The following is a 144,179-nucleotide window of genomic DNA, read 5'->3' as shown; positions in this document are numbered from 1 at the left end:
CTCTTATTGCTCCGAAAGACTAGATACCCTCTTTAATATTCCTCAGTCATCCCTGGCCCCAGAAGCGAGCGTGGCAGTGCATTACTGACGCAGCACCTGCCCTGTTTTCCTTTACCTAGTTTTTCCTGTGCTGCCTGTGGTAGATGCACTCTGCGATAGAAGTTGACAGCAATGCCCAAAGTAACATCACTACCCATTAGAGTAACTTCTAAAACATGCCATAATCAGGCGTAGAAAGTATATTCTGTGGCACTCAATAGATCCACTAAGGCTTAAGTGCTTCTGCTGCTAAGTGTAGTTTTTCTGCGGGGGGTGGGGGGGGGTGGGTGGGGAGCAGGAAAATCTATCCCTTTTGCAACTGAAAAGCCACTGTAAACACTCTGGTGGTTAGAGCTGATGTGTAGTTTTCTTTCCACACTTTCAGCTGTAATTAAATGCTTCTTTGAAACTCTTCAAGTCCATATAAATGATAATTATGGTATATTTTGGAGTCAGTGATTTAAATATAACAGAAAAGACACAGATTATAAAGAATTCTTAATTAAATAGTACCTCAATACATAAAGGAAAGTTAGAATGATAGCTGTTTTGGGTTTTGCCACTAATTTTTGTCAGAAGAGTGGTTGATGTTGTGGTGATAGGAACGGAACTAATTTTGGTCAATATGTTTGCTGGCCATTGCTGGTTTTATCAATGTCCCTGCTATTGAAATATGCAAGAAAATTTTAGGAGGATACTTTATTCTCTAGAATCAACTCTAGGTGAATAGTTTGTCTTGAGTCTGTGCTGATTAGGCTTCCAGGTTGTATTTTATTTTCCCCATCCTTTTTTCACTTATTTTTACCAGATTCCTTCTCCCTTCCTAACCAGAAGTCAGAAACTACTGCTAAAAGCTACCCAGCTACTGTTAAAAACAACATCTATGTTCTTATAATTTCCACTCTTCTGCCTTTTTGTTGCTGTTGCCTCTCTTCTGTTGGAACTAGTGGCATTCTTCAGGCTGGATGAATTAATCAAGAGCATTTTCAGGTGTGCTAAGTTCTGTTAACTTAATTGGTAGCATACTGCATTACTCTCAGAGAGGTATCTGGCCCAACATCTTCCTAACAGACTGATTCTAAAAAACATAAATGGGCACACAGAAAATGGAAGGAATGTGGAACCAAGAAGAAAACAATCTGGTAGGTCAGTCTTTGGCAAATATTTAATTGTTGATATCAAACAATAACCCTAAAATGAGCCTAGAGTGATTTATTTAAAAAAAATCTGAATGCATTTGATTTCTAGTCAGTAAGTCCTTTAGTTAGGGCCAGAATATTTCATAATTTACAACTGCTACCATTACATTTGCTCGTTTACAAGATAGCTCACTCTGGCTTACACAACTAAAGCTCTAGATAACTCACGGTCAACATTGTGAGATTTTTTTAAGTGCATTTGACTGCATCCTTTAACGTTCCTGAAAGCAGAGATACCTGTGACATTTTCACATGTATTTTACCCACTGGCAAACTACCTTTTAAATTTAAAGGAAAGGTATAGATTCAACATTGGCACCACAGACATAAATATTTTAAATATTTGAGATACAAATCTGTGATCAAAACTGTTATTAATTGACAAGTAAATAAAAGACATCGTTACAGAGCTTTCTTGATCAAATGAACACTATGGACAAAGCAACATAATGTTGATGTAAGATTTGACAACAAATTCTGTAAAGTTTTGCTGAGGCACTGAGAAATAGGGATTTGTTTCCATTTACTGACTTCTAAGAAGAAAAATAGCTGCTATCATTCTTTTCTCCGTGACAGCTTGTCATATCATTCAGATTTTACCTTCTTGGACAATTATTACATTAATGCTTACACCTTCAACAGTAGCTATCACACTGCTTAATTTCTGAGGTTACTTCATAATATATGAAACACCACTCTAAACCCCTGATTTTTCTTCTATAAAAACCAATTTTAGCATTTTTGTTAAAAAACAACTCTCTTTAGTCTCATTATAAAAATATTAGTATTTATCAATCTGTTTAAATATTTAGTAATAATTTAGAGAACAAGTCCTGTGGGAGGCTAGACTCCAGATAAGGAACACTTAACACTTCAGTTTCATTGATTTCAGCTGATGTTTGAAACCTTCCTATCTTCATGCATCTAAATGCCAGTATTTTCTTCTACCTATAATAAACCCCGGCTTCCATTTAAGATTCAGGAACTTACACCCTCCACAGAAAAAAATAAGGGCCTAAGAGAGTCACCATCAGTATTTCTCAGAAAATGTCAGCTAAGTTGGTCCTAGTTCATTTGACTGAAAGGTGTTTGTTAGGCTTCTTGCCGTTGATAACATCAATTGGCAGATCAAGACATGGTATTAAATTGCTTGGGTTTTTTTCTTTCTCTGAGGGCTCACTTGGATCATTGCACAAAAGCCATTTGCAGAGGGAATTTCAGAGGACAGAGGGTCAGCTGTGTAATAATTACTTCACTGTAGAAAGGAGTTAAGTAACACTGAGTAACATCTTATACTGCACCATTCAGTTCGCAATGTTCCTAAAATCTGAACATGTAAGTTTTTTGTTATTACTTGTTGTATATTTGGTTGTGGATTTCCCCCTGCTTTTTATCCAAGTACCATAATTAATGGGGGACTTGGAGCTTTTTTATTCTTCTAACATAGAGGAAATCAATCTTCCAAAAACACGGTGCTTCAGGTATGGTGGCAATTCCAGACAAAAGATGCAATCACATTATTGTAACTAATAAGGCAGAAGCCATTTGCAACCAAGGTTTGTGGGGAAGTCTATTTGCATATCCTTCAATATGAAAGCTGACTAGACCTTTTCTCAACAAAATTAATTGCCTGTTAACTTAGTGCTACAACAGAAACGGCTCGTAGGAACAAATGGGCTGTTATGAAGCAAGGTATTACTACTCCTAATCAAGTATTTGCTATTTGGCAATCTACTAGGAAGGACTTTAATGGAAGTTTTCTGAAGAGCTTACTCCCACTAGGAGATGTCAACCAGTTTAGCTGAGTATGTGGTGTTCTGGCTGGTTCTCACCTGTACTGAGACGTGGAGCTAGAAGAGCAATTTACAGGTAGAAGAACCAGACTCTGAAATCACCCACCTGCACAGGGAGGTTTCCTTTTTGATATGCTGCCTTAATGCAGTTCATCTGCATTAAGCAATGTTTTCTGCAGCATCAATAATTTTTTTTTTTTTTAATTGAAGCTTTTGTACCAAAAATGGGGCTCTGATTGAAAGACTGTAAATGGCCACAAAACCCATCTCTAAAAATTATCCAGGTTAGGAAATAAAAATTATTTTTGTCCATATAAAATGCAATTAGCCTGAAGTACAGAGACACTCGGAGAAAATGTACATTTGCATTTTTTATTTTGTTTCCAACTCATTGTTGTCTTCACTCTTACATAAAATCCATGGCAGAGGCTGTATTGTTAATACTGTGGGTATCACTTCATAGTATTAAAAAGACTTATTGAAGGATCAGTGCAGAAAGTTAATATTCGATTTTCACGTGTCTGGGACTTTAATTTTCCATTGTTTTTTATCACTAAAATATGTGCAATATAGTTAATTGCATCTGATAGGAGGGATTTAAAAGAGAAAAGAGCATGCTGAGTTAAGGCATGTGTTCCAGGTTTAAGAGGAAGAATGGCAGAAAGCTTAGATATAAGAATAAAAGAAAGAGGTGGTAATGACTTTAGCAAACAAACTTTCCACTAGCCAGACATGATTCCTGTTATATGTCAGATACACTCCACTCACAAACATGCTCAGTCCTGTGCTTACATTTCCCTTGGCCTGAAATATGATTGCATCAATGAGTCTAAATGGAAATTTGCAGCCCCTTTGTTCTTGGCCTGCTTTAGTCCTTCTAGACTCACCCTAGATTTTGTAGTGTGGCATAATATGTTCAACCAAAATCCATCAAAAGCTTTATTTTGTGAATCAACTAGCCTGTGATTAAGATATTGATGGTAATCACTGTTTTCCCACACATTTCTAGCAGCAAAGTGCATTCAAAGTGATACTGCATCTTTGGTCAAGGTTTTACCTTAGGCATCTTGTGCTTCTGAGGTACATGTCAGTGCATCTGGTAAGATTTGCATGCAGTGTTACGTATACCACAGGGTCTAAGCTACTTAGAAGTGTATTTACATCACTTCTTTTGATGTAAATAAGAGTTACGTGGGTGTCTCGAGATGATCTTTTTTCCATTCTTGAATCCCTAATTTGGGGAGAGGCAGCTGGGTGGCAAACAGCCACCACCGAATTACTATTTCAGAGCATTTAATCAGTAGCAAACTGTCTAGCAGGTACATACAATTTAGTTGAGTACCAATTTTTAGCAAACACGACATCCACAGTAAAACCATACCTGATTTCAGTACTCAAGATTTTAGATGTACCTAGATATCTTCTTCTTGTCAAAGCCATAGTAAGCCTGGAATTGATCCCTTGTTTTCCTGTGGAACAGCTGCTATGTGGTATTTCATCTTCCCCTAATTTGCAGCTGGAAAGGTTTCCTCTAATTCTGACTGCGTCTTCCTGCATCTCTCCGCTTTTTTGTGGTGTGTGTGCATGTGCGTAGTGCCTTTCAGCAAGGCAAGCCATGTTATTTCCTGCTTGAACGGGGGTGTTCTATTATTTTGTGATGTGGGAAGTCCAGCTTGGACCAGGAAATGTTTTTGCTGGTGCTGCTGTGTCCTGGTTGAGAGAATCGGGGACTGGTCGGGGCTGATTCTCTGCTCAGGTCAATTTGCTTATAACGGTTTGGATTCTTCAGTGTATCTAGGAGGATGGACAAGTGCCAGCCTTCTATGGGCTTCAGTCTGACTTAGGCAAAAATTACTGGCTCGTCAGTGATTAGTTTGAGAAGATAGATTTGGGGTCCCCAGATATCCCTGTATCTTCTAACTTCTACATACCAGGAGAACAGACTTTTTGGTTTCCTATTTAAAAATTGAATATTTCCTTCCTCCTCTACCCCCCAATCTGAGACTGACCTTAGATTTATGATGAAAGTTTATGTCTCTCCAGTTTCTCATTGTGTACATCCAGAAATGTACTTTTAACCTTTTCCAAGTGAAGTATTTCTTCTGTCATGCAATAAACCTCTGAAACTCTGTTTTATTAGTCTTGGTTAGCTAGAAGATATTGGAGGAAAATTAACCCTGCATTCTTCAGAATCAGCTGTTCTCAAAATCAAGACTAAGTCCATGCTCATTTTTTATTTTATGGGCACTACAGGGAAAATTCAGAAAACAAGAGAATATGCTAGATCATGTAAGGCTGCTGATTCTTCACTTTTGTCATTAAACAATCAAACAAGACAATAGTTGATCAAAGCAGTTCAGCCTGCTCTTGTATTAAAGCAGAAAAAAAAGAAAAAAAAAGTCTGCCTTAAATTCTAAGTTCTTTCATTTTTTATTTCCAATTTTTTTACTGTTGAAGTTTATTTTACCAACCTTAATTGCAAGATTGTTGTTTGGTTATGTCAGATCATGGTATTGTATAATAGTATATTCTGCAGTGTAAAGTTATTTGGTAGGGTACAAACTTGATAAATTTAGATTTTGTGTACCTTATACATATCAATGTGTAAGTGTATATATATATATAAAAAACATAGTTTGTATGCAGACCTAACCAGGCCAGATCTGCCAGGCCTTGGCAGACAGGACTGACCTAGAAGAACAGTTTTCTCTGCAGAAGGCTGTTCTGCCTGGCTTTGTCTGGGATAAATCTTCCCATCCTCTCTCTTAAATTTACACTGGAGCTACCTGTCTTAAATTCGAGGCAGCACAAACATGCCAGTGGATATTCGATATTCTTGTGATTCGGAATCTGCCTAGTTTCTAGATTTATCATCTGAAAAATTAGGTGATTAGAGTTAGTAGCTTGAAAAGGGAAGTTGCTGTTGTAAATTTTAATGTTCATAAGGCATGATGGGGTTGTTATGTATAGGGAGATGCTCCCTTAAAAAGAAGTGAGATTTTTTTTTTCATTGTGATTCCAATCAAAAAGGAGCCATTTTGGTGAATGACTCAATAATTCTTCTGTTTAAAAAATCATATTCCTTTTCCTGCTCAAGTGGTAGGGTTTCAGATGATAATAGGACCATTCCAGGCAACAGATGGAATCAGAATTTGAATTTTATATTTTGCATTTAAGATTCAAGACACTGTGCAGCGCATGATAAGAACGTTCTTAGCTGGCATACATTTGTAGCTCCCGAGTTAGAAAATAGCCTTGCTTTTTAGTTTTGCAGGAAAGTAAAACTTGACATGAAATTAAATCATCTAGATTAAAGAGAGACGCTGTGGTTACGGAACACTGCGGTGGAGTGGTCAGCACACTCTTGGCAAATTCCAGCATGAAGTCAGGCTTCAGCATCGATCTGCTCCACACTTTCCCAGTTACCTTCCGCTGGGGGCTCCCTCGTAGGGGAGGGCCACAAGGCATTGCTACGTATTTGTGTTTCAGTCTCTTTAATCAAGTTTCTGTGGCAGCAGGAAATTACTTGAAGAAAGCGGTCAGCCTGGAAGGGTTTACATAAGGCTCAGCAAGGAGCTTGAATGGTTTCCACTCTCTGTCGGAGCAGCCTGTTAATTCTCTTTCTCCATCCACTCATTTGTGTAATTTTGCAGCTGTTGCACTTTGATTTTCCTCTGCCATTTCACTAGCTCTGTGAATATTTTCCATGTGTCTAAACTTTCACTTCAGGCTCATCCTGCACAAAAAACTTTTTCTTCTCAAATCTGTTTGTATAAAGAAAGCAACAGGTAAAGCTAATGCCAATGTTCATCTCTCCTTCTTTTATTCCTTCTGCTGGAAAAAAATATAAAAAGCTATGCTCATTTAGAATTGTAACTTAAGAATTTAGGTAGATATTGGACCAAAATTTGATGGTTGCCTAGCTGCAGTTGAGAGTTTTATTTGGCAAATTATAATCAGATGTCTTCAATTCTACTGAAAACAGATTATTCCATTTACAAGGAGAGACACTTAATCCCCTGGGACTGATGACTCCTGACAATAATACAGAGGTTGCAGGGAAATAAGAGAGAGCCAAGTATTGGAAATTAAGTTGTTGCCAACAGAGGTATGAGATGGATTTTTTTTCATTTGTCATTAAGGTGTTTCAGAATATAAATTATTGGGTTTTTGAGCAGCCTATGATTGTTCTTCAGTCTTCTGTAGGAGCAGAAGTTCACTGGTATTTGCATTAACTTTTGTAATGGAGTTCAGATTTCATTTAATCCAATTGTCTTTTTTAAAGTCAAACAGCATTATTTTTAAGGGAAGAAGAAATAGTCCTTCTTGACCCACTTAAAAATAAAATCAATTATGAAAACAGATTCTCACATTGACAGAATATGCCCAAAAGCTACATTTGTGCTTGATTACTGTTCATAGTAATTATTTTTTTCTTCAGTGGTACTTTTTTTTTTTTTCCTCACCTTTTGGAGGAATTGTGAAAAGTATGGAAGTTTTAGTCCCATGTGATCTGGAGATGACTGACTCCTCCATAAGTCTTACTCTGCTCATTTGGATTAATAAAATGAACTTATAGTCACCTGTTTCACCCCATGTGCTCTCCCCTCTCTTCAAATATTGACCTTTTTGTCCCCCTCTCAGCAGCAGTCCACATTAAAGCATTTCTTTGTCCCTCATGTCACCCCACACGTTTAAGACATTCTTTGAAGCAAAGGATATACCTTATCTCTGTGTTCAAACCCCTATTTGGATAAAAACTTTCCCCACATTTAAACAACTACATTCACATTTTGTGGTTCAGATCAAACTGAAAGTTATCAATTAGAGCAGTCATATTTTTATTGTTGCAGAGGAAAAACCCTTTCAAATAAAGCCGAGGAATTTTTGTACCCTTAAAAAAAAAAAAAAAAAAAAAAAAAAAGCTTATGAACAACTGTGTTACACTTCTGTCACTTTCATATTTTGAGATGTTAAATTTCCCTAGGAAAGTAAGATAAAAATTTTAAAGAGTTAGAATTGGGAAAGGATTTTGTAAACTAGATATTTATGGAACAATGCATTTTCTTAGGTGGTTTTTTTTCAGTTGGCTCTGCCACCAAGGATAACATTTCTATCAGATCAGAGTGTGACCTTTTCGATAGGTGAAGGATTCTTTTTACTTCTAGTATTTAGGTAGTGTCACATTTTGCTTTCAACATGCCTCTTTTCCAAATGAAGACTTCTGAACTTTTCCCTCTTCCTGTTCGACCTCCTTTTTTATTGCCTAGTTACGTAGCAGTCATTTTTACCCAAATTTCAAATATATGTGATAAATCTGGTTATTACAATGAGATATTTTCTTATGATATCTGAAATACTAAAGGTGGTGTTGCTTTCACTTAGAAGACTAAAAAGCAGATGCGTATTCCATTAGAATCCATTTTATAATCAAAAACATAGAGGCACAGTCACTGGGGAAGTTGTCTTACCTTCACATGATCGAGATGAGTAACTCTTCGACAGTATATACCTGTCTCCTTTGATTGCTTGGTCTGTTTTTTGGTTTATGGAAAAGACTTTGACCACCCCTGAAAAAAATCACCTACTGATAAACACAGCAAACACATTTATCCACATTCCATGTTTTCAAAATGAAAAAAAATGAGAGTGGAGGAAGGCTTCCTATTTTTTTCTGCTTGACAACAGTTTAGTCTTTTTTTTTTTTTCTTTTTTTTTAGAGTAATAACAGCATGAAATCTGAGTTGTTTCCAATGTAGATTGAAATCACTTTCCTTACTTGCATTTTGAATCAACAGAAGATTCTAGTAATGGGTAGCTTGCTCTCTTTTTTTCCTCAAGCAACAAAATATTGATACTAGTTTTCTTCCAGAGTTTCTTGTCCTTCTCATAAGTAAGAAAAAAAAAAAAAAATGCTGTGGATAATTTGCCTATACTTTGAAATAGGAAGAGCTAAGGAAACACGTACTACACATATGTTTTATTTATTAATGTGAACAATGTTTAACTTCTAAATATGTGTTACCAATTGGAATCTTCTGTTCCAATTGCTAATGTATAGAATAGTACTTTTGGGAATTAAGTTTGATCAAGGTTTTCTTGGTAAGCACTAAAAATTAGTGCATTTACCTGAATAAAACTTTTGGGCATTAAAGACAGTGAGGACATCATTACTTGCCCAAACAATTTAGAGAGAAATGTTTTATGGAAGACATCTGTTCACATGCAAGAAGTCTGTAGGCTGTTGGTGGGATTATGATTAAATGTGTGTTTATATCTTTATACTTGGTTCCAAGTAGAAAGAAGCACAGTTTCAGCCTTTGGCTTTGCTACCATAGAAGTAAATATCAATGACAATAAAATACTAGCCAAAATTATTTTTGCGTGTAAGACTAAAGCTGAATTTCCACAACTAAAGGCCTCTGGACTCAATCCAGTCCAGTCTTAAGGAAAAAAATGCCCAAACAATAAATATTTTTCTCTGAAGGAAAGTAGTTCTCCCTTCAGGCAATACCAGATGGAGAAAAAGTATTAGAATTTTAATGATGTTCCTCATCAGACTGGAAGATTATGGCCAGGGCAGATTAACTGTGTAAAAGGAGATCCCAAAGACTCCTGCAGATGAAGGCAGGTTTGAAACAAAATTTTGCTCTGAGATGAGCCTGAAAAATATCTCTGTATACAAATCTCCATATTTGTACAGCTGTATTCTGTGGAACGACTAGAAGGAAGGTTGCCTTTGTCTGAGTCTGAATTTAGCAGCTGGTTCTAACATGGAGAAAGAGTCAATGACCAGATTTCTCCAACCTAAACTTCTGGAGAGTGGAAATGCCATCCAAGAGCGTGCTCCTTAGCACCTATGTAGATCAATCCCAGTCACTGAACTGACAGACGAAACAAGAGCTGTTAGTCCGACTGCTGGGTGCTTCTGAAGAAGTTTGCCTCCAGCCAGGGCACTTACAGACCATACACGGCGATTGCGAAACACAGCCGAAGCAATGTGGTATTATGGATGCTACAGCCATTCTTCATTTAGCATATTTATTTAGTACAACAGACATTATTTTATTAAGTCCCATTTATGGGTATTCATCTTGATTCCCTTTGGATTCTAAGATATGTTCTCATGAGGGTACAGCATGGGGGTTACAGCCCCTCTCTGAACACATGTACTGTTTTGTATCTTTGTGGTCTGCTTACCAAATCTCCCTTTTTATATGATGCGTGCTTAGTTTTGTCCCCCTGGCTCCTACCACGGCTCCCTCAAGGCACACAACTCCCCTGAGCTAATCGCCATGATCACTAACTAGGGGACCCCAGCCAACCAACCAAAAAAAGAAAAACAAAACAACAAAACAAACAAACAAAAAAAACAAACAAACAACAAAAAAAAAAAGCTGAAAACTATCATAAGTGTCATATAGGCTAAAAATCTGGGGAACTACTGAAAACAGTGAATGGGTCATGACAATGTGACTAAGATAGGACATTCTGGATGAGAAATAAGTAAGACACATTTACTTCAGACAAATATTTTTTCGGTGCACTTGAACAGCCAGTCAAATGTAATCAGGTTGAACAAAATAGCAGGGTGTATTCTGGTGGTGCTGTCTTGCCCTCTAACTAGGCTGCCAGAAGGTAAGGGAAGGCAAAGGATAGAATAAGAAACCCTGCCAATAACCCTAACAGGAGCTGCTGTGTTTCCCCGGTTCACCTAATCCCAAATCCTCGAGCACATGCCATCCATAATCCTCAACAAACAAGTTGCTGAAATCCTTCCCCACGTTTCTGTTTCGGCAGGGGAGCGTTTGATCAGCCATGCCCTCCGTTGGCTCTTAGTAACTCCATTCTCTCTGGGCCAGAGGCTGTTCTGCTTATGTCAAACTCATCGATCATAAGACGAGTCTTAATGCAAAAATAACAGTGTCGGTGAACAGAGAATGCTCTGAGGTCCATTAGTGCCTTGCTGATCAAAGGTGAGGGGGTGTCGGAAAATACACAAACATTCACTCTAAACGGAAATTGTTTCTTTAGGGTGATGTTATGGCTTAGAAGACATACAAAGGATGAACCCTTTCAACAAGCCCCTTCTGTCCAGTCTAGTCCTCTCCTTTCACCCTTGAGAAGAAAGAGAGCAAATGAGCAAAGAATTAATTGAGATTATAATTACAACGATTTATGAGAGACATTCCTCTGTATCTTATTTTGAGCTGATGATTTCTTTCAGGATGTGCTCCACTTATGATAGACCTTTTCCATTATCTCAGCAGAATTAAGGCAATCTGCAATCTCCTGCATCTCTGTAAAGAAACTGACGATTCAAAATTATTGAATTAGTCAAGTTAGGAAAAAACTTTTTCTCATTAGTTTAAGAGGGAACAACTGAAACACGGTGCTTGATAAAGAGCAAATAAATTAGATTGTCCTATTCATTTTCTCTGGGGAAGGCATCTGTTGCAATTAAGAAGTGGAAAACATAAAACAGATAACATGGATATTTTTATTTCATCACATTAAACGGCAACCTTGCTGAAATAGGCATACTTTCAGGGTTGAGCCTAGGAAGGGCTCAGAAATTGTACAGGATTCCTTACTTGCATGGATCTAAAGATCTGTTAATTTTTCTTGCTGTTTTGGATTAAATTTGAAGACATTCTAGAATGAACATAGTCTCTACGGTTGACTCATCAGGCTAGGTTCTAGGAGATCTTAGAGCAGTCGCAGATTTGAGATGACTGCCTAGTGTTTTTGGATGACCCTGTTTATATAATGCCCTGATCGTGCACAGCACCATAATTAAGTGCAGAGGTCAAGTATTTAAATGAGGTTAGTACTGATGCTTTGTTCATTGTCCTGCATTCTTCTCAGCACCTGTTACATCTTTCCTTTCTGAATACAAGTTTCTTGAAAGGCAGGTGAGCGCTGTTGGAGCTCGTGCACTCAGGTGAATATAGCAATTATACAGGTGAGGGAATCATGGCTTTTATTAAAGACAGCCTTTGGGCAGCCAGCTATGGTGTCTATTTCCCACTCACATGGATAGATCCACTTCTGGACCTACCAGTACAGCTCTACTAGCATAGAATAGTCTTTACTCCAAGATTGTTCTGAGTACAGAATTCCCACATGGATCTTTCTGCAGGTACTGCTGTCTTTGAGTGTTACCCCATTTTGGTCCTAAAATCTGTGGTTTAGTTTCCTGTCATCATGTTATGAAGAAACAAAATTTTCATAGATATGAAGTGGTCCATGAAGACTGAGGTTTTGAAAATATGTACTCTTGACAAAATAAAGGGAACAAAATGCAAAATCCTAAGTGACTTGACAATTGCAGATCATCAAATTCTTGTGAAATGTGCAGAAATTGTTGAGCTGGAGGATGTTTATTTAAATGTCATTAAGGCTTTTTATTAGGAAAGTGTGAAACATTTAAGAAAAAAATAAAAATCAGTATACTTACATTCCAGCTCTAAATGAATCAGAACCAAATTATTCTGAGCTTTAAAGATGTTTAGTTAGTTGTTTTAAAAAGTTGTCTATATTTCAACAGACAAATCTAATTCCTAATTATTTTTTTTTTCTGAATGAAATAATCACTTTATGGTCTGTTTATGGATGTCATACTCCTTAACATGTCTTATAAATCATGGTATGCTCTGCATCTTTGCTGGGTTTCTGTGTCTCTGGGGGTTTCTGTGGTGCAGTCATTAAAGATAAGATCAGGAAGATTCAACAGAAGGGGGGGTGTAACTTAATTTTATTATAAGGTAGGAATATGAGTATGCATTACACAGAGTTATTGCATCAAGTAACATATTATTTGAGATTAGAAGGGACCTCTGGAGATTGCCTAGTCCAGCCTGCCACTCAGAGGAGATTGCTTAGGACCGCATCCAGTAGAGTTCTGGTTATCTCTAAGAATGGCAACTATAACCTGTCTGGGCAATCTATTTGATTGCTTGATTATACCATTAAAAAAAAAAAAAATAATCTTATGTCTAAATGCAATTTCCTGTATTTCAGCTTGTACCCGTTGCCTCTTGTTCTTTGTCTGGGCACCACTGAGAAACCTGGGCTTGTCTTTGTTCACCCCTGGCCTTCATCTGATATTTATTCACATGGATAAGATCCATCATGAGCCTTCTGTTCTCTAGACTGAAAAAATCTCTCTCACACAACCTTTTTTTGTATGAGAGATGCTCCAATCCCTTAATTATCTTCAGGGCTCTCTGAGGGACTTCCTCCAATATGTCAGCCTCTATCTTGTCCTAGGGAGTCCAGAACTGGACAGATTATTTCAGATATTCACCACTCACCAATGCTGAGTAGAGAGAGATGATTTGTCTCAATCTGCTAGCAATGCTTTTAATACAGCCTGGGATGCTTTTAGCCTCCATTGTAAAGGCCCATTGCTGGCTCATGGTCAGCTATTTGACCACCAGGACCCCGATTCCTCCTCTATCAAGTTTTTTTTTTTCTGGCCAGTTGGCTGGGGTTGTTCTTCCCCAGATGGCATTTCCCATTCTTGAGTTCTCAACCTGAGGGAGAGCACAGCTGGGCAGCTGACCCAAGCTGACCCAAAGGATATTCCGTAACGTACGACGTCATGCTCAGTGAGAAAAGCTGGGGGAAAGGAGGAGGAAAGGGGGAATATTTGAGTTATGGCATTTCTCTTCCCAAGCAACCACTGATGAAATCCCGTTTCCTAGAGGTGGCTAAACACCTGCCTGCCAGTGGCAGGTAATGAAGTATTTATTTTGTTTTGCTTGTGCACATGGCTTTTGCTTTACTTACTAAGCTGTCTTTATCTCAACCCATAAGTTTTCTCACTTTTACTCTTTCAATTCGCTCCCCATCCCACTGGCGGGGAGTAAGCGAGTGGCTGTGTGGGCCTTAGTTGCCAGCACAGTAGAACCAAAACGGTGGCCTTGGAGCAGGGAGACTGGACTAGATGACCTCCAGAGGCCACTTTCAACCTCATTCAGTCTGTGATTCTGGGACAATATTATGTATTCATTAAGATTCATTTTCCTAGCTCCTTTTACACTTCCAGGTGCATTAGTGGGACTGAAATGGTATTGTTATGCAGTTAAACTACTTCTTGACTTGTTAGATCCATCAGGTACGAGCCACAGTTTTTGTGTTATCGTGATAACAGTAGGCAATGAGATGGTATGACAGACTCTAGGTTGGCAAGAGGGAGCAGCTGAAGCTTCGCATGTATCCTGTGAAGCATCCTCAAATTAGCTTCTTTTTTTTAAACAAAATCCTTCTTAAGCCCTTTTTAAACAAAAACTTTCTCACCCTTGGCTATTAAATTGGGAGCTCTGCCTTAATTAAGTGAAACAAACCAAAATGAAAATCCAAATCAAGGAAGTTGTCATGGATTTGCGATGGATTAGAAAAAGGAGGGTGCAGAGCTTGAATGAAAATGCCCTTACTGGTTAAAAGGTCTGTAGATTTGGAGGCTTTTTCTTCCCTTTTAAATCTACTGTCTTGAATTTGGCACATACGCATGCACACATGCATGCACGCCCGCACACAAATAGTTGACTGCTTAGGAAAAAAATCAATAACATCTCTCCTTTTCCACTTAATGCTTTCAGAGATGTCAATCAGGGAGCTTCTGTTGTTTTCAGTATGAGAAAATGCAAGAAGCTGTTTTAAATTATTTCCCATTGGCCACAAGGATGTTTCAGCATTGTTTAACTTCCAAAGTGCGTAGTTTGATGTTGAGTAGGTGAGGATGGAATACCTTCTTCTAAGTTCACAATGTCCTGGGCTTACATGCTGGGAATAATCTGCTTTCACACACCTTGTTCTTTCATGGAATTCTGTGTGCCCTGAATAGTGAGAGATTCGTAGAAGTGAGAATTTCTTCTGTCTTTTCTGTCTTTGTGAGAGTAAAGACAATACTGTGTTTTACAATTACAAAACAGATTGGAAGCAATCAGAAGTCAAAACATATTGCTGTGATGTTTTTAAAATGAAGTGCATTTAACTAATTCAACATGACATTCGCTCCAAAGTACCAGCTAATTAGAATAAAAAACTTTAAATAAGATGTTTTTGTTGACACAAATGGATTATTCCTCTGAACTTCAGTTCATTAAATTTTTCAGATTTTGGACCTCTTCACCAGAGCAGGTTTAGGACCATGATTTGTCACACACAGAAATTTCTTGTTTGGACTAAAACAGTTTTCATTATCTCAAATAGAGTGAGATTTAAAAAGAGTGATATTTACTTGTAAAATTATTTATTTATAAATGATTTTGTCCTGCTGTGGTAGGAGCTACTTACTTTAGTTCTGGGTAAGAACATCCAGACTGCTAAGAACAGCACAAATGAAGTAAAATTAAAATCGAAACTAAGTTTGCCACAAATGGCAAGTTGCTTTTAAACTGTACACTGTGCAACATGCAAGATAGTACTTATAAAAATATCTAACTGGTCTTTCCATGAACAAAGGAAACATTTATTAGAAAAATATAACTCACCACCTTCTGAAGTAGGTTTAAGATGTGTTTCTTGAAACACTTTGAGTATAGGGCCTTGACCCGTGTGTGTTCCACGCGCTTTCTTCACTGTCTCCGGTGTGGTTCCCCTGTTGTAACGTAACGGCACTATCCACCATATACCTTCCTTAGCCTTTCGCTAACCAAAAAGTATAATTAATGTAGATTGACAATGAGGAGAGCTATCAAGTCACTGTATCTGTAATAACTTTAAAATGCATTTTGGATTGTAAATGATGGCCTTACGAACATTATTTTAGTTATAAAGCACTGTCAATACACACAGCACTTCAGCAGCACTTGATATGAAGTGTACAAAATAAAAAAGTCTCTCTCCCACAAAGACATACAATCTAAATTTATACACTGGTAAATTGTTGCAAGCATTTTGTTCAAGGAAAAAAAAAATCCATTTTCTTTTACATTTTGTGACATTGAGTCCACTAATGCTTTCCCCCCCCGTTTTGCTTAAATGTTGTGACTAACTGAGGAATTAGCATTAGAAATTGCTGTGAATCCAACTATGCTATTTCACCACTAAGAGGAATATAATAACCCATAATCTTGAGAATTTCTGTTCAAGTGTATCACTTAATTCCTTTTTCTTTTGTGGAGCTTTCTATTTATTTTTAGCTTAGCATATTTATAAGTGTCACACGGAATCTGATTCCAAAAACCACTTTTACGTGTGAGAAACAGTTAATCACAATTTTCTTATAATTGTTCCTGTCTACAGCATAGGGATTTTTCTGCCCACCTCACCTTTCATATTTTTCTTGACCAGTTTTTAAAGGCCCTATTGACATCTGTTGTTCCTTGTCCCTCAGAATCTCCAGAATATTCTTTCTTCCCCAGAGCTACTTCTTTCATGTTATAGTCGCTTTTCTTCAAGAACCTAAAGGGATGCTGCAGTCAGATTATCTTCCTTGTTGGTTACTCTGATCACATCACTCTCATCCTTATATTTTTTCACTGAATCTCTATCCCCAGCACATCAAATTCAAGTTCCAAGGCACTCTGTGCTGCCAGCATTGCCCACCACCCTTTGCTCCTGCCTTTGTCCCGTTTCTGTACCAACCCCACAAAACCGATGTACAGCACTTGGTTTGTCATTCACTTATGGAAAGATGTCTGTGAACCACCCGCATTTTATATTCCTGAGATCTCTCATTAATTTCCTTCTTCTTTAAAAGGGTGAAGTCCTTCTAAAGGACCACATCTCCTCAGACTGTGGAGTGAAACCTAGGAGCAGATACTGCACTATAGCCAAACAGGGAACAGCACAGCCACGCTTTACTTGTCCTGTTCCTAAACTTTGCCTCCGTATCGTTGCCTCTGTGGGAAGCAAATGCAACTGCCTGGGTGTACTTGGAGAACAGGGACCTCTACTCATGAAGAAGTGACGTGGTCAGTTTTAGATGGTGAAGGACTGTGTCATTTGCTGGCAGGCTTTGCAAAATACAGTTTGGTTTCCAAGGAGGAGATAAATGGTACAGCAAAATGCCTCTAAGTCAGGTGAAACTACTGCAGGTGAAACTAGTGTGGGTTTATGGTGCTTTGCTTAGTTTTGGTGGGCACCACATCCATCTCTAGGAGTGCTCCTTACTGCAGTTAGCTGGCAGGGTTTGCTTGATACAGATTGTCAAGTCTTAACCAGACATGACTGGTCTTGGGATTTTCCTAATGGCTACCCTGGCACATTTTTAACAGAGTGGTTATACTGTTGCATCTGTATTTTTTGTCTGCTTAAAATTGGGGAAATTATACATGTATTAATCAATTGGATAAAAGAAATAATTTTCCCCATGAATTTATGAACAATATATTTGTCAGATTAACACAAAACATTAAAGATATTGTCCTGGTTTTGGCTGGGATAGAGTTAGTTTTCTTCTTGGTAGCTGCTGCAGCACTGTGTTTTGGATTTAGTATGAGAATAATGTTGATGACACACTGATGTTTTAGTTGTTGTTGAGCAGTGTTTATACTAAGTGAAGGAGTTTTCAGCTTCTCAGGCCCTGCCACCAAAGGTTGGAGAGGCACAAGAAGCCAGGAGGGCACACAGCCAGGGCAGCCAACCCCAGCTGGCCAAAGGGACATTCCATACCATAGAGTGTCATGCTCGGTATAGAAACTGGGGAAAGAAGAAGGAAGGGGGTACATTCAGAGTGATGGTGTTTCTCTTCCTCAGTCCCCTTCAGGCTGCTGGAGCTCTGCTGCCCTGGGATGGAAGGAATTCCTGGTTTTCCTTTGTTTACATGCATGGCTTTTGCTTTACCCATTAAACTGTCTTTATCTCAACCCATGAGTTTTCTCACTTTTACTCTTCAGATTCTCTCTCCTGTCCCATCGGCGGGGAGTGAGTGAGCGGCTGTGTGGGGCTGAGCTGCTGGCTGGGGTTAAACCACAACAGATATAAAAAACTATTTGCAAAGACCTATTCTTGGTTTCCGGGGAAAAATGTTCATTACCCAAGCAGTGTGGGAGTTTGGCTTTGATAGGGCAAAGAAAAGAAAAAGGGAGAAATTACTAGAGAAAGAAAAAAAATACAGGAAAGGAAACATTCATGTTCAGAAATAGAAGGCAGAAACAGCTGGTCTTTCTAATGAAACAGGTTATATAATTTATTCTTGTTTTTACTTCAAACTAATGACCCAAGTTTGTTATTTTTTTTTTTTATCTTATGCCAACTTATTGGTCTGCCAGTAAATTAAAATGTTCTAATACTACTGGAAACTCTTTTGTCACTGTGACCACCTGTCTTGACACCATGTATAATGTAAAGTCTATTCATGTGAAAATTCTAAAGTTCTGAAGATTTTGGATGTGTCCAGGCTTCTACATATTTTTGTGAAATAGCTTCTTAACCAGTTCTTGCTCACCACTAACACTTAATATTTCCTTATGTCATCAAGTTTCCTTGAAATACAGCTAAGAAAGATCATGCAGCTTTGTTTCTGTCTTTGTAGAAAAGTTGTGTAAGGTTTTGTTTCTGAACATCTTCTTAAGGGATTAATAATAATATTTGATAATGCAAAATATATTAAACAGAAGTTTCGTGTGTCCAGCTGTAAAGAATAAGCCAGAACAACTGAGTTTGGAATTCAAGACACCGAGCTTTTCAACATATGTTTCAACATCTCATAACTTATTACTTACAGAACAATTCACCTCACTCTGTTCCCATCATAAAGAGGGTTATAAAATGAAAATATATAAATCATTTATCTTTCGAGATTTTCAGATGTAAACCTTGAAACATCTGTGCATTTATGGTTTGACTTGCAGTTTCAAAGGAAATCTGTTCATGAAACTTTACACTGCATTGCCTTTATTTTATTCTTATATGCCCATGTATGTATATCTCTACACAGCATATTGTTGGAGTAAGCCATTCTTCTTTAAGCAAACCTACAAAGGTGCTTTCTACTGGTTCTTTAAAGCACAGACCAAGAGAAGAAAGAGATCCTCAAACAGGGCAAATAATCTTGCCTATTACTGAGCAAGCACATAGACTCAATTTTTTTTTAGTGCATATTTCTTTCGTCTTTTAATAATTGTCAATATTTCTGTCAATAAAATTACATGTCAAAAAGTAAAGGAAATATTCAGTAGTTGTAGCTATCTGAGAAAAAAAGCTGCTGGAAGCAATTTGTGAAGAAATGTGAAGTATCTCAAAAGAAAAAATGGAGTCTAAACTATTTGCATTCTATTAGGAAAAAAGTATACTGTATAATTATGAGCAGCACAACTTGAATTTTAAATACTCTTATGAGCTACTTGAGAAAACCTTTAAAATTGAAATTGTCTGTAGAAATTATTCTTGATAATAGCACTGTATAAAATCTTTTTTAGTCTTCATTTTGAAAAATGCTTTAATTTTCTTCTCTTCCAAATTGTAAGAATATACTAAATCTAAAATCAAATTCTCAGGTACAGTCATGAAAAAGTAAAGCTAAAGAACAGAGGAAAACCATCACTGATTATTTCAGGCTTGATTAAATATTTAATTTTGATTTCTATCTGACAAACCGTAGCTGAAAATTATACACCTTAAAAAAATTTGTTTCATATATCTGTATTTTATAAAAAGAAAACCAGAAAATTTCTGGACACTTCTGCTGAATTTTCAGATACCAGTCTAAATGAAAAGAACTGAGGAAGTGGGATTGTCACTCACTGTTGGAGACTTGTCTAGTTTTACAATATTAATTGTTAAGATGTTGTGCTTTGCTTGGTTTAGTTCCACTCCTCTTAACTTTTGCCCATGCCTGTAGTGTTCTAAACTCTAATCACTTTTGAAATGATTGACCCCTTCTACTTTGAGTCCACTGTGGTCAAAGATGCCAGAACATGTAAATGGAGATCTCTGCCCTTCAGGTGAGGCAGACTTGCAAACTCCCAGTGTCACTCAGCAGGTGACCTGCTCCTGGGTTGCTGATGCTTGTCGTTGCTTGATGTATGTCTCTCCCACTCTCCTATCTGAGGCTGTGCTGTTTGTCTTTGAGGAAGCCTCGACACACAGGTAACCTGGTGCTGTGTTCCTTGGGCTGCTTTTCTAACAACATTCCCTCTTTTTTAATCTGAAGTTCACTGTATAGGAGCCGTGTAGGTACTCATATTGGCCCATGACATATTTATCTGGCCGACGAGCTCCTCAGAAGTGCAGCCAGCAAAGCTGACTGCCATATCACTTCCGATAAGGGATTTCTGTTTCAAGTTGTCAAGTTGAAGGGTACCTCTGCTGCATATCATCCAGTCCTCATATCCATATAACAGTATTGTAAGCACATATATTTTATGCATTTAGAAAGGTATATAAATGTATACCTTTACCCTGGTGAGATTCCATATTAGCTTTGTTCTTGCCTCATAAACTGGAAAAAAAGTCATCCTTGCTTGCACCTGTAGCATTCTTTGCTGTAAAATCCCAGTGCCCGCATTACCCAGCTTATTATTTCTCTGATTTATGTGGCAACAGTTGAATACCAAGCAGATAACTGGTTGAAATACTCCATCTTCTCTGTGGCCTCAGGTTGTACACTAATCTCTTCATTCAGATGGTATATTATCGTTTTTGTGGTGGATTAAAACCGACATAGTTGTAAAGACAATATATTATCATTATAGCATAGTTTGGGATGAGGAAAGAAATCTATACCCTCTGCCAATTGAATAAGTGTCCTTGCTTTATAGAGGTGAGTGACTCTTCTCTTTATATTTGTAGCAAGGGTTCAGTTTTGTCTTTGATAGAACACCCTGGTTTATACTGTACAGCTTACACTGGTAGATCATTAACTTAATGCGCAACAAATTCTTGCTGGCAGCTATTGATTTTAAAGGCGTACTATAGCAGCATATTCCAGTAGAAGATCATTTCAGGCTGATAATAATCTGAGGGTGCTGGACTTCCACCGCATACTAAAGTTTCACATTAGTGATAGTTGGGAAGCTGAGGCAAAAAAATGAAGGTGAGATGTTTTAGCAAAAAAAGAATCACGGTTTCTTTTATTTATATTTCCATTGTTTGTATCTGTTTAATCTTAAGTGCAAAAAATTAGTTTCTTTGAATGTGCAATTAACATCTGTGCATTTTTTCCTAACAAAATTGTGCCAGAAAAGGAGAGATTCCCTTTAAAAGATCGCCACATACATCTGACTCCCTTGCATACTATGTAATTTGTCTGTCTAGGAGTTTTACATTCATACAGCATGTAAGTGTTTTAATTAGATATTCTTAATCTGAAACTTTGCTTTTGATGTTATTCACAAACTCACCTCCAGTCCTGACTGTCAGGCAGGGTTAAGTCATGGGTGGATCTAAAGTGTGTCTGCTTTACTGTCCATCTGGGACTTGCGTGTGGTTAATACTTGGGCATTCCTGCAATTGTATTCCTTCTAAACATCTCACTTCCTTGAAGTGTTGTATGTTAAAGCATGAGCTTGTTTTTTCTTCCAAGCAACGGTTTGGTTTTTTGCACAGAGGTTTTTTCTCAGTGTATACTAATTGAATTGTGGTAATTCATGGACCATACAGTCAGCTTCTGGAATGTAAAAACAATCCTGTACTTTAACATTGCAAACCAGGATGCACAGCAAACTACATGCACTGCTATTAATACACACAAGATTTAGTTTACAGAATGTAAAAACAAATTTGTATTGGTTTGCAATTCTTTTGGACATCTTTTTAGATGTTTCTGGGCAGTCTCAAATTTTCCCTTCCTTTCAGTCACTCTGAATGCCTGTTCCATTAAGTCAGAGCACTGATGAAATACCATCCATGTCCTAATGCGCTACTTGTTGTATGAATGTAAATCCAAGTGATGCCTGTGAATATGGAGCACATCATTAATTAAGGACTATGGCTCTGGATTATGTGTTTCCTTTCTCTTTCAAATGCAGTGTGATATGTGGGCAAGTGATGGGGATGCGCGTTCAACTTAAAAGCAAGATAGGAAATTAAGATGTGTAGGTGCTGTCTTGGCTAGTAGGTGGGATTTAGGCAGGTCTTCTTTCTACAAAGAAATAAAAATTAATAGAAATTTTGATCCTTTACATTTCTCAATAATATTTGAATCTCGTGGCTGGGGATTCTGTGGGTCTTCCTCTAGACTTAACGATGGTGGCAGCTCTATCTTTTCCATTTGCTTATTCCCATAAGAAACACAGAATAATCTTCAAAGATCATAGATCTTCATATAATAAATTTTTCAGTTTCACTGCTTTTCTAATGTGTTTGATGGGAAAGGAATTATGAAAGATAAAAGCTCAGAAATAAGATCCATAATCAATTAAAATTTATTTCTTTTTTTATTTGGAAGTGTTGCAGACGAGTTATTCCTAAAATATATATATATTTGAATACATTTAAGTCTGTGAAGATTCTCTAGTCTGAAGAGTTTGGTTTTGATTTTGTTTTTTTGTTGTTATTGTTTGTTGGTTTGGTTTTTTTTTTAATTTCTGGCAAAATTATATGATGTTTTTATATGATATAGCTATAAAATTGTTTGATCAAGACCTCCTTTTTCCATTCAACATATACTGGATTGTTCCAAAGAATATAGATTCTGGGTTGTTCCAAATCATATAGTTCCTAGAGATTTGTATAATCCAATTTTAAATTATGTAAGCAAGAGGAAGTTTCAGCAAATTTCAAGTAGTCAATAGTCCCTAATTAAGAAATACTTTCTGACATTCCTCTGCATCATGCCATTGATCTCAGTCCACGTTACAGTGTATCTCTCTCCAATGAGATCATAGTTATCTTGCTGTTTGGGCAATATATATTTATTTTTTCCTGTAGAAGTCACTCTGCATCAAGACCAGTATTAACTCATTATTAAAGTTTCTGACAACAGGTAGATATCCAACCTTTTGCCAACAAACATTAAAATTTAAAGAATTGGTTTGTCATAACAAACTTTCATAAACTGTCAGATTAAAAATTCCTAGAACCAAATTCAGCTATATTGTCAAAATGGATGAAGTCCACTCTGATATAGTGGTAGAGCATTCAGGCCTATATACACTTGAATTACAGTGTCTGCTGGAGGATAAATGTTTAATCCCAGTAATTGTGTCAGAGTGCAGTTCATACAGTGGCTCTGAGCTCAACCAAAGGTAGTTATGACTCAAAAAAAAAAAAATAATTCAATTTCAGAGTATGTATTATTTCCTCCAGTTGCATAGCTCAGTCTCAAGTGACCACATAAGAAGTTATGTTTTCTTATTTATATTTATAAATATTTATAAGTATTTACCATCCATCTGGGACTTGTGTGTGGTTAATGCTTGGGCATTCATGCAATTGTATTTCTTCTAAACATCTCACTACCTTGAAGTGTTGTGCGCTAAAGGGTGAGCTTGCTTTTTCTTCCAAGCAATGGTTTATTTTTTTGCACAGATTTTTCTCAGTGTATACTAATTGAACTGTAGTAATTCATGGACCATGCAGAAATAATCTAATATTTTAACATTGCAAACCAGGATGCACAGTAAATTACATGCACTGCTATTAATTTATAAAATATTTATAAAATTTATAAAGATCATTTATAGAATACTAAATTGTATCTTTCTCATTTGCATCGCATCAGCTGTTGAAATGAAGAGAAACAAGGAAGCCTGTTGGCTTCAGAATACTTTGCCTAGTAACTACTCATGTAGTCGTACATCGTTGACATCTTGAAACTTTTGAGACCAAAAAAATAAATTGGACCATGTAACAAGAAGCTGCAGAAGCTATCCATGGGTTGCCAATGGAAGTGTAACATTACTACCAGGGCCCATTCCGCCTCATCCATAGGCTCTCCTAACAGGTGCACTTTTGGAAAAGAAGGAAATGTTTTGACGTTTAGGGTAAGCAAATTGCAAAGGGAAATATGATAGTATGTTACCAATGAGGTCCTTAAATAAAACATGCCAATTCTAATGTGGTCCTAATGCTGTTCAGCCTTCCATTAGCAGAGCCCTCTGGATAGCCATAGGCAAGCAGCAAATATATTATAGTTTATAATGGTAATTCATACAGTGATAAAGCAAAAACACAACTGTGCAATGAAAAAAGAAGCAAACTGAAATTTGTCTCTAGGCATAGCCTTGGTTTCTATAAACAAATTAGTGTGCAGACTTTACTTCATTGTTTTATAGAGAAATTATTATCATTTTTTTTTCTACCTACTTTCCTTGCCTTTCCTATATAATTTAGAATCAGACACTGGTTTATCTGGTGTGTATAGTCAGGAATGTGAGTAATGGACCTTAATGTATGTTGAAGTATTAAAGACATTTGCAGTGCAAGAAGTGTTTCTCATTTTCAGAAGAAAAAACTGATGGGAATATACTGGATATACTGGGGTAAAGCAAATCTGATCTATTATTTACAGCAGTTGTGGATGCAAGAATTCTGCTAGTAACAGCCTATGTAAGCTATGTAATATATAAGTTATCTTACATTCAAGGAAGTTAGTTAAATGAGTGCTTTTGTTTCTGGGTTGGGTTTTTTTTTTTGTTGTTGTTATTGGAGTGGGTTTGGGGTTGATTTTTGTTTGGCTGGTTTGTTTTGTTTTGATTTTTTTAGAATTATTATTATTTTATGTCTGTCCAGACTAGTGAGAAGTGTTCGGTGATTTCAGTTATTCTTTAAATGACTTCTAGAGTAGTTATCTGTTCATTTCTAAATAAAGGCATTAAAATCTTATCCCGGATTTCCCAGTCCACTTTCTGCAATGCCAGTATTTAGCATAGGCTTTAAAAATACCAGGCTGTCATACAGTGCCTTGTAAATGACCCTCAGACATGAATAGGTAGTTCAAAAGAGAAGACAGCACAGTCTGCTGCCAATTACATTTCAGACCCATTCACTGAAATTGCAAACTGTCACGTCATTATGAGGTGGCAGTAACCTAAACTTGCTTGAATCAAGCAATCCTAGGCCAGCAAACCACCAAATAGCCACGTGGCAACAGCTACCACGTTGTGGAAGCCTGAGCTTGATAGTCGTGATGTGAAAGCTTCATTAATAAAATATCCTTTCAAGTTACTCAGTTATAAAGCATGAGGGTTTCAAGCCTTTAGAACCTGTGGGAAAAGTTCTGCATTCATAGTTAATCCATCCGTCTTCTTCCTTGCATTTTTAATGCATTATAAAACTTAATTCCTTTTATTCTAGAAATACGCTTGGTCTAATATATAATGGTTTGAGAAAAATAAATATTACTTTTTGTTGTTAAATCTCAAATATTTTTCATTCTTTGCCACTGCCTTCAATGTTTTGAATGAGCAGTTTGTTGTGACTTTTCTGAATTATTAATTTTCTTGGTCAGAATTTTAAAGTTTTGAGTGATGGGAGACACCTTCTCTGTGAGGGCTGAGCATGTTTTATCTGAAAGCATCCTCTATGCACAAACTATAGAAATACTTAGGTCAGCTTCTCTGACCATAAAACAGCAATGGAGAATTTAGCATAGGTGGTCTTCTAGGGGCCTTATGTTGTCACAATGAAACAAATTAGAGATGCCTGTAGAAGGCCAGTAACTGAAAGAGGTCAAACCCCAGAAATGCTCCAAAGTTAATAAAATACATCCTCAACAAGCAGAGAAGGGCACTTTCCCACTGGCTTCACTTACAGAAGTCTTGGATATGATGATCAAGTACACATACACATAATGTATTGGTAGGCTTGGTGTTAGTCAACTTTCTCTTAATTATCTGCAGGTTTATGGCTTCATTTTCTAGTAAACTGCTGAACTGAACCTGGGTATCTATTTTGTAAAATTAGATCTTCCATGGTTAAAGATCAAAGAAATGAACGTTGCAGCTGGTGGGAAGAAAGGGTGCGCTGACAAATGCATTAAAGCTCACTGCTTTGAGATGAATGAGAATGAATGATGAGTGCTCTTTGATATAGTTATGGCTGTGCTAGTCAGTGACTTTTAAATTCATATCCTGTTCTGTAACACTCCTTAAACCCAGATTTCTAGTGTGGACAATCTCATCTGTTTGATCACACACTTCTCTTGGGACATTAGTAGAGCTCATTATATCGAAACTTATAAGATTACTAGGTAGACAAGATGAATATAATTTCATGTTTAATTCCTTACCCACAGCTGCAGTGATCTAATTCTAATGGCTAGTAAAGATACAGGATGGATGTGCATAAGATGCTTCAGATTTAAGTGTTAAAAACTATTTCTGGAGGTAGGACTTGAGACTGAATAATTTTTGGACAAATTATACTAAGGCAGAATGTAGTACTGCCTTAGTGCTAGTAGATACTGAATCTTTGGTGCAGAAAATGTGCCACAGAAAAATATATTTTAAAGAATGTTGTGTTCATTAAATTGGAGTAACTGAAATAAGATGCACTTTCTGATTTGGAATTGCCCTACGGATCACAGCTGGGCTCTTCAGCTCAGCTTGATAGCAACAAGGGTTTGCATCTTATAATTAAAAACGTGCATTTCCAGAGAGCTGTTTTGTCAGTCACACTGTAAAAGTAATTGAAGAACATGAGGAGGAGAATGGTGCTAATTTTTGCTAGGATCTTTGTGCTAGTAACTTTGGAAAAAAAAAAATAAATCATGCTACAAACATGCTGTAAAAATGTGCTTTGTTAGGCCATTTGTATGAACAGTGAGTGATTATTCATCTTAAAGGAACGGAGATTGAATTACTTGAAATATTGAATTCTCCTCCTGCAAAGGCCTCTCTTCTTGCTTTCTGAGCAGTTTCTGGGCAGTGCTCACCCGAGGTCAGCATTTCAGTGTCCTTTGATGTGTTGTCCTCTCTTTCCCTCTGTACAATCTAATTCACAACACTCGCTGATTATTCTCTAGTTATGTTTTCATTAATATATGAATCTTTGTTTATATATAAACATTTACACAGATTTAAATGTATGAACTACAGTTAGTGAGTATGAAATGCTCATATAGTCTAGGCCTCTCTTTTCCTCAAGAATGCTGTTCATTTCTCCATCATAAATCATTATACTCTCAAGTAGAATTTTCTAGTATTTCTAGTATTGTGGACCAAAGAAATGAGAATTTTCTTAAATCCCCATATATCATGAAATTCTGGTAGTATCAAAGTCTCCCAAGAAAATTATGATCAAATTAATTACTGAGGATATGTTCATGAGTACACTTTTGGTTTTTTTCTTAAATAAGACATGAAGAAGGGGCATGGAGGTTCATATTTTTCTAATGAATTGGGATCTGAACTTGAATCTACATATGGAATTCATCAAAGGATCTTTAGTGGCACTTGCACACTTCCCCTCTTTGTCACTGTTTCATATTAAGCCTGGAGGGAGCTGGGGATGATTTTTCCTGTAATTTATGGTATTTGTGTCTATTTGCAACAGTTGTAAAAATACTGTATAAACAGAAACATCATAAAACACTCATAAAAATAGTCTTCTAAAGCCAGCAGGAGAACAGGCATTCTGTGGCAGTTTATGGTAAAAAGGTGAACTATCCCCCAGATGTTTTGGCATTAGCATTTGGTGTCTTTGTAATACTGTTTTATCATGTATTTATGATATCAAAATAAGAAGAAAGTAAAAAGTATATAAAAGGAAATTTTATGTCATGACATTTCCTGATTACAGGGAATAAAGACTTAAAATTAAGGGATGTAATCTGTCATGGGGGTTATGCAAACTCATTTAGAAGGAATGATTTTACCAGCCATGTTCCTTCTTGTAACTGAAGAAGGCTTTTGATATAAGTGGAGAGCGATCATCCCAAAACGTCCAATATTGTTTCAAGGAAATCTGAAAAACATTCTACTTCTCAACTGTTGTTTTTCCCAGGTCTAAGCTTTATGCCGTTTATTTTCTCTTAACGATTGTAAAATTATATGCAAGGCAGAACACTGAGTCTTAGGTTTTATTAATTTCTTGTCTTCCACTCTTATAGTCAAAGCTTCCCATTTATGACACTGCAACAGGCTATTAGGAAATAATGGTCTGAGTGTTTAGCTTAATTCATTTCTTCTCTTTTTTCAAGGATGACCTCTTTCTATTCTACCAGAAGGACAAGAACACACAGTTTAATTCAACAAGCACTAATAAAATGTTACCGAATTCTCTGACTAGAAGAAGAAAAAAAAAAAAAAAAAGAAAAAAAGGAAAAAAAAGAGAGAGAAAGGGGGGGAGCAAGCCCTAATTTATACAATAGATAATAGAAAAAGAACACAGTAGAACAGAGATGGAAGTGAGTGAGGAAAAAAGATAAATTTACTCCTTGATTAAAACACATGAAAAATAATAGCAATTGGAAATATTGCTATGGAACAGTGTATAATGAGTCACCTACTGAGTTTGTTAAAAACATATTATTGGATTTCTCCTGTTACTCTGAATGCTTGGTGTCTTATTTGCATCCAAGTGAATTTCAAGATTATTTTAATCTGTTTACATAACCATTCTTGGGACTTTTATGTTCTTGAAAAATCTCCTTCTCTTCCTGCTGCTGCACAGCAGCTGAGAAAATAAAATCTCTGGATGGACTTAGTGATGGATTCTCAGTAAAAGGGCCGAAACGTGGTTCTAAACCACTTCCAGTGTGACGATGACTGGAGCTGAAAACAGGAATAACTGCTTTCTTTAGCCAGTTTGCACATGGGTTTTATTCCCGGATTATGCAGATAGTTCAGCTTTGGCAGAAGTACTACAGCTATGTGACAGTTTCCAGGTTTGTATATGTGGACAGGCTTCTATTTTTCAAAGTAATTTTGGTCACTGCTGACCTATTCAACCCCTGTACTCATGTACCAGTTGGGCTTCCACCACATGAATATATGTTTTTTTCTGTGCATTTGAGTTGTTTTCATTGTAATGCTGGTTGTCTCCTGCTGTCACGGTTCTCTTGTTCTATTAGTATGAATGTCATCTTTTATTGAATGACCTTTGCTTAATCTATTCCTACATCTCCGGTGAAATTTAATGCAATCTGTGAATATTTTGTGTGTTTGAAAGATAGATTGGAAATGTATGCTAAGGAGAATAGTATTGCCTCAATTTTTATTTTTATTTTTTTTCTTAGAAAACATTACAGATAAAGCTGCTGCAGTCCCAAGCATAAATACAGGCTGGGCGAGGAACAGATTGAGGGCCACCCTGAGGAGAAAACATGGGGGTGTTTGTTGATGAGAAGCTCATCATGTCCTGGGAATGTGCACTTGCAGCCCAGAAAGTCATCTGTAGCTTGGGTTGCACCAAAAGCAGCGTGGCCAGCAGGGTGAGGGGGTGATTCTCCCTCTCTGCTCTGCTATTGTGAGACACCCCCCCATGGACTGCTGCGTCTGGCTTTGGGGTTCCCAGCATAGGAAGGACATAGACCTGTTGGAGTTCAGAGGAGGCCATGAAGATGCTCAGGGAGCTGGAGTACCTCTCCTGTGCAGACAGGCTGGGAAAGCTGGAGTGGTTCAGCCTCGGGAAGAGACGGCTCCAGGGAGACCTTACAGCAGCTCCCAGTACCTAAAGGGGCCGACAGGAAAGCTGGAGAGGGGCTTCTTACAAGGGCATGGAGTGATAGGACAAGGGGGCATGGCTTTAAACTGAAAGAAAGTAGATTTAGACTAGCTATTAGGAAGAAATTCTTCCCTGTGAGGGTGGCGAGGCACTGGCACAGTTGCCCAGAGCAGCTGTGGGTGCCCCATCCCTGGCAGTGTCCCAGGCCAGGCTGGACGGGGCTGGGAGCAACCTGGGCTGGTGGGAGGGGTCCCTGCCCATGGTGGGGGGTGGAATAAGATGATTGTGAAGGTTCTTTTCTAAACCAAACCCTTCTAGGACTCTGTGATTCTATATGTATATGAAATAGCACTATAGTTTGTTTTTTTCTAAATCACATATTTCAATGAAGACATCTATATTAAAAAAAAAAAAAAAAATAATTCCAGCAAGTTGAGAAAAAAATGTCGTGAAACTGATAATACTTATACCTGAGGTTATCTTTGGTTCTTGCAGATAGTTATAACCTGTTTCAGTTATCACTGAAATATTTTATGTTGCTTATAATCAATATTTTATGGTCTTGCTATGTGTAGAAGAATTCACAGTTCCAGTGTTAGGATAAGGGTTTGAAAGAACTGGAATTAATTTACATATTTCTGGAGGCAGATCAGTTCAACAGGTTAGAACATTCAGTCATTTGAGTGGGGCAAATTGTAGGTTTATATGAACATAGTCACAATGGAATAACTGTCCTTCATAAATGTTTCCCTATTCAAATCTGGAATTTACTGGTTTAGCATTAAATTCTGGGCCATAGAGACACACACGTTAGTTGGAGACTTTTCATATTGGTGTGTCTGAGAATTGCCCAGACAAAACCCATTCCTTTCCAGTAAGTTCTTGTGAGCAAGACTGAAAAAGGCTTGTGACCCTCATTCATACTCTTGCAAAACATGCCCTAACCAAAAGAATCTGTAGACTAACAAACTGAGAAGCAATTAAGTGTGTCATAATGAGAAGTTTTCCCCAGTTGCACGTTGGTTGCCATTGCACAGTGGTACCATATTTATATGCCTGCTAGACTGTTCTTGATGTACACTGTCCTTACATAAAAACCTGCCACCCTTTGAGATGTAGATTTAAAAGTCTGAGTCTGAAAAGCGATGTAACACCAGTGTTTCGCACCAGAAATACATCTAGCTTCGGATGGAGTCTCTAACAGTTCTCCACTTACTCATCTGAAAAAGACATTCTGGAAACCTCAGCATGAACAATTACAGAAATTTCCTCCTTAACATCTATTGAATAGTGTTTAATTATGAACAGAACGGTGAGAATACATATTTTTTCAGTTTTTTACTATATGCTATTTATGCTATTTTTCTGTGAATGTTCTCATTATCCCTTGCAATATCTAATCCTTATTAGAACCCTTAGTTTCAGTATGATCAGTAGCTTAATCATGCAGTATTTAAAGATTTTTTTTCTGATCTTTTGACTTCATTCAATGTTACGTGTGAACATATGTTAGCAGAGAAAAAAATATATATCTTAGATTTTTCTTTTCTAATTTTTCAAATTATGAAGCAAAACCTGGTTGAATTTAATCAAAATTAGTTTTCAAGGATTGTACTTGGAAAATTGTAAAAATAATTATAAATATTATTCATCTGCAGAAAAGGAGAGGAAATTTTCAGGGACACTGACAGACCTGCATTAGAAGACATGTTTTTATATACATACACACATATATACACAAATAATATATTTATGCAGTATATATATTATATATGTATGCAAAAATTAATTCTGGGCTTACTCATCAAAACAAAACAGAAACAAATAATTGGAAAGCACGCTGGATTTGATCCAAATACTCATTTCCAATCTTGGTTTCCTTGTTCAGACATCAGTTCTGCTGACTATTTACACTGCCGAATGTAAACTAATTTATGGCACTTACATCATTACCTAACATGCTGTTAATCATCTTCCATGCTGTGAAATGCTCTAACGTGCTATAAAATGCAGCCTTTCTGTTATTCAGAATACTATTGATTCATTGCTTACACTTTCCCTTTAAGGAACTGAAACGGATGTTTTCAAGATGCTGTCTACGGATCTAATGGGACTCTGAGATGAAGAATAAGACAAACATACTGTACGCAGATGCTTCACACTTTCTGTATTGACTTCCCTTAAGGGTCATTTTATTTCCCTTGGTAAGATAACTGCTATAACAAATGGAGGGGCAGAGTTTTCCTTCGTACTGGTGTCAAATGCACAAAGACAACATGGAATTCGCTGGTAGCATGGTGCACCATGAAAAGCATGGTACACCACATTTAGTCAGAGAATAACGCAGTAAAAATCCTCTCCCCTGTCTTTAATAATACAAATACTGGTTGGAAGCAAAGTTTTATGTCCTATGGTATTTTATTAGCTATGGAGGTTGTTTATGCTGACTTTCCCCCAAAGTCTATACCCCCTTCATTGTTCCTTCTGAAATTCAGTATTTGGAGAAAGTAGCTTATTTAAGCTGTTTTCCACATGGATTTCTCTCTTTTGAATGACGATGGACTAACAAGCCCAAGTGTTTTAACCACAGGACACACATGGAGCGGTCAGCAGCCAGCAGTGTAGCTTTTCCACCTCATGTTGGCAAGCTCCAGTGGAGAAGAGTGGGCTCTGGAGCTATCAAGTACGCCCAGATTCAGTGGCTTAATCTATGGTATCTATAGTCTTTTTTGCTATGACTATCATTGCATGCAAATTTTGGTCCTGATTTTTTTATAATTCTATATAGATTTCAGAATTCTGACTCTGAGGAACCAGACAGAGATCAGTGCAAACTCATTCCACAAAAATCTGTTAATAAAGATTTTAAATATTATTTATATTATTTATCGGAAATAGTATTATAGTGTTATTACTGTATACAAAGACATAAGCCTTTGTAGATGTTTATGTACTCATCTACTTCATGCTGCTGACACAGGTGCCAGCTTCCACTGTTTTTATTCATAACAATCCTAATTATCAAACACATCAGTTTTAAGTAATAAATTGTGATTGTATTAAAATTACAGGTAGTAATAAACCTATTTCTGGAAAGCTGAAATTTCAAAATGCCATCATGAAAACTCTAATATTTGGCCATAGGGAAGAGGTGAAGGAAAGGGCAAAGAAACAATGCAGAGAGGTGCAATAACCTCTGCGATCACAGGCAAACATGCAAGGAGAGCCAGCTGATGCTTTTTGATTTAAATGTAGCTCACAGTAATTATGGATCAATAAATATTGCAAGTCAATTTGTGAAAGAGTGTGGGATGCTTGTAAGACATTCCTCTCATTTACAGTTTGTGATAAGTTGCTCTGTTTATGTTAATTTTCCTATTTTTCATCTAGAAACTGTATTTCAGTAGTAATCTCCCATATGTTACCAGAATCTATCCTGAAATTGGATGCCTTTCATAAATAAATAAAATAATTATCATTTACAGACTTCCCCCAGCCCCCTAAAAATCTCATTTGGGATTTTCAGTCATCAAAGGATAATGAATTAGCTTCTGAAATTGCATAAGTTTTATATAGTTGCATTGATTGAAATTAAGTCCTCACTAGGAAAAAAAAAAAAAAAAAGAAGAAAGGCTTTCAAACTGAGTGACAAGCTTAGTTTTGTAATATCAATATAAAGTTCCAAGAGGCACAAAAGACAGAATTTTATCTGAATACAACTAATTCTTATAAGCAGTTGACAGGTGTTTTGTTGACTAGGATTGCTGCTGTGGTTCTGGTCTGTTAAGCTATACAAAATAATAATAATAAAAAAACCCACAACACCAACATTTCTGATATTTTCTTTGAAAAAGTAAAACTAATACCTGACACTATTCTTTTTTCCTTGAAAAAAGGAACTGAGAAGAGAATGGCAAATGTCAAAATAATTTCTTATCTAGGTATCATTATGGTAAGAAGAGATGAGGTCCTAGTCTTTGAAATTAAACAAGCGCCTGGTAAAAAAGGGTCTTTCTAGAAGTGGACTACACCTAAAAAATTTAATTCAACACCTATAGATACTCTGACTGATTAGCCAGTGTGCTTGCTACCTGTTCAGGGAAACACGGCAGCTAATCTATCGTAAGAGGTAAAAGGATTCTGGAAAAAACTGCAAAAGAAGTTATATAGTATGCAATATTTTAAATATCACTAATGATCTTGCTTCAGGTTTTCTATTTGCTTTTCTAAATACAAAACACAATTAGACCTAACCAGTTTTTCAGTAACTGGAGCCAACATTCTCAAAACGCAGAAGACTAAAATAAAATAAATTAAAAAAAAGAACATGTAATCCTTTCCACAAAATACAGCTCATGCCAAAGAACCTTAAATTTTGCTTCTTTCCAAAAAGAAAAATCCAGTTGTATCAAGTCTAAGAGCTTCCAGCTGATCTGGGATGCTTTACCCATAGGAGCACATCTTGTTTTTGGCATTGCTGCCAATGGCGCATGAGAAGCTCCAGCAGACGGGTTCAGTTCAGTTTATATTAACTTAGGTTAATATAAATGACTACTTTATATTAACTTATAATTTAGTTAAGTCCACTCTTTTGTCTGGAAGACAAAAACTTTGCATCTCTCTGCTAAATGACAATCGCAGGTAATATTTATAGGTGAGTTTTAAAATTTGTTTATAAAAGAAATGCTGTCAAACATTTAGATTATAACCATTGTTTTTAATGCTATTGAGAACTGAAGTGCTAGTGCACCTTGTGATGAATGAATTATAAATAAGTGTCCATCACCAAGCCCTTCACTAGCATGTTTTCTACCAGCTCACATGGTACACACCTGCAGCTGAACGGCAGAGTGGGATGGGGATTCTGCAGAAAGAAAACTTCTCTGGATTAGAGCCTTGCACAGAATTTTCTCCTCAAGGCCTCTTTCTACAAGTTTTGTGTTCTGCCCTTCTCTGGCTTTGTAAGCTTTTTGCTTCGTAAAATCTTACTCTTGATTTAGATATGCCTGTGTGAGGTTTTGCTGCAAAGCAACAAAAAACAAACAGCAATTCTGCAAGGGAAAAGGAAAATCAGCACTTTGCGGGAGTTGTATGAAGCCATAGGTACAACCATGCAAACAATAATTGGGGCCTAATAACTCTGAGAATAAATAAAGCCTCTAGTAATACTGTGTCCATTACATGGTGGGGAGTAGTAAAGGGAGAAAAGCAGCTGGGAAAAACACCACTGGAAAGATCCCTCATAATTTTGTTATTATACTCTTACTTCCTGGTAAACTCACTCTATTAACTCTTTTGCCATAAGACTTGAATTCAGTTTTTTTTAAAAGTACTGGATGACAAATATTTCCTTTACTACTTACACCTTGTTGTGACAAATAGCTAGAGACCCACACACTTTGTCTGAGCAAAGCAAAAACTCTGAAAGGAATTAGTTTAACAGTATTCATCTTGCAGCAGCATCTGGATTAGTATTACCATTACCACTGGGTCAAAGGCTTGTTTATAGCAAGCATGGAAGGCTTTTTTTTTTTTTTTTTTTTTTTCCCCCTGACACTGTATGGTTTGTGTTATTGTTTCAGAGCATTATATTATAGTACATAAATCATATATCATGCCTTTCATAAAATACATACATTGTGTTGGCATTTTGTTGGAATTACTACTGGATTTATTTAACAGATGCTTACATTCTATTAATCCATTTTCTAAGGTTTGTATAACACACATAGACTTCAGCTGTGTTAGAATTCTGTCACCTTTCTGTTTGAATTCCTAAAGAGTTTGCCTATCCTTCCTTTTCATTTCATTTTCTTTGCTCTTCCAGGCACCACTCAAGGCAAAAATCTCTAAAAGTTCCATTTGAGAGCCTCACTTATAATTTTTTTGTTTCTGAGGCTAAAGAGTAGTTCTGTCTGTAATGATCTAAAATAAACCCTAGGCAATTCTGAAGTTGTAGTCATATAAACTTATTAAAATTTTGGTAATCTTTGTGGCCCTACAGGAATCTTTAAAATATGCGTATCTCTTACTCTTTTGTATCATTATAAAATTCATGAATTAAAAAAAAAAAAAGAAAGAAAGAAAGAAATAGAAGGCTATGAAGAAATTCAAAAGATCATCTAGTCTACCTCCGATTCAAAAGTGGTTTAGGATGGCCTAAGGTAGGTACTTTTCAATATGCACTTGAAACCATAAAGGAAATTCTTCAACTTCCCTAGTTAGTCCTTTTAGGTAAAAGGTTCTCTGTATCCTTTTTTTATTATTTTTTTTTTCTTATTTTTGCAAAAAAACCCCATAATTATTTTCTTATCTTATTGGGCAGAGAGTACAGAAAATTATTCCTTTTATATAATAGTCTCTTAAAGATTTGAAAAAAGTTTTCGTGCTTTTCTTCAGCCTTTTATTATGGAGATTAAGCAATCATTTTAGCTATTCATATTTGTTTCCCAGGCTTGCTTAATGGCAAAATTTAAGATAAATAAACCAGGATGCTAATTCACCTATCCTTCCTGTACAGTGGAATTCAAAAGAGAGAATCTCTCTTAAATGAGAAATTAGAAAAACAGGTTAGTTTAGAAACCCTACATGATATTCTGTGTGCTCATGGTGGAATATTTCAGAATAGCCTCTGCCATACAGAGCTGCAATGCTCTAACTGAGGCCTCCACACTACTAAGTAGAGCAGGATGATTTTTTTTTTTTTTTTAAAATGTCCTTTATCCTCCTAATCCATTCCAGAAAGATGCTTGTCCCACCTACACTGGTGTTCTGTGCTTGACCCTTCTTCACTGTAATATCTGCATCTTTGTCTGGAACACACCCCCTAGTTATCCTCTGGTTTGTATTTATTAATCTGATTTTCCCAGGTGTATTTTTTTGCACTTCTCTTCACTGAAGTTCTTTTGGTTGATTTTGGATCATTTTTCCATTTATCAGAATCAGTTTGAATTCTAATTGCATTACTCAGAATGCTTGCAAAGGTTTTTACTGTCATGTGAAAATTATGTAGATTAATTTTCAGTTTCACATTCCAAATTAATGGAATATCTCTATCAATATTAATTAAATAATTCGAGTTAATCAAGCCTTAATGTTCCCTAGCTCAGTTAGTCCATTTTTATCTCTTAAAGAAAAGACAGTGTATGAATTTCTAAATAAACATGGATAGTTCAGAAAGCTACGTGTAAATGAAAAGGAGGCAAAATAAGTACCTTTCTTACAAAAAAAATAAAGTCTATTTTTCTATCAGTAAGAATGTGCTTCATTATTTTAAACTATATTATTGAACACATTTTTACATTTGCTGTCATTGAGCTTTTCCATTCTAAGTGCAGATAAAGTTTAACATTATTTCATAGAATTATGGCAACTGACTCGCAAGCACAGCACGTATTCATTCACATGCACACACCCACTTGCATACTACCTGCAACAGTAAAGTTTGAAAAATGTACATAGTTATTTACAGAAATTTTCAATCGTTGAAAATCCTGCTTTATTTTCAGGTTATTCTCAGAAAAATTGACATAATTCACTCAGTACAATGCTAGTATTTTTTTTCTTAAAGCCATCAGCAGTATTTCTTTATACATTATATTTATCAACTGTATTTATCAACCTAACCTCACCAACAGCTTTTTCTGCTTCATTGCATCGCAGGATGAGGTGCTCATAGAACAATCGGGCTCAAAGCAACCCCTAAGGTCTTATGTGAACAGGTTTCATTTGCGCATCACAACTGATTAGTACCTTGAAGCACCCCCTCACAGACTAGGGCCAGTGATTTCCTTCTAGTTGCATTGCACAGTATTTTCCAGACTAAAAGCCTGCCAGATGGGCTACAATGGGCAGCCTAAATAGTGACCTGCTGCTGTCTTACTCTGTCTGCAGTGGGACAGGGAAAAACAAGAGCAGCAGAGCCCAGGCAGACCTGAGGGCATAGTAACCTCTGGCAGGAGGCAATAACAAGCAGCTGGCAGTGGGTGAGATGGTAACGTCTTCAGCTGACACAGCTGCCTCTGAAAAATGATGTGTGAAGAAGCCATAAATCATTCTTGTTGCAGAGGAATATTTAGTAAATACCTTTCAAAGCCTTTATTGCTTCCCCTCTCTAAGAACTACATGAGTAAATTGCTGAAACAGAGCTTAAGTGTGAGAAAAATCCTGTTGAAATATTCAGAAATATGCAGTTTTTCACCCAAGCAATCCCTTTTTGCTGGAGGGACTGATTTGAAAAGAAATATCCACTACCCTTTTGCAACCTGTATCCCACATATATTTGTCATTTTCTGCAACATTTTTATTGCAGCCACGAAACCAGAAAATACTCCCAGCCTAATTTATCATCTAGAATGTTTTGATGACCAAAGATGTTGTGTGAATGCTTTGGACAAGCAACTGGCTTTGGCATGAAACCTATTGAACAGGAACGGAGGGAAACTTTTTCTGTTTAAAAGGTATATTAAACAAGAAATAATGAGGTTTAACTACTTGCTTTCTACCTCCAAAGCATTCCTAAGAAAATCCAACAAGCTCCAAGTGTGTCCTTCATAATTTGCCCAATGAAATGATAAACCTATTCTCATTGATAGCAATTATCCAGCATTAATCTTGTGTACTTAATGTACAGTGTACATTAACTCACTGCAACTAATAAAATTCCAGCATGCATTGCAGAGCCATTGGGCAGATTCAGAGTTTTCCTTATTATTACTATTTAGGTGTAAATGATACCAGCAAACATATATTCAGATAGAACTTCTAGAGACTGGTGTTAAGTCTCAGTAAATCTTGGATCCATGTCTCAAAAATTAAAACGTATATCAATTTGGAGTTTTGATCATAGCCCACCTTTAGTCACTACCTTCTTTAAGTTGGTGGGTTGGTTGTTTTTTTCTTTAAGTTGAATTAATGATATACCTTTCTTTTTCATTGACATTGTGCTTGCACTTACAAATGAGCTATTTTTTGAAGGGGAAAATACAACAAGTTTTGCTAATGGAAATTAGGCAGTTCTCTCAAGTATGAAAAGAAAATAATAAATATAATCTCCCCAGTAAAGAAAATAAAATCTCTACATCTGGCTTCATACCTAGAGTTACCAACACTGTAGCCTAGCTGGACTCCAAATGGCAAAAAGCCATCTACACAGCTGTGTACCTGATCAAGGTGATGATGTGCTATGCATACACAGTGCAACCTTTCTACAACAAAAATTAGTATCCTGTAGATATTTTCATTACTGCATTTAGAAATCAGCTACAGGACAGTTGAATGACCTGCAAGAAGCAGTGCCTGCAATGAAAAAATCATAGGAATGACACATTAAAGAAGTACAAAGAGAATTTGAAGAGAAAACGGGGGCTTATGAGGTGTATTTGCTGACTGGAACTCCTTCCTGCTGCTGTTTCTAAGATTTTTGCTTTCTTTTGCAATTAACTTGCTGAAATTGTGGAAAAAGATGATGAATAATGAAAGGAACCCAGAGAAAATTTCATGGATCAAGGAAGACAGGAAGAAAACCTCTTCAAAGAGGAATAACCTTATTGGAATTAAAATTCTTCAGCGATTCAGTATGCACAGACATGTAACGGGTAAAAAGAAGAGAAGACTTTAATATGTCTGGCTTTTCACAGTGCCAGGCTAGGCATTGCCACTAATCAATAAAAAAAAAATCCGTTATTACTTCTTTCTAGAAAAGAGACAAATAAAAAAGACAAAATCTCATGCTAGCCCTGAGGCCCATTGTTGAGCGGTCCCTGAGCAGGTGTGTTGGTGAGGCAAAGGGAAAACAGTCTTTTCTTTCAGTTCTGGACATGAGGGAACTGCAGAGATGCCACTGGAATTTTTTTTTTTTTTTTTTTTTTTTTGCAGCTCTTCTATAAGATGATAGAGCAAATGTTTGACTATAGAATCACAGAACTGGGTTGTAAGGGACCTTTAAAGATCATCTAGTCTAACCCCTGTGCCATGGGAAGGGACACCTTTCACTAGATCTGGTTGCTAAAAGTCCTGTCCAACCTTGCCTTGAACACGTCCAGTGATGGGGATTCCACACCTGCTCTGGGCAACCTGATCCAGCACCTGACTATTCTCACTGTGAAAAATTTCTTTCTAATGTCCAATGTAAATCTACCCTCTTCCAGTTTAAAATCATTGCCCCTTGTCCTGTCAGTACTTTGTTTTTCTTCCCTACACACTGCTACGTATTTGTTTGCAGGCAAAGGGTCTATAGATTCTTCCTCCCTGTTCTGACAATGCATACCCTAGATCTAATGGTAGGAGATGATCATCAACCACTGAAGTAGTTACAGAATTTATCTATGAAATTAAGTTGAACAATTTTGACTTAAGGATAAGAAAAATAAACCCCTTTCTTTAAAAAAAAATACAATAATACCTCTAGAAGTGTGGCTCACTGAAAGAATTTTTCTGCAGTGCTAGAGCAACTGGGGATAACACAGTGAATTGGTCATCTCAAGTTATATTAATGTGTATCAAATTAGATACCTCTTCATATATCCTTGGATATATCAAAGTATCCCAAGGCAGTTATTTTGAATATCAAACTGTAGTGTGCACTCAGTAAGAAAGACTAAAGGCCTTTACACCAAATACCAGAAAGTTCATCAGTATATCTATGCACCCATACACCCACAAGGCACTATCAGAGCACTTGGACTTTTGCATAATGATTAGTAGCATTTTGTGAAAAATAAGGGCAAAGCCTTGGACTCAGAGAGACCATTTCTTCTACAGGTACCACTGTTTTAGAACACAGATAAGAAAGAAGAAAACAGTTGCTTCTGTACATGCATCTGCACAGGGAAAAGATCATTATTTTCCCGATATATAATTAGCTTCAAATCTTAACGTTATTTTTGTGAAGAGGTGTAAACATGTTTTTGTTACTAGGTAGATTTCCCTGGGCATCAAACTGGATGGAATTTTGGTGTAGAAGAGAAAGAAAGGGGCATAAAGGAGAGAAGAGAAAAACCAAACACAGTCCAACAGGGATGCAAGAGACCCGGAAAACCAGCTAGAATTCTCCGATCACAAAAAAAAAGAATATCTGCTTTCACAGTACCTCCTGTATTTCTCAAACCACGTAGACCACAATAAGGATGAAAGACTTTTCATAGGGTGCCCTTAGTGGCCGGTCACTAAGAGTGGCTTTGGCTGATTTACCAGACTTGCTTTCAGAAAAAAAGATAACTTAGTACGAGTCTAGATATAAACTCAAAGTAAGGTCTTACATGAAAGGGGGAGTTAGACATCTGGGGAGTGGGAGCTGTTTCATGATGAGATGTAGATGTATTTTAGCAGCCTGAATTGTCAGGACCGTGTGTGTGTGCCGCACGCATTTTACAATTGTTAACTAAATGTAGACACCTACAGTTTGAAGACATGAGTGGGTAGTGACAGTAGAACAGACATATGTATAATGAATGCTACAAAGGCATTTAACTCTAAAAGAGCTCCAGGCACCTAGGTTATGACAGAAATACCCTGCCCTTTTCCCTTCTTCACTTCACTGCAATGACCTAGTCTGCTTGCACTTGCACTGCATTTCCATTCCCACACTTCCATTTTCTGTGGGGTGTTTCTGTAAAGTCCAAGGTAGATAGACAGCTCCTGCAGACAATTTGGAGTAATAAAGAAAAAATTGCTTTTCTCAGTTTTATAAAGAAAATGTAAGATGGGTGATATTTCTACCAATTGACGCAATTTCCTTAAGATGCAAATGTCTTACAAGAGACCTGGTTTTGTATTTCAGCTATGCTTTTATGGTGAATAATGACTACTTTTTAGCTACAAGCCCAACTCTCTTTTTGCTGCATACCTTTGCAGTACTGAAGAAATAAAAAGTCTTGGTGAAGATTTCTGAAAAAAATTAATAGCATGTAAAGTGCTTCAGACTCTTACAAGGAGTGAGTAGAGCTTAACATAGTAAATTGTTGGGGGAAGGGGAAGCGTTATTTATTAATATATGTATCTTACAGGTCTCTCCAAAATCATCAATTCCAGCATCTCCTGCACAGACAGTGGTTACATAAAAACTGAAAATGTAACGTGAAGTTTTGATTGTCCAACTAGGAGCTCAGATGAACTGACGCTCACAGTAAATGCTAACTCTGAACAATGCTTAAACGTTTTGCTGGGAGTATTGTTTCAGGTGGTTTTTTTTGGTTTGTTGTTTTTTTTTTCTCTTAGAAATGTATTATTTCTTTTCTTTTTTTCTGTTTCACCCCAAAATTCAATCTGTAAATCTATTTTCCCCTAAAACTTCTATTTGCTACACAAGCTGTTGTCACCAATTGCTCTAAACGCTTTCAGGGGAAGTTGTCTAGGGGAGTTTCTCGTGCTTTAGTGGAGGGATCATTTTTTTGACTGTGCTTTTGCAGTACCAAGGATGTCTGTCAAAAGTTTGGTGTAATCGCAATACCAGCAATTAACATGATCCTGCTCATCCTATTTAACTTTTTTTTTAATGTGATTATACAATTTTCTTTCAAGGCAATGGATGACATGTTAATTCAGATGTGTGAAAAAAGTGTCTTTTTGTTTGCATACAGAGGGTTCCTTATATAGGGATATGGTGGGAATCTTGCCAGAAAGACCATGAGATCACATTGAGGCAACTTGTGGCTGTTACAGATTCCAATGCCTACAGTAAAGGCCACAGCAAGATTGCTCTGGCTAGATCTACCCTACAGCTTAGCACCGGTAAAGCTGCTACAAGGATATTGATTTGACAGAATTGTATTAGGTAATTGGGTGAAGTATGGAAATGAGTGTCTGATTAACCATAAAACATAACTCGATTTGGGAATACAAAAAGCTGCAGATCCGGAATTAAATCTTATCAGGCTGTTTAAAAGGAAATTTTGGCCAAAACATAAAGCTCCAAGGTATAAAAAGGAGTTAGCTCCTGGTCAGATTTCCATATGGAGTTCTATTTAATCCAGGAAGACAGAAAACCTTGGAAATAAAAGTGATATATCAGCATACATAGGGAAAGAGATTAATTCAGGCAACAAAACCCTGTCATTTCCGTACAACTTCAAAAGACAATATCTGATTCAAAACCTCTCTTAATGAATATTTATAGGATGGCTTAAGGATATTTCCACATAATGTCTGCAAAAAATAAAAAGAAAACATGCAAACACATCACAACACTTCGAGATTATGACTGATGAAAACCATACCATTATTTAAAGTATTTTATCTCATTTCCTAATGCTTCTCCATTCATTCCTGTGCCTCCTGTGTTTCTGTTTATTCCCACTGTCTCTTTCTTGCATTGGGGTTCTGGTCTCCTGTCTTTCACTGTAAAAGAGATTTGTGTTCTACATATAAAAATCTCCTGTGCTTTTCTTTCACATCCTGCCTGAAATTCAACATTTTCAGGCTGCCTCTCTTACTTCCCTTACCACATTACCAACTCCCAAGTAACTACTTTCTCTAGTGCTGTTGTCTAGTCTCTCAAGTTTGGAGTAGAGATTTCAATTAATGCATTGTAAAGCACTGATTGTACTATTGTGGATGTACTGATTTCAGTTGAACTACAGAGATTTATGTCATCTTAGGGAGCAGGCATTGTGTATCTGCAATAGCCTGGGTTCCTGGAGTTGAATGGAAAGGAACAGATCTTGCAAAGGGAAGTATTACTTCAAACTTGGTCTGAAAGCTGTAAATCTTGGTGGGATCACTTGACGCTAATGATTCCACAAGTACATGAAAGTTCATGTCTGTGGATCACATTACAGCATTCATAAAATACTTGACTAAATTCTAAGTAGTGTATAAAGAAGCTTTTTTTTTTCTTTTTTTTTTTTTTTTAAGAGTGAAATGTCTTTTCAGAGAGAAAAAGAACATTCTGTCTCCTCATCCTATGTACATCTCTTCATATCCCTAGCAATTATCTGCCACTGCAATTTATAATCTGAATTTAAATTTACTCTAAAGTGTGACTAGCTGATCCCAGTCAGGTTTTTCAATTGCTAAACATTGTATTTTATCAATAGACCATGATCTTGATTAAAAGATAGAACAAATTATCACGTACCTACTCAGCAAAAAATATATTTCATTTACCCAGTATTCACAAACACCCAAAGTGCTGATAAGACATTCACAGTAAATATGTTTATTGTTTAAGAGTTTTCTTGCCTTTTGTTTGTTTTTCTTAACCTTTCCTTTAGCACAGGGATAAATCCTTTTTTTCTGTTTCCATGCTCTCTAACAGATGCAAAATCAGCTATTACCATACAAGACTGTTTCTTCAACTGGGAAAGATAAATACACAACATCTATCAATCTTAGGCTGTGACATTTCCAGAGCACAATGGCAGTATTCATAGAATAGTGTGGTATAGTGTTTCTAAAGTCTGCTGCTCATCCCACATGTAGTTTATACAGCTGCAGATTATAGATGTCTGAAGAAATATTCACATAGAGCAAAGTGAGAGCAAGATGTAAAGATGCAGCTATTAAAGAAAGACACAAAGCCTCTGTCAGATACTTAGCGAGCAAGATCACGGTGACACAGCTGAATCCCACACTGACAACACTGCGAGAGCAGGAAAATAGCTGGTGATCCAAGCCATGCTTTTGAGCTGTTCTTGTGAATGGCTAAGGGTGAGGCACTGTAAAAGCACTAACCTTTACAGAGTATGAAATGATGTTGAGAGGTATGGACTCTTTTGGGAGACAAAGTTGTTAAAGGGAAATTATGCCAGGAAAAAAAAAAAAAAAAGTGTAGTAAGAATAAGGCCAAATCTGCAAGCAGACACTGAATTTCAGCTTAGCACATTTGAAAATGACAGAATCTGTGTATATATATGTAATATTTTATGGATGGGGTTTGAGTAAACTGAGTAAGACCACACTCCACGGAAGAGTCTCTCCTTTCTGGAGGGTCCTCTCACTCAACTAGATTTGTCAGATTTTAAATATGAGAACTAGGACACTGTCAAACATTAAAAAAATACCCAACAACTGTATATGCCAAGTTTTTAATGTCAGGCTCAGAATGGCTGTGGTGTAGCATTTCTCTGCACAGGTGCAGGAAGCCCAATATTTCAAATAAATCAAGTGCTCATCTCCAGTTTATCTGTGGGTGGTTAGTAACTGCTTACCAGCCACCTAGCAGCTGGTAACAGATCTGTGCATCTAAAAGATGGGCATCTGGTAACTATGAAAATCAGCATGGAAATCTGTTTGGAAAAGGGCATGCGATTGATCTAACCATATAATCTAGCTTATCCTAAAAAGATACAGTTCTGAAACTGTACTGAGACAGTCTAAACCACAGCGCTGTGTTTGAGAACTTCAGTGATTTGGACACCTAGCCCTTTTTTGTTTATGATTTGCGCAAGTACACTGCTGGATCTCTAGCTTCAGTAGTTGTCTTTTAAGCATTCTAATGAAGAGATCTACCATTATGGAGAAAAGCTGAAATTCAGCAGCTTTTCTATGGCTCAATTATTCATCCGCGCTGAGGATTGTAGTACAGGATCCTAAATATTTTGTGAGTGGTACAGTCTTTTCACCACATGTAACAATAAATCTGAAATTTTCCTTTCATACTACATTTTGTTTCTTGGAAATTATTTTGGAAAATAATGAAAAGAAAATTAAAACACTGAAATAGAAGAAAAATAGTCCTGGAAAATTTACGGCAGAATGGAAAGCAGATGTGGTTCCTATGGCTGTAGATAGCAATATAGAAAGAAGCAATGACTATAATAGGTTTAAGGCTTTTGTGTTTTTTATACTGACATAGTTAATTCTTGATTTCACAAAAGCATACAGTCATCTACATATGCATACAAGTAATTTGCCACCATTTTCACATATATGCATTTAAACATTACCTAGTCAGAATTTTCAAAGCCTGTGGATGTTGTCTTTTATCTCTCCACTGATCACTGATACCAGGATAGGCATATAAATTCTCTGGTTTAATAAGTGAAAGCTTCAAAGTAGAGAATTCAGAACAGAAACCTTACCTCTGCTATTGGTCTCTACTTCTAAAACTACTTCTACTTCAAAAAACTTATAATCCAAGGAGTCCAATACATCACAGAGGTATCTACAGGAGAATCATTTTCATAAAAAAATATCTCACCTTTTTAAATGCAAATAATATTAATACAGGATATTAATCTTCAGGGTTACAATGGTCTATGTAATTAGCATGTCTGTGGCCTGTTTTCTTGTCTAGTTGTCATCAAGAAATAGAATAAACGTAAGTGTTGTACCCAACAGGGTCGAATTGTTTTGAAAATTGCCCTGTAGAAGAGAAAGATTAGCCTAAAAGAATAAACCATCCTCAGCAACAAAGGAAAAAATAAGCTTTGTTTTACATGTGTATCTATTTAAAAAAAAAAAAAAAATAATAATATTTGACTTCAATGTAATCCTAATAGATTTTTAGGCACCAAGTAAAATTTGGAGAGGAGAAAAGCATCTTTTCTGATTTTATTCTCAAACTTAATAAAAATACCTTTGTAAAAAGCTATTCAACCACCAGGAAATAATTACTACAATAAAGTTATGATTTTAGTGATACATTTTCCTGAATTTTCCAAGGAGTCAGACACAGTAGCCAATGAAGTGTGGGTATACACGTAAAAAGCCACCAGTAATTTCCAGCTGCAGCAGTACATGTGTAAAGAAAGCTCAGCTACCTGCAAGTGAGAAGGGAGTATAAGTACACTTTTTTTGTTGTAAAAGATCTTCAGACCTACTCCAGTGTGCATAACTAATGTCACCCTCAACTTTATCTAGTCTTCTGTGAATATAAGACCTGATATTATCTCTCTGTGTTAAGAATTTATATCCTCATTTTATTATCTGATATTACAGCCAGTAATAAAGATGTACCTTTAATAAGTAGAGAACAAGGTCATGAGTTCATTCCTCTTGAGGATCATGATGCCTGTAGAGAAAAGAAGTTATTACATACCTAACAAACTTGCCTAGTTCTCCTTATTCCCACAGATTTCTTGCTTAGGTGTTGATCTGGAGGAAAGGAGGGGGTGGTGGGAGAGAGAGAGACAGGTGTGCTGAATTATGCATTAAATGTTTAACAGTGGGATTCAATATAACATAATTAGAACAAGAAAAAAAGGGGGGAAAGTTACTGTAACCATTATTTGGGTGATTGCTAGAAAGTCAGTGGAGGATTAGTAAATGAAAATTGATATAATTTTACATAAAGAAAAATTTCCATTGCTTGTAGCGTGGGAGAAGATGTGCAAAATCCCCCCCTTGCCAAACCAACGCTGCACAGCATTTATTTTTCAGCTCCACCAGGTTATTGCAGGCATTTCTTATCACATTACACTTGGTGCCAATCCATGTGCATAGATATGTGTCAGAAATCACAGACACAATGTCTGGCTCATAAATAAATGAACTCATAAGTGTTTCCAAGTAAGGATCCATGATCTTTGCAGCCTGCTCTATCTGCTTCATGGCTTTACCACCGAGTTGAGAGGGGAAGAAGGTGACGGCACAGGCTGAGCAGAGAGTAGTTACTGCAAGATGTTGTTTTAGAGGCATCACAGGAAATTATCGAAGGTATCTGGAATCAACATTGACCATATATCTAAAAAAATGAAGGTTGATTCACCATGTGAGTGTAATTTAATCTGGCATGGTTATGAATTAGACATACCCAGACTTTTGTTGGTTTGTAAATCCCAAGGTCTTCAGCTGCTTTGCCAAATGGGTTTCTTATTTCTAAGAGTCTCTGCACAGTGACAACACTGTTACCAGGAGTAAATTTAGAAATCAAGGGAGAGCCAGTGACACAGGTTTATCCACCTGACACCAAAACATCAACCAGTCAGGGGAGTACATGGTGCTGTGGCTCAGATATGTTTAAGAATATGTGGTAGGCACGGGAGCAAGATGTACATGAGACCACACTGAGGGGGAAACAGAAGAAGACATAGGAGGACACAAAAAGAGGACATGTGAGGAGATATTTGAAAAGCTTGTCTGGGGAAATGAAATGGAAGAGGCATGTGGAAGGGGATATTGCTGAAGATATGCTGGAAATGCACCCTTGGAAGGAGGTGCTCTGTGCCAGAGGAGGTACTGCAACCCATGGGTGACCCACACTGGAGCAGGGACACCTCTGAGGGACTGGGGACTCTGGAGGAACCCATGGTGGGGCAGGGACAGCCCTAAAGGGAATGCAGCCTGTGAAGGAACAGGGGTAGGGGCACCCCAAGAAGGACTGAGACCTATGCTGGGGCAGGGACAACCTGAAGGGGACAGCAGCCCATGAATAATCCACATGGGAGCACAGGGAATAATTAAGAAGAGAGGAGCCATGGAGAAAAAGACCAAGAAGCAAAGAGCAGCAGAAAGAAATAGCTGTGCACTGACTTTGACCTCTTGCACCGGCCATCAGCATCCCCTAAAGGGTGTGGCAGGGACTACGGTGATGTGCTGCAAAAGCAAGGGAAGGTGAGACTAGGAATGGGGAAGGAGAGGTGTTAGGCTGGGATAAAACCTGTGAAACAAGGAGGAAGATATTTTTTTTTCTAGCCAGTTTTTTGTCTTTGTTTTTTTAATACCTGAGGCCATAACTACATTTTTTTTTAATTGACAATAACTGAAATTAAATTATATTCCTTAAATCAAGACTGTTTTGCTCATAGCAACTGAAAAAAATATTCATCATATTATTTGAACCAAAATAAATTTTATGTGAGAGTTGGTTGAAGTTCATATTGTACCCAAACCGAAATACCTATATTTGGACATATGCAAAGTCCACATCTTTGCTTACGTACCAGTTGGTCCCTCACATAATGGCACTTCAATGGTCAGTTTATTTCCACTTTGTGCCACCAACGATTTAATATATTGTTGTGTATCTTGTTATCTGACATAAGTGGATAAATATGGGATACACAGATGTCCTTCAGTATGATGTGCTTCTTAACCAGTACATGAGGAGGAGGTCAACATTTGAGAGAGAAAGAGACTATGAGGGCAGTAAAATCAATGAACTCTATTTAATTTAGCTTGCAGGATGACCACCAGCTGTTCCTGCATCAAATCAGAAGCCAAAACAGACACGCACAGAAATGCAACAGAGTTTCCATGGGAACTGCAGTGGAGTACATGGTGGTAGAACTTTCTGTAAGTACATAATATGGGGAATTGACATACAAAAAAACCCGGATAGTCTTTTCTAGACAGGAACCCAATTCTTCACTTAGATATACCCTGAGCACTAAATCAGTTTTACACAGCAGGTAATTTCCAGAATTCATAGTATTAGATATTTGTCTGGAGAAGGTTGTGTATTAATATATATGAAACAAAGGGAACAGGGAAAAAGCAATTAGGATGAAAGTCTATGTGAATCTTTATGGTAAAACTTAGGCAGTGCTAATGTAACCCTCTCCCTAATAAACATTGTAAACCTAACTAGTTAGAAGCAAAAGTTTATTTAAAAGACACCTGAATATTTTAAAGAATGGAGAACAGGAAGAGAGAGAGGTCTTGGGGAAACTTAATTTCTTTTTGATATGACTCCCTAAACAACCACAAGTTATCAGGAGTAGGAAGTAGGGATTCTGGTCTCAAGCTGTTATATTTTTAACGATGTTCTTTATTCTTTTTATTTCAAGTAGCTAAGATGGCATGATTAAGGGCCTGTCAAATGCAAGTTCATCTATGTTCATTAAAATTTCACAATAGTTTTGGAGCTGTTGTTTACACTAAACATGTCAGTAGTTGTTAAATATATATATATATATAAGAACTGCAACAAATAAACCCCTCCCCTGCTAGTGGCTTCATTTATTTTTCTTCACCCCTTACTCATAAGAGAGGAATGTGAGTGCAACAGCAGTCATTAAAGGCCACGTGCTGGTCAGTAAGGGTGCAAGGAAACACCAAATGGTGATCCTCACTGGTGGTGGCAGCACATATCGCTTTTTGTGCTCTCTCTGTGGATAAGGAGTTGTTTCAGTCCCATTCTTCTATCCCATGAGCAGCTTACCTTCTATTTGCTGACCTACTACAGAGCAGTTAAATATCTTCTTGAAAGCTTGGGTTTAATGGTAGGCTTAGAATTTATTTTGTCTTAATGTGACAGCTTTAGGGAATGTTTACAGCAGATGTATTACCTTTCTTACACACTATCCCTTCCCTGATAGCCAGAACTTGAAGGAGATACTGCTTGCCTTATATGCAGTTGAAGGAGGTGAAAATCCCTGAAACCTGCAGAACTCTTGAGCTCAGATAGTTTTATTTGTTCTCTTGGATGGTCATTTTGCAGCACTGTAATCCATATAAAAGAGTAATACAGCTCATGTAGAAATAAAGCAAAGTTCATATCATACTACAAATCCAACAAAATAATAAATGGCAACTATATACATCATATCTGTCATTGTTTTCTAGATTACAGGAAATATTTGAAAAACACTGAGACTGACCACGTTTTTCATGCCTGCATTGATTTTACAAAAGCAGACCCTTTATGTGTTGAAAAAAAATTCCTAAAAATCCCTTCTGTCCTAAATAGGAGCCATTTTCAGGTTCTGTTTATCTCTGAAATTACTGTTCTGTTTTAAAAAGCTGTGTTTTTTAAACTGGAAGGTCCCTATTCTGTGATGAGGGAAGTAATCCCAGCTTGTGAAGCACTTTGAGGTGAAAGGAATTATGAAAACAAATGAAAGAGACAACTGCATTTACTGTCCCAGCACTTTTAATCAGAAAAGATTCATGGGATTCTTTGAGAAGTGGTAGCATCCTAGTTAAATATCCCACACCTCAAAGATTATTCAAGTCATCAGGTTAGAAAACTTCCTTTTCTTTCAAATTGTGCTTCATTTTTCTAAGAAAACACCTGTAATAGTCCACAGTTCTTAGTTACTTAATTCTTAAAAAAAAGTTGGCAACATATCTAAGCAAGTAAATAAGCACAAACATTTGAAGTTAAAATCCTCATAGTGACAGCAGAAGCAAAGGCAAATACTTACTTGGAGATACATAGGAAGTCTGAGGGCTCCCAGGAGGCATGTGAAGTTTGAGGGCTGGTGCTAAACCTTATAAGATCTGGGAAAACATCACCTCTATCCCTTGCTTACACATGGGGAATGGCTTTTCTACTCACCTTGTAAGGAAACTGTACGAAATACCAGCTTTCATCAACACAATGTGTGAAGCTGGTGAGACTCGAACTGTGGTCTCCCATTGACTCAGTTATACCCACTCGGCCTTCGCTTTCCACCGCTGAAACGCTGAGGTATTGGAACACCACTGTTTAACCTTGCCTCCAACTCACAGCTGAAAGCTTGTTAAAGAAGCACAAACCAGAGTTTATTCTTGTTATTTTGCCCCTAGAACTGTTTGGAAACAGTATATGAAATAAATAAATTCTAGAACTCTTTTTAGAGCCATGTGGTTAACTACACAACATTAGAACCTACCAGTTTAACAGAAAACTGGAAATTTTCTTCCAGCTTCTAGAGTGTCTGCATCATACTGCAATTGTTGGTTACACAATCGTGTATTTTTTTGTTGTCTCGTGTTTCCATATACCTAGCCTGTTCTTCATGATCACATACAGGGGGTATTGATGGCAACAAAATCATGGCAAAAGCTTTGGAAAAGGCTCCTTTAGACCATCCTTTTGAACACGATCCAAATGCTAGTTCTATGCACCTGACCATTCCAGTGAACAGAATTACTGAAATATAATACCAGTATAGACTGGAAAGAGTGAGGCTATAAAACTTTAGGTGTGAAATTAATCTGAAGACAGAACAAATTCTCTAAAAATAACTCTTTGTTACGAAAATAAAAATAATTGAGAAAGTAAGCATTCTTTATAAGAAAAAAAAAATAGTTCTTAGAATTGCAGAAAAAAAATAACTAGACACATAAACAGAATTACTTTAGAATCTTTTCCTACACCTCCTGTCCACTCTTCCTTATTATTACCTATGAGATGTCAGCAGTTCTTAAGGCAAGAGGTAACACTTTCCAAAAAGCCCCATTGATCTTCAGGGAACTCTTTCATAGAATGGACTTGCATACGTTGCAGACATATGCCTCAGCTCAGGTGCTTCATAGCTCTTTGTTTTCATATGATTAAGAAAATTCCCACATTGAGCCCTGGTGCTCTTTAGTTTAAAATCTTTCCATTTTTCAGGTTTTCTATACTGTAATTAAAACTTCCCTTTAGAATGAGAACAAAAATACTCCTTTTTTTGTTTTCATTTTTGCAGTGCATGTTCAACACTTGCAATGTAATTTTTGTGGGCATTTTTTAAATAAATGAATATTGCTAATGTGTGTGTGTGTGTAGAGGGGTTATACTAGAAAAATCTGCTTGACATTTTTACTGCAATTGAATTACTTACAGGCAAATATCATTGTCTTAATTTCCTGGATACAGTTGCAAGAGCCCTTCAGTATTTTCTAGCTTGCATGTAGTGCTTCCTATCTATGTGTTCCCATAGCAGAAATGGAATTCTTACTATACTACCTTTTGGGCACCCCCTGGGCTAGTATCATGAAACTGATAATTTACTTCATTAGTTTGAATTCCTCAGTCTGTTCTTCCTAAATTCTTTTATCTGGAACGTATGCATCTATTTTATGCAATGTTATTGCTTACAGGTATAGATGTCTAATTGTTTCTTTCTAGTAAATTAATATGTTGGGCAGCTGTGGCCTGTAGTTTACTTTGGAATTGAGGGACTGTTTTAACTTATCACTTCATTTAAATGCCTTGTTCTTAATGTTAGTGCTACTAAACTACTGTTTTAATAGGCTCTCTTCTCATTTTTCCAGGAATCATTTTGTTGTGGTGGCTCAGTTACTAGGAGTTTCATCCATGGATTGGTGATCGGCTGGTGGTCGTGAGCAACATTGCCTGATGAGTTAATCAAGGTCAAAACTTCTCATGGTTTTGTTTCTGTCCTGGTTTAGTGTCTGTCCTCTAGTTCCTTTCTTTGGAGGTTGAGCGATACATTTTGTAAAAGAATAGAATGAAAGGCTATGAACAAACATGAGGTGAAGTACACTCACAGTGGGAGCAGGATTATCAAAGTCATCTATATCTTGTCATTAACAGGTTGGTACTCATGAGATGCAATTGCCTAGTACATGCAACAGTAAAATTAAATCACTAAAATTCCCTGAGCTTGAAACCAAGAAACAGAAAGGAGAAATAGAAAAACTTGACATGGGAAGTGAAAGAATAGGAACACAGTGAATTATTTCTCGGGTTTTAGGAGATCGATAGCTTTGTGCACCAAAACTAGTGATTAAAAAGATCCTGAGTTTAAAAAAAAACACACCTCAAACACGCACACCCCTCCCCCCCAGAAAAAAAAAACAAACCCAAAAGAGAAACTTAACAGTCATGATTATGTTAAATTGTAATGGAAATTATTTTGCAATTATGTTCTATTTTATGAATCAAGAAACTATTTCAGATAGAGAAAAAGAAGGTCTTAAGAACAGAAAATATATTCTCTTCTGTGCCTATTATAAGTCTCCAAAGCAGCATCCAGAATTTTTTGGTAGGTACCGATGTTTGTATATGACTGAACTTTGTGCCTCAGAATGATCCAACATTCTTGTACTGGTCTGACTGGAATGAAGTTAATTTTCTTCATAGCAGCCTGTTTGGTACTGTGTTTTGCATTTGTGGCTGAAACAGTGCTTGCAACACTCCAGTGCTTTGGCTGTTGCTGAGCAGTGCTTGCACGACATCAAAGCTTTCTCCCCTTCCCTCTCCACTGTACCCTCAGCCCTCCAGGGTGTAAGCTGGGGGTGGGCAAGGTGTTAGGAAGCGCACAGAAGGGACCGCCAACCCAAAGTGGCCAAAGGGACTTCCCATACCATATGCCTTTACGCTCAGCAATAAAATTTCAGGAAAAAGAGAAGGAAGGAGGGATGTTCATGGTTACTGCATTTGTCTTCCCAAGCAACCGATACGTATGCTGAGGCCCTGCTTCTCAGGAGGTGGCTGGGCATCTGCCTGCCAATGGGAAGCAGTGAATGACCTCTTCTTTTGCCTTCTCGTGCACACACAGCTTTTGCTTTTCCTATTAAACTGTCATTATCTCAATTTATGAGTCTTCTGTCTTTCCTTCTGTTTCCTCCCAATCCCACAGGAGAGGCGAAGGAGTGAGAGGCAGGGTGGGTGTTTGCCTGTGGCTGGAGCCAAGCCACCACAGTTGTCTGCTTCTACTGGCAGACAGGCATTACTGAACAGCTGCAGCTAGGGTGAAAGATGAATACTAATTTACACCAATGACTTATTTCTGCTCTCCTCTGTTCTGGTATCTCAAGGCTACAAAAGGTATACACGTATTTTTCCTCCTAGGGACCTGTGCAACATAAGGAGTAAACTCTGTCTCCCTTAGCCACTGAAGTGACTTTGAGTAAGAGTATTTATAACCTGATTCCTCTCAGTTTGGGGAATAGATTATGAAACTGTAATTACACCTGAGTAGGAAGTGGAAAAACAATCATGCATGCATGAGACAGCTGTGTATGGTATTTTAGCCACCAGATACTGATGGTTAGAGCACTATGTGAAGGAGATAAGACTCTGATTGCCCTCAGAAAGGTGAATCAGGATTTCCAATCCTTCAGTAAATTCTAAGAATTAGTTATTTCTGTAATAAATTGTTACCATGGACACTGTTTAATGGAAAGTAATCTCCATTCATGAAAAATTTGATGCTGCAAGATTATATATGGATAAAGAATGCTTGATGAACAGAGCCCTCAACAGATTTAGGCACAGAAATATCTAATTTTGAGATTGCCTTTGGGCAGACCTGTCTGTTTAGCTGCTCAGTTATGTAAAAACTAGGACATACCTAAAAAAGCTTGGGAGGACATGCACTTAAAGTGTCACGCACTGAAAGAATTTGAAGATTAAAATGTTCTCCTCCTCAAGAGATACTTGGCAACTAAGCTGAGACTTTTAGTCTGTTGTTTGATACCAATTTCCCAAATCCATCAATCTTCAATTTGGCATTATCATCTTTTATTAGATGTATGACTGTGTGTGTAAATTAGTAACATTAAAACTTCCTGTAAATTAGGCCTTTAATTAATTCTGGTGCTGGTGTTTTAACAGCATCTTCTTGGTGAGTATTGACAGTGAGTTTTAGACCCAGAATCTAATTTTTCATTCCTGGATTGTTTGGATTCCTATTGATCCTAGCCTGCTAGCAATACAGCACTTGCACGGGTACAAAAATAGGGAAAAAGGCCTATTCAGTCACCTATTTAGTTAAAAAGATTAAGACCAGGACAAATTTTATGGTCCGAAATGCCTGACGCTCTTAGATAAAGCAACAGTGATTATTATAGCAATTATTAGCATAACTTAAAGCTTTTTTTCAGAGAAAGTAAGTAACCGTTCCTTATCTTTTTCCTTCCTATAGATTTTAAGACTTCCTCTGGTTCACATGGAAACTGTTCTATTCATGAAAAATAGACCTACCTCTATAGGAACCCAGGAGGAATTCAGAAGGATTCTGCTGCATCCTCCTCTCGTTTGAGGACTCTGCATAGTGTAAATATCTCTTTATTAATTCAGAATTAGATATTAGGGAAATTGCAGACTGATCTTCCTCAGTTGTATCATATAAGTAGGTGGAATATGCCAGCAGCTAGAATGGAGGCCTGGAAAACGCTGATTACTGAAAATTTTATTCTTACTGTGATTTCTTGATCAGAAGTTTTAACAGATTCCAAGATACTAATTCTGGCTTGACAGTTTCACTGTCCCTCTTAACAAGCAACAGTGGGAGGTTGACTAAACTGCCTGTGTTCTGCTTATCTACACATATCCTCAATGTATTCTGCTGAGAATCATCTTGCAGATGAGAAGCATCTTGCACCTGGCAGAACTCTTCTAGCCCTAACCTGTCTCCTGGAGACTCACAAGAGTTTTATTTACTTACAATAACCCTTGCAAACCATCTATCTGTCTGCTTTTGGTAGTAAACTCACCGGGAACACAGGAGAACCCAGTTGTGAAAGAACATAAAATGATGTAACTGACAAACCGAATGGATTTGAGAAACAAAGAGAGCGCTGTGGAGAGAACTGACACATGGAAAGTATCAGCTTAGGCTCCACCAGCTGCCATCTATGAAAACAATCTTGAGCTACAGGCTGTAAAATCAATAAAGAAAAGCAGAGCAAAAACAATCATTGTGAAAGCAAAAGCTACTTGCTTTTGAATGAAGAGGTAAAGTACCTTTTCTGTCATTTGTGACAAAAAAAAAATAATCATAATCTATTCAGCAAAGCACATTTCACACCAGATTGGCTTTAAGCCTTGAAAAATCAAGGTCACTCCTTAACGATAGGAAATATGTCATGGTAGCATAACCTGGAGAAATCCTGTAATGAGTGCCCATGTTTTTCTTCAAATACCATATTCATATCTGGTGAATTTGCAGCTTTTCATCAGGAAGATACTAAGAAATGAAAGGAACTCAAAGAAATGTAGGAAAAAAAAAGAGAACAGAGAGCAAGGTGAAATGGCTTATACTTAAGGGAATATTATCTGTACCTTTGACAAGGAGATTTGGAGTCATGCATTTACTGCATAAGGTTTTAAGGTTAATAGATCCAATATATCTGATCTGCATCTGATTTTTTAGATAAAATGCTGTATTTGTGAATGATGTAGAAATCCCACCAGTCTTGGGTGATACAGATTTATTTCTGCATTTGTACTGCGTTGGGGTGGATGAGTTGGATATAAAAGACAGCCTAGTTTCTTTCCAATGTGTCGCTGGTATTGGAAAGTAGATATTTAGGTATGTCAGATCCTCCAGAAATGAAATATTTGTTAGAGCAAAATTGTGAAATGTGGGATCTTTATCTTGTCTTAATGAATATATACTACCGGGTGTAGATTTCCCAGTAAAATGTCTTTTGGTGGGTTTTTTGCGCCCCCACCCCCCCCACACACCCCCTGCCCCCGCTGATTGTTTACTACTAGGTTCAATACCTGGACATGACTGTACAGTATTAGTCCAAATGCGAGCTCTACGTGATTTGGGGAGGTCTGGAGTGACAGTTCCTGATATGATTTGGGTCTCTTTCCTCTTTGAACATGAACTTCTTGTACACTCAGGAATACTCATGCATAATGATTTCACTTAGGGAAATGTTTAGGGTTAATTTTGATCTATAACAAAATACATTTTCAAATCTCAGATATTATTGCACAACAAAAGCATCATTGCCCTCTTGAAAGTTTTCTTGAAGCTGGTCAAATGTGGAAAACTTTATTCACATAAAAATAGTGATATATATAAATAGAAAATACTTTGAAATAAATATCTATAAAATGTTGTTCATACTCTTTTCATGTTGGTCATTTATTTATGTATTGTGGACAAATTTCAACAAAAGAACTATTTTCAACAAAAATAAGAACTATTTTATAAAGAAATATGTAACAAGTAAGAGATACAATCTAACAGCATTCATGGATGTCCTACATGCTCCTTCTGATTTTAAATCACTAGATTAGAAACAACCTAGTTTAAAGATCTGGAACGAGATTCAGAGAAACCACGTTTTCTTTTCTGTCACTGAATAGGCTAGCCTTAGCCAAATTAATTCTCTTCTCAATGGAGCTATTTCTGTTTTAAATGCAGAAAAGACAGTGACCTCATTAATGTGGTTTGACCCACTAATGAAAATCTGTAGGTAGCATTCAGTGTTGTTGTCATAAGGAAGGTTTAGTCAAGTATGAGATCTGCCCCTCTGGAATAACTTGTTTTGAATGTGGCCTAAAATGCTTGTTCTAAAATGATCATAAATAAAAATAATGAAAAAGTCACATTTTATTAAAAGCAGTTTTCAGAAGAAAGGAACAAAGATATTTTCTTGTTCATTTCTATTGAAGTACATGAATTTTAATGCATATTTTACCGTGAGTGAAGAGAGAGCACCATATTGGGAAAATATTAGTAGTTAAACTGTATCTATGTGCACCATGTAAACATTTTTTTTTTAATTACTGCCTAAAGAAGGTAGTATTTCTTATTCAGAAACATAAATAAGCACCAGAGGTTACTTAAACTAATTAAAGATGAATAAGGATGGGACAGAAGTATCTATTTATTCTTCAAGCATATTTGAGCTAAGATTTTGGCATGGCTTTACAAGAGGAAACTCAAGGACTTTCACAGACTTCTTTCTTAGGTTAATATAGATAAGCCCATGGAAAAGCCTATTGGCTTCCACTGATTGCAGGGGAAGGTTATATTATTAAAGTCAGAATATGTATCTCACTTTTAGATAGCAAAAAATAAATTAAGTGAATCCCACTTTCACCTACCTCATGTTCTAAAAGCCTATAAGAAATCTGTAATTTTCTTCACTGGAGCTCTTCCTGGGAAGAGAAAACAAGGAATGAGAAACTGTTTGCATTTGCTTGAGAAGGGTTCTACTAAGTCTGTAAAACTTCATCTGCATTACAAAACCCTAGCCAGTTTATGGACTGAAAGGCTAGGTTTGGTTGTATAGTAGTAAGACTATAGAACTTGAACTGTGAGTTGAAGAGCCTGTTATCTAAACCTTTTTATCAGATTAAGCTGTATTATCTTTATGGAATGGCATTTCATTGTGCCATGGTCAGAGAATTAGCATCACCTTTAAAGGTATTTAATGATTTTTATTCAATGAAAAATAAGTACGTCATCCTTACTTTAAATTTTTTTGAGCTTAGTTCCTAAACAGTACTCAATAGAAGTAGAAACCATCATTATGCTGTTGTCACTGTAGGACCTAAAAAGTTCACTTCAGAGGATGAGGACCAGAATTAGAAAACCTTGTAGAGGGGTGGATATTACCATGATGTTCATTGAGATGCTCCACATGGCTGTTATTTCATTACATGACTCAGAGATGTATTAACCTGGGCAGTATTAAAACTGCCTATTGTCCTCTGTCCTCTGATTTAATATGGATAATAGCTATAAAAAAGACAAACAAATAGAATACAATAAATTAAAAAGAATAAATATTTTTGTTCAGAAATCAAAAAGTGATTAAAACTTACTGAAAATACAGATTCAGAGGCATTGTCAGTGTGTTGGAGGTATAGAATCTCTTTTAAGGAAAAGGTAAGTGACTTAAGTACAGTACTAAGAAAAATGAGATAAAATAAAATATGCTTCATCATGATTCCAGGACAAAATAAAACTTGAAAACTTGTTATCTGTGAATGACAGAAGCCTGTATGTAATATTCCCCAGCAGTGTGTGGCTATGATTATCAGTGTTATGCAGTCACAGGAAAGGAATGAGACTCTTCAGCCTTTCACCTGCCCCCAGCTTTGATGTCTTTGGGAACATCCCACTAAATACGGTGGTGGTTACCCTCTATTGTCAGAGTCCTCTTTTCTTTCTCTTGTTACTTAAGCAAAAGAGATTTAAATGTAGTGACGAAGGGAGGTCTGTCCCCACCGGGTTTGTTGTGGAATAATTCTGTCCAGTGTAAAGGAACAGAATGTGAAGTATTTAACATAACACCTCGAACAAATTAAGAGAGTAAAATTACATTAAAAAACCCCAAACAGTAATTTTTACAGTGGGCGGTGGAGGGCGAGGAAGAACACAAAGACTGTTCCTTGCTGGCAAATTGTCCTCTTGTCTGTAATTTCATGAATAAATAGGTAAGGATAAAGAAAATGATTCAACAGGTGCCACAGATCTTTGAAAAGTTTTGTCTGAATATCCACTACCAACCCTGTTCCAGGGAGTCTTAGTCTGCTCAGGTATAGAGATTCTTTCTGGAACAGTGTTTGGAAGAGATAATAAGAAGGTTCTGAACACAAATAAAAATTAATTGTTTTGTCCCTGTTATATTTAATGCAGTTATTTGGTAAAGTAATAATTATGATACATGGCATGACAAGATCGTAAAGTCACCTTTATAATACTGCCCTGAGAATAAGAATTAATAATGCATATTATTTTAACATGAGCAAACTGAAGCACCTATGTATTTCTTACACAGCATATTACAGAAAGTCATGTTAGATCTCTCAGGACTGTGATTTAATCATTAAATTTTTTTCCCATGTTTATCTAGGAAATTCCCAGAATGACATTACAGAGGAAGTACCATAATCCTTCGTGGACTTTAAAGAGTCCTAACAATATTTTTATACATTCATGTACTGGTTCAACATAAGTGGGGATTTCCTGTTCTCAAACATCTATTCTTTACTTTTGACATTTCTGGATAGTTATCTTGATGACTCCGAAGCACACATTTTCTCTGCAGTGGAATTTAAGACAGTTAACATCAAAGATAGATTCACTGGGCTTTGAATAGCTCTTTTCTTTGTTGTTGTTTGGTTGGGGTTTTTTTGGTTTTGTTTTTATGGGTTTTCTGTTTTCCAGAATAGTAGACTGAACTAGAGGTTAAGATCTGGGAGGATGGGTTTGGAATACATCTACTTTGGAAAAATGTTTTGGTTTTGAACCCTGAAAAATTTTTAGTTAATAAGGTGTTCAATCAGCTTTAGTTATTTTCTTGGAATTTTGCAAATACATATAGTCCGAATACATTGTTACTTACATATTTAGGTCAGGTTTTGACCGCTTGAGGAGCTCCATTTTGCTTTGCAACCAGCTCTGAGTTAGAGCAAGTACACTTGGTTGAGTTGAATTCATACATATAGTCCTCATTCCAGGGACCTTAGTGACTTTAATGATTTTGGAGTGGACTCAACTTGTTCTTGAGATTGCCTTTAGAGTTCATCTTTTCACCTGTTAAAACAAAATATAGTTTAGTCAAATTGTTTATGGTTTATCCCACAGTTATCCCACCATAAAGAAGCTTAATAAACAACATTAGTTTCTCAGGCAAGTTCCAGAAGTATATTTTTTATAACTAGTCAATAGCCAAAATGCAATATTTTGTACAGAAAGAACAGGTGGAACAGTAGTTTAATATGGGAAAATAATTTCATTGTCTAACAGTTGGGCTTAAGCTTAAAAAGTATATTTTTATCTATTCGTATTCAAATATTTGAAAGCACATAAGTCTCTTAACCTGCATATTTTAAATACGCAGAATTTAATAATGTTTCATTGGACATGTTGATGAGATGTCACATCTAAATGCTTTTCATTACTGGCGTCTAGAAATATATAGATGAAATCCTAAATCACAGGACACAAATAAAACTAAAGATCCAAGGGAAACAGACAAAAGCAAGAGCACCCAGAGTTAAAGTTAAAATTCCAGCTTTCTCCAGTTTTTCTTGATTGAGTTAGCATTGCCAAGTCTCACTTGGTGGGAATTCTTTTGAAGTCACTGGGTATTGCATTTAAAACCTTTACAATATACTTCCTTTAGACATGTAAAATCTTTCTTAGCATCTTAAAATCTCACTCATGTAAATAATTAGAGTCGAAGATCCCTGAGGGCATCTGAAGTGTTGCAGTACCTTTGCCTGGGAAAGACTCTGGAAGGGATAATAATGACTTAAATGTAAACAGTGTTTTCCATACACAAAGATCGCCAAGCGACAGAACAGCATAGCAAGGCTGCAGAGTCTTTGAGAGCAGAAACTGAGGAATGAATTTTTTCAGTCCTTTTGAAGGCTTCTGAACTCACCCCTCTCATACATTCAGTCCAGATTCCTTGTTTTTTGAAATTCTACATGTGCCTGTAGGCACTTCTGTACTGCAAATGCAGGAAAGACATCATTCAAGTAGTTCTGAAAGAGCTGTAATGCTTGCCAGGCAGTGTACCATCAGGCAAAATTACAACAGGTGTATGTGGATGATTCCTTAGGCAGCACTAATTAGTACCACACTGAGAGAGCTATGCAACTCTTAATTTAGGCATTAGCCTGTATGGCTCTGAAGTTTTTACCACGCTGCTCAACTTATTATGAAATGGCTAATATGTTTCCAAATTATTTTTTTTTTTAAAGAATGAAAAATAACTATGGTTTGATATTTGAAGCAGGTATAACTTCATTGGCAATAGCTACTCCAGCAACTTTTTAATCATTTTGTATTATTTTGTGAAGTAATTTATATTTTATTGTAAGCAGGCAGAAAACTATATGGAAAGGCAAATTAGTTTTTTAAATGAATGTGCAAATTCCCTGTGTACATACATAGTACAAAGTCAGATTCAATGTAATAAGTTTCTTAGAAAGAAATTTCTGGGAAAATAATGCATAATGGAAAAAGTATTCATCTTACCTAACAGTAACTACCAAAAGTTAAACATCTCATCTAAGCTCTTTTGCTTATTTACTTTCCTTTATAATCACTGCAGAGACATAAACACCGAAGTTGTGAGATGTTATCTGTCCATACCTCTGTTATTAGGGAGTTCAGCAAGCTGCTTGAAGCAAAATACTTGACTTTTAGATGGGCAATGTTAGTGTGTAACGAGATCCAGCTGTTGAGTGTTTTGGTTGACATTTTAATGGTAACTGGCTGGTAATTATAGAGTTACATGGTTTAGGTTAGGTGTAGCTAACTGTTTTTTAGATGTAGCACTTTCAATATAGGATGAAAGCCTGTGACCAGTTTTGGGGAAATCTTAAGACAGGTTGGCTTAAAGTAAAGAAAACTGAGAAAGTGACTCCAAATTTGTGCTGAGTAAAGGAAAAAGGGATTGTCTTGCCTGAATATTATACATAGATGAAAATTATCTATTATTAATCAGCAAAATATAGTCTTTTAAATTGGAAAAAGGTTACATGTTTACAAGTTTACATTCTGATTTTTCTGTAATATTAGAAATGCTATTTCAATGGCTAACAATATTGAAATAAAGATTTTTTTTGCTGACTGAACTAATTGGCTTGTGTCTAGTTTAAGTTTTAGACAAAAATTTGAATGATTGATGACATCCTCAGTAATTTCCCATTCTTTAAAATTATTCAGTAGAGGTGGAGAACTGGTTTGATGTATTCAGGAAACACTCCCAGTCATTTATCTTTTATTCCTAAGAGGAAAACCAGCCCTGACTGAAGATGGTCTTCCTGAGCACCTTATATTACTTAAGAACGCTGGTCATATCATTTGGATTTATACCTGTTACTGAAGTTCTTTTGTGGGCTATAACATTTCAATGTTTTACCTATAACTGTTAATTACAGTAGGTTTTCTTGAAAGGTTGACATTTTATTTGATGATCACTATCTAAAGGTCTCCTTTTTATGTACTATACCACAGCTGAAAAAACTGAGCATCAGATTGTTCGTTTGCTATTCTTTATCTTTTTGCTTAGTTTGCCACATGAAATGGATTTGGGGCAGTTTTTTCCTGGGCAGCTACTGTGCTAATAGATGAGATATGGAAATAATAAATTGGCTAGAGAGATTAATCTAAGCCATAAATTTTGCCCAATGTAGCAAAGCATTTGAGAAAACTGGACTTTTATTTATAATGAATACTATACTAAATTCACATAGCAACGAAAAAGTTGGTCAGATGAAAATTATTTGTTCACTGGCAACACCGCTATCCTTAGATTTACTGCCTGAGGCATGTTTTCCCTTATGTGATTGTTCCTAATAAACACCATCAAAATGATGATAGTGCAGCTCAAAACAATAAAAAAATACAAGTAGTTTCATGGTTCAAAAGTTCAGAACTTGGATATGTCGCAGAGATTTGTGAATAAACTTAAAAATGTACTAACAATACAGTTTTGATGACAAGCAACCTTTTAGGAATACTTATCTTCTAGTTTTCCAGTCATGAAACATTTAACGGTTTCACAGGATCTTTCTGTTTTCAGACAGGAAGCAACACCATGCAAAAGCAGAAAGTTTATAAAGGGTTTAGTTTCAGATTTCAGAATCATTTTGAAATTGAGTTGAAAACCCAAAATAGACACATCGCTATAAACTCATTTCAATCAAATTCAAATTAAAAAAAATATTTACATTAATTTCACAAAGAAGAATTTGTTGGTTTTCTTTTACTGGCTTTAGTTTTGAGTGCCACGCAAAGCTACTTGCTACACATGCAAAAGGGACTTGATTCTGTGGCTTTGTAAAAGCCTACAGAGAAAGAAGAGAACAATAACTACAAAACCGAGAACTGGAAAGATACAGTCCAAAGTATGGTAATTTGAGGTGCTCAATTATGAAGATAGGGGAGTGCACATCAATATTTTTCAAGGCTCACAAATGAGTCTTTCTGTGAAAAAACAGTGTGTAGTGGAAACTACAGCTACATAGCCATATCGCTTGTAGATATAGGAACGGGGATGTAACGTATTGAGCAGAGAGTTCCTGGTTATTTCAAACCTGATGCTTGAAAAGGTAGCACTTTCTTTGGACTTCATTATTTTGTACATTAGAAACATACCTGGGAAACACAAGCATTTGGAAGCTACCAGAACAGCTTGCAGATAAGTAACAGCAGTATCCAGGACTTTTAGTAGCTCTTTGGCACAAAGAGAAAGAGATGAATTCCCACTAAGTCTTTAGAGTCCAGTGCAATTGAATATATTCATCCAGTCTTTTACTGTGCATTTTTATATGAGCTTTGCCATAAGTATCTGCACGTTACTGGAACAGGCTTAATTGTAATGATCACTGGCTGCCCTTTGTGTGAACAGACACAAGGTATTTAAGTAACTCTTTTGGAGATAATGAAAATTGTCTCTGAGATAAGTACAGATATGTAATAGCACCGCAATATTGCCGATAAATGGAACTCTGGATTGCCACCTAAATCCAAATTTTCCATCAAATACCTCAGTATTAATTTCTGAGGTTTCAGTTCAACACTTTAGAGAGCTTATTTTTCTAAGAGCCTTACTACAGTTAAAAAATCCAACTTTTTTGTACATCTTTTGAAAAAGAAAAGGCATTGGACAGATATAGCTGTGCTAAGTGTTCGGTAGACGTTTGACTGAAGTGGTAACTGATCCCTGAAAACAAACAAACAAACAAACAAACAAACAAACAAACAAACAAACAAACAAACACCAAAATACAACACAAAAAACCTGCTGAAAATGATTTCTAGGAATGTGGAGGGAGAAGAATGGTTTATCTACCCTATCACCTTGCCCCTACTATTTGGTTCTCATGAATAAACCACAGAAAGAAGGAAAAACAAACCCACCATTATTGTGTTTAAATGTTTAAACAGTATTCAAGCAGTAGGATGAAGCTTACTGCCACCTGACCCAGAAAAAGGTGAACTCTTACTTTGAAGCACAAGGGATAGTGCCAGGCAGTTTTGCCTGCTGTTTATGTTCATAACATGTTTTAAAGTGTTTGGGTCTGAGCCGAACATGTATGTGCCACTGATTGCGACTTTACACAGGTAACTTCCCCAACTCAGTGTACTATTTCAGTAATTACATTCATAAATGGTGCACCAAGAACACATGGAAATACAGAGCTGCCAGGGTTTCCCATTCAGGTTCATTGGGAATTTCCTCCCTGAAGTCAACAGGGACTTTCTTCATTCTTTATGGGAAAAATCCAGTTTTATAGCAAAATCTAGAAGGCATTAAAAACATCTTCCTTGCTCTTCATACCTACAAGTTCCCAAAAGGTCCTTGGAAGTAACTACATTCTATGATATAGAGGAAGGTAAATCACAAAATGAAAACACAGCTATTTTTCTTGACAACTTGAACTGGGTAAAATTTGTTCCTTATTGCCTTCCTAGTAATCTCATTTAAAGCTAAATAAGCAAAGCACTCCTAATAAAGAAGAGGAGAAGTGTAATTCCACTGGGATAATTAACACAGCTTCTCTTGGTTTTAGCTGTAGAAAAAATTAATGCTCCAAAAGGCAATTTTTTTCTTGTTATTTTCCCCTAAGAAGCCATGGGGTGGGGGAAAGGAGGGCAGAGAGGGAAAGCCTTATTTTCCCTATCAGTTAGTTTTGGAGGTTCTGAAGCATAGTGTTAGAAACAGAAATGTAACAGAAAAACATGATCTACATAATTTAGCTCTTCTTTCATTATGCCATCAGAGTTAACAAAAATCAAACATCTAAAGACTCATTACAGGCTGAAAATACCACCTACAATATAATTTCTGTATTGACAAACAAATAATTTGATAAATCTTTTGGGAACATTCTTAAAAAGGTTTTAGATCCTTGTGCTAAACACCCAATTTAGAGAACTAGTACAGGGTTGAGTGTTACAGTCTGAAATCTTTTCCCAGTTTGCAGCTTAATTTTCTTCCTGAGATGTGTACATTATTCCATCATACATCAATATTGCCCATAAATATCAGGAAGGGAGTTAAAATTGTGTAATGGAGGTATTTTAAAGGTCATCATATTTTCTTTGATTTTTGTGGGGGAGAGTAAACTTCCTGAAAAGTTTATGCTAATTACCAGTTCCAAGCACTTTACCCTGAAATTGGTTTATACTCAGAATCTTGTCATCAGCAAAGAGAGCCCATCTTTAACATGGAACTAAGGATTTATTGATAGCTTAATTTAAATATTAACAATCTAATAAAAATAATCTTTCCTCTGGAATTATACCATTCTTTCCACTGTTCTTCTGGATCCTGAGGTAAACAGTTTCAATATGCTTCAAGAATAGAAAAGGGGTTTGTGACCAATCATTGGTATGGAAGACTATATTCTTTATAGCAGAGGTTTCTTCCTCCTGTATTTTTCACTTGGAGTTGTTTTAATAACTGTTCTTAACAGTTTGCTTACTTTGCCTTTTTGCATTGGTTCCCAGGCAATGTTGGACTATACCTGCATTTGCTATAATTACATAGTAAGCATTCATGGCCCCAGGGACCATAAAAAAAAAAAAAAATATCTAATGTGTGCCTGTCCACATTTTGTCATTTTTATATGTAAAAAAAAAAAAAAATAAATATATGTTCATCAGAGTTTATGCAAGCTTAGCAGTTTCACAGTATGAGCTAAGTGGGTTTCAACCAACAGTTTTGGGTTGTCGGGGATTTTTTTTGGTGGTGGGGTTTTTTTGTTTGTTTGTTTTTTTGGTTTTTTTTTTTTTGGTTTGGGGTTTTGTTTTTTTTTTTGACACTGGGCATTAATTTGTAGCTAGTATTGCATCTTCCCCTCTAAATAAAGTAGCATACACACAGGCACAATTGATGACAAAGGGAGTATGATGGTCACAGTGACCTTATCAATGTTAAATAATGCATAAGGAAGGACTACATATAGTTATTTACCAAGGGATAAAGTTTACTACTTCATGTTGTTTGTCTAGGACAGTACAGCTATGTTATGTACCTGAATGGGGTATTAAGTTTTGCACAGAATAACCTAACTATGGCTTTACTACAGGAAAAGAAGGAATATTTCCAGTCACACAAGCTACTTGGTAGGGCAGAAATGGATCACTTCCACAGCACTGGCTTAGCTTCCATTCATACATGGTTCATGGAAGTTTGCCTGAGTTCATTCCTTCCTAGAAAGTGAAAGAACACCTACTCCTTTCCCTTTTCCTCTCGCTCTTTTTAAACTTTTGTTTTGTTCTTTGAAACCATGTGCTTCATTTCCTGGGATAAAGATTGAGAAGGTGACTTTTTAGAAACTATCTTAATTCCTTTATACACTGACACACCTTTCTTTTACTGCTACAAAAGATTCCATCTTGAAAGTAAAACCTGTTCTATTTCAGATAACACATCTTTTGCCACTCAGAGTTAGCTATTAATAGACTTCGCATTGAATGAGTGAGATTCCTGTAAGGATTTACCCTATTTTGCTGTGATGGACACAGACTGAGAAATCCAGGATGGGAGATGCTTGAACAGTTCTCTTCCCTGAAAGCATCCAACAATTAACCGACTTGGATAGACATTCTGCTTCTGTTTTCAGGGAACCATCTCTAACTTTTAGAAAACTGACATATATAAAGAAAATGGTGTCATTCAAATTAAATAATTGTATGGCCATTTCTTAGATGTTCACCGTGGCAAAGGCAAAGCTACTCTACAAGTTGTCTGCAGAGATTTTGAGCTAGTCTAATTTTCAGAAGAGAAGTCAGAGGAAACTGCACACTGTGACCACTGGCATTTTCACAATTGTAATTTTGACTGGAATGTTGTTGTTCAAAGGAACAGGGGCAAAAAAAAAAAAATCTTCCCCTGAAAGCGGCTGAGTAAGATAGAAGGCAGGTGCCTTTCATATCGAGGTTGTTCGTTCCTGTTGGCTCAAACTTAGCCAGAGAAAGTGATCAACACTATCAAAATCTCTGTACGTTTAAATGTTTGGGGAAGAATTCTAGTTAAAGCATTTTATAGGCTGTAGAGGTACTGCCTGTCTCTCAGGACTAATCTTTCTATTGCTGTGTAGAAAACTTAGTCAGGTGAAACATAACTATTCATGCTAATCATTCCACATAGACAAACAACAGACTTTCAATTCCACACCTCTCAGTCACTGTACATGAAACTACCTCCATAAATACCTCTCCATTGCCTAAGTTGAATAAAATAAATAAATCAGCAGATCATTACATTAAACATGAATTTAGATAGGTACTAAAGTTATCACAGGCCTCATGGTGGATTTGCCTTTTTAGTAGCTGTCAGTATGAGCCAAGTGGTTCATTTACACCCATTTACTGAGTGACAAACTGCCACAACTCTAATTCTAATTCGTGTAAGTGCTCTTAGGAAACAAAGTGACCATGGTACTTTGCATTTTGGTAGAACAGAAATGTCCTTGAGAAAAGTACAAGTCCTGTAAAAAAGAAACAACATCATTCCTGCTGCAGGCCAAGTGTTAGAACATCAGTGCTGCAACACTAAGCATCTGGGAAAATAAGTGAAGCATCAATTTAATAAAGTCTATGTAGGTATTTTAGTAGATATCTAAATATGAGAATGACCACTGTCAGTTAAGCTCTGACTATACCACTTATCAATACTTTCCAATTTTCCCTTTCTGGTATTACTGGTACAGGCTTTGTCTGGATACTCAACAGTATCTTGATGGGAATCAGAGAGTTTTGTCTTAATTGTTTAATAGAATTCATAGAATCATAAAATATTAGAATAATTTATGTTGGAGAAGACCTTTGAGATCCTCAAGTCCAACCATTAACCCAGCACTGCCAAGTCTACCCCTAAGCCACGTCCCAAAGTGCCACATCTACACATTTTTAATCACCTCTAGGGATGGTTTCATGACATGACAGACTTCCCACCTGCTACCCAGAACAGGCAATCCACTTCACTGGCTAGGTTATAGACCCTAGTGGTGCAACCAAACATTTGGACTCACCCTGTGATTACTACTATTACTTTAATGAAACACCATAAATCAAAACTCAGAAGCAAATCACTACCCCTGTTGATACAATGGAGGTAGAGATCATATGTTGATGACCCTTCATAGTATTATAATAAACAACACCTAAGTAAAGAAATAGACTACAAAGTTGGTCGACACATTATGGTAAGCAAACAAAGTAAGTAGACATACGACCTGCTCAGAGGAGAAGCGCTATGTGACGATGATAAGGGATCTCAGGCCAGCTGAGACAGAGTCCATGGAGCACTTCCTGAGTTAAGATTTTATACCCTCACAGTCACATAGGCTTTTCAAATGGATAACTTTGAAAGGCAAGCCTTTTTTTTTTTTCAGTTTAGACACAACATGGATGTGATACAACACTGGATGTGCGCTCCCCCTTAGCCAATAGATAGTTTTTTATCTCTGGGCTTTGATCCCCTTGAGAAGGAGTGTGTGAGCGAGGCAGTGATATCGCACATGAGAGTAGGGATCAAGGGCCTCGGAAAGGAGAAACTGCTCGGCCTTCGCCCAGTCCTGCTCCTCTCTTTATGGCTTCAATGGCTCTTTCCATTCTTCAGCACACTGTTGTTTTTTCCAGACAACAGCCTGAACCTCACAGATAGTGACTCTACCACCTCCCCGGGCAGCCTGTCCCAGTGCCTGACCACCCTTCCCATGAAGAAATTTCCCCCCTACCCAATCTAAACCCGCCCTGGCGCACCTTGACGCCATTTCCCCTCGCCCTGTCGCTTGTTCCCTGGGAGCAGAGACCGACCCCCCCTGCCCACAGCCCCTGTCAGGCAGCTGCAGGGAGCGACCGGGCCCCCCCAGCCCCCTCCTCTCCAGGCTGAGCCCCCCCAGCCCCCGCCCGGCTCTGGACACGCTCCAGCCCCTCAGTGTCCCTCTGGCCGTGAGGGGCCCAGAGCTGAGCCCAGGGCTCGAGGGGCGGCCTCACCCGTGCCGAGCGCAGGGGGACGGGCACTGCCCCGGCCCCGCTGGCCACGCCGTGTGGGACACCAGCCAGGGCGCTGCTGGCCTCCTGGGCCACCCGGGCACACGGGGGGCTCCTGCCCAGCAGCTGCTGAAGGAGAGTTCTGCAAGCTTTTGAAATTTAGCTGACTGTAGTTAATTTGCTTGGACATTATCTTTCTTATTCATCCTCTGAAATGGAGTCAGAAAAGTAAAGTCATTAATAATTTAGCTTTATTGGATTAAGGGGAAAAAAACCTAGATTTTTTTTTTTAAAAAAAAAAACAAGCTATAGACAAAACATTTCAATTAAAGTGGAAAAAAACATTACCAAAAAATAAGAAACTTAATTTGCTACAGTTGAGGTCTGAAAAACTACTTACTGAGAAACCGTACAAAGATTTTGTGTCCAAGCCTGTTTATAACCTGCGATATTTCATCACTGATCATAAGAATAACCATACCATGTTAGACCAAAGACCTATTCAGTCTATGATCTAAGCTCTCAGAGTGGCTGAGACCAATATTAAGATATAAAGGCTTTCTTGCTAGTACTTGCTAACAGCCTTACTGAGAAGCAGAAAAAACAATTTTTGGTCATTTCATTAAAAAAAAAAAATCTTTGAGAAACTTAGAGACCATATTGTGTTCTATAAAAGCTTAAATTGGTTCTTTTTTTACTCTTCAGTTTTATCAAAATAAACAAAGCTACAAAATCATAAAATTAATTGATATAATAAATATGTACTAGATAAATAATAAAAATACATTTTTATGAATTCTCTTACACTTTGGGGTTTTTTTATATCTCAGGGGTTTGTCATTTCATGAATCATATTGCATCTTAATTCCACTGTTAGCCTTTTTTGATTTTTTATGAAGAGATAAGTATTTGCTTTTCTCTGTTCCACTGTTTATTCTGTACCCTATGATACTTCACTATGTAAGGTCTGATTTTGCATGCTTTTATACAGGAAGAAAAAGAAAAAAAACAGAGGCAGCACAATTTTAATCAATTTGATTATAATGGCAAAACCCCTCAAAAACTAAACAGAATGTGGCCAAAGTTAAAGCAGTAGATCCACTGCTTTAAAAAAAAAAAAAAAAAAAAAAAAAAAAAAAAAAAAAAAAAAGAGAGAGAGAGAGAGAGTAAAAGCAAACATGGCAAACGGATACTGAAAGGGACTAATGTGTTTGTGCAACACTGAATGGGGTTAGAACTACTTCAGATGTGTGAAATAGGCCTAAAAGTTAAAGATTTTCCTGTAAATCACTAGGAAAATTGCAGATAAAAAGAGTATTCCTGCTAGCTCATAAAGATACATGGCATTTTAGAGGTTGAGGAGTTTAAATTCAAATATATAATTTAGATCCATCTTTGATTTAAAAGGGGAAAAAAACCCCATAAATTATGCAATGATAGGCTAATATTCTACTTAAATTTAATTATTGCCTGGGTAAAATAAAACCATTTTATTAGCAGTAATTTTTACCTTTGCAATAATCCAAGTGAATGGGTGCTGTGACGCAGCAAAGAGCCCAGATCCTCAAGCACAAAAACAAGCACAGGGTAGAAAGTGTTCTGCTTGTCCTCTTGCAATTAGTAAAGAAAACAGTTAAACTGGTCTAAAACTAAAGCCAGGCTCCCTAAGGAAATTATCCTTGAAACATAAGGGACTATGTGCTCGGAAGTGTAACATTGCAAGAAACCTGCTTAAATTACTCCTAGTCCTTTCCTAACCTGTGTGATGTTTATCTGAGGCATGCATGTTCCAGTTTGTCTCTCTTACTTTTCCTCATGTTGAACTTAGAAAGGAGGAAAGCTAAAAGATTTTCCAGACTTAGGCTAAAAAGGATCTTCTCCTGCTGGACATTGTCTAAGTGAAGGAAAAAATACACCACTAACATAGAGTATTTAATAAGCGTTGTATGCTTATAGAATATTTACTAGCACATTTCCAGGTACTGTTTTCTTGAGTTTTGGTATTCAGTTTCGATTCGTTGTCAGTAGCAGCACTGCTTTTGAGTGACTCAATTTCTTATCCAGATCAAGATTCAGGAATCTGTCATCAGCTGCATATTTTAGTCACTAGGAACTTGCATTTTCTCCATTACTAGGTGACAGTTATAAAAAATAAAGGGTTTTGCTTCAAACCACAAAGAAAACAGGCTTTATATTACTGTAACAGGAAAAGGCTCCTTCAACAGGGTATTAAATTACATAGGGAATATGATAAAGAATAATCCCCAACATTTTATAGTTATCTTAAAAAAATTGATAGTTAAAATCTCACCTGGAATATTCACTGAGTCTGGCTCCTGCATCCCATGAAAATAGGGTGTGAACAGTTCAGAAAAATGTAAGCTCTTAAGAAACACTTTCTGTGAATGAAGAGAAAAAAAATATTAGAATACTCATCTAGAAAGAAATAAGAAGGTTTTGATTAAGATATGTAAATGAGCAATCCAGAGAACATGTTCTGCCGAAGTGTATACTTCCTTCAGGCATAGAAAGGAGCATTCAGCTAAAAAGAGAAAGTTCAAATACTCACAGAGAAACAAATTATGTTTCACATACTGTGTAGCTGCACTGCAGAACTGAACTCTCACCACCACCAAAGTTTTTGAGTTCAAGAATGTAGTAAGATGAGAAATTGAACCTCATGCCTTGAACTGTAGACTTATTTCTAGCTATTACATACCAAGGGAAAACACAGATAGGATAGATTACCCCTACTGCAGAGTTCTTGTATTTTCCTCCCAAGTCTTCTGTTGTCAGAGATCATGACTGAGATAGATAAAGACTTCCAGTTTGGAAGTCTTTTTTTCCTACTCATTCCTCTGTGTCCATTCAAGCAGTCTGACCTCTTTTAACATAGGCTTCTAGGGATCTCCCTAGATTTTCTTTAATTAGGTGAACTGATTCAGCTGAAACATCACCTACATGAAAGAGATCAGCAGTGAAACAGGCTGTTCCTTCACAAACACAATTAAAGTCAGAGCTTTGCTTCTTTTTTTTTTTTTTTTTTTTTTTTCCTGAGAGAATGTTCTCAAGGAAGGAGGGAACTGCAGCTAAGTTGATTTTGTTCAGGACTTAATATTAATAATAGAAACTAGAAGTATCTAGAATGCTTTGCTTCATTGTATAAAGCAGAATCCACCCAAGGATGGAGGGTTTGAGCAAACCCTGATTAATTAATCAGTAGGACTTGCCTACTCTTTGTGAAAGTTCCCTGTCCAGTATTTGTATTATATATAAATGGAGTAAATCTAGTATATCTTCTCCTGCAAATGGATTCTTTGGAAAATATGAATGTTAAAAAGCAAAGCTAAAGGAGGTTTTCAGTATTTCTCTGAGACTGAAGAAAGTTTCCCTTTTCGATATTAAAATGAGCGCAGGGTCAAAGAGTAGTGATCAAAAGTTCAGAGTGTGTCTGGCAGTCACTTATGAATTACATTTCCTCAAAGGTTAATGCTGTTTCATATCTTCATTATTAAACTGGATGTCAAAACAGAGTGCAATTTCAGCAAATTCACAGGTGACACCTAATTGGGAGGCAATAGTCGATATGCTGTGGAGGGCTGCCAGTCAGAGGGAGCTCAGCAGACTGGAGAGACGGATTGAGAAAACAAAAAACTTATGAAGTTCAACAAACACAGAGAACTCCACACAGTAGTAGAAGCTAGAGGCAGACTGGCAGGAAAGCAGCTTTGCATAATAGGCATAATGTCCTGGTTGACAAGAAGTTGAATATGAGTCAGCAATAGACCCTTGTGGGGATGAAAGTGAACCACATAGGGGGCCACAGTAGCAAGAGGTCAGTCCCCAGGTTGAGGGAAATTATTATTCCTCTCTATTCAATGGTTGTGAGACCACATCTGGAGTATTGTGTCCACTTTTTGGATCCTACAGTACAAGACAGGCATTAACAGACAGGAATGAGTCCAGTGGACAGCCACCAGGATGATCAGGGATCTGGAGTGTATAACCTATGAGGACAGGCTGAGACAGCTGGCTAGCTTCAGGCCAAAGCAGAGAAAGCTAAACGAGGATCAGTTAGATTTTAATGTCACTTCCAAGCTAAATTATTCAGTGAATCTGTGAAACAGATGAACAATCAAGCATCCCTCCCCAAATTAAGTAAAATGCAGGATCAGTGACTAGGTTTATGTCTCTTCAGTCCTAGCTTTTCTGACTGGACTGCTTGTAGAAAATAAACCCCTGTATTTCGAAGCACAACGATCAGATAAAGAATCTAGGTGAGCAGAAAGAAAGGAACGAGTTGTACCAGGTACACAAAACCACATAAAGCCAGAGGCTGCAGATAGTAAGATCTTGGTATCCAGAAATCATGAGGGGTGTCAGAACAGTTACTCATGTCATGACTTTTTAGCTTTGAAACAGACACTTTCTTGTTACTGGACACAAACTTCTGAATGAAAACTCTCACAGGTAACCCACTTGGTCACCATTGTAGGTGGCTAACCTTCAGATTAATCAGTGATTAAATATAGTGATAAATCAGCAAGAAAAACGTATGAACATGGAAGATTTCTGCTTTACGATAGCTGTCGAAAATATTTTGAAGGGAACTTCTAATATCAACCTTAGCTGGAAGTGCAATCAGGCTGCTTTGCAGAAAGAGCATTTGACAAAGTTAGCAAAAATCAAAACATCTTGAAAGCATCTCTAAAATACTAACTAATTAGCCTTTCAGTTAGAACTATACTGAGAGGCACCATTGAGACCATTTGTGTTTCATTTGCAAAAATCAAATCCCAAGGGTATTTTGTAAGATTGTTTTCCCACCCCTATGGAAAGTATTATTATATATAGAGGCATATAAGCGGTGTTATGATTACATATTGCATACTGATTCTTGGCATGAAAATATTCTTTATGAGTTGATTTTTTTTCACATGAGTATTTGTCATTTCTGTAAGCGACCAGGTCACTAATAAAGAAAATGCTGATAAGAGCAGATGTAAATACTGCTGTGTTTTTTATTTTTTTCCTTTTATTTAATTTACTGCAAAACTATGAAGAATGGGGGGAAAGTTCTTCTAAATTATGATCCATATAAGTTTGTACTGATAGCACTATGGGATATAACAAGAACTGCAGATATTTATCAGCTGCTTATTACAGTTGTAAGAATGCTGACCTTAATGGATTTATTTTCCTTTGGAATTCTATATACTTCTATGAGAGTCCAGTGTACTAAGTGCTAAATAAATGTGCCAGTGGGAAAAAAGAGAGACAAAAAGAAAAAGAGAGGTAGCAAAATAGTTCTCTCATACCAGACATGAATGTATTCGTAAACTCAGGGTCAGTAAGAAGATGGTTTTACAGCAGAAAGAACATAGGCAGAAATATGTAAACATTCTTTTAGAATAGATTTAATTTGCAAAGACCATCATAAAGTAAGAATAACAATTCATATTCCTTTCCACAGTGATTTCTAATACCTTGGAGGAAATAGATGCCTAAACAGTTCATGCACGAACTGAAGGACCCTGCTGTAAATGAGATGCAGTGACTCCACAGACCCTTTCAGCCCTTGACGTGGCCAGGAGATACAACTGTTACACACCTATATATCTGTATGAACAATTATATTTAACCAGGGTCGATTAAAATAAAGTCTTGCATATAAATGGAATTTTGATTTCTGTCCATTTTATTCAGCCTTCTTCTCTTTTCTTTTTCTGTTTGGTTCTTCTTCGGTAAGGATGACAGCTGCCCAGTTTATGAGCTGTGGTAGTGGCACCTGCAGTATGTAACACCACAGAGAATTGCTTTTTGAGCCAGAACCTCTTACACTGTTTCTGCTGGTTTGCTGTGGTTTCACATAAAACTGATCCTTGAGTTAACTGCACTTAAATGCAAAATAACATAATTTTACTTTGTTAAACACCAATTAAAAACAGAAGGACAACATAGGACCCCCTTCTATGCCATATTTTCCTTTGCGTACCTAATGGTATTGGGGTGGATATGTTTATAAGAAGACAGCGTAAGAAAACTATAGTTCACGTTTGCAAGCCATAACCTAAAGTCATGTTTTCTGAAGCTGAGGGATTTGTTAGCTTTATCTCTTCTGAGCATTTTGCATTCTAGCAAAAAATCATGGAAAAGGGTTTTATGCTACAGAGGAGGCTTTTTATTTGGTAGCATACTATGGGTTTTGTGTGTAACTGAAGTTTCTATAGCTCAGATATATGTTGAATAATTACCTTGGATTCTTCAGCAATGATGAACTGCTGTTCAGGAAAGATGACCAGAAAGGTATGAGAAAAATCCCCTTTTATATGGCATAGCTAGAACGTCACAGTAACATGGGGATTTCAGGGAAGTAAGTCAAAGAAAGAAATATATATACAAAATATCAAAACATAGGTACGAATAAAATTAGATATATTTGCCTATTGAAGTAAAGAACAGAAGGGAAAAACATAGATGAGGTATTTCAGTAGTATTCATACAAGTATCCATGGAGAACTCACTTCCCTGTTTCTTTATATTACATTATTTATGGCTGGAAAATATCTGTTAAATAAAAATAAATTAAAAAATGTCAATTTTTAATTAATTTCTGGAAATACGTGTGTCTTCAATGTTTTCCAAATGCTAGTAACAATTATATTTATTTGAAAGTGTGAAGCAGTTTTGCCATCTGACAGCAATTCATTGTTGTCATGTGCAGGTTTACTGTTACAGATCAAGAGTAACATGACACTATTAAATCTGGTGAGAAATTTATTAACTAGAAGAAACAAGAAGGTTTTCAACAGTGGTATAAGTATCCAGGTATAATTAGAATATTAAAAAAAAAACAACAACCAAACAACAAAACACCAGGAAAAAAACAAAACAAAACAAAACAAACTAAACCCAACAACACTTTTAAAAGGTAAACATTTAGCATCATACTCACAGCTATGTTTCATGTAATTTGCTACTCCTACTCTCAGAAACTGAAGTGTGGAGTAAGATACCAGTCAGTTCCTGTGAAGGTGCACATGGCATTAAGAACTTTTTCAAAACTAACAATCAATTTATAAATCAGCCAGTTTTATTAACTTGGGTATTTGTAACAGATGAATCTTTCACCTGTTCTTCTTTGAAGTGTTAATGTAGCTTTAGAAGAACCATGCACTGAACTGGTCTTAGCCAAAATAAATGAAGAGCAAAGACATGAGCTAATTCAGGGAAACGTTCTTATGTTTTAAAATAGAACATATGCCTAAATGAGCTTTTCTGGAAATTTAAAGTGAATAACCTTAGCAGAGATCACTAACCTTACTTCATAAGTATTCCTCATGATCATTTTTAAAATTTTTTAAACTGTAATAAAAGTTGATTCCAAGTCCATTGGAAGTTTTTAGCCAGTGCAAGACTTTGCCCATGCCTGTTTTAGTGGAACTAGCACTGCATGATACATCTCTGTTACTCTAATCAAGCTATTTGATTTTATAAGCACTTAAAATATTTCACAATAAGATAATGTTAGGTTCCCATGGTACATTCTGTCACAAAAATATTATTTATTTGCAACTGAATTACACATAAACTACACCTGCTTGCTATTTTATTTTTATATTGGATATCACCAGTAAAAATCCAGGGGCACATTTTCACTTCATTTATTGTTGAGTGGTTACAGTCTAGTGGAATCACTATGGGACTGACTGAAGAAAGACTTGTCTATCTTTCCCATGTGTCTGTGTCAATCTTTCCTTATGACACTGAATTTACATTTGCTTTAGATGTTCCTAATGTATATTAGAGATAGTTCTACTACAGTACACTGGACATGGGTAGATCTCTCTCCTATTGCAATTAATAAGAACTAATTTTCACTGTCTGTTCCTCCTTTCAATGATAATAATTCTATAATATTTTCTTTAGGTTCAAGGGTAGAAGCATGTGCCTTGTTATTGAAAGGTTTCACTTACATAAATTAATGTTTTCTTTAACCTTTGTGCTGTGTCTATGCAAATTATTTCCGTTTAGAACATTTTGTTTCCTATGTCATTTGTCCTCTGTGTCACTGAAAATTTGGATTTTGTTTATTCTGTCCTCCTCTTCAACAACAACAAAAAAAGAAACCAGTATAGTGTTGACAGCTTACCTTCAGGTGACCTTTGAGAGCTGACATTTTTAACATTGGCCTGCATGCCCAGTGAGAAAACTTTTGTCATATTTCACTTTTGTAGTGACACAAGATTTTAGTGTTTCAAAGCTGTTAAAACTAAACTCCACTCAGAGTTAAAGCATTTATACTTTTCATTCTGTTTTTCCACCAGTCCTCAGAGAACATGGCTCTTTATCCCCTCAAGAGGAGTATCTAACTTGCATTTCTTTCTCCTTGACTCCAGAAAGGTTGTCTGATTTGATATGGCCACTTGAACATATGCCTCACTTCATACTTTGGGATTAGCTGGAGTGGTCTCCACTTTGTTCCCTTCCACGATGTTAAGAAAGGTTTGAAGGTGACAAACTAGTATGCAGCTGGAAAGGCAGTGTTGCAACCACAGCAGCAACAAAATCCTGCTTTTAATAATCTGCAACCTAACTTTCAGATTGGCATGAAATTTGCCCTCCAGACACTCCCTCTTCTAAATAACTCATTACATATTGGCTGAGGTTTGACGATGAGAATTGGTGGTTCTGAAGAGCTCGAATTTTTTTCTGGCACTGGTGTTACAAAACCGTAGGTAGCACAAGGCAAGTAACTATGTTTCTTATTGCCTGCAGTTCTGGGTCATTTAGGAAGCCAAAGCAAATAGTGGTTTGTGAAACTCATCATATTTTCCTCAAGTTGCTAACCTGCACTCTAACAAAACATACATTCGATTGATTAACCTTTTAGACACCCTTTCTCTAAGGAAGATCAAGTTATCAGGTCATTAGTTTGTTACCCTAGTAATAAACCAGTTCTATCCTCATTAAGTATAAGACACAGAACTTTCAGAATAATTTAAACTTTAATATGTTCTGGGACTCACAGTCAATATTTTGAAATAAGTTTCAACTGTCTATTTTGAAGAAAACCTATTATAAAGAGAGCAATTACCACTGAATGATTTATTAATTTGCAAAATTATTTCATGAGTAAGGCATTTTGGAGTTGCAAGAACTCAATTTCAAAAAAAGCATGCTTTGAGATAAAGGAAAAAAGCAAAACAGCACTACAAAGGAAAGTATAATACTGTATCAATTAACTTCACAAAATTGGACATCACACAGCCAATAATAATTTGTTATACATGATTAGTGAACTACCCATACAAGTGAACTGCAGAAAGATAATGGTTTTCTCATTTTTTCCCCCTGAATATGGCAATCATATGGTAAAAAAAGTCAATAATCTCAATAGCCACTGTTTGAATCATTGTCTCCTATGCTGGCAGCATTTTCCGCAGCAAGATTCAACTATTACTACAAAATGGCCACATGAATATTATGCTTGTGTTCTCTCAGAAACAGGGATAGCCTGCTACGGTAGCATCTGGCTGTAAACGATGCAAAGGGCACGAGCTGGACATGAAAATACTGCACAGTCAGAAATATGTGTAATAATTTGGTAATTTGTTTTGTAGGCATCTCCGTCAGCAAAAAGACATCGCAAAAAACCTGCACATGAATCAGTTCAGAGTGGAAAGTGATTAAAAGTTTTGAGCTATCAGACAAGTGAGATTTTGAAACACTCTTCTAATAGGGAAGCTGACTTAAACTTGATCTTGATGAGTTTGCAAAAACTAGAACGTGGTATGGATTGCTTGAAGAACTAGGGCAATGGACACTGTAACAAAGGAATTTCTATCCTGGGTTATTATTAATTTCTATATTGCTATTTTATCTGTGATAAAACACTGAATTACAATTCCTGCTTCTTCTATAGGCATTTTGAGGTAGATTCTGATTTAAACATTGCCATTAAATTTTCTAAGTAGAGCACTGAATTTGTTTGAGAACCTTTGCATTGTTAACAAGTTGTATCCATCCCTACGATTCAGCAGGCGCCCAAACTGTAATGCAGAATATTTTCCCCTTTAAAAAAATAGCTAACTGCTGTAAAAAATGCAGATTATACTTAACCGAGCTAAAATAGATATGTTTATGAATAGAAGAGTAATTTGAGGTATTTTTTGGAGAAGCTTGGGTCCGTGCTGATCTTTGTTTAATGGATTTACCTGTAAATCTGGAATTTAAATACCTTTAGATCAGTTGAGGATTTTTCTGCTTTCCTCTGATGACTGGATTTGATCACACTTTTGTTTAAATTTGCCTCGTGGAGGCAGTAACTTTTGTTCTAACATGTAATGTGCAGGTTGCTCATTTACACAGCTGTATCCACCATGCTCTTTTCAATTGTTACATACCTTTTTCATAGATAGACTAAACGCAAAAGCAGCGGTTGAAGAACTAATGGCTTTATAAACTGGTAGGAAAGAAAGATCTGAGCTTCAGCACACAAAGAAAAACCTTACAATGTATCACGATAGTAAAAATGTACTCATAATAATTAAAATGTAAGTGGTTTCTAGGATAAAGCAGAACCATTGTTCTGCCACAGGTTTAACTTCTGAAAAACAAAGCAAAACAAACTCATGAAATGACTTTAATCTAAAACTTCTTGAATGGGTCAGAGACTGCACACAACTACATTTCTTTCTTGCTTGTTTTTCCCTTTTACAGCCCAGAAAATAGTAACCAAAGATGATCCATTTCAGTGCTTGGATAGTTAGTCCCTATTATCCTGTAAAAAGCATAAGGTTATAGTTAAACCAAAATCTGTTCCTGCAAAATCCCTCAGTTCTGATGGAATTCAGATCCAAATCTAAATTTTTTGTTAAAGACCTATAACAAATAGTTTTTTGGCTTTTATCCAGAAGTTTGGTGATAACCAATACAATATTCCCCACACAGTTTCAGCAATGACTGTAGCCTAGTTTAAAACTTTTAAATATTTGAAATATTTAGTCACCATATATGTCTATATGAGACTTCACAGGATTTATCGTGAAGAATATGAATATTCTCACACACAGATTAGTACAGTAATGACCCATTCCTTAGGCTATTTGAACAATAGTCAGGTGTACTATCTCATACAATGATCATAATCAGCTACCACATTAAGTAGAATTGTTTCTAGGCACAATGTACCTCATCTTAAAAAAGATATGTCAGATAGGGTTGATCAAATGAATCCTTGAAAGACGTATTTCATTCCATTAAATTTAAAAAGTAACAAGAAAGACTAGATTAGACATTGAAATTTGTATTGCAGGTATATTAATTTATTTAAAATTAATCCCATTCTATATGTCTAATCTATAAATTAAGTGTATCACCTCTTTTCAGCTCTTACATTTAATTATTTTCCTTCAAAATGTATTAAGTTCTTGCCTTCCAGCTGAATTGAAGGGTTTTGTACTGCATTTATGTAAAAAAGTTTCATGTATTCTCCTTTATATGGCTAAAATGCAGAAGGTTATTCATTTTCGATATTGTTAGTCTTTTCTGTAGTTTAGATGTATTGAATTTTGTTATTTGCTAAAAATGGGTCAGAGATCAGTTTAGCTTGGCATTAGTTTTTTAGTAAATTTTCCTTTCAAAGTCTTTTCTGTCACAGGCCTTTCAACAGGATCCCAATATCTGGCCTTCAAGATACTACTGAATGAAAAAAATCTATGAAAAACAAATGGTTTAGTCTGGATATGTTTGAATCTTAGACAGCTTAATGACCATTTTTTTAACATCAGAATATTTTGTTTGATATATCTGTTCTGGTCTTAAGTTTTCCCTAATTCTTAGAAAATTTTCCATTGGAATAATATATTATCTACTTGCTATCCGATTCCTTGATAAATTTGTTGCAAGGAAATAAAAATGAAAAAGCAGTTAAATTCAAATTTGAATCATAAATTCTGAATAATTTTAAAAAGTGAAAAAGAAAAAAAAATCCATCTGCTTCAATCTGGATAAGAAAGTTTCCCAAATTTAGGGCCTGAAATTTAGTTCTGAACCTTATTAAGAATTGAGGCTATTGCGGGTTTTGGCTATGGCTACAACTTTCCCAGAATACAGGTGTCTGACATCTCCCTCCCTCTGACTTTATTCTAAGTTTTACTGTATCATGCTCTCCTTCCTTTTTCAGAAATGTAGAAAAGGCTCCCCTCAGGAATCAAAACAACTTTAACTATGCTAATTTCACAGAAACTAAATAATTGGATTTATATCTTCAGGATATTGTCCTTCTCAAAAGCACTTCAATGAATGCTGTGAAATCTTAATTTTTCAGTAAACCTGAAAGCTTTTTATGAAGACAAAACCTGACAATTGAAAGGCATTTTGGCAATAACTTAGAAAATAAATGATCTTTTAATTCTGAAATGCCTGGTAATGGCTTACTTTCTGGAAGCACAGGTAGTTACTATAAAACAAGGAAAGAATGATGATGTGCTGTGAATCATGAGAAAATTCTTAGATATGTCCCATTTTCCTCTCACAAATGAGAAAATATTCCTGAAAACAGAAATAAAGTCCTCTGTATAAACATAGAATTCATAGGAAAAACATTAGAGCTTGGATAGCACAAAAGAAGGGGCCAGCTGCAATCGAATTAATAAGAGGTAAGAAAATAGCCCCTTCAAAAACTCTTTTTACTGTATTACTAGACAACTCTTTGAACATAGAATTCCTTTTAGTAATTAATTCTTTACCAAAATTCTAAAAATTTAACTAAGGGCTTGGATGTCTTAATAATCAATGTTAATAATAACATATTTATAATAGTTAGAAAGCTTTTTAAGTTTGGGATGTTTGTCTATTTTTTGTGCTTTGTGATCTAGGATGATTTAAAAATATCTTTCCATTCAAATGTCTTCATTATTTTGTCTTCTAACACTTCTAAATTCCTAATAGCTCTATTCACGAGAACAGCTGCTGGTGACTGCACAAAACAAGGAAAATAATGTAAATAATATTGTATTTTATTTGTAATGAATTCTTTTTGCAAACTCTTTTAAATTGCTTTCCAGTGAGAAGTAGGTGCCTCCTAAATTAAATCACAAGCATTTCTAGACCTTCAAAAGATGTTGAAGAAAAAATATATTAATAGCTAAAATGAAGTGTCAGTAACAGTGATGTTGATAATACTGGTGATACCAAAATATATGAATAGGGAAATGTAAAGTTGAATCAGTGTCACAGTAAGAAAAAAGAAAGCCGTGGGAAAAGGGTAATCTCAGGAAAATAGTAAAAGAATTATGAGATAGAGCCTCACAAGAAAGAATTCAGGGGTTTAGAGAAATGAGTGAAAACCAGTGTTCCACTAGAGAGAATGATCAACTCCCCCCACCCCGAGAAAAAAAAAAAAGAAAAAAAAAAGGGGGGGGTGGGGGGGGGTGGCGGGCAGAAACCTCCTGGAGAATTTTGTTGAATAGCTTGAATAGCTAACACAGAGGGATGTAGAGATGTGTGAATAAGTCACTCAAATGACACAAGCAACTCAATTGCTGAATAGATGCTCAAATGTCAGCAAAATTTAAGGTTTCTGTGAAGGATCCCAAAATGATAAAGAGGAACTACAATGTTTATTCAAAGGTAAGATCAAATGTTTCAAACCAGTGTCAAGTGCGTCAATTCGGATATACTCAGAAAAAGAACAAAGAAAATAGAAGTGAAGATATAATATATGATATAAAATATTGGATCAAGAGAAAAATTTACAATATGTTGGCATTGCTAGACAGGAGGGCTTGGGAAGGACGTTTACAAAAATGAATCTCAGGCACTAGAAGTGGGAATAAAGGTGAAGGGACAAATGTGTCATATAAGTTGATGGATTTGATACACAGATTTCAGACTTCACTTCAGAAGGAATAAAAGTCCCTTCCACTTTTTATCTCAAGGCAGTGACAAATAAGCCTCTTGTGAAGAGTTACAATGGTGTCAAAGTTCTGTCATTAAGAAGCCTTTGGCCAGAAAGATGCTCTTGAATCTGTTTTCAAATATTTTGAAATATTCTGTTGTAAGAGCAGGGGTGCTGGTCAAAGGGTGCTAGGCATGAGCCCCCCGCATGCCCGGGTGGCCCAGGAGGCCAGCAGCGCCCTGGCTGGTGTCCCACACGGCGTGGCCAGCGGGGCCAGGGCAGTGCCCGTCCCCCTGCACTCGGCACGGGTGAGGCCGCCCCTCGAGCCCTGGGCTCAGCTCTGGGCCCCTCACGGCCAGAGGGACACTGAGGGGCTGGAGCGTGTCCAGAGCTGGGCGGGGGCTGGGGGGGCTCAGCCTGGAGAGGAGGGGGCTGGGGGGGCCCGGTCGCTCCCTGCAGCTGCCTGACAGGGGCTGTGGGCAGGGGGGGTCGGTCTCTGCTCCCAGGGAACAAGCGACAGGGCGAGGCGAAATGGCGTCAAGGTGCGCCAGGGCGGGTTTAGATTTGGTATTAGGAAAGATTTCTTCACCAAAAGGATAGCCAAGCATTGTAACAGACTTCTAGGGGAATGGTCAAGTTGCCATTCCTAGAGGTATTTAAAAGATGCTTAGATATGGCACTTAGCAACATGGTGTAGCAGTGGGCTTGGCAGTGCTGGCTTAATAATTGGATTCAATGACCTTAAAAGTTGCTACAACAGGGCTCTTACCATTGGTCAGATTCTACTGACCATGCTGTTTCTCCCTCCTCCACAGGCCAAACCATCCTGCTCCACCTGACCTGCTTTCCCCCTATCCTCAAAGCTATTTAACTACTTAGCAGGAACGAGCTACAGCTGCACATCATCCATGTCAATCAACCCACCGCCTTAATTCCTCTACAAAAAGTCTTTTCCAACCTCAGTGCTTGTATGATTCTATCATTCTCTTTTATGTTTCTGAGTTTAGAGCATCTAGGAACACCCATCTGGGTTACATGTGACTTATGAATCTAAGGGGATAGAGAGATCAGGCAATATTAACGTAGCCCTGTAAATGTGTAATGAGAGTGGCCTAGAGACCCAATATGGCCTAATGCCAACTTCAGGCTAAATCCAGACATTTAGAAGATTCCAGGATGCTAGAGATTCATGCAAATTGCAGACTTTAGGGAAAATCTTTTTTTAAAAAAAGTGTATATGTAGAGGATATAAATGAACTGCCTGTCATCGAGAGAAACCAAATATCATGGACTCTTTATGTCTTTCCACCAATTTTTTCACTGAGCAAAGTACACTTTCTCATTTAAAAGTCTGAAGCTTGTATTTTGTTGTCTCTGAAAGTGTTTGGAGTTCTGCTTTATGTGGAGAACTAAATGGATCCAGAGAAGGTAATAGCCACAAAATTACCTTGGTACAATCTCTCTGGGAAATTTACTCTGTTGACACATGTAGTCACTTGGGTTACATTAAAGTTGCTTAGACCCCACAATGATGATAACATCACCCGACTTGTTTTCATTCAGATACGAACTAATGTTAGGAAGAAACACCTTAAAAACCCAGATGACCTATTTCCAGATGACTGCCATATCAAAGGAAAGAGGAAAAGAATAAAGGAAGGATGGGAGAAAGTAAAGATGGAAGGAGGAGAGGGAGGGACTATAAATAAATAAAATAGAGTAATTAATAAAACATTATTCAAGGTGAAATTCTGAAGTAAAACTTTAATTTTAACTCCCTTAAGCATTAAAGACCTTTTAAGTTTTAAGCCCTTTGGTTTTTCTACCCTTTCCATTGCGTTAAATGGTGGTACGTATATGCTTGGCTGTGTTTATTTGTCCAGTTAAATGTAAATTTATTTGTCCCAGTTCAGCTCTAGTTTATCTTCATTGTAGCCAGGAGGGTTTGCTTTGGGTTTTTTGATAGATTTTTGTTTTCATTCTTACTAGATCTTATTATACCTTACTAGGTCTTCCTGGGTCATTTCATGTCCCATCAAAAATTTGCTTCTATACTGTAAGTCTTCTGTTGCCTTTGAATGCTGTTATTAAATGACACTCAGATTCTACACTCAGAAAGCAAATTGCCATTATTATTGTTATTTAATATTTCAGTGGTTGTGAGGAAGGGAAAAAATCTAGACGCATCCATGAGAGATTTTCAAGAATCTTTTTGTAGGTATAAGCCCAGGAAGTACTATGAGGACATAGTTCAAAATAAACGGAAAATCAGTTTTCCAGTGGTAATGTAGCTTTAAAGTAAAACAGAAATAAATTGATGGAAATGTTTGGTAAGATTCACGATGGTTTATTTTGCCTTTGATGTCATTTTGGACTTCTCAATTCCACTCATATCTTTTTCTTTTGTTTGTGTCTCAAGAGATATTCCCAGTGTTTTGAAACGGTTGTGAATAATCCATTTATTAGTAAGTATTTATTTGTGTGTTTATTACTTTTTTTTCCAGGCCATTTAATGAAAACTGTACTTTACAGTTCATTTCTCTACCAGTCTGGGAATAAATTACAATGTCATTAAAGTTAGAGTGGCGGAATGCACAATTAATGACTTGCAAAACCATGCTAGTAAACCCATGCTGGAAACATTGTGAAATTAATAAAGCTGTAATGCAGTTAGAGCTGGAATTTGTATTCTAGGAGAAAACCTATGTCAGTCTTAGTGGTTGTGCTGTTGATACATTTCAGGTTGCATTTAAATACAACACCATACTTTCTACATAGCAGAATTTCTCATCACAGGAATGCAGCCAAATCTGGAGTGAAAAATGGCATCTCTGTAACCACCCAAAACCATTCTACAGCTATTCACGTAACAGGCTGGATTACCAGTCGCTGTGTATTAGCACTGTTGCATTAAGACACTGCATTGCACAACAAAATTTTAAACCTTTTTGTCATTGCCATCACACATGTAGTTGGTAATGTAGGAACAGTTAAAAAGAAAACAGCAAAAAGGAAGATTAATCTGATAAAATTTTGGAACTGTAATAGTTACATGCCTAGCCTATGGCCCCGCTATAGTCGGTGAAAACACATGGACACTTTTAGAGATGTTTTATGCTATCCAGTGCCAGACTGTGAGGATAGATGAATGGGTCATCCTGCAGAGAGGCTTAACAGTCTTTGTTGAATACAAAATAAGGGTGAACAATTCAACTAGTTCTGGGGCTTATTTTTTCAGAGATTTAAATCATAAGAAAGACAATGGCACTAGCTCAGACTTCGAACTCAACTGAAACTCTGGTACTTATACCCTACTAGTCTTACATAAAATAAATAAATAATAATAATAATCAAAAACCAAATAAATCAATAGTGTGTATATTTAATTTATATATCCAAGCATTCATTTATTTGGTTATAAACAGGGACTAAGACTTCAGTGTGACATGCAATCCACAGCATGGCACTCAAGTACAAGATTATTGTTTCAGAAGAGAATTTTCTAGTGAGCATTTCTAGGGCATAAAGATTTCTCAGAGGACTGTCTTAGAGAAATCCCTTTAAAACCGGTACATGCTATTTAGATTTTTTGAGGGGATGGGGAGGGGTTAGATACTTCTTGCCAGCTAACAGCAATAAACATGGTAGTAAGAATACATGGAAACTGAAAAAGAGAGGAAGGAAGGAAAGGAAGGAAAGGAAGGAAGGAAAGGAAGGAAGGAAAGGAAGGAAAGGAAGGAAGGAAAGGAAGGAAAGGAAGGAAGGAAAGGAAGGAAGGAAAGGAAGGAAGGAAAGGAAGGAAGGAAAGGAAGGAAAGGAAGGAAGGAAGGAAAGGAAGGAAGGAAAGGAAGGAAGGAAGGAAAGGAAGGAAAGGAAGGAAGGAAAGGAAGGAAAGGAAGGAAGGAAGGAAGGGAGGAAGGGAGGGAGGGAGGGAGGAAGGGAGGGAGGGAAGGAAGGAAGGGAGGGAGGAAGGAAGGAAGCAAAGGAAGGAAGGAAGGAAGGGAAGGAGGAAGGAAGGGAGGAAGGAAGGAAGGAAGGATAAACAGGAAAGAAGAGAGATGGGAAATTCAGCCTGGACACTTTCAAGAAAATGATTTGTGCTTAAATATATATATATATATTTATTTCTGTACTAAAAAGATCACTTTGGAAACTAACGTTTTTCATCAGTGTTACTATTTTCCATAGTAGAACTATGGAGGACACAGAGTTAATGAAAGTGTTTGAATACATTTCATGCCATCTATGTTTTATTTTGAGCTCACCGATAGCAGTGGTAAAGAGCTTTTTACCTTAGTTCAAGAATAAGCACAGATTGCTTAGGTAGCTGTTAGGAACACGTATTTGTCAATTATGACAAATCATTAGCTTTAATGGAAAATAACAGAGGAACAAAAATGGTCTCAGAATGAATGTATGTTTATAGTTCTTGGGCTATAGCTGGGAATAAGGAATAGCTTGAGGGTATCCTGAGCTTCACATAGGCTGACAGTGGACTGCAATTATCTTTTATTATAAGACATTATTTGGAGTTTTGTCATTTGGATTTTTATTACATCAGATATAGTTAAACACGTTAATAATGCTGTGCAGAGATAATGTGCTAACCTGGGTCTTGATAATAGTTGTGGAAGATCCCATTGGAAAGACGGTATAGATTATATTGAACAGGTAGGAACACAACACTTACCGTAATCCTTTTTTTTTTTTTCATCAAAAACAGTAGCTAAAAGGAACAAAGATAATTAAGATCTGCAGCTACGGCAACTGCAGCTCCTCCTGAGTGTACCTGTATTTCCTGTCAGAAGGTTGGGTTTGCGTTTGTGTCCTCAGCATTAATGTGTGATGAGTTACTAGCTAGCACAGCCACATGCCACTTGGAAAGAACTGAACAAAGGAAAAGTGAGAAACCATCTACAAACCTAATGTTTTTTGTAGTGATGAAACTGTGGCAGCTCATCCTGCGTTGGAAGCAAGGTTAAATGTAGGAACTGAGGTAAACCAGCAGTCTTCACCAAGTTTTTCTCTACCAAAGTAGAGAAAAAAACCAAGTCTCATAAACATTAAATGTGACCTAAAAAGGAACAAAGTTTCTTACAGTCTTGTAGCATGCGTTGCAGAGTTCCCAAACAGATGATTTCTAAGCACAGCCATTGCCAGAACACTCAGCTGTAGTACTAACCCGGCAGCTGCCTCTGGATTTTCATCTTGGTCTGCAAAACATGTGAATGTCCCATGTAGATCTCTCCATACATCATAGAAAGCTTTTCATTATGTATGTGCATCTTTCAAAGCACTAAGGAAGAGTAGGTAGGTAGGGAAGGTACAAATGTGTGTGATTTGTAGGTCCTACACTGTCCAATACAATCTGCTTTTAGAGAGGAAATGAGAAAAAAAAAAAAGAGAGAGAAAAAAAAAAAACAAAACCCAAAAAACCTTCTGCCTAAGAGAAGAAAAAAAAAAGCTTGAAAGAAGAAAAAGAAAAGCATTCTGGACCAATCTGAATTTTTCTGAAACAGTTGATTTTCTACCCATGTTTTAATGCACACTATCTTCTAATGAGCCATGTGCTTCTTATGGCTCATTAGTGTCGTGCTAGTAATTCAGTGGAGCAGCAATCTGAATCATAGAATCATAGAATGCTCTGGGTTTGAAGGAACCTACAAGATCACCTAGTTCCACCCCTCTGCCATGGGCAGGGACCCCTCCCACCATCCCAGGTTGCCCCCAGCCCCGTCCAGCCTGGCCTGGGACACTGCCAGGGATGGGGCACCCACAGCTGCTCTGGGCAACCTGTGCCAGTGCCTCACCATCCCCACAGTGAAGCATTTCTTCCTAATGTCTAATCTAAAGCTACCCTCTTTCAGTTTAAAGCCATGCCCCCTTGTCCTATCACTCCATGCCCTTGTAAGAAGCCCCTCCCCAGCTTTCCTGTTGGCCCCTTTAGGTACTGGGAGCTGCTGTAAGGTCTCCCCGGAGCTGTCTCTTCCCCAGGCTGGACAACCCCAGCTCTCCCAGCCTGTCTGCACAGGAGAGGTGCTCCAGCCCCCTGAGCATCTTTGTGGCCTCCTCTGGACTCACTGCAACAGGTCCATGTCCTTCTTATATTGGGGGCCCCAGAGCTGAATGCAGCACTCCAGGTGGGGTTTCATGAGAGCTGAGTACAGGGGGAGAATCACCTCCTTGATGCTGCTGGTGATGCTTCTTTTGATGCAGCCCAGGATTCCATTGACTTTCTGAGCTGCAAGCGTACATTCCTGGGTTGTGTTGATCTTCTTGTCAATGAGCATTCCCAAGTCCTTCTCCTCAGGACTGCTCTCAATCCATTTTCTGCCCAGCCTGTATTTGTGCTTGGGATTGCCCTGACCATGTGCAGAATCTTGTGCTTGGCCTTGTTGAACTTCATGTAGTTTACATAGGTCCACCTCTCAAGCCTGTCCAGGTCCCCCTGGATGGTATCTCTTCCCTCCAGCATGTCAACCACACCACCCAGTATGGTGGTGTGTCATCAGACCTGCTGAGAGTCCACTGCACTGACATACTCTAGCTCAGATGTTTTTACAGTAGCCCTTCTGTACTTATCTTCCTCGCAGAACAAGCTATATATGTCTTCCAGGGTCTCTGGAAGGCAGAAAGGTCATTGCTGGGCTGTCACCAGCTTTTGACAGGCTTTCAGAGCTCTTAGGCAGTGAAGCCATCCATACTTTACCTAAAGTAGTACAGTATTTGCGGTCACTTTAAGGTCACTCTGAAACACGCCAGGTTTATGTCTGAAACAGATCTGCAACTGGTTTATTTTTTCTCCCCCCACGGGTGGCATATGTAGCTAAAAGTTGGCACAAATTAACAAGGTACATAGCAATGACACTTGATTCCGTTCCTTTAATGCAGACAGGCCGTTTGAGCATCCCTAGGCTTGTCTGCCTTTCCTCTTTGCACCTACCCAACTAGGAGGGACTAGATCTCAGCCACTGAAATTTTTTGAAGTCCCATACTGATGGTTTAGGTGCTTTGTGCTGTATTAAAGGCAATTTAGTTAGACCTAAAAGGTGAATATACTTTTGATAATATAAAGAAATATTATTTCAGAAAATTAACTATTTACTAGGGAAAAAAGGTTTTTGTAAGCATGAAAATGTTCAATCGAAACAACAGCAGTAGCAGCAGCAACAGCAGCAGTAGTAATAGTAGTAGTAATGATGATGGAAAATGTTGTGGAAATGTTTTGGGGTTTTTTAAATTTAAAAGTATTTTAAATTTATTTTCTGGAATGAACGTGACTTTAGAGGCAGATTCATGGAGAGTTTATTTGCCATTCACAAAAGCATTAGGGAAAAAGACCTGTCCTAGTATGACCTATGACATGGTAGGTAGGACAGTTGACGGAATATGTGAAGATCCGGAAGAAATCTTCTCTCTGATGGATTTAGAGCATGCCTCTGAAGTGGCACTTCATGCCTCAGTTCCTTCCAATCTCACTGAGGCATAAACATGTCTGTGCAGTGTCCATTTTAAGACAGAGTACCTTTTACAGTCAGTCTTCCTGCAGCTGTTCCATTTTATACTCATAAACATTTAACAGAGCAAGAAGGCTGCCCTGTCCCTAGGCAAGTGTCCATACACTTCCAAGTGATCGGATACATTAGTTACTTTCACTCACTCATTGAATAGTATAATAATATAGCTCCGAGCAATGTGATTTACCTGAACAATTTCCTGCTAATTCCCCTGGGCAATCTAGGAATACATTAGGAGTTGTATGGCATATTGAATAGTCTATTATTTGACTACTGGTTTGAGGATTACTGCCTTATTTCTTTACTCTGTGTTTCTTCTGAAAAATATCTTACTCTGTGAGAGTGGATGCTATGTGGTAATATTTGCTCACCAGGAAATGGACTAGAATCTCTTCAAAATGCTATTTCCTTGGCATATTTTTGGAGAAGCAGGTTTTATTTCCAAATTTTATAGGTAACTTATGAGTAAATCAGAAAATGATTGTTTCTGTGTTATACATTAATAATTGTTTGAGCAAAACAGACACCTTACCCTCATGGTTTAACCCAGCTGGCAACTAAGCCCCATACAACCACTCGCTCACTCCCCTCAAGTGGGATGGGAGAGAAAATCAGAAGAGTAAAAGTGAGAAAACTCATGGGTTGAGATAAGGACAGTTTAATGGGTAAAGCAAAGGCCATGTGCAAGCAAAGCCAGCCCATGCATTCCTTCCCCGCTGCCCGTGGCAGGGGGTGCTCAGCCATCCCCAGGGCAGCAGGGCTCCAGCACATGTGATGGGGACTGGGGAAGACCAACGCCATCGCCCCCAGCATCCCCCTTCCCTCTCCTCCCCCCGCTGTATGTGCTGAGCGTGAGGCCACAGGGTGTGGGACACCCCTGGGCTCAGTGGGGGCGGCTGTCCCGGCTGTGCCCCCTCCCAGCTCCTGGTGCCCCCCAGCCCGCTCGCCGGTGGGGAGGGGGGAGGGGCAGAGCAGCCCCTGGCGCTGTGTCACCCTGCTCAGCAGGCACCGCAGCACCCCGGGGACAGCGCTGGTCACAAATCCAACACGTGGCCCCATGCCGGCTGCTGCGAAGGAAACTGATTTTATCCCAGCCAAAACAGTACACCTACAAATGTGTCTGTGGCAAGGAACAATTACTACATTCAAATAGAAGTTCAATATACCACAAGATGAGAGAAACAAGTTTGTGAGAAGGGAAGATTACAGGATCCTTCAGGACGGTGTGTAAGGCTGTGACTGAGGGGATGTTTACCTGAACACTTATCAGTGCAATTTGAGGCATACTGTTTCTGACAAACACAGAACTTTGTTCTTCTAAATCTGAAAAATCATCTACTAAACCAGCTATTTACCAGTTGATCTTCTTTAAGTAGCTGCATGACAGAGTATTTTTTTTTTCAATTTTATCAAGTTATGACTCAAAATGTGCCAAATAGCAGCTCCTTGCTTTTGAAAAACAATTTTCATTCTTTTTGAAAGAATAGTATTGTAAGGGCAAATAATGTCCTATGGAGAAGTATGAATAATACGTTACTTAGAATGAATTCTTTATCTAATTGCAAGGGAAAGGATGCCTTATGATGTTCTAAATTTAATTTGTATGCATGACAACTATGCAAATCAATAGTATGTAACACCCTGCATGAGTTTGTTTTGTGAACCTATTGGTATCAGCTTTAATAGACCAAAGAGCTATCAGGCAGTGTTTTAAAATGTACAGACTGAAGTGGTTGGGAGTCACTGTGGTTTCACTGGCAGTTGTCACACAGAAAAGGAATGCCCCACAACGATACAGCCAAGCTCAATTTACTAAGTTAATGAAGCAAGGGATGGACTACGTTAGGAAAACTTCTCACTCACCCACAATTTCAAGTGCATGCACACATACTATCTGCTGAGACTGCACTTTTCACCACCCAGTGAGGGTGTAGTTGAGCCTGGGGAAAGTAATATTTCCCCTGACCTGTGTCAATGTCAGGCTTTTCAGCAGTGGCTTGGCCCCAACACATGATGCTTCCACTCTGGGCATGTTGGTTTTACACCAGGTTGGGCATCAGCACAGTGATGCTCCTCTGATCTCTGCTGCTGAGCATCTTATCAGCCTCATGTTGGAATGGGCTGTCAGATCCATGCACAACAATACTTCGATATGTCTTTCCAGCAGTTTCAGGTGGTACCCTTGCGTCATTGCTACTTTCACCCAGTTCTTATTTGCATTTTGTTTGCCACAGCTCACCATGCTCAGCCCCATGTGCATTGATCTCAAGCTCTCGGCCATAGCAAAGCTGTAATAGTCCTGTGTCATCAGTGCAACTGCATCCATACCTACCCATCCTGATAATAATATTCCTATGGCATTTTGTGGAGACTTTTTGTGAGGTGTGATTTGGAAGGATGAGAAAATCATTTCAGCTCAAAAGTGCAGGACTAATTTCAGTCTCTGACCATATCTGAAGGACTATCAGAAGGAAAGACTTTTTCTTTAGCTCCTGGGTTTTAAAAGTAAACAGTAAACCAACTGTGCCCTAGCAATCTGTTTGCATAGCAGATTATAGACATGGTTTAGTACCAATCTTTCCCTTATAGAAAGGATTATTAATAAGAGAAATAACAATTTGATGCAGGGCATGATGATCTCGGTGTAAAGTAAACATGGAATAGACATCCTGATAGAATACATTGACGTGAAGCAAATTATTTATATAAAGTAAAATATATTAGAGCACCTAGATGTGAAGATTCAGGGACAGAAAATTCAATTAAAGACAATAATGCATTTCAGGTGGGATTTGGGATGTGATTGAGGGGAAAAGAAAAGATGAAACTGGCTGTAAAATTAATGGTTTATGGGTACTTGTAAAAAGCATGCAGGAAACAAACACTTTGTATCCAAAAACACCGAGGAGGGAAAAAAATCAGACTTATGAGAACAACCTGGAGGTAGAAAAAGCAGGCAACTGAAATATAATAAAATAAATAATGAAATTTCTCCTATACTTGGTCCAGAGCCCAAGGTAAATAGATCATTTAGGAGAGGAGAAAAATCTGGATTGGTTAATGATAAAAAAGATTTTAAGGTGGACAATCAGAAAACCATAGCAACTAAGGGAGGCCTATAGTAACTGAGGAGCTGTGGCTAAAAAAAATTGCTGAACAGAAAAAAGATACTTCTATAAGCAAATTGGAAAGCAACTTCACAGTAGATCTTATGGACTTTTTATTTATGCTGAAACAAAAAATGGTCACAAATATACTCAGAGTATGATCTGGTATACCTGTATAACCCCCCCCCCCCCCCCGAATGACTGTGCAGGTTTGGGGATAGTACTTAGAGAAATTAAGATTTAGGAGAGCTTCATGGTTTTTAATGAATCTGTAATTTTAATGATTGCATTAACAATATTACCTTTTGACTGGGCAAATAGCAAATTCAATATTTCTGCTCATTAAGGTAACCAAACTCAGTTTAAACTATATAGTTGTTCATTTCAATAATATGAAAAATCTTGAGGTATTGCAAAAATAATAATTAAGGTTATACAGGCCATGGGAAATGGGTAATTTTTTAAAAGGTTTTACTAAAGAATGTTAGAACCTTTTTTTTAATTTTTTTTTTTTATTTTAAATTGCAATGCAAAAGGTTTAGTCTACTTAGACTTAAGTAAAATTGTAGATGTTTTGTCCCTTTAAAAATTACTACAGATTTGGAGGTGACGAAGATTAATGCAGGATTTACAAAGTGGTTAAGAACTTGGCTACAGAAAGACAACAACCAGTCATATGGAGAGGTCAATCACTGGAATGGAGACAAATCCTTCAGAAATACAGGAGACCAGCAAAGTACAGAAAAGGATTACCTATACATGCATGGAATTTGTAAATGACTACACAGGGAGATATTATCAATGGAAAGAAAGATTGAAAACTATTCTGTTTGCCATTGGCAACTGAAGTAGTGGAGATTCAATGAGATTACACAAAACATAAAATTAAGGACAAAAAGAAATATTTTTTTAAACTGAGGACCTACCAAGTAACTGATTGGCTACTGCTACTGTGCTTATGTACTAAAAAAGGATCATGAAAATCAGGAAGAAATTAAATAATGTTTTTTTAAGCAGAACCAGGTTAAAACTAATTTCATTTTACAAGGCACTGATTAAGATCTTGCTCGTAATACTGCACACAGTTCTGGTCACTTACTTTCAAGAAAGGTGAACATAATAAAGGAGCAGTTGTAGAAAACAGCTACTATGGTGATTAGGGGAATGCAATATTTATCTTAGTTTTCTTAATATTGCAGCCATAAATTAATTTCAGATTTCACTTATTCTGCTTAGGTAAACTTTGCACGTGTTTGAGTGAATAGCTATACTGCCTGGGTGATACTGCCTATGTATCAATACCTGTCACTTTAACTTCTATGCATTATGTGTTTGACATCTTGTCTTCACAGCTTTAGAACATTTTTCCCCTCCATTGCCCTTATAAATTCAGCTTTTGTTCTTTCATGTAGGCAGTTGCTTAGAAGTTACAGATAAGTAATATTATACAAGTAATAATCCAATAGTTCAGACAGATTCTGCACTACCAATCTAATTAGAGGAAATGAACTGAACAATAGTATGCGGAGCCATCTTTACTGCTTGGCACTTAAAACTGGCTCCATGTAGATGTTCATTCAGAGCGCTGATGCCCAATTTGGTGACTGTTCCAGGTTTGTCTGGAACTCTCAGATATATTTATTTTTTATTGTTATTTTTGTCTTTTCATCTCTGTGGTTCTTAAGAATTACTGAAAGTGAACTATTCACCTTGTCTGGAAGGAGATGTAAGTATGTACTTCAAAAGGACACCAAGTCCTGCTTGTGGGAGATACTGCTGGTCCTGTTTGCCACAAGATGTTCCCTTGCAAGACATAGTACCATGGGTATTTTTCTTATAGTAGTTTTTTGGTAAGGTGCCCTTACTTGCCATTGCATAACAGTAATAAGACTTGTTATATCAAAACCTACATTAAATTCATTGTGAAAGAACACTGAACAAAACCTCCTCAATGCTTTTAGCTTTTCATAATTTTATTAAAAAACATGTAGAAAGTTCAGGTGTTTTTACCTTTTAACTTCTTGACAATATTTTCATAGGCATGTCTTAGAGAGATTTTAGTGAAAAATATGATATAAAGCTATATGTTTCCCAGGAGAGAGCTAGGTATGCTTTCCTATAGGGAGATACAACATTTGAACCTTCCCACACATTCAGAGTATTGTGCTGTTTATCTGTCAGCATCATACTCTTGTGGTTGGTCCTATAAATCTATTTGGTTGATCTGGATGACCAGTTTGTTCACCAACCTACATGAAATATCCTGGACTCAGAGAGAAATGGAAATGTTAAACTGAATTACTAAAACATGCTACTAATACAGCTCTAATAAGTGAAGCAGGCCTGAAACATTACATATTAATTTTATACAGCTAAGTTCAGCCACAGGCAAAATGTGTAACATTAACTACATTGTCAGTGCTGTGATGTTCATTTTCTGAACGTTCAGAATAACCGTGCTGAACATAGCATCCATTCTGTTCACTTCTCTGCCTTTTGCCTTTATGTTGACATACCTAACACTAAGCAGGGAATAGTGTTAATTGGGTTTTTTTGACCCTGTAGTGTCATATTTTTTGTTTAGTGTTATGGGGCAGGAATGTTTGGAATTATGACAGTTGGAGACAGCAATTTGATCAGAGATATGCAAGCTGCCACTAAACAAACTCTTTGGGATGCTGAGAGCATTATTTCTGTGGCAGTACAGAACTCAGACTGGGCTGTTAAGCCAGCCAGGTCTTTGTGAAAATAATTATACAATTAGTTTATGGTGAGTTCTTTGCTTCAGTGTCTCTTAACCCAGCAGTTCCTCAGCTAAACAGTTTAACTGCCTCACCTCTGTAAATTTACAAAGTACTGACATACACCTGGGCACCAAACCCAGTGGCTGGCCAGAGTTTCACATGCCAGCATGATGTCACGAAGTGATGGAGAAAACATGATGTGGGATGATTTTTCTGAGCCTGGATGAATGGCAGCAAGCAGTTGTGATTACTAATGATGACCACTTGGCAAAAGTTATGAAACACATGCACACGTAGAGAGATACACAAATTCCTCAGTTTGGAAGAGCTACTATGCCTGGTCCTTTCATTTGTGCCTGTGAAGGTACTTGGCATCGCATATTATGGATGTCTGCACGTGAGGTGTCATAACCAGCATGCCTACAACGTAGTTGATTCCACAATAAGGGTGGATTAGGCTTTGGTTAAAGAAAAGGATGGGGGGCAGGGGAACACATTTCCCTTGGCTGCATGGCAATGCTTCTCTCTTCCTTCTGCATATCCCACTGCCACCACTGAGCACAGCTCAATGACTTTCCATCAATTATACTTGGCTTACGAGGCTCAGGAATTTGACGGTGGTGGTGTCTCTCTGTAAAAAAAAAAAAAAGGAGGCTCCCATGGCTGTGAGATGGAAATATGAAATGGCAACTTAAAATATTTTTCATTAATAACATGTGACACTGAAGAGACCTGCATCTCATGGTTTACACTAGCTGAGGATTTAGAGGTGCCTTTTGAGGTACCCTGGTAACTGCCTCAATTTTCCCCCTTACAGGGATGCCATTAGGCAAAATGATGTTGATAGGAGAGTAAAACCCTTCAACAGCAGATCTGACAGCCAGTCAATACTCAAAAGCAGAAACATAATCCATCTAGTGACTCATTAATCTTGATCAGTACCGCATAACCAAAACTAAAATTGTTTCTACCTTCAGTGTTAACCACCTAATGCAATAAAGTCAAAAGGTTTCCTAGTGGGTTACTGAGTTAAGAGTACCTATTCTGTCAAAAGAACAATAAAGTCATGCACAGTTAGGTAATGGGCAGATTATCCTAAAAAAGCCCCCAACATTATCCTGGAGTCCACATGGAGTACCTCGGTCTGTCCATCAGAATAAGATACCTCAAAAACAGTAACAGATTGTTTAAATTAGCCTTTTAGAAGTAAAAACAAACAAACAAACAAAAAACCCACAAACCAAACAAAGAAACAAAAAAACCCCCACAACAAAACAAACACCCACATATTGGGTATTACATAGGCTGTGCTATACTGCTGGTATGAAAGGAAATGAATATTCCAGAGTACCTGCCTAAAGGTATCTGCATCTTTTGTCTCCTTCCCCGCCCCCCCCTTCCACCTCCCCACCCCCCCACCCCCCCAGTGTTTTTTTCCTTGTTGCAGATTTTGCTCAACTTTTTCCCTCCCCCATACTAGTCACTTTGATTCTTCTATCTCGTTGGTACCTCTTGTGATCTGGTCTTTATAGCAGGGCTCCATCCCTGCTAGCTGGTGTAGCTGGTGTTAACAACATTGGGTCACACGCAGCAGTCCCGATTACTTTAGAGTTACCTCCAGGGACGAGAGGACTGTTACACTGCAATTCTTAAAATTCAAAGTATACAGGTGAACAACACCCTGAAAAGTCCAAAAATTATTTTGCCAAACCCTCAACCCTCACATTCCCAGTCATAATTCATCAATCTTCAAGTAAACTTCAATCACATAGCATTATCTTCATGGTCAGGGGATGAAGAAATAAAAGGATTATGGAATGAGTTTCTTTCTGATGTCTACTGCTTTATAAAGATGACCATCACACAAATGTGAAAAGGTGAGGGGGTTTTTTTGTGTTGTGTTCTTTTTGACATTTGAATTGTTTCCAAGCAGCTAATCAATCATTTAAATTTATGAAATGTATAGATTTTCTAGTTTGTTCCCCTGTGTAACTAAAGGTGCTAAGTATCACAATTGGTCTCATATTAAGACAAATATTTTTGTTTCCATAATGTAGGCCTTTCAGTAAGGAAATTTTGCTATAATTTTTTTCTTAATCCTTCCTCCCTCCCTCCCTCCCTCCCTTCCTCCCTCCTTCCCTATCTAAATTTCTTGCCTGCCCTTCCCTTCCCAGCCTCTCCCTCTCACTCCCCCTCTCCCTCTCCCTTTCTTTCCCATGAAGAAACCAGCTGAGGAAGTTGTGACTCAGAACCTTTTTAGAAATCCAATCATTGCCTCTGCTAAGGGCCCCTATTGAGTTTTTGTTGAATTCCCTTAATTGTCTGGTTCCTTATGAAATCACTATGTTTCTGTGAATAATGCATACATAACTGAATTCTTTAAAGCCATACTTTCTTGGTGATTAAGCTCTTTTCTCCCCTTGAATGTCAAGTGCAGGGGAGTTTCCTTCAAGTGAGAACATGCCTTTTTCGACTTAAATGCACCTTCAAAGTGAAAAAAAAAAAAAAAAAGATTAACTGTTTTTCAGCTGACTTCACAAAATGATACCCCATTCACTTCATAAATTCCACCTGCATGATCAAAATGAAGTCAAGACAGTCCTCCCCAAGGTACACATTACTATTTCACCCCTCTCCTCTTTGTTACTATTACTCGTAATTAATTTGTCTAATAAAGTGCTAATCCAGGATCTTGCTCAGGGCTGCTACACAGTGCTGTAATTCATAATAAAAATATTATAGAAGAGTAACAGCAAACAACCTTAAAGACCATTTTGTGTTTGAATTGCACGGGGGTGTAGGAAGCACAGTGGGCAGCCACACTGGTGGGCAATCGCTTTGAAATGTATTAGGTTCCTTGTTCTTTGGAAACCTGGCCCCAGGAATGATAGATATGAATGCCTTGGAATTCAGCGTATTTTCCTTTTTGTCTCCATGCATAGCTGAGACCAGCCTGAAGTTGTTTCTTGTTCCTTTATCCACTGGATTATATTATTGCTTTCAGTAGCACTCCATGAAATCCATCAACAGGGGTTGTGGGAGTCTAGGTGAGAAGGTAACTTGCACATTGAAGGAGCAGAAGGACATGGAAACCAAAAAACATGGGAACTAAACTAGAAAAACGACATTTCCATGGCATGTGTGAAAAGAAGCAGATTCTGTGTTGGGCAATCTGGGAAATATCAGCTAGCTGGGATACGGGTACCACATCACACAGAAATTCAGGATGTTGGCTGATGACAAGCAAAAACTGTGGAGACACACACAGTCACATGGTAGGGAAAGAAACATGTTTATTTGGCTGAAAATATCCCAAATAAGCCATGATGTCATATTTCCAGCTGGGTTCCTCAGTTTTCAAGCTATTTTTTCCGTGAAGAGTCACACACCTGTGGCACATCTAAGTGCCCTGTACAGTTTACTGAGTTGGCTGCAAAGGTGTGTTGCACTAAAAAGGGGCCTGAGTGGATCTGACATGACTGACAGCTGTCCAGGTCCCTCCTGTATGGGTATGGTCACCGAGAGCACTGCCTGCCTCTAGATGGACACTTGCAGTATGAAAAGCACAAAACCCAGGAGTTTAGCATCTGATCAGATTTTTGGGTTAGATTATTCTCATTTAGGACTTATTCATTACCGAAGCATTTGGCAATTGTGGTTGGCAAATGGAAGCAACATGAAGAATGAAAACAAGTTGTTTGAAAGGCACAGTAAAGATAAATCTCCGTCACTAAATTTTTGTCAATAGTCAACAACAGTAGAGATTTTTACTTGGTTATTTGAAGTTAAGTTTGGGGTTTTTTCTTTCTTATTCCTTCTGTTTTAAAGAAGTACAATTGCCTAACATGAATAATGGAAATTAATTTAATAATGCAGCTGGGAACCTCTGTACAAAACATGGTTTATTTCATTCATGCCTTAATAAATTAGGAGAGTCTCCAGTGAAGTTGAGACCTTGTTGTAAAATCTATGCCTATAATCCCCAGGGGATGCACAATATATTAATCGACTGGCAGAATATAATCCTTAAAAACAAGGGGTTTGTTAATATCAAAATACTGCTTAAAGCAAAGCAGAGTTTGATCTGACTAAACAGTGAGTATGTTTTCTATTTCTCTTTGACACACATATGGACACATACCACACTACCTTTAGAAAATTCACTTGCCTCTCAGCTGATTCCTCATGAATAATCACCATTTATCTGTGATTTATTCAGTGTGCAGTTTTGGTTACATGATTCAGAATAAATAGAAGGGAAGTAAGACTTTCAAAACAGCAGAGGGGGTTGGGGGCTTTGGGTTTTAAGAGTCCACCCCATAACTGTGCATCTTCTTTTGTCTGCAATTTCTCTTCCCTTGCACAAACTCAACACCCATTTTGTTTTCTTGCTTCAATAATCTAGATATCATAAATGCCTAGCTATTCAGGCAAACCTGCTTCAACTTCTGGCTGTGGACCTGGTTTGTGGACCCCAGATGCTATGGGAAGAAACACATCTCCAGGCAGTGAGCATCACGGACATCATCAAGTGCCTCTTGCTGTGCCTGCTCCCAGCCTGGCAAACAGGAACCAGTGTGCTGGTGTTATACTACGCAACTGGAAAGAAGAGGGAGAAGTGGTGAGTCTCAGAACCAGCATGTTGACCTCACTCTTCCCCCAGTTCTCTGGATTGACAGCAGCATCCTTCCTGACCCATCACACCCCTCCTTCTCCCAAAACAGCAGCATCTCTGATGAGGCTGCTTGTGTGGAGTGGGAAGGCTGTGAATCCATGGCTGGACTGTCAAAGGCATCACAGTTTCACTGTACTTATTCCTCTAAGCGTATGGAAATGCCAAAATTAGAACTTAGTTTCGCTCAGCTCTGCTGCATGAACAGTGTTGGAGGATCTTTATTTTGGGGCTCCAGTACCCATAGAAAAGAATTCACTACACAGGGATGACCAATTCTTATGTATTTATGCTAATGTGTACTGAATACATTCTATAATGATGTGAGGAGGAAAAAAAGAAAAGGACATATCAGCAAGCCAAGCAAGCCAAATTAGATTTATTTGTCCTTACAGAGTAAATGACAGTTATCATTTTAACAAGTTATACCAGCACAGAGGGGCGAAAATGATGTGTTACAGAGAGAGAGGAATATCTCATAAAACGGAAAGGTTGGAACTGCTGCAAGAAACTCAAGCGGCAATGACAACTATTTCCATCATTCAGTGACAGGCACCACATAGATCTTGAGAGACGCTGTCTCAAAACCAAGTAGAATCTGAAACAGATAATACAGTTTAATTTACAACACCACGGGAGTTGTGTTTCACTTTCTGCATTGTGCTGTTATGAAATTAATACTACCAGAAGCTTCCTCAGTTGTTAATGAGCTAATACGGGTGCGGACAGACTAGAGAGGCAACAGTGGGAGGAAATATTTGAATAAAAGTTAAAGATAAAATGAAACATCATCCAGAAATATAATTCAAGAACAATTAGGAAATAAGACAGCTCAGTGCTGGGTTCTGGGAATAACATAGAAAAGATACAGAAAATATAGGAAGGGCTCATAATTATGATGAAGGGGGGAGAGTAGATTTATCTCCCTAATCTGCTACTCTTCCCCTGTAGCACTATTTCAGTTCTCCTCCAGCTCAGGTATTGTGCTTTTATAAGCATTTATGTATCTTCCATAAATGTAAATACAGTTCCTCCTACAAAGTTCTCTTCTCTTTAAAGTCGTATGTCTATTTCTGCATTCTAAGGTGGGACTACAGATGTTTTTGCTTTCTAATGTGGGATGAAATGGCATTCCAAGCAAGAGTATTTGATTGTGCAGTTTAGCCTAGCTCCTATTGTAACAAGCCTCTATGGCCACGTTCTTGCATGACATCTTGACTGAGATTCCACTAGTTGCATCTCAGATCTAAGCTTTCTTATAGAAGTCATGGCTGTACTCCAAAACAGTAGACATCTGAAAGGAAGGGGAAATAGCAGAAAAAGATAGCTGAAACCCCAAAGTCTTAAAAAACTCTAACATAAGAATCAATACACATTTTTCTTCAAATTTATTCATAAAATCCTACTTTAAACAGAGGGCTCTCTGACTCAGTTACCTCTTTAAGCTTTTAGTTTAGTCTAGATGTTATCAAAAGAACAAAGTTGTGTTGACACAGACTTGTAGGTGTCCTGATTTAGAAATATTTTACGTTTAAAAATCAGTGAAAAAACACCCAACACAAAAGAAATATACTCCCCAAATTGAACTTGTCAACATATTGGAAGGTGTAGTGGCTAAAAACATTGACTCCCTATTACTCTGCACAATGGTCTGTTTTATCATGTTTAGTAAGGAAGAATCCAACTACTGCATATGTGCTTACTGTCCCATAAATAACTTCTCAGCTTTCTGATCATACCCCACAAGTTCTATATTTTATCAGCAAAAATCCTGGTTTTAAAAATAATCTTTTAGCTTTCCCATACATGCTACACTACATTGAAAGTTACTTTCCATGCAGATTTTATAGACAACACCACAAACCTTGAATGTGTTTTTGCCCATAATTAGGATTTTACTACCACATTAAATTGATCACAGGTAAACTGTTTCATTTTTGTGGGTTATTTTGATTGTAATCAGGCTTCTAGCTGGGAAATGATTTTATAGGCTATAAATTCAGGTTATAAAGTGTGTCTCTCTCCCCCCCCCCCCCCCCCCCTTTTTTTTTTTTTTTTTAATAGCAAATACGTTATTTTAAAGGTCACCCTTGTCAGTGTAATAAAACAGATCTCAGGCTAGCAAATGTAAAACATCCTTTGGAGCATCCATCAAAGTTTATGCTGGTTTAGGCAATGTTATGTTAGCTGCTTCATCAGTTTCCATACTGATGATGTCATTGCGGTCAGCTATTACAGGCTGGGTACAACAGCGGGGGGGAAGGAAAGTCTGAGAACACTTCACTTGTGATCAGGCTTTCCCATCACATGGCACTGTAAGGTTTCCTCCCCTTTGCTTTTCAGGCATCAGAAGAAGGTTGATTTTCAAGTAATGTTGCTTCCATCCTTTGTCACTGGTGAAAACAGTGAACTACATCCATCTGTCTCATACCCGTTATTGGTTTGAGGCAGAGGTGCATGAGAAAAGCTGGATGCAGAATGTGTTCCCATATGCTCAGTATAAACTGTGGTTTTTTTTCCAAATGTTCTGTCTCTCCAAACTGGAACTAAAGCTATCTCTGTATATCTAGAGGAAAGAGAAAGCCATTAAAGTACAGGCTTAATTTGTGCACTATAGTGTCTATCCTACTCATAGCTTAACTGAGAATCCATCAAAAAGGAGTTTCAATATGGTTAATTTACTGTGTTCATCTTAGAAAGAAATGAAGTTGTTTTTCTCTTTGGTGTCTGATGTATATGGAGGTGGATAGCTTTCATATTTAAATGGGAAACTTCTTATATAAGACCCAAACCAGACCTGTTAAGTACAACTCCTCCCTGGTAAGCTGTCAAGTGTCATGAAAGCCTATCAAATCTATTGAACTGAGGAACCTAGATGTTCTGAAAAATAGAATGTTATCCAATATTGAGGCAGTGGTTTCAAAATCTCAATTCTTTTTTTTTTTTTTTTTTTTTTTTTTTTTTTTCCCAGCGAGGACAAAAGATGTTTCCTCTGATGTGCTTGCTGTTTAGTTTTTCCTGTTTCACTTAAATGGTTACACATCTAACCCTGTCAAAGTTTTAGTACAGGACACAGTATACTACATAGGCTCAAAATGATTTGTGATTGTTCAGTGTGAACTGCTCTTCATTCAAACTTCAAGTTTCCTGGAGGTTTGGTTTTTTGTGTGTTGGATTGTTGTTGTTTAGGTTTTTTTTTTTTTTTTAAATAGTGAACATTGTCCAATAAAATTATTGAAACTAGAGAATCATAGGTCAAGAGTTTTAAACAACTACCTAATCACCAAAACCAAATTAATTTTGTGGGATCTGATCATATCAACACTTTGACAAGTTTAGGAAAAGCCTGAAGTAAACTGTGCCATGGATCTTGATGCAGATGGGTGAGGAAATTCTAGCTGAAATCCCTGAGTTGGATCCTGTACAAAGGATCCTCATTAAGGAAGATTATGTCTCTAGCATGCCAGCTTAAACATTGGGCATGAAGTTAAGTGCCTCTGCACTTCATGAAAATTCAAGTTTTGATGTGTCATGCCCTATTCAGCTGTACCAGCTGCCTGCCATAATAAACTACAACAGCACAACATATATTTTTGCCACAATGATGTATTTGTACCACAACCCCAGAATACACTGAAGATAAAACCCCTAAACTCTTCATAATTTTTTTTTTTTTTTGTTAAAATAACTCTATGATGATAACCTGTTGCTGCATGCGATGGACTAAAGCTATATCTCATGAGCACTAGAACCACAACTGTCTATGAAGGACCAAATAAATGAGGAGATGTGTCTAAAATATATACAGAATTTCTTCTTACATGCTTCTCAGTAGATTTGGGATTTATTTTCAGTTTGAGGCTGGTTGCTTTCTTCGTTGCCTCAAATACTTGGTAAATTTTTGCAATAGATGAAACATTTCAAGTAAGATGCTGAATAAATAACCAATATTCATTAACTGTAATCCTTTGTGCCTGATATTTTGGTTGTTGTTAGGTTTTTGTGGTTTTGGGTTTTTTTTTTTTGTTTTTTCTTTTTTTTTTCTTTTTTGAGGGGGTAGCAATCAGTCAGGTACTAGTGATGTATGCTTTACAGTATTTGCCCAACTGCATGTCCAGTTTATGAATAATGAAGTATGCCTAACGGTTCATTACCTCTGTGATCTGACTCAGATTTCCATAGCCCTTGGCATCCTAATGCAAATAGTTAATTCTTTAAACTCTATAGTTCAATTCGTCCCTGTGTTATTTTTTCAAACAAGCAGTTTGTCATCTGTTTATACAAAGTGGAAATACATTTTAATTGCCGCACATAAATTTATGACAGAGTACTTTATCCTCTTTTTTTAGCCTTAACAGCAGTGTTCAAGCTTACATTGCAAAAAAAATTTCATTAAAACCTCTTTCAGGCTACAGTATATTGGGCTGGCTGGCTCCCCTCCAGTAAGCGGAAAGAACAAAAGAAAGGAAAAGGCTCCTTGTCAGTGCTTGACAGGTCCAGTGTATTGATTATTTTTGTTTAATCCAGGGTAGCACTACTTTAAGAGTACTATACAATAGGTCGAGTTTCTTTATAACCTCCTGATAAAACTGGAAGGTTAAACCCCTTGATAATCCTGTTGTAACTCCCCAGTCTGTGGGAGAGCTGAGGGATTTTTTCAGCTAGGGAGACTTTTTTTCCCCTTTTTTTCTGTCTTTTTTGTTCTCAGTCTCATGCCTTCAATACAGCAGTGGAAATTGAAAGCAGGGAATTATTCACAGTCTCAGAAGATGTAGGACAAGGATCAGTGACCTGAGGCTAAGGAAGGAAATGTTTAGGCTAGACATTAAGAAAAGATTTTGAACTGTACGGGGCAAATGGCTAAACTCCTGAGGGAGGCTGGGAAAGCTTCATCAGTGCAGCTATCAGAGGTCAGCTAGGACACTAGTGGGTAGCAGGAGGTTGGGCGTAATGAAAACAAAGTTTTATCTTAACTTGGTCCCCTGTTTTCACAACTCGGTTGTGCTGCTTTTTGACTCTCATATACAGATTGACAGGCGCAGATGTCTACTTTTTTTCGGGACCGACTGCCGCACAGTCGGCTTGCCTCCTCACGCAAAGCTGACTCCGACTGCAATACCGAAAAAAAGAATTGCTTCAGCATGAAGCTTCTTCCCATGTTGAATCTTACATTTCACTCTAAAAGCACGTATTGGCAATCACAACTCATATGTGAGATTAATGCGTATAACTATTTTTCTTCGTGTGAAGCTAGATTTGAAGATGGCAAACCGTTCTGGAGTGATAATGAAGCTACAAGTGCTGACTCGCTTTCTCACTCAAGCCTATCTTTGGGTGCTGCAACGATAAGTGCTGCACACTTCAGATATCCAGCTGGGAGCTCTAGGCTTGGCTAGTTTTGGAAGACTACATGAATAATCAGAAAAAAAGTTTGCTCAAGAGGACAGATCAGAGCAGGAACGTAACTTGGGTCTGTGAATACCTCATCTAAAAACTGCTAAGGTTGACCTTGGTGTGTGATGTCAACAAGATGAGAGCTTAAATAGCCTTATGATAGCTGTTTCCATATGTTTTGTGTTTTTAATACTAGGAAGATTCATATTTTGTTCTGTGAAGGTAAAGTTATCACAATCATAGAATCATATAGTATCATAGAAAGGTTTGGGTTGGAAGTGACCTCAAGGATCACCAGGTTCCCACCCCCTGCCATAGGCAGGGACACCTTCCACTAGGTCAGGTTGCTCAAAGCCCTGTCCAACCTGGCCTATCGCAACATAATTTTGAGAACAGTATTAAACAAAGAAGAGAACTTTAGACTTGTCTGGTTTGGTAAGATTTTTTCTAGTATAGAGGAGATCTTTCAATGTTTTCTAAAAAATTGTAAAAGCTGTATTAATCAAGTCCTCCTGGTGTTCTTTTCTCCACTTGGACTTCTCTAAAAAGAGCGCATTAACTGCTATGTTTTTTGCAATATTCGTTGTTCACAAGCTTTCCTTTTTAAAGTTTAGTTTAGGGTTGTTTCTGTGATTTCATTGACCACTGACTGACTAGATGTTTATGAACTTTACTCCAGAATAAGTGCTGGAAACTGGTGTTATATTGTATGTACAGTATAGGTTTAACTTGCTTTCCTCATGTTTCCTTGACTTTCAAACACACCTGCTACAAATTCCATTTGTGGAATGGAATATATCAATAATTCAGAAACTTTGCACCAGATTTTGTGGCTCATCTGCCATATGGAGAAATGTTAAATGAAGAGGTTAATGCAGAAACATTTGTATAATTTTCATGTATTTCATAACTAAACCAACTCTCATACTGTGAGGTTGATGTATTAATCATCTAGTACTACGTCTGCTGTAGAAACACTCTGAACCATGTAAACTTCAGAGGGGGGAACAGATTTAGCATGTGCTGAATTTTAATTGGTATGGTGTCATTTCTTGATTTTTGTAGTTCTACATATTTATAGAAACATCTGATTGCACACCACGGGAATATTTCAATTCAAACTGCTTCAGGATAATATTTCAGCATGATGCCCACTGATTTTCTTTGTGATAAGGAAGAAGCGAACAATTACACTAGAACGTTGTTAAAGTATGGTGGTTGTTTTTTTTTTTTAAAGGTAGCAATGAACCAGGACCAACCATTTGGACTCTGCAGCAATTTCAAAGCTAAGTTTCAGCATCAAGACTTAGGCTGACTTACTAAATTTGGTTCTTTCTCTAGACATCCTGTCTCCAGTTCTCTCTGCGAATGTCAAAAAAACCACAGAAAACTTTTAGGGAACAAAGTAAGGCCATAAAAGTTGTTCAGTGGTTGAATTCAAAGGGTAAGTACAAGCTAATTAGTTGAATATTATTGAATTATGTGGATAAGACAAGGGGTGCTAAAACAGTACAGCTTGGTTATGTTCTTGGAGACTAAAGAGGGTTATGAAAAGAAGGAAAGACAGACTGAAGCTGGCATCATGGGAAATGTCCATAAAGTATGGCTAAACCTGTATAGTCCTATGTTGTTACTTCTATGTTCCTTGTTGATCTTACTGTCTTTTTAAAAAACTGTTTTGAACAAGAAAAAAAAAAAAAAAAAGTGTTTTTCCTTATATAAAAAAAATAAGTAGCAAAAAGAAGGACAAAAATTTTACATACATGTACATCTAAATTTCTTCCTCGCAACCTAAAATTCTGCAATTGCAAGACAGCAGAAATAATGTTTTCATGCCCTGGCTAGATAAACTGCCACTTTATCAGTACCCATAAGTACTTAAGACCACTTTCCCTCCTACACCCCTGTGTGCTGTCATTGTCCTCTGCTTCACCATTCACCTTCAGTTTTGGAATATTACACAGATCTTTGCCCTCTCCCTAGGGAGATCAAAGGGTTTGAAATACGTAAAGCGGTTTACCCAAACATTCCTATCCTTTATTAACTGACCTCTACATTACTCAGATAAAGACATATAACTGACAGCACTCTGTAGTGCTCCTCAGGCTTAAGAATAAAGAGTTTGTGGCAATATGAGGCACATTAACTCAGCTGTACAGTTCAATCACTGATTTTCAAAAATATGCAATATGTGTCTTTATAGATTGAATCTAACTCTTAATTCTCAGAGGAGCTGCTTTTAAAAACTTATCTTTGGGAGGGATATGGAAGCTAGTCATCCAAATAACTGTGTTGTATTGAAATATTTGGGTATTAAATACAAGGTTGCAAGGATGAAATAGGAAGGAAAAAATCTGTGGAGGAGACAGACACACTTGTTGAAAAAGTAAGTCTTGACCTGGTTATGAAACACATCCTTGATAAAGTTTCCTTGTTTTTGTTGTTAGGTGATCCAAGATAGAAGCTATTTATGAATCATTGAAACATTATTTGGAATAAATATGTTCAAATACACTGTGTATACAAATGATTTACTGACTAGAGGTGGGGGGCAGTCCTTCATTGTCAACTATATTTTTTCCATCTAATGAAAAAGAACAATTGGGAAAAAATAATTACCTCCCATTGAGACTAATTTATGTACATAAATTTTGAATGTAGTAAGAATGAAAGTTACATTCAGCATGAAGAAAATTATTCATCACTTTCAGCAAATGATTTCATGTCTGGAAGTTTTGTTGGCTGAACATTTTTATTAGCCTGTTTCCTGTTTTGGAGCACTGGACATTTGACTGTGGGATGATATAGGGGTTTAGGATAAGTGAGACACTGAAATAGTTAATATTAATCAAATGGAAGAGAAGAAGGAAGGCAAGTTGTTCAGGTAATTAAACATCTGTGAATTGTTCAGTTAATCTTCTGAGACACATTAAAAGAAAGTCCTACTATATATGAGAAGATTTCTGAACATTCTATTGGATTTTTTTTTCTCCCCATGCACTTCTGATAAAAGAGCGGACATAAGAGAGGAATGGACTTTGTGTGCTGTGTTCTTATGTGATTTTAGGTCAGATTAAAATATTATCATGTCAGACCTGGCTATTTAAATCTTTTCATTATTCACAGTACAATGAGAAATGTTTCCTCCAAATGCATCTCTACCCTTCACTGGAGAAAACTCCTCTGGGGATGGATCTTAATTAAAAAGTGGAAGGAATTAATGAGCAGAGGGTGAATTAATAAAATTCAAGAACAAAAAACAGTGACTCAAGGCTTTCCTCGGATACTATTTTGGTATGAATTTTGGAATTGGGACTCAGAATTTTCTTGATCTTTTCCAATTATAATTTATGGTTGCTGAAGAAAGTTAAAATTTAGACAACACAGACATATTTTTGGTCTTATGATCTAATGCAGCAAGTGTATGTCTAGCCATATTTTTGGGGTTTGTTTCTGTTTTGTTCTGAATCTTGAACTCACTTTCAATCACGTAGGATGTGAGTGATTTAACTTTCACTTGGTTAAAAAAGGACCAGGTGATTTGAACTAAATCCTGAGCTGTTCCAGCCAACGTGTTCAACGTGTTATGGACAATTCACAGGTTCAGTGCTGATGAACAATTCAGGTTGGAAGGGAACTCAGGAGGTCCCTAGCTCACCTTCCTGCCCAAAGCAAGGTCAGCTGTGAGGTCAGACCAGGTCACTCAGGGCTTTGTCCGGCCAGGTTTTGGAAACCTCCAAAGACTAAAACTGCACCACCACCCTGAGCAACCTGCTCTACTGCTTGGTAGTCCTCATCGTGAAAATAGCCTGAATAGCTCCTCTTTGTATAAGCATAAAAACTTACTTAGGGTAGGGCAAGCTGCAGTTAAATAAGATAAGATTTGATTTTATATGAGAGCATATTATTCAGGTTTTATTGTCAAATAAGGTCATAAAAAGCATGTTTTCCTTATCATTAATTTAGTCAGTCTAGGACCCTGCCTTGAAAAATCTAAATGGTTAAAGGATCCACATTTGTGAATACTTTTTATTCCATGAGAACTTTAACTTTTATTATTACCCAGGGGGAAACAGGTATACAATTCTATGGTTTTTGGGTAGGCAGGTGGTAGCAGCAGATGGAAGATACATTTATTGCCTTGTATATCCTCACCAGTGTGTGATCAAAACACCTACGTTTGGAAAACAGTCAGTTTAAACACAATGCTTTGGAATAGATTCAGATGCTTTACACTCTGCATCCATCACTTCCAAATTATAGTCCAGAAAACCTTCTGAAGGTTCGCAGTTACTCAGGTAAACAATTGAAAGTTTAAAACAGCTGGTCAGCAAATCTTGAAACAAGAATGGGATTCAAGATTTCACAATTTGCTAATTGCTACAATTTCATCAGTATTCATGTTTTTTTCCTCAGTTAAAATTGATGTTTGAAAAGCACAAAAAGTGCAGACACCAAGACGTCAAGACATCCTATATATTTAGAAGTCTCAATAAAAAGGTGTAAATGGTAACAAGAAAGTGAACTTCACAAATGAGCTTATTATTTACATGAAGGAGTAAGGTTTTACAGAGATATAAGCGAAACCTTTTGGGGTTTGTTTTTTTTATTATTATTATTTGGGCATTTCTTTCAAGTAAACTTACCCTAAAATACCTGGCCACCAGTTTGGAGATGTTATGGGTTTCTTCCATCTTTGATTAAAAGGCTGATGACTTACTGTTAAGCAGAATAAACATGTTTATAAAAGGCAGTCTGGGAAAACAGGTTAGGAAGAGCTCTGATAATATATTTCAGTGTTTTCCAAATAGGAAGAGCTTTCACACCAATAACTTTTCTGGACAATAGTTAGGTAGTAGAAACTTTTGACTTTATGGTTTGTATGTGGGAGAGCTGTTAAGGAGTGAACTGCACTGAATTTGCAGTGCAATAGTTTCTATCTATGTGGCCATTTGTGCTCCGAGTACAGCTATGCACATGAAGAGTTGTGATGAGGCAACACACTGTAAGCTTGAACCTTACTGTACTAACATGCTCGGCAAAAAAACCCAACCACCCAGTGTCCTCATGAGACTTACTGGATTGAAAAATGGCTTTCCCATCAAGGAAGGAAGCACCATAGCTTGAAAAAACCTGAAAACTAGGCTGAACAAAACATGAAATCCACCTTATAGGTTGTTCCTTCAGTCTCAATAGCTGGTCTTTTTTACTTCTGTGTTCTGTGACAGACTTTGGTGCACAGTGTAGTGTAATAAATAATGCTGTTTATGGTGATGTTGCTCTGGTTTGATGCATGAGAAATTACAGAGCAGCTCCAGTTAGAATTTCTCCTTCACTCTGGAGCAACAGCACCAGTTTCGGGGAGTGAGAGGATACTGCCCTTTTATACTCATTTCAGATAACTAGCAGAGTACAAATTAATGTGAGAGACAGAAGGCAAGGTATGTCTTCAGTGATTTCCACATTTACATCTCGGTCAGAAGTTACTACAATCAGTATCTTTCATGAAGTCTGCCCTTGAGGGCTATGCCTCCTGCCCTCTCCTGTCAGGAATTAGTTTTTTTGTCTTTTTAAAACTGGAACCACTGAGTATTTATTCACATACAAAGTTATAGACAATGCATAGGTGTCACTTTTTTCAAATGATGACTGCAGTGAGAAAATCTAAATTAGCTATGTCCTTGTTTAGTTATTGTCAAATCCTTAATTTTCTTCCAAAACCTTGGCATCACAATCTCTGCTAGTGTTAACTGGGGATAACTGCATCAAAGTCAACCATCGCTTATTTATTCCAGGTAAGGTTTTGGTCCCTTCAGGTTTTTGGTATGAAAGGCAAACCAATAGTGTAACATCAATTTAGGACTCAGGTTTATTTTTTTCTGATCCACGATATTCTCCACATATTGTGTGTTACTTTGTCAGCATCCTGGTGTTTTCTTCCCTTTTTCCTGTTATTTCCATGCCCTCTTCAGCCTTTGTTCTCTGTATTATGCACTGCCTGAGGAGGAACGCCTTCCCTTCCTCCACAGCTCTCTACCTCCCTATTTGTATTCTTTACCCTTTCACATCTATATTTTTTTAGTTTGCTATTAGTGCAACCCTTCAGCATGATGTTATATCTCAACCATTGTCAAGCCTCTTAAACTCACTGGAGGGGACTGTGATCAAAGTAAATGACAGAGCACATGCAAAGGCATTTATGATTTCTTTTTTACTGTCTACTCCCATGCCTTGTGCCTGTGTCCTCTGCCACTCAGCCTGATGACTAACTGGTTGCATTTGAGCCATCTGATTTCTTTCATAGCTAAATGTAGCAGCAAATGCTCTCCATCACTTAATACCTGCAACGATGCAGGACACCTCCATTAAAAATACATCAGTGGAAAAGAAAACAAATGGAATTGATTTGTTTACAATGTAATGGGTTTCCCTTGGGCCATATAGTATAATTTTGATGTCAATTTATCCTTGGTTTTCTTTCCTTATCTCTAAAGGGAATATCGCAGCCTTTAAAGTATTTCTTGAAAGCAATTAAGGAATAGCTACACAGGTAAGGCAGGTCTTCAGAGCCAGAGAAGCCACTGAAAGTGATCTAATATTGCAGTAATTGATCATGGTCATGCGGGTTCAGAGTGAACTGTTAATTTATATATCTATCCTCATTTCTGTTTTTTCGCCCCAGCAGTTTTTCAGTTTATTCAGCTTGATCTGGCCTCCGAAATCTGATGGATCTTTGAATTTCCATGAATATAATTATGTTTCTGAAAACCTCAATCAGTATATCACTACAGACAGTCCTAAACATCTCAAAATAAATGATCCTTTTTGCTTTGAAATTTTGATGAGAGATAATAATTTAAAGGTATCAGTCTGATACATTGTCAGACGATATATGGACAGGGTAAGAAATGATTTAGCCTTTTATCTAAATAAGAGTTTACCAGATAAGCAGTGACTTTTGTCTTTGAGATCTCACTCCAGCCTAGCTTGCCAGAACATAACAGAAGTAGAATTTTAAGTAATTAAATTTTACATGGTTTTATTCCTCATTGAGGACAGTTATGAGGAACTATAGTCAACCATACAGTTTTCTCATCTTAACAGGGCTGTTTGGTTTTGGACATAGGATATTATGGTTTTGCTTCTAAAATCTCCACAACACACCATGACATAACTCAGTACAGTGAAATAACGCGGGAAAGATCTTGATCTGAACCCTAGACATTTGTCACTGAATGAAGATGTACGGTGGAACACAGACTCAACCTTTATTATTAACCATTTAATCTGGTGTTAACTTTCCAATGTCACTTCTTTCTGCTTCTGTTCAGGAAAACAGTGTACATATGATGTGAAATGAGACCAACCATTTTCCACCACTGAAGACCTTCAGGAAAAAAACACAGAAAGAGGGATCATGTGTGAGTGCAGATGTTTTTGGGAGAAAGTTGTTACTTCTATCATGGCTCATTGTGACAGAATTGTTGTTCATAAGGCTTGTCCTATCCCACCAGTTTTAAGACACATATTTCCAGAATTCCATGCCAATAAAATTCCTCGTAGTTGATGTACTTTGTAAAAAAATGTGTAAGAAGAAATTTTAATTGAAACCTTGGAGTCTACTTACATTTCTCCATGAAAAAGCTAATCCCTACAGAACATATAAAGCATAAAGAACCTTTTTCTCCCGTGCACACAATAAAACCTTGATATTTTAATTACATTATGTCTTATAGTTTCTTTTTGTAACTAAATGTAAAACATAAGGTTTGACTAATGCTAGACAAATAGGTAAAGACTCAGAGGCTGGGATTAGAGAGACACTGAGACATTTGAAAACTCCTGAGGTCGAAACTGTTGGGAAATCTTAGAGTATCTTCCTTACCGCAAGCTTTCATATATTTTGAATTCCTACCTTGTTTATTTTTTTTATTTAATACGCTACATAATATAAGGAAGCTCCAAAGTGCTACTGTACACGGAAAGTACAGCTCTGACAAACTCCCTGTTCTTTAGGACATAAGGTAATTTTTTTCAGTTGTCACTTGTTGTATGTGAGTTGTAGAAACAGCTAGTGGAAACTGGAAATGCAGAAGAGTACCACACAAAGTATACGGAGCAGACTGAATCAGAAAAGGTATTAAAAAACCATGAATGCTGACATTGAATGTTTTGATTAATAGTAGAATTCAGAATAATTAAAGATTATTCCATTGAGAAATGTAGTCTAAATTAAATCTTCATCAAAACTACATGCTTGCTAGGAGAGATTGAGACCCAGATATTCACCTGCAAAAACGTAATTACTTGGTCAGTATTGCTTCTTAATTTCTGTTTAGTCATGTCTGCTAGAATGGTGAAGACTGCTAGTCTTTCCATCACTGGAAAGCAATTTTCCCTCTTAATTTCTAAAAAAAAAAAATTAATAATAAAAATAAAATCTGTAATGATGATACCATTTTTGTAGGAGGATTATAAATTGAAAAACTGTATTTGATAAAGAGCATTCAATATTTTCTCATTAAATACTTATTATATATGCTAATTTTGATTTTACTGGAAACAGCGTACTTCATATGTTAAATTAAAAATTGGAACAATGGAATCCAGATATCGTAGGACTGTGTTGGTAAAAGGGGTATTTATCCAAAACATGCTTCAACTGACAAAAGTCTCCTTGATTTCGAAACCAAGTAAAGAATTTAGCCTAATTTATGTCACCTAATTTGAGATTATATAATGTTGATCTCAGTACCTGGGCTATGCATACTAGACTCCCTTTTCAGTTACGGGAGAGAAATAGGCACTTATACCACTTAATTGCTCAGCAGTGTTTTAGAGCTATTTTTTATGATAGCAACTACATCTAGATGTGACAAGTTTTCTGAATTTACTATAAAGGAATAACCCTAGGTTTAGCATTGTATTCTTAATCATATAATTTTGCCCTAGATAGCTGTGAGTGATTATCTGCAAGAGATCAAAAAACCTGGGAGATACTCGATTTGCAATTCAAGATCAAAAGAAAAAGAAAAAAAAGCTCTGAACATTTTACACAAATCAACATGTAGAACTAGAACTAAAGCCAGTAAGAATGCATCTATCCAAAGATTTATGTCTTGAAAATCGAATCATCTGGCAGGCTTGGCCATCAGTGCACTTGTTCTTTAATCCTCTCCATCGTAAAATTTTCAATATGTCTACCAAGAAAATTTTCTTCAGTTAGGAACTTTTAAATCAAATTATTTGCTAGGATTTTTTTGAGGGAAGCATTGGACAAGAAACTGAAATGCAAAGGGGGCTGTGACAGACCCTTAGTCAGGAACAGCAACGGACTATGGGAATCTTCCTAGAATACTGATCCCATCTGTGGATGTGGAACGATAACTTTAATAGCTCTATTTCACATTACTGTTTTACAATGCAAACACTAAATATAATTTTAAGAGCTACATTAGTACAGTTCTGAAGAAAACTTCAGAACAAATTGTAACGATGATCTGAATACCTAATCCTGTCAGTATATGCATATATTTGCACATAGGCAGTTGGAATTTTTCTACTTGTGAAATAAGATCATCTGAAAACAGAAAAATATACTTTATTTCAGCTCTGTATGTCTTAGGGACATAATTACTTAATTAGCTGTGACTGGTTCTCTGTTCATGAACTGATGGAATGGCTTTTTTTTGAATGTTTACTTTTCAAAAAATATACATGGACTATTTCTAAATATTCACCTATAGCTTCTTCATGAGCTTTTAATTCTGTTTATTTAGTCTCTAAAGTTCAGCTTGGACCTGATTTAGCGACACACTTAGGAATGAATTAACATTCCATTCAAACCAAAGTCATCTAGAACTATGTGTAAACATTTTCTATATTCAGATTGTGTGATAATTAATTTTTATTGTGTAAAAATGTATGTTGTATAGTTTTGGAAAAGTAAAGGCTTAGAATCTGGTTGGCTCCTCAAATACTTATAATCAAGTACTTAGTAGTTTGCAATTCAGAATTTCCTTCTTGTAAACCTCGTAGTATTTTTAAATTTTTTTCTCATTACTGTTTTTTACTGCCATCAATAAATGTGTTTAAATTTTCAGATAGAAAGTGACCATAATTAGAAGCAGAGCTGAATCCTGTGTATACAAAATTTTGACAAAATTCAGCTAGGAAATTCTGTGAACTAGTTTTCCAGCACTAGCTTTGAATTAGAAGTCTGTGTCATTTGGCTTGCTCTTCCACTAGTTGCTTTTTTTTTCGCCCTAACAGCTATGTCACATGCCTCACTTGCTTAATGTTCAATAAACTATTTGCCTCAAAAAGATTTATATAATATATATTCATCTATATATAATATAATTAAGTTAAAAATGACTAATTCAGAAATAAAAATCAGATATTAATTTAGATAGCTGTTTACAAATTTATTTTCATTTTCTCTAAGACATATATATATAAAATCTGTATTCCTCCCCTGCTACTTGTAATCAAGTAATTAGTAGTTAATAATTTAGAATTTCCTTTCTATAGACCTTCTAATGTTGATTTAAATTTATAAATATAGATGAGTAAGTTCATGTAGATATATATATATGTGAGATAATGTGTAACAAAAAAGAGGAAAGAGTAGAGAAAATATCAGCTTTGTCTGAACTGTGGTGCACTTCAGGGCTGAAATCAGATGCTTAACAACCTCGGAACACGGCATTTCAGAGTTTAATATACATTGGCACCTCAATCAGCTCGAAAGCTCAACTAACTGCCTCGCATAGGCTGACACTTACGGGCTTGGATAGACTTTCAAGAGACAACAGTGGTTTCAAGCTCTCCGTAGCACCAGAAAACCCACACTGATCAAGGTCTGTGATTTTCTGAAGTGTGCTTTTAAATAAAACTCCACTCTGCTGAGCACGATACTCACAGGCAGGTCTGGCTCAAGTTCAAGAAACCAAGAATGCCGAAGCTTGTTTTCCCTACCTGTAGAGAACTGCATCACTCTCGATGAGATGTTGTCCTAACAAGTTTGAGAGGCTGGCTCTGGTCCAAACTAAATACCCCCTGAAGACCTTCTGTTTGGCATCTGTACTATACTATAGAAAAACACCAGACCAAGACAGGAAAAAAAGGAGGAAGTAACGATGCTTTAGAGATCTGACAAAGCTTGATAAAACCCATGACCCGCCTGTTTTTCTGCATGGAATATTAGACAAAGTCCAACCATGGAGAAATCTGAAGCATTACTCCCGAAGGTGAATGGACCTGGCTGGTTTCCCAGGTCTACATTGAAAATAACTTCATAGTGAAAGCCTGTTTAAGATTTTTCTTTCTGGCATTTATATGATTATATATTTAGAACTCTATTAACACAGACACTAATTCACTGGGAATGAAATAATCCCATTTCACACTTTGAATTTACAGTTGGTGTTAGAGATTGTAAGTTAGTTGCAGGATTTTATAGAGCAGTCTGTCATTCAAACATTTATTTCTGGTGGTGCTGGTGGGGATTGGTAGAAAGTGTGTGAGAAGGTTAATCCTATATATTTAGTAATAAAACAGATTTACTAATTTATTACAAGTCCTGCTTGCTTTCTCTAAACTCTTTAATTGGACCCCACCAGATCAGTGAGGACTGTTCTTTGGAGGAAAGATACTACTAAGTCGGAAAAAAAAAAAAAAAAAAATAGAGAGGAATTAACATCATGAGGAAGATATAGGAAAGATAAAAGAGTGCAGAAGTTAATACATGAGTTGGTTTCTTGCTTTAGGCTTTGTTTTGCCCTCTAGGAGCAGAAGCCTTGGTTTGCTGCAGGAATAGTCCTTTGTCTCTGTGCAAGAACACAGAGGGCATTCAGCGCATTTAATGCATAGTTCTGAATTTCAAAAATAACTGTTCAGGAAGATATAGAAGATGTAGTTTTCTGTGAAAAACAAAGCCTTCGTTACACATAGTAATTCTGCATATAGTAACTCATCGTCATTAGATGATACTTTCTTATTGTGAAAAGGACCTGTGAGGACAATGAAATGCAGGTTATGAAGAACATTGAATTTTTTAATGCTTGTAAACCTTTGCATACTTTGTATATAATATTTGTGTACTCTTTGTAAGTTTTGTGTATATGTGTTGGTGGATTTTCTACATTTCCAGTCACGCATGTCTCTCTGTCAAGACTGTAAACCTATCTGATAGCATTCTCACTGACGAAGCACGTTAATGGCATATTTAATTCTCCTTTGTTTCTAGATCTGAGCATCGCTCTTTGCAAAAAATATTTTGTGGCACGAACCTGCTACTTCAATTCTATGCTTTCCCACCACCTCAGTCCACCACGTCTTAGATGATAAACCACAGTCACACTTTAGAAGCAAAAATTCACTAGGTCCTTAATGCCACCTTAACTAATAAATGTGGTCAAGTGCTCTTATATCAGTGCAATGTCAAGAAAGAGGAGTCTAGTTCATTCACCAAAGTGAACTGCAAAAGTCGGAAAGTATCCTTGTCTGGAAGCATCTTGCTTTCTTATGTGAAATGACTTAATGGCATCTCTTCATTAAACAGTAAAATGCTACCATAGTACAAAACAGTGACTTTTTCTGGGTTCTCATTTGATGGAACTTGGAAAAGAGAAAAACTGGTTCATGAGATTTGTGCACCTACTTTTTATTATATGAACACTATTTTTCATATATATCTTTATTTTTCTAATTCAAATTCAAATATAATTAAATATAAGACAACTACTATAGAGTCGGAGGAAGCGTATTGCCTTCCCCCCCATTTTTCCTGTACAGCTGACCAAATCTCCGGAAAATGCTGCACAGTTGTTTATCCTTCACAGCTTAGTTAGGAATTTGGGCTGCTGAAGTTCTCTTTAACATTACACAGAATGAGCTTCTGTTGAACTGTGGTGTGAAAACAAAGAAACTTGTATGTGTATGTGCAGAGAATGCCTGAAAGGAATTTGAGAAGGAATCTGAACATCAAAGTCATGGATGGAGAGTGATATACTGCCCCAGCTTTAAACTGATGAGGTTTGAAATCAGAGGATTAGAATTTAATTTTCAGGTCATCTTGGATTAGCTATTGCTAGAAATTACTATTTCTGGGGAGTCATTCACCCCCTGGTACAAGGAGGATACATTTTAGAGAGCAGAACAAAACTGGGAGCAAACAAAGCATAGATTTCAAAACAGACATGTTCAAAGCACTCTGCTGTGTTCAGACATAATGTACAGGCATAAACTTACTGTAGTGGCACCACTGAGAATCAAATACTGCTATGAAATCTAACTATACTCACCTATGTAAAACATTCTGCATTCCTGAAATTTTTGGTGGAAAGAATATTACATAGTGTTGTATATTTTTGCTGAGAGAGACAGAAGATCCAGAGGTGTTTCTGCTCATCCCCAAACCAGCAGACATGAAGTTCACATTTTCTATTTCTTAGCTAAAAAGCTGCTTAGGTAGCTACACCAGCTAAAACCACTGTGGAACAAACCAGGTTTGCAACATACAGGTTTTATTCAGTATGAAAGTATATTAGAAATTTACATTAACACTGGTTTACAGTGTTATAAATAAAGCTAGCGATAAATGACAACATTCATATTTTATGACGTGAATGTTTCTTGATAAGCATTCATGAGGTCTACACACAAAGTTGCTCTGAAAGAACACCTGTCAATGTTTGGCATGAAAATACACTCTTTTATAGTTGATATAATATGCTGTGAAACTTTGCAATGTTTATCTGGAGTTTGTAACAGATAAGCAAACTAAACCACAAAGAAACAAGAGGTCTCTGATTCTGATTCTCTTTCCAGAGGCTCAAAAGTTCCTGGCTTTCTGGCTATTTGATTACTGTAGAAGTTCACAATCCCAAATGCAAGTGCCTATACTGATCTGAAAGCTGGAAATCTCCATTCTCAGCTAATGTCAAGCTCCTCTAAGTACTTTCACAGAATTACGAAAATAGAAGCATGACTAGTTAAGATTTTTGTCTGTGAGCCACAGCAAGGAAAACAAACTGAAGCATATTTTTTTAATCAAAACAACGAAAAAGCAAAATGTGTTGATTATCGCATAGTTTTCAGCTTTACCACTCCACCAGCTAACAAAAAAATTTCATTCTGCTTGGTCAAAACACTTTATTTCATGTGTTCTGTTCACTCTTTTAACCTTAAATAATACTTTGGCAAATTTCTGAATTCCTAAAAACTGGTGTTTCACATGAATTATATGTTTAAATCATGATTAGTTTAATTCTTATTAAACATCCAGAACTGCATGCTTTGTACATATTCATCCACAGCTGTCGTCACGAACCAATGATAAAATATTGATCCTTAAACCCGTCTTTAGTCAAAACCTGTGACTTATTTTTTGCCCTGAGTTTTGGTTTAGGATAATTCTGGGGGAAAAAAAGATCATGCTTTAGAAGAGCAAGCTGGAATGTATTTGAAGTAACTCGTGGCTTGTAACATCAAAAAGAGCCCTAAGGGAGACAGACCAGTGGGCAGAGTGCAGGGGAGATGGTCACACGTGCAGAGTAAATACAATTTATCATTTGGCTCCATGGTTTATCAGTCCTGCTTGTCTATGTTTTTCTGGTCCTGATCCTGCACAACTGCAGTCCAGAGATTGTTTTTTCTTTGATGGAAATAGAAGTAGAAACCTATTTAATTTACCAGCTGCAATACCATACTTTGTGTAAACAACATAAAACCTAGTTTGATATCTCCTCTTTCCTCTTATCCAGTTCTGATGTTCTCTTAACAATACATAATGGAATTCTTAATCCACAAAGTAGTAGAGAAGGGTAGTTTTATTTTCTCTCTCTCTCTCTCTCTTTTTTTTTTTTTTTTTTTTTTTTTAGTGTGTTGTTTTTTTGGTTTCGGTTTGGGGTTTGGTTTTTTGTTGGGTTTTTTTGTTTGTTTGTTCGGTGGGTTTCTTTGTGGGTTGTTGGTTTTGTTTTTTTTAACTGGCTGTATTTCTACAAATATTTTCAAAATCTTGAAAATTCCTGACTTATGTTCTAACATTATTCAAGGAAAGGACCTAGAAGACAGAGTGGGGACAAAAGATGATACATTGTTAGAAAATTATTTTAAAGATAATGTCATTACCAGTGAGTACAGGCAGCAGATTCTCAAAACTGCAGTTATGTCTGAAAATTATATATGCACAAATGAACCTCATGATTTTTTACAACATTAGTAACTTTGGAAAAAGGGAAACAAAATACAGTCAGTCATACACAACGCTAAATTGGGAGTTTATCAATACAGAAAGTTGATTTTAAGCTCCTCAGGAAAACCCAAGGCACTGCCACATTTAAGCATCTATTACTACTGCATCTTTCAAAACATCAAGGCAAAGATGCATAGTCCATCAGTGTGCTGCAATCTGTTTCAGCCTTATCAGTCCATACACCTAAGGTCCAAAGAATTTAGATGAACGTGAGGTAAAAAAAAGAAAGGAGTACAACAAAAATGTGGAGGGAAAAGGGAAATGAAAGAAATGTTCTTACATTTTAAGGAAGTGTGATTTGAAACCTCCCTTATTGATTGTAATGAAAAAACTACCCTCCATCAGCAATTAGAAAGTTCCATTTTGCTTCACTTTTTTTTTTCCACTTTCAGCAGGTGGTGGGAGGAAAGACTTGATTTAGCTATGATTAGCATTCTCCCATAGGAAGTGTTAAAAGTATTAATAAATATTTATTAAATTGTACTTCCAGAAAAATGTGGAAGAAAATTGTCTTGAGGTACATGACACAAATCCCATTTTGCCTATAAACAGGAGAAAGAAATTGTTCCTTTTCCAGCTCTGTGTTAAAAGTGTGTGTTAGCTTTTACAATCAAATGGCAAAGCAGCACTGCAGAATTACTGTACAGATGAGTCACTTGATTCACAAACAGATATTTGACTCAGGTATGTGATTCTTACCAGGTTTTTCTTTAATGACAGTTAAATAGTTTGAAAATTAAGCCAACCGGACTAGAAATTCCTAGCAAAGAGCTTCCAAAAATGGCAGACTTTGTTTGTTCTCTGTATTGTAGTTAAGTACGTGAGTTCTGCAGAACATGTAGGTAACACAAAGGGAAGACAGACTGAGACCATGAACAAGAGCTGTAATTAAGATTTGAGAACGGTGGTGTTCTCAACTTTTTGTTATTCTGGGTTGTTGCATATTCCAAGTGTCAGTTTATTGTCTGAACAATGGAGATAATGAAGTTTATTACCATTAAGCTTTTGAAAAACTGCAAGTTATAAACACTTGACATAAACATGCCATATGCTAAATCAGTGATCACCGTACCCGATCCTCTAGGGATGGTTGTGTAACTTGTGTAACTTGTAATTGTGTTTGTCTTGTCCATGGCAACTCCTGGGAGACAAAGTTACTTTAAGTTGAAGCTTCCCATCTCTGGCCCTTTCTCTGATGCTACGAGTTGGGTTAAAAAAACATTATATTCCAATTCTTCCTCTGATCATTTTATATGTCTTAATATAAGAATGATTTTTCTTAACTATATTTATGTGAATGTCATTAATGGTCATAATATTAACTTGATTGCTCTGCTTCTAATATAGTCACAGAATTTGATCGTTGTACGAACTGCTGAACTTTCTAACTTTTTTTTTTTTTTTTTTTTAACCTGGCCTCTCATTGAACTGTCAGAAATTTCAGGAGGGGAGAGGAAAAGACAAAGATGCAAAGCAACCAGGTCTAGAAGAGCCCATTGCTAAAATAATAAAATACCTCGGTGGGATGTAGTCTGTGTGCTAAAGACTGCTCTTAGGAGACCTTTGCCTGAGACCCCGGAGTCTCCTTCTGTATCACTTAATTGAAATCAGAATTAGCAACAGGGAAGCTTGCATATTATCAGCATGATCAGGACAAAGCCTGTGGTGCTGTGGGCAGACTTACAATAGAAGGGATTGTGGTAGGGTGTGGGAAGATAATAAGGAAAGGATACAAAGGCCCACAGGGACAAAAGTGAAATGATTTAGGTTTAAAACAACTGTAACACACATTTAAAAGAGGCAGCTGAAGTGTAAACCTGGGTAGATTTTGCTTCTTAAAAGGAATGCTTTTGGTTTGATGTTGATTCTAGCAAGAGGCTTTTCTGAGAAGAAAACTGGACAAACAGCAGCAGCAGCACCCCGAAACCTGGCAGCCAGTGGTTCTGCTGTACAGGATGAAATGGTTTTCTGAAACACAGTTTACACGAGCTTTTTACTCCATCTAATTTTCAAGTAGTTTCCCATATACTGCTTCTTTACAACTATATCAAGGAGGTGCCAAAGCTTCCCAGAAAACTTTAATACTTCTGTTGTTCCCACACACATATATTTTCTCAGCCAACTGTACCCCCAGTGAAAGGTGCCAGATTAACACCCTTGGACACCAAAAGTCTCTAATTAGTCGCCTTAATAGGTACAACAGGATCAGTTGCAATGTGCTCCCTTCCAAACACAGACCGGCTGAAAGCCCAGGCTGCTGTCCTGGAAAGTTTTATCCATAGGAGAAAAAAAAAAAAAAAAAGAAAAAAAAAAAAGAGAGAGAGGAAAAAAACATCTAAAACATAAGCAACACTTGGTTTTAAAGACACCTGAGATAAGCTACACAGCTAGAAACGTGATCGTGATTTTTCTAAAATGGGCTATTGTGTAAGCATTTTAAAGGAGATGGAATGAGTTCCTCAGCAGCTGTGGCTTATTTGTATGGCCTTCTCAACACCAATAAACTTACAAATTGTTTAATTATTTCTCCCCCCCAGCTTTATAAGTCATGGGGAGGTCCTTTTCAAAGAAGCTGCTGCTTCACTGCTGGAAATACCCTGCTTCACGTGCCTCAAAGGATTTCAAAGTGAAGGTCAGTGTGGCTAAGGTGAAAGAACACCAGGAAGCGAGAAGTTAAGTATAAAAGGGAATATTAGTTATGTGTTGGCAAGGAAAAGAGAGCACAGACAGGATATAAAGTAAGGACAAATATCAGAGATCATGTAGAATCTGGATTTTCCTGTAAGTGTGATAACAGATGCGCTATAATTGGAGGATGATATGAGGACAGTATGTGACAGGGAGAGGCAGGAGCTTCTGGCCCTGCTAGCCAGAGTGGGTAAAGAGCAAAGAAATAAACCCTTGCAGCAGCATGTTTGAGTCTCTGCTCTGAGAAAGCCCTTCTTGACATCACAAGGAAAGCTTATAAAGGCAGAGGGAGACTGCACAGTATTTCTCTCACTCATAAAACTTGTAGAAGTCAGGTTGTCTTCTCTGCTTGCTATTCTCTCGTCTTAGCAGAGAAGAGGGGCTTTTGTGAAGTGGGAACTTAACTGGAGAAGGGCCAGGGTGGCACCGGTGCGTTTGCCGTGTCTTCATCATAGCATATTTTAACGTCTTTATCAATGACCTGTAGGAGGTGAAGGTGTGTGCTCTCATCAGGTGTGCAGATCACACCAAACTGGGGGAGTCGGTAGGAGAAGCAGTGGAAAGGGTCAGAATGACTCCATACACTCAAGGGCAGGACTGCCATCCAGGGGGACCTAGGCAGGTCGGTGGCACGGGACTAACAGGGACCTTGTGTAATTCTGCAAGGGAAAATGCAGTCTTGTACATGGGAAGGAAAAACTGTGTCTTTGCTGGGATAAATCCTCAGTTTACTGGTTGGGAGTGATGTGGCTGGTGACCAGCTCTGCTGAAAAGGACCTAGGGGTCACGGTGGGAAGCACGAGGCTACAGTACCCCCTGGTAGCCAGCAGCATCCTGGGCTGTGTGAACAGGAGCGTGGTCAGTAGATTGAAGGAAGTCATTATCCCACTGCACTCGGCATTCATGAGACCACTGAGTCCAGTTTGGGCTCCTTCAGTACAAGAAGGAAGCTGGCAGACTGAAGAAAGTTCATTGGAGGCTACCAGGACTGTGGGGTTGGAGCACTTACCCCGTGAGGGAAGGTAGAGGGGCTCCAGGGTTGTTCAGCCTAGAGAAGACATGGTTTTGGAGGGGACCTAGCATCTATATGGAGGTTATCAACAAGGTAGAACCAGGCTTTTCACCAGGTGGTGTATGGCTGGAGGGTGAGTAACAAAAGGAGTAAAGGTAAACAAAAGAAGTTCTGACTCAGTATGAGGAAAAGTGTTTCCCACCATGGGGACAGCCAAGTAGTGGAGCAGGTTACCCAAAGGTCTTATGCAGTCTCCATCCTTGGACGTTTTCAAGACCCAACTGGACAAAGCCCTGGGGAACTTGGTCTGGCCTGTTTTGAGCAGTAGGTTGGACTAGAGAGCTCCTGAGGTCCCTTCCAACCAGAATTATCCATAAAAATATGGTGGTCTGTCCTCAAAGCTCTGCTTTAGAAGATGTTCAGACCTCTCTGCGGCTTACTCAGATATATATGCAAAAGTGCAGGTGTATTATCCTTTACCATATAAAAGTTTTCCAGGAACTGATTGTGAGAATAAATCTAGAGAGAAGTAGGAAATCTGTTACTCAGAGTGGCTTTCTCTGAGCAACTCTCAAAATACGTATTTTCCATCTTCTTTTATAGAAACCCTTCCCAGGTATTTATTTTCCTACTTCCCTTTCTTCCTTCATTTCTTGCTTGTTTCTTTCCTTCCTGCATTTTCTTATTAAATTTCTTTTTTTTTTCTTTTTTTTTTCTTTCTTTCAATATTCTTCCTGGTTCTTGTTCCAAAAGTAATACAGGTTTTGGACTTCCACCAAACACAACAAGAATGATTCTGTTTTTTCCAGTTCAAGTCCTACTGGATGTGCAAACAGGTGTAATAGTATAGATGTTAATTATTATTTTTTTTAAGTAAGGAGTAAAAAGAATGATTTTTTTCCTAATTATAATAGTGATTAGTTAGAGGATCAGAATTTCTTCAGTCATAAACACTTGGTCAGACATGAACGTTATGTAGGACTTTCATTTACACAAAGGAAGGAAATCGGTTGCAGGTGAAGGCATCTCAGCATAGATGTCTAGAGGAGATTGCAGGTGTCTAGGTTCCTCTTACAATCAATGCAGCCAGTGGAGCCTGGAGAGCTGTTCAGTTAATTGGTACTGGATGGCTGTTTGAAAATAAGCCGAGGCACTTCTAATGCTATTCACTGTATTGCCTAGATGTTCCCGGGCTGTAAGGGGCCCTGAGATGCCTAGCTCACGTCGTGGACACCTACATGGAATCTCACCCAGACTGACACACTGCTGAAGACATCATCCTAAAAGGGAATCTGGTTCTTCCCTGGATCATAAGGTAATGATATCAGTGCAGTTTTATAGTTAACTCACTAATTTTATTCCTAAATTATTAATCTATTGTCTACCTACTTCATCATATATAAGCTGCCATATCTGCACAGCTGTGGCTAGTTGCCATCTAAAGGAATACAATTTCATTTTATGTGTTTTTATTTTGCACATGTTCTTATACACTCTTTTATGCTATTGATAAATAAATATTTATAAATACTTGTAAATAAGATACATGTACTTGCATAAACGTTTGTTATGAAATTGTGCATGTACTTGATCACTGCTCACTAGTGTTGTCAAAGGGTGTTTTGCGAATGAACTTAATACAATTTGGAACTTTGTATTCATTAAAACCTGTTTGAATAGAGATCTCTGAACTAGGACAGGCTATAGACTTGCTGGAAAGGAGGAGTGTTAAGCAGAATTAACATATATACTTAAGAGGTGTGGTGGTATGGACAGTGGCCTCCTGGAGGTGATACCACTAGTTTTGGTATTACTTACAATTAAGGGATGATTTAAATGAGGAAACATGTGGCAATGTAAACCTGGGTTAAGTATATCATTACCTGGAGCACTTACAGCTGTCTGTGGCATCCCAAACAGAAAATGGAATCCAAGCAAGCCAAAAGTACTGACCTAAAGATGATATGCAAGATAATGAACAGAAAGGGACACAGTCCTGTTAAATTATAAATTAGCTGTGGGAGGAGAGAAAGACCCATCTTTTAGTGGTACCATAAACAAAGAAGTTCATGACTTGAGCGCTGTGCGGTAACATTCCAACCTTATGATCAATTTGGGAAGGACCTACTGTTGAGCCTTAAACATAATTTTTCATAAAAGCTGAAAAGGTATAAATTCTCCTTCAGGGGGAGAAAATTATATAATGATGATTGAGAGGACAAATGGAATGAATGATAGTATTTATTATTTATATATAATAAAACATCTTAAAAGTATTAATCAGGATCCCTATACTTTTTCTGGGGTAAAACAGAGGTTTGGAGGATTTCTTTTAACTAGGTGAAGTAACTGAGGAAGAGTCAGTATTTGACCTTTTACTTATGGCTATAAAATTTCTTTGAATTTGTTTCTTTGTTGAATTCTGTATTAGGCCTTCTCAAAAGGTTTATGTCAGAAGAGTTATGTAATTTATTGATGCCACCAATTCATTGACTGAGCTATTAACAGAAAAGTCTTTCACAAGAAGATACGCTGTTGGATGTTGCCCTATCATTAGATTCTAGGTATTCTAGGATTCTAGGTAAGTTAAGTGTTTAGTAAACATAAATTTTTACTATCACCTGCATATATTTTAATTTTTATATATAAATATATATTTTAATTTAATATTACCTGCAAAGAGGGTAGATTCAGACTAGCTTTAAGGAAGGAAATTTGTACGATGAGGGTGGTGGGACACTGATGTAGGTTGCCCAGAGAGGTGGCAGATGTCCCATCCCTGGCAACATTCAAGGCCAGGCTGGACGGGGCTCTGAATGACCTGATCTTGTTGAAGATGTCACTCTTCTTTGCAGGGGATTGGACAAGATGATCTTTAAAGGTCCCTTCCAACCCAAACTGTTGTATGATTCTACGATTTGTTGCAAAACTGTGCTTTATTGACTGTTTGATCTTACCTCCTCTTGTTTTTTCTTCAATCTTACATGGTAATTTAACATGCAGAAATGCATGAACTTCTATCATTGAAGTGTATATGAGATTTGCATTTTAATAAAACAGGCAGTCGTCTTAAAAGCCATAATCTCTAGTTAAAACAGTACTTAGTGGGTTCATGTCCAGCTTCTAAGATGAAGTGACTTCAAATTCATGATCTAAAATCACTCGATGGGATCCATGAAGACTGAGGCTTTGATAAATTCATCATGAGACATGGTGTCTGTCTGCTATAGTCTTGACCAACCCACTAACTACACTCTCTAATGAGACAAACAGTCAAGTAATGATATAACTAAATTGATACGAAGCTTATATACTAAACTGGTACAGATTTGAAACATTTCTGTAAATGAAAGACAGCTGACTGTTTCTAATTCATAAACTAGTATATATGGCCAGTATATATATATGCAGATGTGTTTTGTCCTTACTGTATCTCCTTACATTAATGAACTGAGTTTTTTTCCCAGGACAGATTTTCTAATTAATTGAAAAATTTTCAGTGTCAGAAGTAAAATATTCATTTCAATGTGGGAGACCTGTCCTGACTGATATATATATTAAGATTTAAACTTCAAATAAATATTGTTGTTATTCTTAGAACTGGCAAAAATATAGAGACAAAACTATACCATTTCTTAAGCAATTAATACAGGGAAAAGACTTCATATAAACCTGTCAGGATATTAAGGAGATGGCTATAGGAAGCAAAGAAACGCTGTAGTTAACACGGAGCTTAGTGGAGAGAATAATGATTTGAGTTGTATCTCGCAGTGTGAAGCAGGAGTTGTTCTAGTCAGCACAAGAGTAGATATTCTGGGAGTGCAAGATGAGGTTGAATTTATCAAAGGAAAATATTAACTAAAATCAGATGGATAGGTACAGAAATGAGGGTTAGGGTTGTTTTTCTTCCTTTGATTATGAAACCTAGGAACCTGTGGCTCTGTCTCCAAAGGCATTCCCAGTCCCTTGAACCATTCAAGACAGCACCGTAACAATCACTTCAGAACAGTCTAGAAAAAAGTACTGCAGTGGAAAGACCAGACAAATGAGTGGGGTTTTAAGTTCTCACAGCCCTGAAAGCAAACTACGTTAAAAATAAACCTACATAATTGCTTACACAATGTGGTGACAAAATATGATCTACCAATTAACCAGCCTGTTTTGTCCCTTGCTCTTGATCGTTTGCCAGAACCCCCTACCTGATCCATAATTAAATGCATTTAACCAGAATAGCAGTAGTACATAAATAAATAAATAAATAAAAATAGTCCATTAATAATCCATAAACAAGGTCCCTCAATGAAGATGGGGTTTTAGCATATGTCACCTGGAACCTAAACCTAACTTTAATGTTACTGCTGGCCTGATGAGTCCTATTGTCTGTAGGGTCATCATGAGCCGTTCATTTGCAGTCTTCTTCCTATCTTTTGGTTTTGCATAGACCATTAATAAACACATTTTAATCTACTTTTTTTCCTCTGGACAATTGTCTTTAATCTCCACTTAAATTATTTCCAGCCAGTTACCATGCCCACTAAAGTAAACCTATTCCATACACCAGCTCCATGACAGGAATTTTCACCCTACCCTGTAGAGCCCACACATTCTAGTGGTAAATCAAATTCTTGGTTACCAAGGTTGCCTAACGTGGCCTGCAATCAGAAAACCCATTAACCTGTAGTCCTTGTTTTATCACATATCCATATTTTCTACCTCAGATGCTATCCATCTTTACTGACCATATAATATAAGATCTAGTAATGAATTTATCTTTGTGCTGTCTGAAATCCTGTCCCAAAAGGAAACCTGCAAGGATACCAAATGTATGTTTTCCTAAACCATTTTAAATCAGATCACTTTATGCCCAGATATTTTAATTGTAATATACCTTTCATTTCTATAACTACCTAGTCATCTAATACTTTTATACATGTGCCTTGACTCATTTAGTGCAAAAGATAATCCTGTTCTGGAGATTAATAAGGCTTGTGTAGTAAAAGAAACTGTTGTCTATCGGTTTACTAACTCATTCATTACAAACATTAAAAACTGGGGGAAATTAAGGAAGAACTGATTTCAGGAAAATGAAATTAGGAGCAAACAATTAACACCTCTAATCTGAGCAATTGAAAAGCATCTTGGAAAGCTGCTTTCCATTTCTTTGATTGGTATAGATTGCTGAAATGGGTCATTTTCCTAGTGTTTTATCCCAGAATTGGATTCCTCATTTCTGCAGTAGAGCTCTTGGAGGTATGATTTGCTGCAGTGAAAAGCTGTTGGTGCCACAGATGAAAGACATTGCGCTCTGAACATTTTGTATGTTGTAAATTAAGTGCACAGGCAACGAGTATCTAAACATATCTACCCAGACACTTGCTGACTACAGTGTCTCTGTGCATCAAATTCTTTTTCAGAAAAAAAAAAAAAATTTTCTCAATTGTTTTACACGCATAATAAATGCATAAAGAAAAAGAATCACTGAGGAACTGTAAGGTTCTATAAAAGAAACTATAGCCCTATAGAAAGCTTGAGAAGGAAATTAAGAGGGCAGCAAAGCGTAGAGGGTTGAATAGTGAGACATAAGGCCTTATACCAAAAACTGGTGAATAAGAAAAAAAAAATAAATGGCTTTGAAGCAGGGAAATGTTTTGTATACTGTGCATAGAGGAAGCCTTTGGCACTTTGAATCAGAAAATGTGTTCTGCTGTGTATACACAAGGGAAGCAGAATATTATAATGTTATATATTATAAATGTTATAACCAGTCTTAATTATTGCACTTTCCAGTTCTGGTGTTCCTAAAATATTGTATTCTTTATCACATAGACTTGCTTACGCTGTAGTTCAAAAATAATCTACAGCTGTCAACTCCCTGTTTCTAAATCCAGTTACAAATACAAGAATGTAAGCCTACATCTAAGTCTTAGTTTAGAAAGAACATAAAAAAAAAAAAACCCACCCAAACCACCTTTATTCAGAAAATGGCACCCACTGATTTGTAATCAAAGCTATTAGTTATAAACATGTCACTAATTATGTTTAAATGGCACATGGAAGTGACAGCTGGGAAGTAGAGTATATAGTCCCTAGGTATTTATGCAATACTTAGTCTAAAGATCAAACTAATATTTTCAGTACTCAAAGTCCTTCTGAATGTTTCTTTTCATATTTGTGTGATACATTTAATGTAGTATATGGTAAGCAGTAAGGAACTGTTTTTTCCAAGTCCAAACATCTGTGACAATACCACAACTGCCAGTGTTAGAGCTGTTGACCTTCATTTTGAGTCTGTTTTCCCCCAATTATTTTAGAAACAACAGACACATATTTTAACAGAATTTATTCATTTCAGCTTTTAATGGATAACAGATTTGTCACCTCTCAAGAACAGGGACCCCTGTTAACTGACAAATTAGAATGTCACAGGATAAATGTCATGTACAAGTAGGACATGCCTGCAGTATGTTTGGATCATTTTGCTTTCTATCATCAGCACGCAAGAGGGACACATTATTCAGACACTGGTATGATAAATCTCACAACAGAATGAAAATTGAAGGGTTTATCACTTATGCTATCTCCTGTATCAGTAGGAATAAACTTTAGGAAAGAAAAAAAAATATTTGAGATTATAGGGATGGAGAAAAGAGTAACATCTGGTTAAGGCAGTGGTAAACAGTCAATTTTTTTAAAAAAGATATGATAAATTGTTTTTAAAAGCAGACATAGTTTATGGGAAGGTTTTAAACAGTTGGAACATTCCAGAGGAAATACAATATTACCCATTTGTCTGCAGTGTAGAAGGTATAAAGAGTACCTGGAGTACTATTGGTTTTTTTATGAGGAAAAAAGAAAACATAATTAAATTGTTTGCAAATTGACATTTCCAGGAATTAAATAATGCAAATTTGGATTAACGGCACCTCAAGTCTGAGATATGTAAGGTTAGTTCTTTCCATGTCTCTGTTTTTTTGCATCGTAACACACCTGCAGCTGTGGAGACCTTCAAATTTTTCATTATGTTTTGTTTTGTTTTTTTTCTTTATTAGAGCAAGAAAGAGAAAAATTGGGATTCTTCTGCATTTAAAAAAAAAAGCTTTTAAACATGGGATAAATTAGATGTTCCTCTGGCTCTTGGTAATAAGGATTTATGGAACAATTTAAAAGCAATGATTCCATTTAGAAAAGGTCAGCTAAATACCTGTGTCCTAACCAGTACATTACAATATTCCTAAGGAGCACCACCAGCAGAACTAAGAATCTTTGCTTCTCATTCTGAATGCTGTCAGGTGATATATATTTACCCTTTTACAATGCTGGGCAAATCCCTCTAAGGTTTGGTATAGGTATGTATTTTTTTCACCTTAAGGTTAGTAGGTTCTCTTAAATGTGGGAGGAAAACTTCTTATGTCTCAGGAAAAGAGTAATTTTTTTTGTTTGTTTGCTTGTTTGCCCCTTGTATTTTCTGCTTCTGTAATTTATTTATTTTTTTTTTTAAAAAGAAGGTTGTCTTCTAAAAGGGCCCAGCCGCAGCTCAGAATTAATCAGCCTATGCAGAAAGCAGGAGCTGAAGCACTCTGAAATGAGTTGTGGGATGTGATTTGTACTTCTATCGTGGCAATTTTCATTATTCATGTTCATATTCTGAAATTCTGCTTCTACATGAGAATCTGTGCATTCATTCCACAAGCAGCCTAAAAGGTAGGTGCTAGGTAGCCTTCATGAGCTTCTCAACAGCTGCTACATAGGGGATATACGGAGGCCAGTTAGATGGTATACATTAACTATCATTCCATAGACTCTATCCAGATTAATAAGCAGGTGCGTACCTCTGTCTTTCCCGGTCTCCCTAGTGTCGATCCTGGTGATGGATGTGAACCTTTGTGACTTTCTACTAGCTTGTAATCTGGTTTTAATTCATGTAGAAACACAGGACTCAGTGGAGGGGAGGGCAATGGAGGAGTTAGGTGTGTGTTTGGGTGTATAGTCAGGTCTCATCACAATATAGGTTCATGATACTGTTGGGATACATGTTAAGGCTGGGAAATCCAGAAGTGTTCCATGTACACAATTTTGGAAAGAATAAGGACCACTTGAACAACATTGGTGGACTTTCTGAGACGCAAAGACAGGCTCTGTGAGGTCTGTGACATACCTACTTTTCTTTCTTTATGTTTTTCCTTTTGTTTCTTTGTCTTCTGTCTTTCCTTCTTTCATTAGAACGTTGAGCTCTCCCTTGTTCCTCCTGAGACTGTTTCCATGTGAAGAGAAAGGTCTGAATTAGTTCAGAAGAAAGCTGAGGGTTATTTAATATTATGGATGAGGAGTAAACTAAGGCACAGTTCTTGCTAAGTCTAAGACTAGAGCAAGGTAAACCACCACAGAGGAATTGAAGGCTTTACAGGATAATGTTTCTGCAGCATCCCGCTCTGTAGCGTGCAGCTATGAGCTTTTGTTTTCATGAAGAAACTCATTTTATTTTTACAACCATGAGAGTTTTCCTTAGTGAGCTTGAAATCAATAGTATTAAATCTTCGGAAGTTTATCTGTGACTAACAAAGTCACAGCTAATAAGAGTGGCTCACAAGTGAACAGTTTAAATTACAGCTCTAAATTTGTGTGTCTTGTCTTTGCCTCTGCTTACCTCCACTTTACCATAGTTGACCATATTCTCTGGCTTCCAGTATCAGCAAGCATTTAAGGTTCAAGAACACATCGTGGGAACTGCCAAGAAGCCTTAATAGTACACTATGGTGTTGGCTTATAATGAAATTTAAGGTTGCCCCATCTTCTACGCTCTGAATTATATATCATGTTTAAGTCCAAAATGTAGTCCCCATGCTATCCCCACTATTACTCAGGTTGTATACACCAGTACGGATGGTGCGTCTGGCCACTTCATAAGCTGAAGGAAACAGAACTATACTATAACTCCTCTGGTGTAACATGGTCTGCCTTTGGTTTGCTCACAGCACATCACAACACTTTTTTAAAAGCTCTCTTGACTCGCATACGTGTTATGGTCTTTTTCTTACCACACTTTCAGAATTTTTGATTTTGTCTCACTTACGCAGCTCCTTTGTTCTACCAGTCCCTTTGCATTTACACTGCATTTCTCATTCCCAGATTTATTTTATATGCAGTGGTTGTTTGGTTGTGTTTTTTTTTTTTTTCTTAACACCTACTTTGAACTATCTCTGTGATCAGTGTTGATGAAAATTTGCCAGTTCAATTAAAACCAGGAGGAGACAGCTCAACCTTCCCTGAAATTTTTCTCTATATTCTTCAATCCGTGTACAGAAAAAGTAACAAAATAATTTCTCTGAAACCCACAACGCTTTCTAAACATGGCCCAGTTATGAAAAGGTAGGCCTTACTTATTCCTATATTGAACATCTGGCAAAAGGTTGGAGAAAAAGGATATATTTTTTAAAGATTAATGGTAATATTTAAATAAAATCTTCATAACTGGGATTACTACTAAACTTCTGTCAGGTAGGCAGGCTCAGCAACACTCTTGATCTACGGGCATTATCCTTTTCACTTACTAAACAAACCGTGACCTTTGTATGTGCCTTGACTTTGGGATAGAAATGACTTGAGGCTTTGTACCCTCACAGGTACACTGAAATCATTGTATCTGGCCAAAACCTGAGACCCGAGCTCCAAAAGTAATGAAACTTACTTCTGATTTTGTATAAGCATACAAAAACGCTTGCTCTTAAAAACCACTCTGACAACAAAAATAAACCTCCTGTTCTTGTACATATCCCAGAGTCGGGAAATATTAGAATATTAGGGTGATAGAGCTAATACGTGTTAAATATGATGCATTCACATGCTTAGAAGAAGATTTTCGTTCTTTGGAATTGGTGCTAAGATCATCGGTGCTAAGGTACAAACGTCCATGCTGACTTTCACATTGACTTGCAAGAAAAGGAAAGTGAGAAAAAAAAAAAAAAAAATCAGCTTGCATACCTGTTCTCTTTCAGCCTACTCTAGTTTGAATGGCTTCTAGCCCTTTCAACACTGCTAATGGTCTTATCCTTTATAAAGCCACCCTAAATCATGCTTTATTTGAACTGAAGAAAAACAGAACTATCTGAATGGCCAAATGGGAAAATTGTTGAAGGGTTTATTTTCAAAATGGTTCTATTATTAGCAGTAGTGTTGGTTGTGCTGGGTAATACTAATTAATGCCACTTGTCAAAATACACCTGAAGACTGTAGAAATGTGTAAATCGCCAAAAGGCCAGAGTCAAAATAGTCTGTTCAAATGAAATGACCTAAATTAAACTTGTAGCATTCCAGGAAGATGCAGGGCTCTTCATACATACCTCCAGTTAGAGAGCTCTGAAGGACACTGTTTTGTGCCAAGACATTCAAGCCTACCTTGCTTCTTAACGCCCCAAAGAGTACATTTATTTTAGTATGGTAGTGTTTGGCAAGTGTGAAATATGTTTGCACGTAGCCTAAGGATCAACAGTGCTTGCGTTTTGTGTGTAAATTTACAAAGTCTGTGCTACATGTGTGCATTCCCCTACTGACAAGAAGAGTTAGCTATATTTAAAAAGGTTTGTGCCGTGTGCTTTTGAGGCTATGATAGCAAATTCATGTTCAAGCTTTAGATGATTTACACTTTTTGGCAGTAGAATATATCAGAATTTTGGAATTGGATTTTTAATTTTTTAAAATTTAAAACTCAGATTCTAACTAAACCCAGTAAAGTATCTATTTGAATCATTAAAAATCTTTAATTTTGCATGTAGTTATGAATGCTTCAAGTATCAATAAAATATGAAAAATTCACACGCTTTCATAAACCAATTAAGATAATACATATAAATTCAGAAATATCCTCCCACTTTCTAGTAGAAAGTTGAAAAATGTCAGTAAAGATTTGGTATACTTATTTATGAGATGGCAAGTGAATTAATTACAAAAAGACATTTTAGTTTTGTTTTCCCTGTCTAAAACAAGGCTTCTGATTGACAGCCACTGAGAACATTTCTGGTTTTTAGCTTGTACCTTGTGTGGAAAGAAATTAGGACTGAAAACAGGCTTTTTATTTTCCCATATAATAACTTTGGGTAGGAGACCACATTTAACCTATGCACTCCCATCGTATTCTCTAAGCAAATATTCACAACTGTGCATTACCTCCTGACATAATTTTTAATAGCCATTTATCTATACATTGCTGCTTTGACATATTTAGTTATCACCAATGGTATTGTTCTGTTGGTAGTGGTCATTTTAAGCTCTTCTCTCCTATTTTAAACCTTGTTTGGTTTTGCCTTTTCCATTTCTAACTCCCTCTCGCCTTCCTCCCCCCACCTGGCATACACTCCTCCCTGCCTTCACACACACACCACACCCCCACCCCCCATCTCCTTGCTGCAGTCGATAATGAACGTGTACTCCCATCTGTTTGGAAGGAACAGAGGCCAGACCAGATGTGACCTGTGATTTACCAAATGGGACGCAAACACGGCGAATGTTGTCTGCCATCTGTTGATGCAGAAACCAGTAGGGCTGGACTAGCATTTCAGCAGAGCTCTCCCACTGGGAAACTGCAAAGCAAACTCATCTGCTTCATTTTTTTTTCTACTCTCCTGACCTGACAGTTCCTCTGCACGAAAAGTGTCTTGCAATGGAGCTGTAAGAGTTTACATCTAAATGACTGTGCTCTAGGGAAAATAAAAGAAGGCTTTTTACAGCTTATACTTTATATTTCTGCCAGCAACAGCAGTGCAGAGATGATACTTCTCTCTACAGCAGACTGATACATGGGGCTGCTCTCTGAAACGGATAGGGCAAACAAAGCCTCTGCTTTTCCTCCCTCTCCTCTCCCCTTCTTTTCAGTGCACATGAAAAGGTCCTGCGAGTGCCCAAGGAAATGAAGCAGGTGTTAGTAACCATCACAGAAAAATAGATTTTTGCCTCCACTTTATCCACTTCCAAATGACCCCACCAAGAGACAGCTGGTTTCGACTCTAAAAGAGGAAATGCATAACGTAGGGAGTGATCCCTGAGTGTGATCTGAGAGGATCTTTGGTATATTCTTATGCATTTATATATCTTATGCAATCTTTTAACATATGAGTTGAAAACAGGAGGACGGTTTGAAGTGACTGATAGTTTGAGGGCCAGCAATTCAAAACATACTTAGTGGTAAATTGAGATACAAAGCTATTAATATCTGGGAAGATATGTTTTTTTAATTTATTCAGAATACTCATGACTTCAACTGAATAGAACCTGACAACATTTTAAAGGCCACTAACACTTTCAGTTCTTTTTAGATCTCTTCTGTGTTTTATGTGAACTGAAGCACCATAGAACCAGAAGAACTGTCTATCCATTTCTTTTCGTGTAGCTTGAGCAGAGTAGCAGTGGAGTGAGCAGTTCACTTCCAGAAACCAGTTTTCTGTCTCCAAGAATTGCATACAGGCAATTTTACTATAATGGCATGGATTCCAAATAAAATATTCTCTGCCTGTGATGCTACCTGCTATTTTTGGCTTAATATTTTTTTTTTCTTAAATGCTGCAGCCAGAGGAGTCTTAGACTTTAAGTTCCTTGAAGATCTCTCTTTAATCCTGTGTGCAGACTAAATGTAGCATTTCACCCTGATACGGCTATTCCTTTATCGCTCTATTAGCAGTTTTACAGAGAGCAACTCCTGAACATTGCATTTGTCTAAATTAACAGCAGGAAGGATATTCAGGAAAGACAGAGATATGTTTGGTAACAATGTTCGTAGCTTGCTCCCCCCCTCACTATGTTACTTCAGTGTCCCTAAATGATTAGGAGGTCTATAACAGGTTCAGGTTTGATATCCAATTATTCATCCACCCTGTTTAGGGGACATGCATCAAAATGGTTGACTCCCTCTTTATACAGTGCAGAAGGAGATGTCAGGTAGGTCTGATGGGGGAAACTAAGTTGTTTTCCTCAAACCGGGATGAGCCAGTGTCTAAGTACATAAAAAGATCCTGTCTTAAACTACTCACCTGCACAGTCTCCAAGGATCTGTCTTGTGGCTTCTTTTGAATCTCTTTGGTTTCTCCTTCCCCTCCCCCCACCCCCCCGCCTCCGACACTGAAAGCAGAATACCTGAAATGCTGTGTCAGAAAGGGATACTTTTGCCAAATGATAAATCTACTTGCTTCTGCCCCATTTCTGTGTTGAGAGGCAGTGATCAGTCATTAGCAAGCAGGCTGCCAAAGCAACTTTAGCAAAGGCAGAAGCCTTTCCAAATGGGAATTAATGGGGAAAAGAAAATGATCTTTTCATATTCTCAGCTCTCATAATGTATGGCAATCTTTTTCTAGGAGGGGTTGGGAATCAATTAAGCATGAATGATGTATAGGAAGGTGGAATGTGACCTTAACAAGTTTCCTTGTCTCTTGTCTTGATGTTTCCATCTGTTTTGTGCAAAGAATGTTCTGATAATGTGGTAAGGAGGTAGATATGATTTCCGAGGGAACAGTCATTATAGGCCACTATCTTCCTGGACCTGATAAGTTTAATCCAAGTTGCCTGGGAGGTAAGAAGTCATAAAATATTTTATCTGAGGCAAGTGCAAAAATACTCATAAACTCAAAGGTTAATCACTGCACCAAAAGAACAGATGAAGGAGACAGGGCAGTTTTATGTGTTTCACTGTGATGTCCTTATTAATCATGGTGCCCGTTTGCTTTAAGTATGCCTCATGTATTTTCTTTTGAAAGCCAAATGGATAGACAGAGAAAGAAATAGAAGAAGAAACAGTACTATCACATTCTAAGCAGTTCTGCCTTTTTTGTTTCCTACGTTCATAGGACTGCATTACAGTAAGGACATATTCCAATTCACCTCGTGACTTACCAAATACTCTTTTCAGATAAAAAAAAACCCCAAACTTCCTCCTGTGTTAGTTGTCACGGATAAAATAATAAATTTGAAAGATTACAAGTTGAGACAGATGTGCCCAAACTGGAGCAATGTGGTGTCGATGGTTAGACTATAAGTTGAGGGGGGAAAATATCTGGACCATCAGGCTCAAAGGATAGGGGTTAAGGGTTCAAATCTGGACATGTGGCCAGTTACAAGGACATTTTTCATGGGGCCAATGGTGGCACCAACACTATTTAAAATCACCATTAGCAGCCTGGACAGTGGCATCGACTGCATCCTCAGCAAGTTCATGAGGGACATTAAAATGCCATTCAGGACACATCAGAGAGAAATGGCCTAACAGAAAATCCATAGAGCTCAGCAAAAACGAATGCACCATTGCACCAGAGTCAGAGTAACTCCATGCAACAGTACAGGCTTGGGCCTGGCAGACAGGAAAATACCTTTGCATAAAAGACATAGCAGTTCTAGTGGACAAAGCCATGCATGGATCAGCAATGCACCCTTGCACCAGTGCAGGCTAACCTCAAGAGTACAGCCAGTAAGTAGATCAAGAGGAGTGATTGTTTCTCTTTCTTTGGCACTTAGAGACCAAATGTGGAGTATTGCATAAAATTTTAGGGTTGTCGGTGTGAATAAGACATTGACAGGCTGCAACAAGTCAGTGGAAGACCGTCAAGTTGTTAAGGGGACCAGAGCACCTGATATATAAGCTGTGTTTCCTCATGCTGAAGAAGAGGACATTAAGTGGGGATCTAATGCCTGTCTTCACCTGACTAACTGGAGGGTAAAGAAAAGACTATCCTTGATGCAATAGAGGAAACTCAGATTAGATGAAAGGAAACATTTTTTTCCCCATGAGAGCGGTAAACAGCACTGGAACAGGTTGCTCAGAGAGGCTGTGAAGTCTCCATGTTTGGAGGTCTTTGTAACTTTACTTGCAAAGGCCCTATGCCACCTAGTCAAACTTCAAATGAATAGTCAACTGAGTAGGTAGCCCTGCTCTGAACAGGTAGCGGACTGGACAATTTCCCAAGGTCCAACCAAAACTGGACCAGAATTCCATTATTCAAGGGCTCCATTCCCATCCTGCCTGTAAGAAGGCTTTCACAGCAGAGGATTATATCCCTCTCCCAGTGAAGTGCAAGCCTTACTCTTTTTGATGATAATGAAAAATTTATAACAGCCAGCGTTTTATGCTTTCATGTTAATAGTAAATAGACTGTGCAATGTCAGAGACTACCTGCACATCTAAGGTCAATGTTAAAAAAAAAAAAAAAGAAAATTGAGTGATTTGGTCTTTCAGTACTCTGATTTTTTTTCAAGAAGCAGATAGTATTATCAATACAAATTAAAATGAGAACTACTGTATTAAATATCATTCTTAAATATAGCTCTGAGTGACAAGATTATTCCTGAATCTGAGAGCCATTCTCTTCCACCTTGAAAGGAGGGCTTTGCTTGGATGTATCCTGACATTAGGATCTAACTAAAAATCATGTCATGATTCTGAATTTCTATTTGTTGGTGTATGGTTAAAAACAAGGTCCAATTACCTGTTTTTCTTCTTCTGCACCTCAATGAAAATCCTTCTGAACAAAATTAGTTACCCATACTCTGTAGCATTCGCAATGTATCTAATCTAAGTTCAGGCTGGTTTCTCAGAGAGAGAACAATTTGCACTTTTATGTAGTTACTGTAAACCATAAGCCATTTCAAAGGAAAGACATTCAGGATGCTTTTTTATATTAATATAACCATTACAAAAAGCTTCATTTTTAATTTTTTTTAATTTAGTAATATTTTGCTTATGTGCTAGAAAGCAATTTCATTTATTTCCTCTAATCTGAGGAAAACATGAGACTAGGTCTCATTTTCAGCACTGGCCTGGAACGGGGTTTGAGTTACAGCAGTTCATAAATGACTTCATTTATATTTTATCCTGCTACATCGAATGGATCCAGCAGCTCTTTGGAGAAAGACTAGAAAACACTCCCAGATGTACTACCTGGTTTATTACATTATTGGCTCTGTGGTTAAGTGTCATACCAAGGAACTGAAAATACGCAATCAGAATGCTCTCATTTGCTTTATTTTTAAAGAAGTAATCTGCATTGTAGATTTGAAGAGTCCAATAATTATTTCTGGAGCTAAGAATGTACAGAAAATGGTTCTCATGGAAACAGGAATTGGAAAATTAATTGAATGAAATAGAACTTGAGAGGTTTACTGAATAAAACTGCCTGTTCCCGTATTCTGCGGATTGAAAAGAAAATACTTCTTGGTACTTTTAATGTGCAAGCCTATGCAGTTCTGATACTGTTAAAAGGTACAGATCTTCCTTTCATATTAACAGCAAATACCAGAAAACAAATTTAAATCGTTGTACATTTTTTTCTCTACAAATTGTAACCAAAATTTGATTTTAACTTAAGGATAGGAACCTTAGAGAAATAAGAACATCCTTTTTCAGATTTTGTTTAAAAGGGGAAGAAAAGAGAAATTTTAAATAAATTCTCATTTGGGAACAAAACAAAGCAAGAATTACTAAGCTGAGTCTAAGGAAAGATGGCAAATATACTTAATCGTGCAGTCGGAATAAATTATTTATAATGATATCTGAAGTACAATTGGACAGTGTGGCAGCAGGTTCTCATCAGGAACCATCTAAAAGTGGATTTATAAAGGATATTTTAATTATATATAAACCATATATATTTATATATGTTTATATATTTACTGTTCTAGTCTTTAAGAGGAGGATGTTCTTAAGTTTAAGGCAATGAATTAGGATCTAGAAGTAAGTAAATCATCAGCTATGCAATATTTTTTTTTTATATATGACCTTCAAGAACCTGCTTATCTTCATTTCAAGGATATGACCTTTGAGTTAGGAATATTACACACTCATCTCCTTAACATTTAGACTCTGAATTCCACAGTGTATGAAGCAAGCATTTTATGAGTATCCAGATCCTATGAACCTAGGGTTCCTGACTCTGATTTTGGTTGAGACTTGTTGCTAGTAGAATACAGAGAGTACAGTCATTATGAATAATAATGATGAATAAAAAAAAATAAATACTGCAAGCAATACTGCTTTCTAATGGAAAACTACTACCACTAAAAATAAACAGTTAAGTGAAAAGCATTACTTAACAAATTGTGACTATAAAGAAATTATTGTTCAGTTAATAGTTATATTAATATTTAAGAATTGTAAATTTTTCAGAGGGAGGGAGTTTTTCTAGATTTTATTTTTCCTTTTATTTTTTCTTGCCAAAGATATTTCCTTTTATTCTAAAATGCCACTGTCCTTACTTTCCTCAAGATAATGTAATCATATTTTGTTTTAGCTGGCTACACAGACCATTAAGGCAGCTGAAGTTCCATTCAGTAACTTGTATTTTCTTTTAGTAATGATGTAATTTCTGAGTTTTTCAATTAATTGATCATCAATTCCCTCCTTTTTCCTTTTTCCTTTTTCCTTTTTCCTTTTTTTTTTAAATTCAATTTATTGGGCTATACTTACCTGTTAGTGCAAACTTCCAGTTAATCTCTTCTTGTTATCTAATCACAAAGATTATTGAACTACTTTTCTGCTGCCTGTCACAGATATCTGTCTCGTGCATGCCATTAACCCTGTATAAACCTGTCTGTAAGCTTTCTTCCTTTTAGAAGTAAAAAAAAAGATTGAGGAAGCCTGGGCCCATGTTGCCAGTGTGGGGCACTACTACGTCGTCTTCATTCCTTTTGATTCTTATTTAATATTATCTAGTAAATTATGGACTAAATCACAGAATCATCGAACAGTTTGGGTTGCAAGGGACCTTTAAAGGCCATCTAGTCCAATCCCCTGCCATGAGCAGGGACGTCTTCAACTGGCTCAGGTTGCTCAGTGCCCCGTCCAGCCTGACCTTGGATGTGGCCAGGGACGGGGCATCTGCCACCTGTCTGGGCAACCTCTGCCAGTGTCCCACCACCCTCACTGTAAAAATTGTCTTCCTTATATCTAGCCTGAACCAACTTTCTTTATGTTAAAACCATTATGCCTTATCCTGTCAGTATAGGCCTTAAAAACACGTCTCTCTTGTAAACACCTTTTATAGATAGAAAGGCTGCAATAAGGTCTCCCTGGAGCCTTCTCTTCTTCAGGCTGAACAGCCCCAACTCTCTCAGCCTGTCCTCACAG

The sequence above is a fragment of the Falco punctatus genome (genome assembly GCF_963210335.1).
Source record: "Falco punctatus genome assembly, chromosome: 7".
Taxonomy (NCBI): domain Eukaryota; kingdom Metazoa; phylum Chordata; class Aves; order Falconiformes; family Falconidae; genus Falco; species Falco punctatus.
This window is presented reverse-complemented; position numbering follows the sequence as displayed.